At 49.8% G+C, this 115703-nt stretch overlaps 4 protein-coding genes across 6 annotated transcripts; 2 read left to right on the top strand and 2 right to left on the bottom strand.

The window, feature by feature from the left end:
• Nucleotides 1–21298: 21298 nt before the first annotated feature.
• ZNF843 (zinc finger protein 843) lies at nt 21299–23031 on the top strand (the record flags this gene model as incomplete). Its single annotated transcript, XM_009236424.3, has 1 exon — nt 21299–23031. A coding segment is annotated over one exon (1026 nt), but the record flags the coding sequence as incomplete, so codon positions are not given.
• A 5869-nt stretch (nt 23032–28900) lies between these two features.
• On the top strand, nt 28901–30175 carry COX6A2 (cytochrome c oxidase subunit VIa polypeptide 2). Of its 2 annotated transcripts, NM_001131893.2 has the most exons (3): nt 29620–29700; nt 29802–29938; nt 30049–30175. In NM_001131893.2, the coding sequence occupies exons 1-3, from the start codon at nt 29628–29630 to the stop codon at nt 30130–30132; spliced, it is 294 nt and encodes a 97-aa protein (NP_001125365.1). In that variant the 5' UTR covers nt 29620–29627; the 3' UTR covers nt 30133–30175. The 2 variants fall into 2 exon arrangements, with proteins under 2 accessions (XP_054389015.1, NP_001125365.1); XM_054533040.1 differs by having other exon boundaries at nt 28901–29700; nt 29802–30175.
• Nucleotides 30176–31083: 908 nt separating this feature from the next.
• ITGAD (integrin subunit alpha D) lies at nt 31084–64458 on the bottom strand. Of its 2 annotated transcripts, none has more exons than XM_024233564.2 (30): nt 64401–64458; nt 63466–63571; nt 60351–60454; nt 60147–60217; nt 59905–60019; nt 55555–55685; nt 54107–54252; nt 50081–50234; nt 49833–49983; nt 49249–49322; nt 47245–47374; nt 46891–47033; nt 46553–46693; nt 46252–46461; nt 44755–44885; nt 44477–44634; nt 43117–43271; nt 42731–42862; nt 41435–41508; nt 41073–41214; nt 39469–39585; nt 39280–39359; nt 39097–39180; nt 34439–34517; nt 34172–34279; nt 33983–34060; nt 33674–33787; nt 33429–33530; nt 33053–33163; nt 31084–31574 (listed from the first exon to the last, which is right to left on the bottom strand). In XM_024233564.2, exons 1-30 carry the CDS (start codon nt 64429–64431, stop codon nt 31461–31463), a joined length of 3486 nt encoding a protein of 1161 aa, XP_024089332.1. In that variant the 5' UTR covers nt 64432–64458; the 3' UTR covers nt 31084–31460. The 2 variants fall into 2 exon arrangements, with proteins under 2 accessions (XP_024089332.1, XP_024089331.1); XM_024233563.2 differs by having other exon boundaries at nt 46252–46464; nt 64401–64457.
• A 9685-nt stretch (nt 64459–74143) lies between these two features.
• Nucleotides 74144–106323, bottom strand: ITGAX (integrin subunit alpha X). Its single transcript, XM_024233562.3, has 30 exons — nt 106161–106323; nt 105453–105558; nt 104724–104827; nt 104353–104423; nt 104092–104203; nt 101608–101738; nt 101373–101518; nt 100975–101128; nt 100225–100375; nt 99529–99602; nt 99234–99363; nt 98586–98728; nt 98265–98405; nt 97966–98175; nt 90896–91026; nt 90613–90776; nt 90327–90481; nt 89601–89732; nt 89439–89512; nt 88733–88874; nt 82607–82723; nt 82443–82522; nt 82257–82340; nt 77484–77562; nt 77266–77373; nt 77065–77148; nt 76751–76864; nt 76506–76607; nt 76124–76234; nt 74144–75266 (listed from the first exon to the last, which is right to left on the bottom strand). Exons 1-30 carry the CDS (start codon nt 106195–106197, stop codon nt 75189–75191), a joined length of 3465 nt encoding a protein of 1154 aa, XP_024089330.2. The 5' UTR covers nt 106198–106323; the 3' UTR covers nt 74144–75188.
• Nucleotides 106324–115703: the final 9380 nt, after the last annotated feature.

The raw sequence follows: 115703 nt of genomic DNA, 5'->3' as shown, positions 1-115703 counted from the left end.
ATTCCCAGAGGAATGAGACCAGAAATCAGGCAAGCCCCTGTGAGGAGTTCCATGGCAGGGCGCAGGCGGGGCATTCCTAACCTCCAGAGGGAACCATGAGGGATCCTGTGTTCTGGCAGATGGGCCAGAGAATTTGAACTTGGGACCATTGTGTGAGCCCTGGGTGTCCTCTCAGCACGTGAGAACTATCATTATGGGTGATGCTAGGGTGGTGGGGGCCCCAGAACAGACCTGTATGTTGAGTTCAGGGGTTGCTTTGTTGCATTTCTGGGCAGGGGCATGAGGCCCAGGGTTTGTCATCTGCCCCTTCCCCTGCCTTATCCCCTTCCCTTCCAAGTTCCCCAGGCTCCTTTTCTGCCACTCTGTCAAGAGAGGCAAGAGTGGCGAAGAGTCCTTTGTGCCTGGACATGGGGGACTGAACATGGCCCTTTTGCCTGGGCATTGCCCAAACATATATTTCTACTGGTAAAACTTTCTGTATGTGGGAGCCAGGGGTAGGCTTCCCAAAGCACCTACCTGTGCTCAGAGTAGAGACCAAGCTCTGAGGCCCTTCCCTTCCCTGCTGGGGGAGGGAGTTGTCTGTTTCAAGGACCTAATGTCCACCCCTTGTGGGACAGTCCTACCATCAGTCCAGGCATCTGGTCTGCTGCCCCCAAATTTTACCGTCTTTTTTTTTTTTTTTTTTTTGAGACGGAGTCTCACTCTGTTGCCCAGGCTGGAGTGCAGTGGCACAATCTCAGCTCACTGCAACCTCCGCCTCCTGGGTTAAAGCGATTCTCCTGCCTCAGCCTCCTGAGTAGCTGGGACTACAGGCGTGCGCCACGACGCCAGCCAGTGTTTGTATTTTTAGTAGAGGGTTTCACCAACCCTCTACTAAAGACCAGCCTCTGGTTGGTCAGGCTGGTCTCGAACACCTGACCTCAAGTGATCCACCCGCCTCAGCCCCCCAAAGTGCTAGGATTACAGGCATGAGCCACCATGCCCAGCAATTTTGCCATCTTTTATCAGGCCTTCTGTGTCGAGGACGCTACCCGCATAGAGTAGAAGCTAAAGGGAAGGGATGTGAAGTGACCTCACCCTCAGCTTCTAGCTCATGGTGGCAAGGCTTGTGTGACCTTAGACACGTCTGCCTCTTCTGAGCCTGTTTCTTCATCTGTAAAACAGGGATGGGAGGTTGTGGTAAAGATTCCACGGGAACACTGCACACGCACGAAGTACCTGGGCCAGGGATGACTCGGCAGACCTCAGTTTCCCTCTGCCTCCTGCCTAGAGCTGTTAGCAAGCATCATGCAGCTCACACAAGAGCTCCCCTGGGAGGTTACAGAAATGAAGGCAGCAGCCCCAGTCCTTGGGTAGCCTGTTGCCCCTTGAAGGAAACAGACTCAGTATCAGCAACACAGAGTGAATGATGCCAGGGTGGCGAACGGGCCTTTCTTGGAGCAAATGCAGGAGGCTTCAATGGAGATGACATGTAATGAACAGCACTCATCTCAGGCTGGGAGCAGCACATGCCCCCGGCAGGGAGTCAGTGATGAGGTATGGGGTTCTTGACATCTTCCTCACCCAGGACCCTTCAGAGAGTACAAGCCAGGGTTTGAGTGAAGGGCGTGAGCCCAGCACATGCATGATAGGCACTCAATAATTGTCATGATCAGGTCCTTTTTACACTGCTTACTAGTGGCCTTTAAGCCTCAGTTCCCTCAGAGTTGCCTTGAGTGAGTGTCAAGTGTTGTAGACCTCTGCAAAATTTGTAACTGCTTAAGAATATTAGGCATGGGTAGAGTAGAGATGGAAGGGAGGATTGGTTTGCAGAATCCCTTTCAGAGACCTGTAATCTAATTTCTCACATTAGGGCAGATACTCCTGGGACCCGTCTCCTCTCCAATTGCATAAAACAGGTTCTGACCAGAACAGGGAGGCAGGCCAGACCTCAGAAGCAAAGGGACGGGCTTAATCTAACAGGAGTTCATCCCATGTCATGCATCCACTGTACCCTGTGCTGGGTTTAGAAGTAGCTTCACTGTCAAAGCTTGTGACCCAGTGCCCAAGCCTGAGATGGGAAACACATTTGTTTTGGGTGTGTGTGTGTGTGTGTGTGTGTGTGTGTGTGTGTGTGTTTGTTTTCAAACAAGCCAAGATTTTTACTTTTTGAGGTTCCATTTTGTTGCCCAGGCTGGTCTGAAACTTCCAGGCTCAAGCGATCCCCCTGCCTCAGCCTCCCAAAATGCTGGAATTACAGGTGTGAGCTACCATGCCCATTTATTTATTTATGTATTTATTTATTTATTTTTGAGACAGAATCTCACTCTGTCATCCAGGCTGGAGTGCAGTGGTGCAATTGTGGCTCACTGTAGCCTCAACCTCCTGGGCTCAAGTGATCCTCCCACCTTAACCTCCCAAGGAGCTGGGACTACAGGCATACACCACCACACCTGGCTAATTTTTTGATTTTTAAAAAATGTTTTGTAGAGACGGGGTCTCACTGTGTTGCCCAGGCTGGTCTTGAACTCCTGAGTTCAAGTGTTCCTCTGGTCTCGGCCTCCCAAAATGCTGGGATTACAGATGTGAGTCACCTAACCTGGTCTTTTTATTTTTTTAAAGAGCCAACATTTAAATAAGGAGATTTCACATCACAGTCGATTTCTGGGGTTTGGTTTGTTGTTTGCTTTTTTTTTTTTTAAATTGAGACAGGATCTTGCCAGGTTGCAGGCTGGTCTTGAACTCCTAGGCTCAAATGATCCCCTGCCGGCCGGGCGCGGTGGCTCACGCCTGTAATCCCAGCACTTTGGGAGGCTGAGGTGGGCGGATCACGAGGTCAGGAGATCGAGACCTTCCTGGCTAACACGGTGAAATCCTGTCTCTACTAAAAATACAAAAAATTAGCTGGATATGGTGGCAGGCGCCTATAGTTCCAGCTACTCAGGAGGCTGAGGCAGGAGAATGGCGTGAACCCGGGAGGCAGAGCTTGCAGTGGGCGGAGATCCTGTCACTGCAGTCCAGCCTGGGTGACAAAGCAAGACTCCGTTTCAAAAAAAAAAAAAAGAAAAGATCTCTTGCCCCGGCCCTTCCCTCCCCCACCCACCTTGGCTTCCCAAAGTGGTAGGATTACAGGCATCAGTCGCCACACCTGGCCTGCTTTATCATTTATATCAGAAGATGCTGCAACATTGGATCTTTATGGCAGCAATTTGTTGAGTAGTGGCTGTCCTGGACATGGGAACAGGGACACTCCCTCTTGCATCCCTGACTCAGCACGTTTCATATGTGTTACTTGCCTGTCCCCTGCAGAAAAGTACTTGAGGTTACAGTCTCCATCCCACCCCACTGTGGGTGAGAAGGACCTTTCCATGCAGTGAAGGCACTTTTCCCCTTTCCTTCACCCCTTCCTGTTCCCTACTCTGCCATTTTCCTTCTTCTCCCCCAGAACTCCTCTGTGAAATACCTGGCCTCCTTCCCTGAGCCTCCCTGTCTCCCTGCCACCCCATCTCCACTCCGTGCTATGACATCACCCCCTAATTTGAAGTTCCTTTCCCTATCTGAAGGGAGGCAGAGACAGAGTGCACAGGCTCAACCTAGGCAAGGCAGACCCTTGCATGCCTCGGTCAGAGGTCAGGGTCTCTGGCAGACATTCCTCCCAGAGCAACTGTAGGAAGCAAGCCAGTACAGAGGTACTCTAAGCGCTAGACAGGAGAGGGTAGGAGTCAGTAACATCGTCTCCTCTGGGCTGGCCCTGCTCCTGCTTAGCTCTGGGCATAAGACTGACTCCAGTACAGTCACAGTTATGTCTCTGAGCTCACCCAGTCCTGGGTCCCAGGTTCCCAGCTCTGAGCCTGGCAAGACATACACAGGCTGGTGCTGTGGGGTGGATGTGGCCACTGGAGCCCACCCACCTGGATGCTCAGCTGTGGTGAGGCAGGCGGTTTTGGAGGGGTACTTGGGATGCTGGAGGAGTGCCCCCCATCCCAGGCCAGATTCCTTCCTTCCCTCCCTTCCCTGGACATCCCCATAGGCATTCTCCAGGAGGATAGAAACTGTTGTCTGCACTGTCCCTGCTAAGTCCCCAGCATCCCACATGGGGCAAGCATAGAGAGCCACGAGAAAGGCCCCCACACTGCCGAGGTGATTGGCAGCTTCTCTTTCCTGGGATCTGGGTCCCTTTCCCAAAGGAGTGGAGGAAGAGGGGGAGGCTGTCCCAGGAAGGGCTGAGGAGGGGAGGCTGGCTCAGGGCAGACCTACCTACCTTCTACCCCAGCGCAGCTGCAGGGCTGAAGGCCCCAGGGCGATTCACCCATGGGCGCAGGTGAATCCCTAGCCAGGGACAGAGACCAGGGGTCCATTTGGGAACAGGATGGTGATGGGGAAGGGAATGGCTGGCAGATCCAAGACCTGCAAAAAGGAGGTCAGGGATTCATTTCTGAGAAAGAGTCATGTAAAGTGACTCCAAATGCTAATGGAGCCAAGAAACCAAAGAAGGAGGCAGACAATCCAGTTTGCTGGTATTGGGTGATTTATTAGGAGAACTTACAGGCAGAAGCATGGTCTACCTGCGAAACGGAGGTCTCCGCACTGCAAGGCCCCAGACCCAGGGCTTATATCGTGGGGAAAAAGTATGCATGCTCTGGAAGGAATGTACAGGTTGTTGTGGGTGTCACAGCGTCTGATTTCTGGAATAGCACAAGGGTTGTTTTGGAGGAAACTTACAGTGAAGAGGTGTTTCCTCTTCCCATGAGGGCCGGGCACAGTGGCTCACTCCTGTATTCCCAGCGCTTTGGGAGGCCAAGGTGGGCAGATCACCTGAGGTCAGGAGTTCGAGACCAGCCTGCCCAACGTGGTGAAACCCCATCTCTACTAAAGATAAAAAAAATTAGCCAGGCATGGTGGCATGTGCCTGTAATCCCAGCTACTTGGGAGGTTGAGGCAGGAGAATTGCTTGAACCCAGGAGGCGGAGGTTTCAGTGAGCCAAGATCGTGCCACTGCACCCCAGTCTGGATGAAAGAGTGAGACTCCGTTTCAAAAAAAAAACAAAAAACAAAACCAAAAAACAAAAAAAAACACATCAGTTTGACATTTTGGAGGCATTCCCAGACTCAGGGTTAGTCAGCAGATTAGCATTTAAAAGAAAGTCTTGTCCCTACAGATTCCCTGACCTCAGCTACCCATGAAGGGTGGGAAGAGGAGTCCTTAGCAAGAAGTCCAGGAAGTTGACAACCTCCTCAGACCTGATAGGACACTCCCCTCTCCACCCTGCCTCCTGACTGATTTAATCTCAGGGGTGTGAGGACTTCTGAGATAGGCCCTGGGAATCTCACCCGCACCACTTATGTCTCAGGGCTAACCAGAGACTCCCTGCAACAGATCCTAGAGGATTCCCAAGTGATAGGATAAAAAGAGAGGTACTGAGACTTCCTGGCATGGGTGACCTCTCCCAGGCTGGCCAACCTTCCTCATTCAGAACCTTGCTGAGTACCAAGAGTGAATGAAGTAAAGGGAGCCCCTAGGAGTTCAAGAAGCAGAGATTTCCAAGTCCATACACCAAAGCTCATGCGCTCAATTCTCAGGAAAGGCCTCACTCAGTTAAAAAATTTTGTATCATGAAAGGGTAAATGAATTAATTAGTGAATCTGGTTTCTAAGCCAATGGCTTACTAGAAATATTATAGTAAATTAGAAAAAAAAAAAAAAAGGTGGTGGCTCACACCTATAATCCCAGCACTTTGAGAGGCTGAGGTGGGAGGATGGTTTGAGCCCAGGAGTTCGAGACTAGCCTGGGCAACATAGCAAACCCCATCTCTAGAAAAAATAAAAAAACTAGCCAGGTGTGGTGATGTTCACTGTAGTTCCAGCTATTCAGGAGGCTGAGGCAGGAGGACTGCTTGAGCCCAGGAATTTGAGACTGCAGTGAGCTAGGATTGTGCCACTGCACCCCATCCTGGGCAACAGAGTGAGACCCTGTCTCTAAAAAAATAATTTTTTTTTAAAGAGAATTCTTCAAAGGAGATCTGCTCTTCCTTTCCTACACCCATTCCCTTTCCTCCCTTTCCTGAACAATGCTGTCTTACAGCCTCTAGGGGCAGGCAGAGCCAAAGAGGCCTCTGCCGGGTGTGGGGAGTGAGACGCAGCAGGCCAGAGCATGCATCAGAGCTCCAGCAGGCGGGGGGAGGGTGTCCACACGAGAGCCTGGCTTGGTGTGGCAGAACCTGATAGGATTAGGAGGGCATCAGCCACTGGAAGGAGATGGCGAGAGAGATAAGAAACTGCTTCCACCAGTCAAATAAGTACACATTTGAAAGATAACAGCCAGGTTTCTCAGTGTCAGAGAAAACCGAGACACAGCTCTGGAAAGGGAGAAAATGTGGGTGGCCCTTGTGGTGTCGAATTGGAACTGGAGGTATAGGAGTAGACTCAGGATTTTCAGAAAGTGTTTAGATAGACATAGAAATTAGTATGGGTGTGTATATGTGTATGTGCACGCAGATGTGTGTAAATGTCTATATATTCCCTAGCTCTGGAAAGCCCTGGAGCAGTGCCATCCCAATAACAAAAAGGTTTTTATGGTTTTTTGAGATAGGGTCTCTCTCTCACCCAGGCTGGGGTGCAGTGGTGCGACCACAGCCCACTGCAGCCTCGACCTCCTGGGCTCAGGTGATCCTCCTGTGTCAGCCTCCCAAGTAGCTGGGACTACAGGCATATGCCACCACACCTAGCTAATTTTTAATTTTTTTTTTTTTTTTGTAGAGACAGGGGTCTTGCTACGTTGCCCAGGATGGTCCTGAACTCCTGGGCTCAAGCAATCCTCCCACCTCAGTTTCCCAAAGTGCTGGGACTACAGGTGTAACAAACAGTTTTAAGGTAATCAGAATCAAGAAATGGTTGGGGTGATGCTCTGGAATAGTGGGGACTAGAGAGTCGTGACAACTAAATGCAATGCGTGGTGTGGTAGCATTTTTCTGGGCTGTAGTCCCTAGATGGGTAGAGAAGAAAGCCCCGGAGAGGGTGAAGAGGTGGGGATGTGGAAGACATCAGAGAGAGCACAGGGCAGAGCGCAGAGAACTGCGTCCACAGGCTTTGCCGCACCCCCAGCGTGGCTGCGCCACACCAGCAGATGCCTTCGCTTCCCAGCAGTGGACACAGGTCACTGGATCCTCACAAATGAGCAGCCAGGAGAATGTTTGCAGCCTGGAGATTCGGGGCTTTGTCAGCACCCTGGGAAGGTTTTGTTCTTGGGTTTTGGGTTTTTGGATTTTTTTTGTAACAATATCGCTGTATTTATTCTCCTACAGTACACTGTTAAATTGCTTCAACATTTTCCCCTCAAAATAAAGAAGAAGAACAACAAAAGAAATTCCAAACATTAGAATTGAAACATTTGGCCCTTTCTCTCTCTCTCTTTTTTTTTTTTTTGAGATGGAATCTCGCTCTGTCGCCTAGGCTGGAGAGCAGTGGCGCGATCTCGGCTCACTGCAACTTCCACCTCCCGGGATCAAGCGATTCTCCTGCCTTACCCTCCTGAGTAGCTGGGACCACAGGTGCATGCCACCACACCAGGCTAGTTTGTTTGTTTGTTTGTTTGTTTGTTTTTGGTATTTTTAGTAGAGACGGGGTTTCACTGTGTTAGCCAGGATGGTCTCGATCTCCTGACCTCGTGATCCGCCTGCCTCAGCCTCCCAAAGTGCTGGGATTACAGGTGTGAGCCACTGCGCCTGGCCTTGGCCCTTTCTCTTTTTATCTCCTCGCAGTTCTCTCCCTTTTTTTAAAAAAAATAATAATAAATTGAATTTATAAATAGAGGCAAAGTCTCGTTATGTTGCCCAGGCTGGTCTCGAACGCCTAGGCTCGAGGGATCCTCCCACTTTGGCCTCTCAAAGTGCTGGATTACACGTGTGAGCCACCCCACCTGGCCCCAGCTCTCTTAATCGCCAGCACTCCTCTTGGAAGTCCCTCATCTTGATTACCTTATTTAAGGTCACCTCCTCACAGGCCCTATCTTTATTATTATTTTTTTTTTTTTTGAGAGGGAGTTTTGTTGCTTTTGCCCAGGCTGCAGTGCAATGGCTCAGTCTCGGCTCACTGCAACGTCCATCTCCTTGATTCAAGCCATTTGCCTGCCTCAGCCTCCCAAGTAGCTGAGATTACAGACATCTGCCACCACACCTGGCTAATTTTTTGGAATTTTTAGTAGAGACGGTGTTTCACCATGTTGGCCAGGCTGGTCTTGAACTCCTGACCTCAGGTGATCTGCTTGCCTTGGCCTCCCAAAGTGCTGGGATTACAGGCGTGAGGTGCCATGCCCAGCCAGGCCCTGTCTTCAAATACAGTCACACTGGGGGTTAAACTTCAATGTATAAATTTGGGGGTGATACAAACATTCAGTCCATAACACCCCTATACTACCCAACCCTAGGCAACCACTAATCTACATCTTATCTCTACAGATGACCTATTCTGGACATGTCATATAAATGGAATCATACAATGTGTGATCTTTTGTGTCTGGCTTCTTTCATATAGCATAATATTATCAAGGTTCATCCACACTGTAGCATCTCATTTCTTTTTATTAGGAATAATACAGTTTCACTTTATGGATTGCTGTGGTTTGAACTTGTCCCCTAAAGTACATGTGTTGGAAACTTAACCTCCAATGCAACTGTTGAGAGGTGGGAACTTTAAGAAGTGATTAGGTTATGTGGGCTCTTCCCTCATGAATGGATTAATGGCATTATTGCATGAGTAGATTAGTTATCAAGGGAGTGGACAGCTGATAGATAAATGGATGGGTTCTGTCCTCACCCCACCCCCTCTCTTGCACTGTCTTGCCCTTCCGCTTTCTGCTGTGGGATGAGGCAGAAAGAAGGCCCTCATCAGATGCAGGGCCCTTGACCTTCGACTTCCCAACCTCTAGAACTGAAAGAAGGATATTTCTATTCTTTATAAATTATCCAGCCTTGGGCATTCTATGATGCAGCACAAAACAGACTAAGACATGGATATGCCACTTTCATTTCTTCAATCATCAGTTGACGGACATTTGGGTTGTTTCCACTCTGGGGCTATTATGAATAATGCTGCTATGAATATTCACGTACAAGGTTTTTGTGGAATATGCTTTTATTTCTCTTGGTTACATATCTAGAAGGGAAATTGCTGGATCATATAACTCTATGTTTAAACATCTGAGGAACTGCCAGACCATTTTCCAAAGTTAGTGAATGATTTTACATTCCAACCAGCCATGTGTGAGGGTTCCAATCTCTCCACATTCTCACAAAAACTTGTTAATTAACTGCCTTTTTTCAGCTTTTTTTTTTTTTTTTTTTTTGAGTCGGAATCTCACTCTGTCACCAGGCTGGAGTGCAGTGCCATGATCTCAGCTCACTGCAACTTACGCCTCCCAGGTTCAAGTGATTCTCCTGCCTCAGCCTCCCAAGTGACTAGGATTATAGGTGCCTGTCACCACACCCAGCAAATGTTTGTATTTTTAGTAGAGACAGGGTTTCACCAAGTTGGCTAGGCTGGTCTCAAACTCCTGACCTCAGGTGATCCGCCCACCTCAGCCTCCCAAAGTACTGGGATTACAAGCATGAGCCACTGCCTGTAAATATTATCATTTAAAAAATATTATTATTTTTAAAAATATTATTTTTAAAAAATTTTTTTAAAAATATTATTTTAAATATTTTTAAAAATAATAATAATGTTATTATTATTATTATTTGAGATAGAGTCTCCATCTGTTGCCCAGGCTGGAGTGCAGTGTCGTGATCTCAGCTCACTGCAGCCTTCACCTGCCAGGTTCAAGTGATTCTCCTGCCTCAGCCTCATGAGTAGCTGGGACTACAGGCAACCACCACCATGCCCGGCTAATTTTTTGTGTGTTTTTAGTAGAGACTAGGTTTCACCATGTTCACCAGGCTGGTCTCGAACTCCTGAGCCCAGGCGATTCACCCACCTCAGCCTCTCAAAGTGATGGGATTACAAGCGTGCACCACTGCTACTGGCCTAATAACCTCTCTTTTTTATTATCACCCTCCTAATATGTATGATGTGGCACCTCGTAGTTTTGATTTGCATTTCTCTGAAGACTAATGATGTTGAGGATCTTTTCATGTAATTATTGGCCATTTATGTAACTTCTTTGAACTGTCTTAAGTCATTTGCCCATTTAATTTTCTTCTTTTTCTTTCTTTTTCTTGAGACAAGGACTCCTCTGTTGCCTAGGAGTGCAGTGGCACAATTTCGGCTCACTGCAGCCTCCGCCTCCATGGTTCAAGTGATTCTCAGCCTTCTGAGTAGCTGGGACTAGAGGTGCAGGCCACCACACTCGACTAATTTCTTTCTTTCTTTCCTTTTTTTTTTGAGACTGAGTCTTGCTCTCTCGCCTAGGCTGGAGTGCAGTGGTGTGATCTTGGCTCACTGCAACCTCCACCTCCCAGGTTCAAGTGATTCTCCTGTCTCAGCCTCCCGAGTAGCTGGGATTACAGGCATGTGCCACCATGCCCGGCTAATTTTTGTACTTTTAGTAGAGACGGGGTTTCACCATGTTGTCCAGGCTGGTCTCAAACTCCTGACCTCAGGTGATCCGCCCACCTCAGCCTCCCAAAGTGCGGGGATTACGGGCATGAGCCACCGCGCCCAGCCTAATTCCATTTTTAAATTGGATTATTTGTCTTTTTTATCATTGAGTTGCAATAGTTCTTTATACAGTCTAGGTACAAATCCCTTACCAGATATATGATTAGCAAAGATTTTTACCTGCTCTGTGGGTTATCGTCTCCTTTTCTTTTCTTTTTTATCTTCTCTTTTTCTTAATAATGTCCTGTGAATCTCCTTGACGTCTGGGTATTTGGAAAGAAAAAGAAAAAAATTAAAGAAAAATGTCATATGAAGCACAAGAGGTTTCAATTTTGATGGTGTTCAGTTTCTGTATTTTTTTCTTTTGTTGCTTGTGCTTTTGGTGTCATATCTAAGAAAGCGTTGCTTAATTCAAAGTTATAAAGATTCTAAGAGTCCTAACTTTTAGTTCTATGATTCAATTTGAGTTAACTTTTATATATGTTGTGATATAGGAATCCAAATTCATTCTTTTGCATGCAGATATTCAATATCTACCTTGTATATATACATATTTTCTTTTAATTTTTGATTTTTTTTTTTTTTTTTTTTTTTTGAGACAGAGTCTCCCTCTGTCGCTGAGGCTGGAGTGCAGAGACGCAATCGCAGCCCACTGCAACCTCTGCCTCCCAGGTTCAAGGGATTCTTGTGCCTCAGCCTCTTGAGTAGCTGGGATTAGAGGTGTGTGTCACTATGCCCAGCTAATTTTTGTATTTTTAGTAGAGACAGTGTTCTGCCATGTTGGCCGGGCTGGTCTTGAGCTCCTTGCCTCAGGTGATCCGCCCACCTTGGCTTCCCAAAGTGCTGGGATTATAGGAGTGAGCTACCTTGCCCTGCCTATTGTATAATTCTTTATTGAGAGTGCTATGGTTTGAACATCCCCTCCAACTCATGTTGAAATTTAATTGCCATTGTAACAATATTAAGAGATGGGTCTTTACGAGGTGATTAGGTCATGAAAGTTCTGTCCTTATGAGTGGATTAATGCCATTATCATGGGAATGAGTTAGTTATCACAGGGGTAGGCTCCTGATACAAGGATAAATTCAGTGCTATTTCTCTCTCTGTCTCACGTCTCACAAGATTGCATGCCTGATATGGTTTGGCTCTGTGTCCCCACCCAAATCTTGTCTCAAATTGTAATCCCCGCATGGGGGAATGGCCTGGTGGGAGGTGACTGAATCATGGGGGTGGACTTCCCCCTTGCTATTCTCGTGATCGAATTCTTAGGAGATCTGGTTGTTTGATAAGTGTGTGGCTCTTCCTCTTTGCTCTCCCTTTCTCTTCTGCTGCCATGTAAGACATGCCTTGCTTCCCCTTTGCCTTCTGCCATTATTGTAAGTTTCCTGAGGCCTCCCCAGCCATGTGAGTCAATTAAACTTCTTTTTTTTTTTTTTTTGAGACTGAGTTTCAATCTGTCACCAAAGCTGGAGTGTAGTGGCGCTGTCTCAGCTCACTGCAACCTCTGCCTCCCAAGTTCAAACAATTATCCTGCCTCAGCCTCCTGAGTAGCTGGGATTACAGGTGCCTGCCACCATAGCCAGCTAAATTTTTTGTAGAGACAGGGTTTTACCATTGGCCAGGCTGGTCTCAAATTCCGTACCTCAAGTGATCTGCCCACCTTGCCTCTCAAAGTGCTGGGACTACAGGCGTGAGCCACTGTGCCTGGCCTCTTTTTTTTTCTTTCTTTCTTTTTTTTTTTAAATAAATTACCCAGTCTCAGGTAGTTCCTTACAGCAGTGTGAAAACAGACTAATACAATGCACTTTCACCTTCTGCCATGGATGACCCTTGATACTGGTGCCATGCTGTTGGACCTCTAAGCCTGCAGAACTGTGAGTCAAATAAATCTCCTTTCTTTATAAATTACCCAATCTGTGGCATGGTTATAGCAGCAGAAAATAGACTACATCAGAATATAGAATATATCAAGAGTATAGAAACACAACTGACTTCTGTGTATTGATTTTGTTGTTACAGCTTTGCAGAATTTGTTTATTAGCTCTAACAAAGTTTTTTCATAGATTCTTTAGGATTTTCTATAAAATCACCTCATCTATAAATGGAGATAGTTTTAATTCTTCCTTTCCGATTTGCTTTTTATTTTTCCTTGCCTCATGGCAAGAGCTTCCAGGCAAGAACTGGTGACAGCTTCCAGTACAAGGCTGAATAGATGTGGCAAAAGTGGGCATCCCTTTCTTGTTTCTGATCTTAGAGGAAAAGCTTTTATTCTCTCACCATTGAGTATGATGTTGGCAGTAGGTTTTTTCATAGATGCCCTTTATCACGTTAATTGAGTTTCCTTCTATTCCTAGTTTGCTGAGTATTTTTATGATGAAGGGTGCTGAATGTTGTCAAATGCTGTTTTTACACCGATTGAAATAATAATTAATGTTTTCCTTTATTGTATTGCTGTAGTGTATTAATTAATTTTCATAAGTTAAGCTAACTGTGCATTCCTGGGATAAATCCCACCTGGTTATCCTTTTTATATATTTCTGAATTTTATTTGCTGGTATTTTCTTGAGGATTTTTATGTCTATATTCATAAGAGATATTAGTCTCTAGTTTTCTTGTGATGTCTTTGTCTGATTTTGACAGTAGGGTAATACTGGCCTCAGAATAAGTTGGGAGGTTTTCACTGTCATGACTTTTATAACCTAATTATTAGTAATTCTTGCCAGGTACGGTGGCTCATGCATGTAATCCCAGCACTTTGGGAGGCTGAGGTGGGTGGATCACGTAAGGTCAGGAGTTCGAGACCAGCCTGGCCAACATGGCAAAACCCCATCTCTACTAAAATTACAAAATTTAGCCAGATGTGGTGGCCGTGTGTATAATCCCAGCTACTTGGGAGGCTGAGGCATGAGAATCACTTGAACCCAGGAGGCAGAGGTTGCAGTGAGCCGAGATCGTGCCACTGCACTCTAGCCTGGGTGATAGAGCAAAACTCTGTCAAAAAAAAAAAAAAAAAAAGAGGAAAGAAAGAAAGAGAATGAGAGAAAGAAAGAAAAAATCTCCTATAGTATTCCACAGGTCACATGGACCAACCCTGGTGCACTGTGGGAAGGGACTAAAAAGAGTGTGAACACCAGGAGTAGGATCACTGGGAACTATCTCAGCAGATGGCTGCCATAGCCACCAACTGACTAACATTCACTGAACACTTACCATGTTCCAGACATTGTGCTAAGCTCTTCACGTGGCTTATCTCCTTAAATCTTCCCGGCAACCTTATGAGGTAAGTAGGTGCTGTTATTATTGCCATGTTACAGATGAAGAAATTGAGATACAGAGATTAGATTCACCAAACTGCCCAAACTCCCACAGCTATTAACTGGTGGAACCAGGAATCAAACTCAGTAGGGTGTGAATATAATATACTTTGGGCTTTTGTTGTTGTTGTTGTTGTTGTTGTTGTTGTTTTTGAGACAGGGTTTCACTCTTTTCACCCAGGCTGGAGTGCAGTGGCATGATCTCGGCTCACTGCAACCTCTGCCTCCTGGGTTCAAGCGGTTCTCCTGCCTCAGTCTCCTAAGTAGCTGGGATTACAGGTGTGCGCCACCATATCCGGCTAATTTTTGTATTTTTGGTAGCATACTTTTTGTATTTTTAGTTTCACCATGTTGGCCAGGCTGGTCTCGAACTCCTGACCTCAACTGATCCACTACCCTTGCCCTTCCAAAGTGCTGGGATTACAGGCGTGAGCCACCGCGTCTGGCTTTTTTTTTTTTTTTTTTTTAAAGAGACATGGTCTTGCTCTGTTGCCCAGGCTGGAGTGCAGAGGTGCCACCATAACTCACTGCAGCTTCAACCTCCTGGGCTCAAGTGAGCCTCCCACTTAAGCATCCTGAGTAGCTGGGACCACAGGCGCCCACCACCAAGCCCGGCTAAATTTTAATTTTTTTTTTGTAGAGATGGGGGTCTCGCTTTGTTGCCCAGGCTGATCCCTAACTCCTGGCCTCAAGCAATCCTCCCGCCTTGGCCTACCAAAGTGTTGGGATTACAGGTGTGAGCCACCGCGCCCAGTCTGTGTATCCTGATTACTAAATTTTGGGGTGCCTCCTTAAATTCTGTGCCAGAGGCCAGTGCCTCACTCGCCCTACCCTAATCCCACCCAGCCCAGTGACCCAATGTCCCCCTTCAACCTGCACCATGGCGCTTCCCAGCCCCGCTCCTCGCGCCTCCTCCCGCCCCTAGGGGTCGCCGTCGCGCCGTCATTCCCTTCCCTCGGTTCCCGGGCGAGACGCGCTGAAGGTGGGAGGAGGAGAGGCCCGCGCGTGTGCATGCGCATGGCGCGGACTCCCTCATCCTGGTCAGGGAGTGGAGGGGTTGGGTCTCAGGCGGCTGTTTGCGGAGTCCTCACTGTCTCGGTCGTTTCTCTCTGTCTTGGTGAGGGCCAGGGGACAGGTCGGGGCAGTATTTGGGGGAAGCGAGAGGCAAGCAGGGCGGGCTGGATACGGAGCGCCCTATGACTGAGGTTAGGGAGGAGTCCCGAGACCCCCGGCATCCTAGTCCTGGGCCGTGGGCCCCGGACGCCGGGCCAGGACGCCGCCAGCTCCCAGGGTCCCTTGCGGGGACCACGTTTCCCCGCAGCCCCCGCCGCTGCCGGGTCCTCGCCACGTCCCCTTCCCGGAGCTACGCGCCCGGCTGGGTTCTGATCCGCCTTGTCTCTCGGGGGCGGCTCGCGGGACAGGGGCGTTCCCGGCTCGGCCGCACGCCCAGGTGTCATGCGGGAGGTACGCGGGCACGGGACCTCACCGGGTAAGAGCGAGCGAAGGGGCCGGGCGCGGTGGCTCACGCCCGTAATCCCAGCACTTTGGGAGGCCGAGGCGGGCGGATCACGAGGTCAGGAGTTCGGGACCAGCCTGGCCAATATGGTGAAATCCCGTCTCTACTAAAAATGCAAAAATTAGCCGGTCGTGGTGGCGACGCCTGTGGTCCCAGCTATTCGGGAGGCTCAGGCAGGAGAATCGCTTGAACCCGGGAGGCAGGGGTTGCAGTGAGCCGAGATCTCACCACTGCACTCCAGCCTGGGGAACACAGTGAGACTCCGTCTCAAAAAAAAATCGAGCGAAGGGCCGCAGCCCGGGCCCACCGCCTCTGCCTCTGAACACGCGCCTCCGCCGAGCCCCTCGACCCCGCGCCAGGCGAGGCTTGGTGGGGCGTTCCGTGGACCCCACACGCACGTCGGTGTTATCAGGAGGGAAGGGGCGGTTCAGCACCTCCACCGCCTTTGCGGCCGGCCGTCCACCCTCCATTCTCCTGCTGGAGCCGTTTCCCAGCGATTCTCCGGCAGTGCTGGGCTGCAGCACACCCGGCCCGCCTTAAAATCCCAGCCGCCTCCCGCGTCCCCGAGTCCTCCCCTGGGTTCTGTCCTTAACCGCATCACCGACCCCACATACACACAGGCATGAACACCCATCTTTTCACACGCCCCGTTTGCTTTCTCAGAACTTAGCAGATACTTTTAAGCTGAGAGAGTTTGGTGAGGTTAAAATTTATCTTGTGACATTGAGTCCAGCAGTTCAGAGCCTTGAACACCTCAGTACATGGCCTTGACCTTAGTTTATTACTTCTGTATTCTGCCGGGCGCTGTGGCTCACGTCTGTAATCCCAGCACTTTGGGAAGCCAAGGCGGGAGGATCGCTTGAGCCCAAGAGTTGGAGAGTAGCGTAGGCAACATAATGAGATCCTGTCTACACTAATTTTTTTTTTTTTTTAATTAGCCAGGTGTGGTGGTGCACACCTGTGATCCCAGCTACTCAGGAGGCTGAGGGAGGATCGCTTGAGCCCAGGAGGTCGAGGCTGCAGTGAGCCATGATGGTGCCACTGCACTCCAGCCTGGATGATAGAGGGAGAGCCTGTCTCTAATACTAATAATAATCAATAATAATAATACTGTACGGTGTGCCCATTACTCAGGAGGCACTGTAGTAGAAGGATAAGCTGTGGAGGTAACTGAGGATAAACAGATAACCATTTAGCTAAAAAGGTTCTTAACCTTGGCTGTATGTTGTTACTCCTGGGTGCAGCACAGGCAAAATAATTTTGAAAGCTCCCAGGTAATCCTAATGTGCAGCTAGCACTGAGAACCACTGCTTTAACCCCTGAGGAAGGTAGGTAGGGCCTAGGGTGGCCCGAAGCACTGGGCCGGGCACCTCCAGTAGGGAGCAATCTCAACCCTTTATCCCTGTGAGTTGCTCATATTGTAACATTTTCTGTGGGTTCCATGCTGTGAAAACAGGAAGCACTGCCCTACAGTAACAAGCATACTTGACAGCCCTTGTGTCAGATCATTCATTGGAAGAGAGGGGAATCAAATCACAAAAGGCCAACTGGAAAACACATACTCATCTAGGGATGAGATCAGGAAAGCCTGGGCAAGGCTGATGACAGGGAATGTAGGAGAGGAGTTATAGTCACAAGAAGAATGTTGAGTGATAGTAGAAAACTAGATGGAAATTTCTGGCAGCCTGTGGTACTTTTAATTGGCACAAGGACTGATTTCAGTAACAGGTCCCCACTGACTCCCAAAGGAAAGTTGCGGGAATTGCTGTGGTCTTCCTAGGGCCCTCAAGACCATGAATGGGCTGGAGTCCGGACCAGTCTCAGGCACTAGCAAATTGAACAGTAGCTCATTCATACTGGTATAAGAGCTGCTGCTTTATCGAGGCCAGAGGCTCTTTCTTATATGGGGCAGCAGCTGCGCTCCTGGGAATGATTCCTACATAAAAGATTACACATGGAAAAAAAAATAAGCTCTGTGCATTCCATGAAGATGCTCATTACAGCATTATCTCTATTAATGATCTATTCCAATAATAAAGGAAATGAATACAATATAATATGGTATTTCAAACAAAGCCATTAAAATAGATCATTATGAAAGAATGTGAATGAATGAGAAGTGTTCATAAGTTAAAAAAATGCTTATTTTTCAGAGAGCAAAATTAGACTCGTCTGTTGCTTGGAATGGCTTCCTCTTGCTCTGTGTCTAAACTATGATTATGGAGTAGTTAAAATGCATATGCATGTTGGCAAAGCCTGAATAAAATATGCAAACGTGAAAATATTTTTTGTAGAGGAGATGAAATTATGGAGGAAGGAGTGTGTCTATTTCAAAATTGTCCTAATGAGAAGTATTGTGGCATAGTAGTTAAGAGGAAGCTCCCTGGAGCCAAAAATTTTTTTACCGTATGTATGGCTTTTCTAAATTATTTAAACTTTCTATGCCTCAGTTTCTTCATCTGTAAAATGGGGTAATCATTAGTATCTTGGAGAGTTGTTGTGAGGTCTAACCAATATGTGGAAACTGTTAGAATAGTACCTGGCACATAGTAAGTACACTGTAAGCCCTGGCTATTTCAACTCCGTATTATTTATAGCTTAATAAAATATTTTAAAGATAGTTGGCCAGTCAGCACTGATACTCCTGTCTACCTATGTTACATCTCAGAAGACGCTTAGCCTATCTGTGCTGACACTTACTGAAGTATAAGTTATATACAAAACACACCCATTTTAAGTGTACAGGTTGCTGGTTTTTGGTGAATGTGTACACGGGCATAACCATCATCACATTCAGGGTGCAGAACTTTGCCGTCACCCTCTCATGCCCCACGCAGTCAGCTGCTCTCTCCCTGACCCAGCCCCAGAGAGCCACTGGTCTACTTTCTGCCCCTATGAGTAAGTTCTGCTTTTTGTAAAAATAGAATTTCACAGAAATTGAATCATATAGTATGTATTCTCTTGTGTCTGGCTTCTCTGGTTTAACATAATTTTGAGACTCATCCATTGCTTGCAGGTAACAGCAGTTCCTCTTTGTTGCTAGTATTCTGTTACATGGGTAAACCACCCTTTCTTTATTCTTCCACCCATTGATGGATATTTGGATGTTTCTAGCTTATGCCTATTATGAATAAAGCTGATATGCACATTTGTGAAAAAGTCTTTGTGTGGACATATGTTTTTATTTTCCTTGAGTAAATCCTAAGAGTAGAATTATTGAGTCATGTGGTAAGTGTACATTTAATTTACTGTTAACCGAAACTGGTTTCCAAAATGCCCAGGCCATTTTACATTTCCCTAGCAATGTGTGAGACTCCATATCCTCAGGCAACAGTTAGCACCTTCAGTCTGCTCGATTTTAATGGGTGCATAAGGGCACTCATTGTGGTTTTAATTTGCATTTCCCGGGTGACTGATGATAACACATCACTTTTTTTTTCATTATTATACTTTAAGTTCTAGGGTACATGTGCACAATGTGCAGGTTAGTTACATATGTATACATGTGCCATGTTGGTGTGCTGCACCCATTAACTCGTCATTTAACATTAGGTATATCTCCTAATGCTATCCCTCCCCCCTCCCCCCACCCCACAACAGGCCCCGGTGTGTGATGTCCCCCTTCCTGTGTCCATGTGTTCTCATTGTTCAATTCCCACCTATGAGTGAAAACATGCAATGTTTGTTTTTCTGTCCTTGCGATAGTTTGCTGAGAATGAGCACATCACTTTTAAATGGTAGCTCACTTCTAGGGAAGGAAGGAGAGCGATGAGTCAAAAGAAGTTCCATTGTTTTTGAGCTTAGGTGTCCAAGAGAATGAAACTGGTGCCACCAACAAAAGTGAAATTAGGAGTCAGTGATTTTTTGGCATAGGGGTATTAAATTTGAAGTGATGGCAGGATGTTAAGGGGGAAATACCTGGGTGGCAGCATGCTTTGCAGGCTTGGAGCTCAGTGGGAGGTCAGGTCCTGAGATAAGAGCCAAGTATCCGCTGTGAGGTGAAGCACAAACGGGGAGAGAGAGAGATGAGACCTAAGGATCAAGCCAGGGCTCAGAGTGGCCAGAAGCATCTGTTCCCCAGTCCCCATTTCCAAGGAATGGAAAATCCAGACTGACAGGCCTAATAGGCCTAAAAATAGATAAAATTAGCCCACTTATATATGAGCCACTGGAATACTTTCTAGTCCTATTGCAAACTCTACTCTTGGCTAATGTGATTGTTAAAATTGTAAATTAAAAGTTATCTATACCCTTTTCAAAAAAGAGTTTCAATATGGTTTGTGACAAATCAGTTAATTATCTTTGTGGCCTGAGGGGCCCCCTTCTTTTAATCACCTTAACCAATAAAGTAATAATGTCTTTCTGAAGTTGATTCTTTGTGATGGTTTGTGTTTGGATGTTCAAGGTTAGTGAGGAAATGATCCTTACCACGCTTTTGTAATTTTAATACAGACAAGGTCTTGCTTTGTTGCCGAGGCTAGTCTCTTGGGCTCAAGGATCCTCTGGCCTCAGCCTTCCAAAGTGCTGGGATTATAGGCATGAGCCACTGTGCCCAGCCTCTTGCTACACTTTCATTCAGGATAAAGATGGTAATATCCAAGACTACTAAAAGTCTTATAACCCCAATCCAAATTTTAAAATAAATCTTACTATTAAGAAGCATTGATTAGCCATGTGCAGTGGCTCACGCCTGTAATCCCAGCACTTTGGGAGGCCGAGGTGGGTGGATCACGAGGTCAGGAGTTTGAGACCAGCCTGACCAACATGGTGAAATCCCATCTCTACTAAAATACAAAAAAAAATTAGCCAGGCTGCTGGCAGGCACCTGTAATCCCAGCTACTCGGGAGGCTGAGGCAAGAGATTCGTTTGAACCCGGGAGGCAGAGGTTGCAGTGAGCTGAGATAGATAGCACCACTGTACTCCAGCCTGGGTGACAGAGCAAGACTCCCTCTCAAAAACAAACAAAAAAAGCATTGATTATAGGAGGCCGGGCATGGTAGCTCATGCTTGTAATCCCAGCACTTTGGGTGGCCCAGGTGGGCCAACCGCTTGAGCCCAGGAGTTTGAGAGCAGCTTGGGCAACATGATAAAACCCAGCTTCTACCAAAAAAAAAAATGCTGGGCCTAGTGGTGTGCACGTATAGTCCCAGCTACTTGAGAGACTGAGGTGGGAGGATCACTTGAGCCAGAGAGGCAAAGGTTGCAGTGATCAGAGATCGTACCACTGCATTCCAGCCTGGGCAACAGAGATAGACCCTGTCTTTAAATAATAAAAAAAAAAAAAAAGGAAACAGTAAAATAATAATAAAGAAGCATTGATTATGGGATTCTGAAAGCAAAGCCTCCTTTGCAGTTTGTAGTAAAATTCTTCTGTGGTTTTCTCTCCCTCTAGAGAGAATGATGGCTCCGGGATCTGAAATCTTTCCTTCCGCAGGAACTGGACACAGCAGTGAGGACCAGTGTATCCAAGAGGATGGACTTAGTGATGGGGAACACCCAGGGACATGCCCCAGAGCCTCAAGAAACACCTTCAGATGACATTGCCCAGAGTCTTACATTACAGAACTCTCCAGACAGCCCCCGAGGCCTGGGGCCGGGTGCTGCTCCCAGACTGTGAGCTGGTGGCCGCGGGAAGCCTGAGTGCGGCAGAGGCCCCACAGCTGCGCCGAGTACGGCAAGAGCCTCCGGTACAGTTACTCCCTGAGCGGTCATCTCCGAAGCCCTGCTCGTGAGAAGCCTTCCCCCTGCCCTGACTGTGGAAAGCGTTTCAGCCAGAGCTCCGACCTGCTGCAGCACCGGCAGATTCACCCGGGGCCGTCAGCCCTGCAAGTGCAGGGCCTGCGGGAGGGGTTTTACTCAGAGCGCATCCCTCCTCCAACACTGGCGGGTCCATAACGACTGGCGAGAGACCTTATCGCTGTCCCCAGTGCGGCAAGACCTGCTGTGGCCGCTCCAACCTCATCAAGCACCAGCGAGTCCACTCGGGAGAAGCCATTCGTCAGCGGGGAGTGCGGCAAGGGCTTAGCGGCCAGCTCTGCTGCTGGCTCACCAAGCACACACTGGCCCTGCGTCTGTCCCCAGTGCCAGCAGGTTTTTGGGGACCGGTGGAAGCTGATCTGCCACCAGCGAATTCACACAGGAGAGCGTCCGTTCTGCTGCTGCAGCTGCGGTGACAGCGTCAATGAGAAGACCTCCCTCTCCCAGCGCGTCCTCCCGCACCCAGGGAAGAAGACCTGCAGGCGTGGGAGCGTGGAGAGCGTCATCCTCGCACCCAGCTCAGTCGCCCCGGGCAGCACCTCCGGGCTCCGGCCCTTTGGGAGCCCCGGGTCCTTCCTTCAACGTCTGCCCCCATCCACACTCCTGCCCCGACCTCCCTTCCTTTATCCTGGCCCCCCACTCAGTCTCCAGCCTCTGGTTCCATCCGGCCTTCCCGGCCTCCGGGAGGCCTGGAAGTTGCCCAGGTTCCGCCAGTCACCCAGCCGGCAGCTCAGCAGGAGGGGGCGATGGGGCCCAGAAGCTGTGCGAGCGCGGGACGGGACTTGCGGGAGGCGGTTCAGGCCCCAGGCTACCCTGAGCCAGCCCGGGAGGCCTCGCAGCACAGAGCGGCCCGATCGCTCGGCGAGGCCAGGGCCAGGCTTCAGCGACAGTGCTGAGCTCCTCCGCCACCCTCGAACCCACACTGGAGAGGAGCCCTACCAGTGTTTCCGGTGTGGAAGGCCTCCAGCCGGAGGTCCAACCTGGCCCGACACTGAAGAACCAGCGTGCTGCAGCCCCGGGTGGAATAGTTGCAGCCCCCGGTGGACTGTGGATCTGAGATGCAGTCCCCTCCCTCCACACAGACCCGCTCAGGACGGCTTTTCTGTATGGCAGATCTTTCTCAGAAGTGCTGGGGGCTATTTTGTTTGTTTTTTTCCCCCTTAATTCTCGCTCCTTTCCCTTACACATTAAGGAATTTAGGCAGGTGAGGCTGCGGGCGGCGACTCACACCTGTAATCCCAGCGCTTTAAGAGACCGAGGTGGGAGGATCGCGTGAGCCCAAAGAATTTGAGACCAGCCTGGGCAGCCTAGCGAGACCGCATCTTTGTGAAATAAAAATAAAACGAGCTGGTGTGGTGGCGCTGGCCTGTAGTCCCAGCTACTCAGGAAGGTGAGGCGGAAGGATCGCTTGAGTTGGAGAGTTCAAGGCTCTAGTGAGCTATGATCAAGCCACTGCACCCCAGCGTGGGCGACAGAGTGAGACCCTGTCTCTCTAAAATAACTAAAATAACAAAAGGATTTAGGTAGGTAGTAGGCAAAGGCATATTATCGAAGTAATAATAATATACAAGGTATATTCTTGGTGTGGACAGGAATAATGTTGTGTTATCTTAATATTAGTGATTAATATTATTTCTCTCTTTTTTTTTTTTTTTTTCTTGAGACGGAATCTTGCTCTTTTGCCTAGGCTGCAGTGCAGTGGCATGATCTCTGCTCACTGCAACCTCCATCTCCCGGGTTCAAGCGATTCTTCTACCTCAGCCTCCTGAGTAGCTGGGATTACAGGCGCCCACCACCACGCCCAGCTAATTTTTGTATTTTTAGTAGAGAGGGGGTTTGACCATGCTGGCCAGGCTGGTCTCGAACTCCTGACCTCAGGTGATCCGCCCACCTCAGCCTCCCAAAGTGCTGGGATTATAGGCATGAGCCACCGCACCCGGCTTCTCTTGTGCTTTTTAGATAAGTATTTTTAAAAGCGTTTGTTGGTTGTCAGCTGGGCACGGTGGCTCACGCCTGTAATCCCAGCACTTTGGGAGGCCGAGGCGGGCGGATCACAAGGTCAGGAGATTGAGACCATCCTGGCTAACACAGTGAAACCCCGTCTCTACTAAAAAAATACAAAAAAATTAGCCGGGCGTGGTGGCCGGCTCCTGCAGTCCCAGCTACGCTGGAGGCTGAGGCAGGAGAATGGTGAATGGCATGAACCCGGGAGGCGGAGCATGCAGTGAGCCGAGATCGTGCCACTGCACTCCAGCCTGGGCGACAGCGAGACTCCGAATCAAAATAAAAATAAAAATAAAAAGTGTTTGTTGGTTGTCTTAACGATGTGCTATTAGAGTGAGGAAAAAAAAGTTACCCTATGAGAATTTAAACTGCATGAAAGTCTGTGGTAGCATTACTGGTTCGGTTTCCAAGCTTGCTACCCCAATCCTTGATGCCTCTTTCTCCCAATACAAGTAGTATCAGGCACTGCCATCTACTTGTTGTACCTCAGAAGAGTTTTTCGACAGCACCCCGTGCCCTCTGTGGCCTGTGCTCTCTCGCAGGTGCAAGTCCTGTCATCATGAGCCTGGACTGTTGCAGAAGACTCCTAGCCAATCTTGCCTGGTTCCCGCCTCTGCATCTGGTTCAGCATCCATAGAACCTACGAGTTATTATAGATTCCTGCCTCAGACTCCAGACTCCAACACTAAATCTGATGTCAGTCTCCTGTCCGAAAGCATCTCCTGCCTGCCACTCCCACCCCTCCACCCCCTCCGATGACCCCAGCAGGTCCTACAGAACAGGGTTCAAATGCTTTAGCGTGGCATGCATGCTTCTCCATTGGGCTTTGCCTGACCTCTGTGCCTTTGCTGGCCAGGGCCTCCTGCACCTCTGTGTTTTTGCACTTGATTTATTTCTTTCCACTGCCCAAAATGACCTTTCCCCTTTTCTGTCTCCCAGACTTGCCCTACTCATTCATATGAGCCCCACTTCCACTGAGAGACTGCCCCACTTCTCGTGTCACACCTGACGTGGTGAGTGCTCCAGTGGCATTGAGAACATAGGGCATGTCTGTCTGGTAACCTATCTCCCCAGCAGACTGAGCTCCACGAGAGCAAGAGACCCTGGTGCAGGGCCTGGCTCACAGTGGGTGCTCAATTAATATTACTTATGTGAAGGAACCACTTCCAGCTGCTCAAGTATTCTATGCTAAAACTTGGGTTTCTTTCATCCTTGTTGTCCTCCCAAGATACAATGTGTACATACTTGGAAAGTTAGCCAAGGTGACTATGAAGGTGACCCCACCCAATCAATCTATGTCTTCCTGGTTACTGTGCCTGTCATTCGATGATTCCATGGTTATGTCTATAGTGATAACAGAAAAAAGCAACTGAAAACAATATTGTTTACTTGGGTCTCATGCATCTCCTCCACACATTTGTAGAAATGAGATTACCACAAATTGCCAAGATGGTTACATCAAATTTTCAGCAGCATCAGTCATAGGACAAAAAGGCCTTTGAGTGTATTTATAATAATCAGCATTTACTGGTGGCAAAATACTGGTTTGGAAAATATCTGAGATTATGGTCAGGCATGGTAGCTCACGCTGGTAATCCCAACACTTTGGGAGGCTGAGGCAGGTGGATCACCTGAAGTCAGGAGTTCAAGACAAGTCTGGCCATAATTTCAGATGATGAGATTATAGTGAAACCCCATCTCTACTAAAAATGCAAAAATTAGCCGGGCGTGATGGCGCACATCTACAATTCCAGCTACTCAGGAGGCTGAGGCCGCGGTGAGCTGAGATCGCACCACTGCACTCTAGCCTGGGCAACACAGTGAGACTCCGTCTAAAAAAAAATCTGAGATTAACAGGTTGCCATTTTAGGAGCTCTTTATAGACCAGCTGGCCTAGTGGTCCTGATTCCATAATATGTGAAGTAAAGGTCTTGCAGGGGAGCACCAATTTCAAACTCTGTCCTAGTTTGCAGCCTTGGCTGGAGTGACCCCAGTCATGAGGCAAACAGCACAAGTGTGCAAGTGTCATGGGTTCAGCCAGAACATCAGTGTTCCCAGCATTAGACACAGATTCGGGAGAAATCAAATCACAGTGTAGAGATGTATTGTGATGTGTCACACTACACTATTATAAAATGAAAGAAAATAAAATTACAAGCCTCAACCTTTAAACATTTAGCAACTTGGGCTTTATCTCAATGTGTAATTTATTTGTCTCACTTCATTTTCACAAACATTAAATCCCTTCATATTAAGTGCCTATTAGGTTTAATTCATTAAAGGCATACATACTCCGGAATGTTTATTAAATACATTTCTATCATTTCTACAAAAGAAGCCCCAAAACTTCAATAAAACATGGATCACAGTACAGGCGAACAGAAATCAGAAATGTGCTGGTAAAAGTTTAGAGATGTGCTATAGCTTCACAAAAAACGTTTAACAATAAATTAGGACTTAAAGCCCCATTTCTAACTGGCTTTTACGAATAGGGGATTTGTTATTTCACATAACTGAAAAGTCTTAAGAGTTCAGCTCTTTCTCAATTCTGGCACATCTTGACTCAGGGATTCACGTAATATTAACAAGGCTAGATCTCCCATTTTTCAGGTCTGCTCTGAAAACGGCTTCAATATTGGCTTCAATTGAAGGCCCCAGCCTGAGGCTCCAGCAGCTCCAAGTCCAGTTGAAGTATAATCGTGTTTCAACAGTCCGAGAGAGGCCTGAAAATTGGAACTCATGGACTTGTGCTCCTCCCTACAACAATCATCCCAGCCTGGGCAACACAGTGAGACCCATCTCTACAAAAAATTTAAAAAATTAGCTGAGCATAGTGGTTTGTGCCTATAATCCCAGCTACTTGGGAGGCTGACATAGGAGGAATGCTTGAACCCAGGAGTTCGAGGCTGCAGTGAGCTATGAACACACCACTGCACTCCAGCCTGGGTGACAGAGCCAGACCCTGTCTCAAAACAAAATACAAAAAACAATCACTACGGCCGGGTGGGGTGGCTCACGCCTGTAATCCCAGCACTTTGGGAGGCCGAGTCAGGCAGATCACTTGAGGTCAGAAGTTCGAGACCAGCCTGGCCAACATGGTGAAACCCCATCTCTACCAAAAATACAAAGAAGTAGACAAGCGTGGTGGTGTGCACCTGTAATCCCAGCTACTCGGGAGGCTAAGGCAGAATAATCACTTGAACATGGGAGACAGGGGTTGCAGTGAGCCAAGATTGCACCACTGCACTCCAGCTTGGGGGACAGAGTGAGGCTCTGTCTCAAAAAAAAAAAAAAAAAAAAAATCACTATGGCCTGGAGAATAGACTGCTCTGATTGGGTAGGCCTGGATCATGTGGCCCTTCTTGGAGCTAAAAGAGGGAGTCAACCCCACTTGAACTTGAACTGAGAATAAGGGGGGCAGGGGTGTGTGTGTCAGTATCAGAAAAGAAGGCATAGATATATTGGTCATATGACACAAAACAGTAGACATCCATTATTACATAGCCGCTGGCCCCTCCCAAGTGCAGAGGGAGCTCAGAGCCCCGTTTATTTAGAGTCTATGCCCCTGTTGCCACTGGACCCCACCCCAATGCTGTCTGAGCTCCAACTCTCTACCTGTTCGTTCTAGCTAACCCACGTCCTGTATCACCATACAGTTGTTTTTCCAGGACAATTCCTATTTCAAATACGCTGTCCCTAGGGCCCCCATAAACATTTATACTTAGTAGATCACATGTTGTAATTGGTCTTTGCTTTAGAAAATGTGGTCATGGAATGCAGCATCCCAGGAAGAGGGCACAAGAGAAACTGACCCTGAGTCATGCCTCCACCTCCTTCACCACCAACAGCTGAGATACTCTGAAAAGAGGCTGAGATGCTGCTCTCCGGGGTTTATTTAGCACCTGGTGAGTTTGTTCTTCCCTCTGCCTGAAGTGGAGGAAAAATTAAACCTCTAGAAACTGAAAGTGTTGGCAGCAGCCAGGTTAAGAACTGTGTGAGTGAGAACTTACAAAAACAATGGTGAGTGCACAGCCTGGAAGAGACAGCTCTGCACACCCTCTACAGAGGCAGGTAAGATGGTGACGGGCCCAAAAAAGCACAGACCATCTGAGCGGAGGTCTCTGGGTACCTGGGCAAGTGCACCTCGTGATGGTGACAGCAGCCCAAGACAGAAGTGGCCCTCCTCAGGGCGTTCTTGACGTCCCAGCAAGAAAACCTCTCCACAGGAGCTCCCAAGCTGAGAATAAAGGGATAGGAATTCCCAGGGAATTGTTTGGCAGCAACCAGAAAAACTCTGAGGGGCCATTTAGGGGAGAAAAGAAACCTAGAACCTTTTCTTCCTTTTTTCCTTCTTTTTTTTTTTTTTCTTGAGACAGTCTTACTCTGTCGCCCAGGCTGAAGTGCAGTGGCACAATCTTGGCTCACCACAACCTCCACCTTCTGGGATCAAGCGATTCTCCTGCCTCAGCCTCCCGAGTAGCTGGGATTACAGGCATGGGCCACCACACCCAGCTAATTTTTGTATTTTTAGTAGAGACGGGGTTTCACCATGTTGGCCAGGCAGGACTCAAACTCTTGACCTCAAGTGATCCGCCCTCCTCGTTCTCCCAAAGTGCTGGGATCACAAGCGTGGGCCACTATGCCAGGCCTCTAGAACTTTGTCAAGTAAAAATACCTGTCTTCATGTCTGTTTTCTCCAGGAGCCATTATCTTATATACGTAGGGAGGGGGCTATGTGTAGAGGGAGATGCCAGGTATCTTTAACTAGAATAGAGCCCCATCTTCTCTGCAACAATGCCAAAGTCCAGCTGGGAAAAAAACTGTAGGAAGAATTCTATTATAGCCCAGTGAGAGCTCAGGAATAATTTTTGTAACACTGTATAACATTTGACTGCTCAAGGAGGTTATTTTTTTAAAAAGTAGCAGCAGCAGCTTAAAGTTGGGTGGAACCTACTGTTCAGTTTATTACCAGCGAGAAACAGGTATAGGGCCCCTTCTTGAAAATGTATCTTCCTTGTTTTTCTTTTATATATTAGATTCAGATTATATGTCTATATAATTCATTCTTCTTTTGTATATTAAGTTTATATTAGTACATCAGCCCTTGATCAAAGCTGGAAGCTTCCTATTGGATTATAATTTTGAAAAGGCATTGCTGTAGGGTTAACCAAAGTAACAAGGTTCAAGCATTCATTACATACATATTTTTAGAACACCTACTTCATGCCAAGGTCCCTGCCGGTTGCTGAGGACAGAACAGGCAGATGTCATCCCTGCCTGGTCTTGTGGCTTTCTTGTGACCTGCTTTGATAGAGGGTTCACACCAGCCCTGTCTAGGCTTTCTTTCTCCAAGTAGTCATATTTTTCAGATTGAAATAATGCACTTTGCAGTAGACACCTGTCAGGCTTGTGGCTGCCTGGAACCTTTTGAATACTCATCCTAGACCTGGAGATTTTCCCTACAATTCCTGCCTCCCTAAGGCAGAATCCAGAGCCCAGTTTCCCATCCCCTCCTGCAGCTGGGGGACCTAGGGGTTGCCAGTTGGTGCAATCACATAATTCTTTCAGAAAAGAGCGACCCAGGATACAGGTTTCATGAAGAATCCGTTTTCAAGAGGGGATGAGGGTGGAAAATTCTGGCTTTCCAGGGCAGCCTTAATGAAGCTTTTGGCATCCAGGGTCCAGCAGTGTGAGCTGTGGGGGTGTCACTGCAGCTGGCCAACGGAATGACTTGTTTCTGACTGTGCAGACTGTAGGCCTCTCTGGCTATACCAGACATAGTAAGCTACCTAAGATTCTCAATTACCTATCTTTTAAAACTAGTGAGAGTGAGTTCTGTTCTTTGCAAAGAACTGTGACTAATACATATACTGAACTACTGTTACCTGCCAAAATCTAGGTTGACACATTCCTACCTTACATAAACTTCATAAAAATGACGTAAGGGCAGGGTGTGGTGGCTCGTGCCTGTAATCCCAGCACTGTGGGAGGCTGAGGTGGGAGGATCACGTGAGCTCAAGAGTTCCACACCAGCCTGGACAACATAGTGAGATCCCCGTCTCCATTATTTAAAAAATCTTTTAAGGTACGAATTATTACACATTTTACAGCTGAAAACACTGAGACTCAAAAAGACACTTAATTCATTCTACAAATATTTATTAAAGCCCAACTGTGTGCCAGCCACCAGGCATAGAATAGGGAACAAAATAGTTTCCCTGCAACTATATAAAAAGAATGGCATATTGTACTTAAATGCCCCCTTGCCACAATAAGAGGCACAGGACAACAGCTGTCTGGAGACGACCTCAAGCCAGTCAGGCCCCATTTTAAATATAGAAACCCCTAAGAATAGCCGCCAGTGCTCCAGACTCAACAGGTGATTGGCCCAGAGAGGGGAGGTGACCCCAGGTCCCAGGAAACGGAGTGAGGACAGCGCTGGTTCCCGGCTCCCCGCACCACCATGGCTTTGCCTCTGAGGCCCCTGACCCGGGGCTTGGCCAGCGCTGCCAAAGGAGGCCACGGAGGGGCAGGAGGTGAGTGGGGAGCGGGAGGATCCCGGGGCTCCCCTACCCTGCCCACCTGTTCCCGGGCCCGCCGCCCCAGGACCGCCGCGCTCACCCCGCTCCATCCGCAGCTCGCACCTGGCGTCTGCTGACCTTCGTGCTGGCGCTGCCCAGCGTGGCCCTCTGCACCTTCAACTCCTATCTCCACTCGGGCCACCGCCCGCGCCCCGAGTTCCGTCCCTACCAACACCTCCGCATCCGCACCAAGGTACGCGGGACGGGCGCGCGGGTGGCACGGGGGTGCTGCGGGGTGCGCGGGAGGCGCGGACTCCGGACTCACGGCGCTCACGCGCGCTCCCTCCTCCGCTCTCTCCACAGCCCTACCCCTGGGGGGACGGCAACCACACTCTGTTCCACAATACCCACGTGAACCCTCTGCCCACAGGCTACGAACACCCCTGAGGCCCCGGAAGCCCGCGGGCGCAATAAACGTGTGAAGCTTCGAGTCTGCGGCTCTGTGGGGAGGGCAGGGCCACGGGGAGCGCGCCCAGAGGCGCCCGCTCCGCGCATGCGCCCAGCTTGGTAAGCGCTCCTGCTCCGCGCATGCGCCTAGCGCGGTGGGCGCTCCACGTGCTTTTCCCACGTCGCTGATACGTGGGTGCTCGAGGGAGCCTCCTCCACTCACAGGTAGGCGATCCCAGCTCCCTGTCTCTCACCTGGTAATAATGAGGCCTCTCTCACACACACCTATTAATAATTAGGGCTCTAGGCTGTAATGGGCTTCCCCATACACCGAATCCTCGCAGTAACGCTGGGAGCAGGGTATAAATTTAGTTCACCTTCTCCAGAGGAGGACCTGAGATTCTCGGGAATTAAATGACTTGTCCAAGTTCCGGCAGCTCGGCAGAGCCCCCATGGGAGCCCAGGGCTGCAGATCCTGAAGTCCCACTCTTGCCGGACACCTGAGCCGCTGGTGTCTGTGAATCCCAGCTATCTGGATTTCAGACGGAGGCTCCACAGTCCTGTGTGTGAGGCCTTGGGACCTAATGCTGGATTTGGAATCTTTTGATAATTCTCTATAATCTTTCTTAATGGGTCTTCTATATGGGAAATCACATGCTCCTAGCCTGGCTCTCCTGGCTTCTGAGTACCTCATTCAAGGGGGATAGGAGTTCAAATGAGCTCTGGACGTTTCTTCACCTCCTAGGACAGCCTGCCCACTTACCATTACGGAGGAACCTGAAGTGTGTGAAGAAACCCGTGACCAATGCATGCCTGTGTGCACGTGCACGCGCATGAGCACACACGCGCACACACACACACACACACACACACACACACTCTTTGACCCTCTCCCCTGATATGCCTCTCAGCCCCATCAAGAAAAGATGACCTCAGGCTCCCATCACCATAGAAAATGAAAAAACTTTTTCAATGCCCACAAATAGGTTCCCCCAACTATTCCCAGAGAGGCACTCACGTCCCTGGGTTATAGCTCTTCCATGCAAGGAAAGTGTGCTATAAACATCCTCATTTCATGTGACAATTCTTACGCATATGAAAATTTATGCTGGCATCATGCCTGCTTCTGTAAAAAGTGGGTCATTGCTGAAAAAGGTAGACAGATATGTAAAAACATTACAATCTCTATCTCTCCGAGAAGGTGCTTAGCACCTGGTAGGTTGCTTAGGCCAGTGCAGATCTATGCAGAAGTTGTTTCCATGTAAGTTGATTTATGGGTGCAAGCAAGACCAGCCCACAGTGGTAGAGATAAACAGGAAAGTGGATTATTAGGACAAAGGCACATTTGGGGCCACACAGCTAAAATCATCCCCTCTGAATGTGGCAGTGTCTTCAGGCTTGTCCTCCAGCATTTCCTTGTAGTGGCGTTTGAAGAAGCCAAGCTATCAGGGGAAATAAATTAGAAATTTATTAGAAAAGCTGGGTAAGGCCGGGCCGGGTGGCTCACACCTGTAATCTCAGCACTTGTGGGAAGCTGAGGAAGGTGTATCACCTGAGGTCAGGAGCTGGAGACCAGCCTGGCCAACATGGTGAAACCCCGTCTCTACTAAAAATACAAAAATTAGCTGGGCGTGGTGGTGCGCCTGTAATCCCAGCTACTCGGGAGGCTGAGGCAAGAGAATCACTTGAACCCAGGAGGCAGAGGTTGCCGTGAGCCGAGATCATGCCACTGCACTCCAGCCTGGGCAAGAGAGCAAGACTCCATGTAAAAACAAAAAAAAAAAAAAAAGAAGAAGAAGAAAAAGAAAAGAGAAAGAAAGAAAAGAAAGAAAAGCTGGGTAAGAGGGCAGGGAAGAAAACTGGGAATAAGAAGAAGCTGAGGGAGAAGAGGAGGGAACAACTAAGCTAACTTACGTTTGTGTGCGAGAACATTTATGTGAACAGCTATCATATATCGAGTATCTGCTGGCCCCGAGCACAGTAGGTACACACATGACCCGTGGCAGGACAGCATAGATCCAAGCAGATCTGTGCACATGCCCTGGCCTCATTTCTCTCTCACTTCAGCCACTCTGTGATATAAGCATTATTATCATTTCAAAAATGAGAAACGGCCGGGCACAGTGGCTCACGCCTGTAAACCCAGCACTTTGGGAGGCCGAGGTGGGCGGATCACATGAGGTCAAGAGTTTGAGACTAATCTGACCAACATGGTGAAACCCTCTCTCTACTAAAAATACAAAAATTAGCCAGGTGTGGTGGTATGTGCCTGTAGTCCTAGCTACTCGGGAAGCTGAGGCATGAGAATCTTTTGAACCTAGGAGGTGGAGGTTGCAGTGAGCTGAGATTGTGCCACTGCACTCCAGCCTGGACAACTGAGTGAGACTCCATCTCAAAAGAAAAAAAAAAAAAAAAGAGAGAAACAGGCTCAGAGAGGTGGAGCAACTTGCCTAACATTAAACAGTGAGTACATGATAGAGCCAAAATATGTGTCCAGGCCTGCCTGCCTCCACAGTCTGAGTTCTCACTATACCAGCCAGTCTGTAGGAGGGCTTGGGTTGGATGCTGTTGGTGTCAAGAGTGGGATAAGGCCGGATGCGGTGGCTCACGCCTGTAATCCCAGAACTTTGGGAGGCCAAGGCGGGCAGATCACCTGAGGTCAGGAGTTCGAGACCAGCCTGGCCAATACGATGAAACTCCATCTCTACTAAAAATACAAAAAACTAGCCGGGCATGGTGCAGGCCACCTGTAATCCCAGCTACTTGGGAGGCTGAGGCAGGAGAATCACTTGAACCCAGGAGGTGGACATTGCAGTGAGCCAAGATCATGCCATTGCACTCCAGCCTGGGCAACAAGAGTGGAAACTCTGTCTCAAAAAAAAAAAAAAAAAAAAAAAAAAGAGTGGGATAAAACACTTGCCTTGTACAGTGTGGCTGTGATGAGCGCCAGCAGTAGCAGAGCCCCCACAGAGCTGCCCATGATGATGGGAATGGCGTTGTAGACCTCATATTCTTCTAGCACCATCTCCATCTGATTTAGAGATCAGAGAGCATCCGGCCTCCTGCCATCCCAGATGCCTCCCAGGTTCCCCAACCTTTAACTCCCTCCCCTCCTTCTTGAGGCTCTGCTCCAAGGGGTGAGACACAGCAGCACCTGTGCCCTTAGGGACAGCTGTCCTGCCCAGAGACCTTCACCCTCCTCCCCCAACGCTTGCAAACCCCCCACCCAGCACCACAGATGTAGCCCCTAGGGGCCCTCTTTCCAGCCTGGTCGCTGCCCTCCACACGGTCTCTACCTGAGCTCTCATAAATGCCTCCTGTCCTGGAAGCTGGGAGTACACGGATGTGTCGAACGTAATTTCAGCCACACTCACGACCGACACCTTCTTCTGCGATGTCTGCAGAGGGGTTGGGGGAAACCTGTGGAACTGGCTCTGGAGGAGGCTCAGAGCTCCGGGGGTGCCCTGGCTTGCAGATGGGCACAGACATGCCAGGTCCCGCCTGAGTCTGGGGCAGGGGTTCTGCCGCTGCCCCCACACACCTGGCGGACCCAGCCGAAACTGAGATTGCCCTTCAGGGTGAAATCCAGCTCCTCCTGGACGCTGAAGGAGGGGACGTCACAGCGGAACCGCAGGCAGCCAGCAATGGAGCAGTCCTGGGGGCAGAAGAGGGGTGAAACTGAGGGGTTCTTCACTGAGGAGGGAACCGTAGGAAAAAATATGGTCAGGTTTGGGATAGGAAACAGATGAGCAGTTACAGGACGTGCACGGAACTCTGCGGCCTAGCAGTACATTTCCCAGTATCCCCGGTGGGGGCTGATCTTGCGGTGGGAGTTCAGGGACTTTCTCACCAGCATGGGGCTTCTTGAAATCTGGGTCAGGAAGTCAGAATGCTGGGGAGGTTTTCTCTCTGACACACAGGGGAGACTCTGGGGAGAGAGAGAAGCACTTAGGCACAGAATGAGCAACATGTCCCTGGTAAGAGGCAGTGCTGTGCTGTGGGATGTCAGTCTGAAGAAAGAGGAGAGACAGGCGGGTACCTGAGATGGGGCCTCCATGACCACATCCCACACAGCCACCCCGTTCAGCAGGACAGGAACCCAGAAGTTAATGCTGATGGCCAGATCTCGCTGGCTAAGGTTATTCACCTGCAGGAAATCAAGGCAGAGTGTTATTGTGGTCTCTGGAGCCTCCCAAATCCTACTTCCCTCCTGGCCCTACCCCAAGGCTCCTCTCCATCTTCTCCACCAACTTCCAACTTTATCCACAATGTGGAAGGCAGACATGGATACTCCCTAGACTCTCACGCGGTATCGATGCTCAGCCTCTTTCATTTTCTTCTCATCGGAGGTTGCAAAGTTGACGTACTTGGTGGATTCTTCCTGCCTGGAGAGAGAGCCTGTGGGTGAAAAACAGCCCTGAAACTGTCCCCAGTTGTGCCCTGTCCTACTGCAGAGAGGTTTGTTGGGCCAGGCAGATGTCTCAGGGAAATAACGATGGGCGTTGTTTGGCCGGGCACAGTGGCTCATGCCTGTAATCCCAGCATTTTGGGAGGCTGGGGCAGGAGGATTGCTTGAGCCCAGGAGTTCCAGACCAGCTGGGGCAACATAGTGAGACCCTGTCCCTATTCAAAGTAAATAAGTAAAAGATGGTCCCACATAACCTTTGCTGCCTTGGCTTCAGCTCCCCTCCCTCCGATGTCCCTTGCCCCCATCACCCAGATCCACTAGCTCTGCCCTGCACACCGCTGGCTCTTTCATAGCCTCATGACTTTGCTCAAGCTCTTCTCCTTGGAACGTTCTTACTGTCTCCCGTTTTGGAAATTTACACTTAAAGACCCAACTTAAACCTCACCTCTCCTACGTGGGGCAAAGGCGTTTGCATTGCTTTCTCTAATAGGTAGTGTTTGGCCTCTGGTAATGCTTACAGAGATTGCAGCAGAACAAGTTAGCCTAAGGGGACTCTAGGAATGAGAGCTGGATCACTCAGGAAGACATGGAGTGAGGGCTCCTTCATGGTGGGAATGAAGAAAATAGATTGGGCTGTCCTGGGGCAGGTGAGTAAATGTGAAGGAAGATGGTGCCTGTGCACAAGCCTGTGGAAGGGACATCAGTGTTCCAGGCAGCAGGTGGGGTCTTTCCACCCAAACTTCCTTCAGCAAACACAGGCTGTGTGGTTGGCACTGGGGATTCAAGTTAAGCCATACTCCCTGCCCTCTCACCACTTAACATCTAACATTTTAGTAAAAATGAGCAAGCTGGCCAGGCGAGGTGGCTCACGCCTGTAATCCCAACACTTAGAGAGGCTAAGGCAGGAGGATCACTTGAGCCCAGGAGTTCAAGACTGGCCTGGGCAACATAGAGAGACCTCGTCTCTGCAAAAAAAAAAAAAAAAAAAAAAAAATACAAACATTAGTTGCAAGTGGTGGCACATGCCTGTGGTCCCAGCTACTCAGGAGGCTGAGGCAGGAGGATTGCTTGAGCCTGGGAGGTCGAGGCTGCAGTGAGCTACGTTCACACCACTCCCCTCCAGCCTGGGCGACAGAGTGAGACCCTGTCTCAAAACAGACAAACAAAAAGCAAAAGTAAGCAGATCAGCAGAGGGGCCTGCACCTCACATGCAGCAGCCAGACCAGCTGCACAGAAATGGCCCCAGCAGTCCACCCCCCATCAGCCTGATGACTAAAAATACGGGCTCCAGTGTCAAACCGCCTGGGTTCACATCTCAGGTCGACCACTTCCTACCTGAGTCACTGAGGCAAGCCACTTCACGTCTCTGGAACCTGTAGCTTTTCACTCTTTAAAATGGGGATGCGAACCATAGCACCTCCCTGTAGTAGAGTTGTGACCAGGGCTTGGTAGTGCCCAGCACACAGGGACTCCTCCATAAATCTTAGGGTTTATTTTTCCCTAAGTATGCCGGTTTTCCTCTGTGCCCCCCACCGCAAACCCTTCTCTCTATGCTTCTGTTTTCTCATCTTAAAATCTAGTTCTAAACCTCTTTTCATTTTTAAAATTTTATTTTATTTTCATTTTTAATTTTTTTTTTTTTGGTACAGTTGGGGTCTCGCTATGTTGCCCAAGCTGGTTTTGAACTCCTGGGCTCAAGCCATCCTCCCACTCATGCCTGTAATCCCAGCACTTGGCCTCCCAAAGTGCTGGGATTACAGGCATGAGCCACCGTGCGCAGCCTAAGCCTGTTTTCAGATCTAAGTAAACCACCCAGCTTTCCCCAGTCCTTGGAGAGGCATGCCATGTATGGCCATGGGCATGGGCTCTGCAGCCAAACCATCTGGGTCTGATTCCTGGTTCTGCTGCCCACTTGGAGATTGACAGGAACAAAGTATTTCACTTCTTGATGTCTTTGTTGGTGAAAATAGGGATAACAATATAATTATTGGTAGGATTAAATAAATGTAAATACATATAAAGTACTTAAGATGATGCAAGAAAACCACCATAAAACAACAGCAACATAAAACGATGCCTGACATGGGTATATATAACTGTAAGCTCTTATTGTAAGTATTTTCCTGTGGATAGAAAGGGAAACCTACATGTGGCTTGAAAGGACAATGACACTGCTTGATCTCCCTCGCTCCTTCCCCTAACAACTTAATACATCAGAAGCAACAGTGGACAGGTGTGGTGGCTCACGCCTTTAATCCCAGCACTTTGGGAGGCCATGGGGTGGAGGTGGATCACCTGAGGTCACGAGTTCAAGACCAGCCTAACCAACATGGTGAAACCCTGTCTCTACTAAAAATACAAAACTAGCCAGGCTTGGTGGCACATGCCTGTAGTTCCAGCTACTCGAGAGGCTGAGGCAGGAGAATCACTTGAACCTGGGAGGCAGAGGTTTCAGTGAGCTGAGATCGCAACATTGCACTCCAGCCTGGGCAACAAGAGTGAAACTCCATCTCAAAAACAAACAAACAAACAAACAAAAAATTAGCTAGATGTGGTTGTGCATGCCTGTAATCCAACTACTCGGGAGGCTGAGGCAGGAGAATCACTTGAACCTGGGAGGTGGAGGTTGCAGTGAGCCCAGATTGCACCACTGAACTCCAGCCTGGGTGACAGAGTGAGACTCTGTCTAAAAAATAATAATAATAATGTAATAGCAGCAAACTTTGTCCCATAGCAATGTTACAGGCTTTCAGCCCAGTGTGTGGGATGCCTTGCTCTGCATCCAGCCTCACCTGCCCCTGCGCCTCCACCCACCTGCAGAACCCTCTTGCCTTCAGCCCTACACTTGCCCTTCCTGCGCTGCCTCTGCTGGGCTCTTAGAGACCTTCCCAACAGTTTCTCACACCTCTGCCCCGCTCTGAGTTTTATAGAAACCTGACCTTTCCTTTCCTCCGTGTGGCGACAGACCATATCCTGTTGGGCACAAGCTCCCCAATTCAGGGTGCTCAGAAAAGCCTTGATCTCCATCTAGCAGCTTTGCTTCAGCACATTCACATTTAATACAAAGGACAGGATTTGTTTCATGTTAAAAAACGAAGGCTTCCTTTTGGAGGGAGAGGGGGAAAGGCACAGTGGGGGCAAAGCGTGTGTGTCCTACCAGCAAGTCGATTTGAGAGAAGCAGCAAGAGCTATGGTATATATTATTAGGGTACAAATGCACCAAGGATACATTCCAAGAAATAAATCGTTAGGCAATGTCTTTTTCTTTTTCTTTTCTTTTCTTTTCTTTTTTTTTTTTTTTTTGAGACAGAGTCTTACTCTGTCACCCCCTAGCTGGCGCGCAGCAGCACGATCTCAGCTCACCTCAATCTCTGCCTCCCAAATTCAAGCGATTCTCTTGCCTTAACCTCTCCAGTAGCTGGGATTACAGGCGTGTGCCACTGCACCCGGCTAATGTTTGCATTTTTAGTAGAGACAAGGTTTCACCATGTTGGCCAGGCTGGTCTTGAACTCCTAACCTCAGGTGATCCGGCTGCCTCAGCCTCCCAAATTGCTGGGGTTACAGGTGTGAGCCACTGCGCCCGGCCTTAGGCAATTTCATCATTGTGCAAACATCATAGGTTGCACTTATGCAAACCTAGATGGTGGAGCCTACTGCACAGCTAGGTGATACGGTATAGCCTATTGCTCCTGGGCTACAAACCTGTGCATCGTATTACTGTACTGGATATTGTAGGCAATTGTAACATAATGGAAAGTATTTGTGTATCTAGACATAAAAAAGGCAATGAGTTGCACTACAATGTTACAACTGCTATGACGTCATTAGGAGATTTTTCAACTCCATTATAATTTTAGGAGACCACCCGTAGTAAATGTGGGTCCATTGTTGACAAAAACACCTTTTTTTTTTTTTTTTTTTTTGAGACAGAATCTTGATCTATTGCCGAGGCTGGGAGGCTGGAGTGCAGTGGCACGATCTCAGCTCACTACAACCTCCACCTCCCAGGTTCAAAAGATTCTCCTGCCTCAGCCACCTGAGTAGCTGGGATTACAGGCATGCACCACCAGGCCCAGCTAATTTTTTTTTTTTTTTTTTTGAGACAGAGTCTCCCTCTGTCACCCAGGCTGGAGTGCAGTGGCGTGATCTCGGCTCACTGCAACCTCTGCCTCCCAGATTCAAGTGATTCTCCTGCCTCAGCCTCCCAAGTAGCTGGGATTACAGACGCACGCCACCATGCCCAGCTAATTTTTGTATTTTTAGTAGAGGCGGGGTTTTGTCATGTTGGCCAGGCTGGTCTTGAACTCCTGACCTCAGGTGAACCACCTGTCTCAGCCTCCCAAAGTGCTGGGGTTACAGGCATGAGGTACTGCGCCCAGCCCAGAAACATCTTTATGCAGCATAAACATCATTATATATGGCTGTTCGCCCACAAAGGCGTCCCAAAACAGGAGAGCTTAGATGTGCATCATTGGAAGAGCAGGCTGGGACTCAGAAGGAGTACCAGGCATAGAGGAAGACCAGAGGTCCAAGGGGAGGGCCAGGGACTGGGCACCTGCTGATCATGGTGTAGACTGCGTACTTCACCGGGAGCTCCAGCTGGAAGGTGGCCTTGCTGCTTGAAGCCTTATTGTTCTCGCTGGAGAAAGCAAGGGGGACCAATGGGAAGGAATCCAGGAGAGGGGTCTCTAGCCGGGGCATGCAATGGAGGGTGGGGGATACCCTGGCCTGGACCCACCTGCTTGCACTGGCCCTCATAAGCATCCTGTCTCCCAGGGTGGCCTTGTAGGAGACATCGAATGTGACTATGAAGGTGCCCTGAGGGAAGAAGAAGGAAAGAATGGGGATAAAAGGAAGGGCATGGCTGAGTGAGGGACGGATTGGGACAAGGGAGGACAGTGATGGGGATTTGGGGGGAAGCACTGACGTTAGAGCCCTCATGGAAGATGGGGTGGTTGACGCTGCAACGGCTGCTCCTCAGGCCCTGGTCCTCAGTGGGCACTGTCTCACATGCCAGGTGCAGGGCGCGCTGATGGGGCTGCTTCTAGGGGAGGAGAATGAATTTTAAAAAGTTACCCGTGTGCATGTGTGGGCTTGATACACAGCAATGGTGGCACTGCAGAGCACTAGGGAAAAGGACAGACTTTTCTTTTTATGTTGTTTTTTTTTTTTTTTGAGACGGATTTCACTCTTGTCACCCAGGCTGGAGTGCAATGGCGTGATCATGGTTCACTGCAACCTCCACCTCCTGGGTTCAAGCAATTCCCCTGCTGCAGGCTCTTCAGTAGCTGGGATTACAGGCGCCTGCCACCATGCCTGGCTAATATTTTTGTATTTTCAGTAGAGATGGGGTTTCACCATGTTGGCCAGGCTAGTCTCAAACTCCTGACCTCAGGTGATCCACCCACCTCGGCCTCCCAAAGTGCTGGGATTACAGGTGTAAGCCACTGCACCCGGCCAGGGACAGACTTTTCAATCAATTTCCATCAATGCCAGGAAAATTGACCCATACAAAAAAATTTAAACAATAAGAAGAAAAGTAAAGAAAGAATAAGAGGAAGAGGAGGAGAAAGAAGAAAAATAAATTGGATCCCTACCTCACTCCATAAATTAAAATAAATTCCAACTGGATTAAATACTTAAATGTGAAAAAGCAAAACCATGAAGCTTTTGGAATATAATATAGGGGGCTATTTTCATAACCTGGAAGTGTTTCTTAAATAAGACCCACACACAGAAACAATATGGTCAGGTATGGTGGCTCACGCCTGTAATCTCAGCACTTTGAGAGGCTGAGGTGGGAGGATTACTTGAGCCCAGGAGTTTGAGACGAGTCTGGGCAGCATGGTGAGACCCTGTCTCTAAAAAATAAATAAATAAATAAATAAATAAATAAATAAATAAATAAAAATTAGCTGGGCGTAGTGGCATGCACCTGTAGTCCCAGCTACTCAGGAGGCAGATGTGGGAGGATTGTTTGAGCCCAAGAGGTCTAGGCTGCAGTGAGTAGTGATTGTGCCACTGCACTCCAGCCTGGGTGACAGAGTAAGACTCAGTCTCAAAAAAAGAGAGAGAGAGGGAGGGAGGAAGGGAAGGAAGTAAGGGACGCGGGGGGGAAGGGAGGGGGGAAGGAGAGAGAGAGAGACACAAGGAAATGATGACCACAAAGTCAGAATAGTGATGACCTTTGGGGAGAGGATGGAGCTGTGATGGGGAAAGGTACACCGGGAGGGGGTTCTGGGGATGCTAGCAGTGATTTATTTCTTGACCTGGATGTTAACTCTATGGTTTGTTTAATATTATTCATTAAACTGTATATATGCTTTATGCACTTTCTCTCTGTCTGTCTCTGTGTGTGTGTGTGTGTGTGTGTGTGTGTGTGTGTGAGAGAGAGAGAGAGAGAGAGAGACAGAGAGAGAGAGAGAGAGAGCGCATATCATCACAGAACAATTTTGAAGAACACTCTGTAACTCCCGGGGCTACAGGGCAGGGGAGAGGCCACCTCCCACTAGAGCCTACAGCAGTTGTTACCTGGACTCCTGACACCCGTCGGTGCGACAGCCCTGCTGGGTAGTAGAGGCTGACCACAGTTCCATAGGAATCCTCACCCGCGTTCCACACAGTCACAATCACGTTGAGCTCCAGGGAGCTCCCCACAGTCAGGGTCTGCAGGCTGAAGGGGAAGGACGAGGCTGGGAGTGGGACTCCACTGGAAATAGGCGGGAACTGGGAAGGGCAGGGTAGGATCCCAGGAACTCCAGAGCTCTGGGCCAATAACATCCCAGTCAACATCACTTTTGTTAGAAAGAGAGCCAGAGAGCAGCACAAGCATCCCAGGAGGATGGGGGACTCGGAAGCCCGAGTGTCTGGATATGAAAGGAGTTACAGCTCACCCTGAGAAGCTGAGGGTGACACCCAGGTCCCCTTCACAGAGGCCATCTTGCCCACAGTTCTTCTCGAAGGGGAGCTGCAGCAAAATAGTATATTCTGTTCCCATCTGATGTCTTAGTCTGTCTCCAAGCCCCTCCTTAGAAGCACCCATCAACATTGAGCATTACTAAGCCACTGCCCCCAGCACTTTGCTGGACACCAACAAGGGGCGCAGGTGCGGTTTGGAGGTTGGCATATAAAAGAAAGATAAGACAAGATCCTTGGCTTCAAGGGACATAAAGTTCAGTTGAGTCACATCCAGCTTATCCTGGAACAATTATTCCACAAACATTATTAAGTGCCAATAATTGTGCAGGTTCTGGGTTGGGTGAGGGCTGGGGGAAGGTGGAAATGACAGGCAAATTCGACATGGTTCCTATGCTCAAAGAAACTACAGTCCCAAGACAGCCTCAAATGTAGATGCAGATGGTTATAACAGCCACGTGATATCTGCTGTGGCACCACCTTGGTGTAACAGGGACCAGAGAAGGAGCGGCAGCTGCTGAGTGTGGCCTTCAGAAGAGAGGGAGGTTAAGGCTGGAGCTTCAGGGGGAGACGGGGAGAGAAGGCAGAAGGCAGTGTTTTCCAAATGAGGGGTGAAACAGGGACAAAGGCACAGAGGTAGGAATGAGGAAACTTGGGAGGGTTCTGGGAATGAACAAGAGAGTCTGTGCTAGGGAAAAGTGGGAACTGCCTGGGATGTGTACAGTTCCTGGGTGCGTGGATGGAGGTGGGAGCAGGGCCTAAGACCAGAAGGGAGAGCAAGGCTGGCACATTTATGAAAAGCGTGCCTAGTAAGGGGGAGTGGGATGCCATGAAGCCAGAGAGGCCAGGGGGCCAAGTCAGAGAGGACATCACAGGGAAGGACTAGGGTCTTTGTAAATGCAAGGGAGGTTACGCAGGGGAGTGAAGAGCCTAGATTTGCATTTTAGGACCAGTCGACTCTAGCTCCTCTATGGAAAATGGGTGGGAGGGTACAACAATAGATACGGGAACCACTTCGTGTCAACTCTGGTGTAGGTGGGAGAGAATCGAGGGGCTGGGGGAAGGCAGCAGCTGGGACCAGGAGGAGAAATGTGTGGACTTCAGGTCAGTCCTGGAGACAGAACCCACAGGCCTGGGTGTGAGGAGGAAGGGAGAGACTGAAGTCAGGTTTCTGGACTGAATGTGGTTGGGTGATGGGGAGCTACAGTGGATTCTTAAGCACATGGAGACAAAATGAAGTCAGCACATCCCTGGGACTTCATCGGAAGACTCACAGAAGCAGTGAAGAGGTCTTGTGAGCCCACGGCCAGCACAGGGCGCAGGTTCTGGGGGGAGGGGACGGGCTGTCTCACCAGCGAGAAGTTGAGGTGCAGAATGATGGGGCTCACCACATCCTCCACACAATCCTGAGGGAGAACATGCTTTCAAGAACCTGCTGTCCTCTCTATGCTCCACCACAAGTCCCCCTCCACTGCATCCACTCCCCACTGCCCTGACAGTGCTCCCTCCAAGCCGTGGAGCCAGGTTTTTCTGCCCTAACTTCCCTCTCTCCAGCCCCAACATCCTAACCCTTCCCACCTCGCTCAGCAGAGAACGGGGGTGCTCCAGGCCAGCCTTGGGCTCCTCCTCTCTCCCCCTTCCCAGAACCCAAAGTCCTCACTGGCAAAAGCAGCTTCAGGGTTTCACAGTGAACCCCCAGTCCCAGGGTTTTTCTTCGAGTCAAAGTCGGGTTCTTGGTTTCATTGAAAATGGCACGAGAAGTCAGATGGCCTGGGTCCAGTGCCAGATCAAACCTGACAGAGCTTTGGATGTCACCTGAAGTGCAGGGGAGAGTGGAAAATGAAAAGGCAGAAATAACCTAGAATGCTCCGTTTTCATTTATTTGTTCATGCAACGCATGTTTGCCGGACACTGCTATGGACCATGAAGTGTACCACGTGCTGGGGATACATGTGGAGAAGATAGATGGATGGATAGATGATGGATGGATGGATGGATGGATGGATGGATGGATGGATGGATGGCTGGCTAGATAATAAATAGATGATAGACTAAATAGGCGCCAGATTAGATAGATAGATGATAGACAATAGATGATAGATTTGGTAGAGGATAGATTAGATAAGTGATAGATGATAGATAATAGGTGATAGATTGATAGATGATAGATTAGATGGGTGATTAGATTAATAGATAATAGATAGATGATAGATTTGGCAGATAGATGATAGATTAGCTAGCTAGATAGATATGGCCCCCACTCTCATGAAACTCACAATCTAAGAAAGAAGCCAAGCACATGGGCCGTGATGTTGCAGCGTGATCAGTGCAAGGGGAGGCTCTCCTGTGGTTCTAAGGAGAGCACACTTGCTGGACCTGGCCAGGCTGCCATCCCGGATGGACCATGGCTAAGCAGCCACCTGGAGAATGAGCAGGAGCCAGGCGGGGAGTGGGGAGAACGTCCGGGACCATGGGAACAGGGCCTAAGACCAGAAGGGAGAGCGAAGCTGGTGCATTTACGAAAAGCGTGCCTAGTAAGGAGGAGTGGGATGCCATGAGGCCAGAGAGGCCAGGAGGCCAAGTCAGTGAGGGCATTGGAGGGAAGGACTGGAGTCTTTGTAAATGCAAGGCGGGTTACGCAGGGGAGTGAGGAGCCCAGATTTGCATTTTAGGACCAGTCGACTCTAGTTCCTCTGTGGAAAATGGGTGGGAAGGTGCAAGAAGAGATGTGGGAACTGCTTCATGTCATGACTTTGGTGTAGGTGGAAGGGAATCAGGGGCTGGGGGAAGGCAGTGGCTGGGGCCTAGGAGAGAACTGGGTGGACTTCAGGTCAGCCCTGGAGACAGAATCCACAGGCCCAGGTGTGAGGAAGAGGAGAGAGAATGGGCCAGGTTTCTGGCACAGGTGGTGAGTGGATGTGGAAGTGAGATTGGATTCCTAGGCCCATCCCATCCTCAGGATGGCATTGGGGCCCCTAATGGGATGAGGAGCCTGGGCCCCCTTTATGGGGGAAACGCACCTAGCTGGTCCAGTGAGCTTTTCTGGATGGTGAGACAGATGGTGGCGTCCCCAGCTTCCAGGGCACTGGGCCTCTCTTCCCAGCACTGGTACACAGCCTTGGCCACCTCCACAGGGCTGAATCTCATGGCCACCCCCACTTTCAGCACCGGCAGACTCCTGAGGGGCAGAGTAGTGGGGAGGACAGAACACTGGCTTCTGGGAGGGTAACGTGGCTGGTGGGGCAGCACCGGTGAATCAGACACAGCGCAGGAGGGCAGGATGTTGGGGAGTCACTACCTGAGCAGGAGCACCTGGCCCCGGGCCCCCACAGCCAGGTCCATCAGTCCATCCTGGGTGAGGTCCTGACCCCCGCTCAGCGCCTGCCCAAAATACTGCAGCCTGGGGGAGAGCTGGGAGCCGGCAATCCGCTGGCCAGAAGAGAAAAGGGTGAATCAGGCTGGAAGATAGGGGAAGAAGTTGGAAATAAGTAACAAGGGGAATATGGAGGTAGGACCGTGGCAAAGGGAGAGAAGGGGTGAACTGTGAACAGATGTCATCAACAAGAGCCTGAAAAGAGGAGGTAGGAGTCGGGAGATGATTGCTAAGAAATAGATGTAGGAGTGGAGATTGGAAGGGTGTCCTGGTGACCCAAGTGTCCTTCATTCAATCAGTCTCTAGTTCCAATTCTGACTCCTCCACGTATGAGCCACGAGGCTGTGGGCAAGGACTCAATCTGTCTGTCCCTCCGTTTGCTCATCTTTCCAGCGACCCGCTGGCCAGAGAGATGGGAGAGGCGGAAGTCAAAGGGAGGTGATGGGAAAGGTTTGAGAAGAGAGATTTGGACAACAGATTGTGGTGAAAGAGGATCTGAAGAGAGAAATTAGAAAGGAGAGATGTGGAGATAGAAATTGAAAGCAAATACAGCCAGGCGGAGTGGCTCACGCTTGTAATCCGAGCACTTTGAGAGGCTGAGGCAAGCAGATCACCTGAGATCAGGAGTTCGAGACCAGCCTGGCCAACATGGTGAAACCCCATCTCTACTAAAAATACAAAAATTAGCCGGGTGTGGTGGCACACGCCTGTAATCTCAGCTACTCGGGAGGCTGAGGCAGGAGAATCGCTTGAACCCGGGAGGCGGAGGTTGCAGTGAGCCAAGATTATACCACTGCACTCCAGCCTAGGCGACAGAGTGAGACTCTGTCTCAAAAAAAAAAAAGAAAGAAAGAAAGAAAAAGAAAAAAAAAAAGCAAACAGGGTGAGGACCTCGGGATCCCCAAACAGAGAAGGGGGCTCTTTGGGTCCAACCCGTCGTGAGGGTGCAGATTGGTGAGGAAGTAAGAGCATAACAATAGGCGTATAATATATTTGTGTATTCATCACTGGTCAGGTCACTCATGAACCTTCAGTGAGTGCAGTGGTGATTGCCTTAGTACTCTCACTGTTATTTCTACAAGAAGCCTAAGGAGTTGGTTTTATCATTTCTGCATTTTATAGAAAGAAACTAAGGCTGACCAAGGCTGTCAGTCACCTGCCTAAGGCCACACAGCTCAGGATGGCTGGCCCGGCCAGAGATTTGAACTGGCCTCTGACCTCAAAGCCTGCTCTCCCAACCATTAAGCTGCCCACACAGATGGAAGGCTTTCTGGAACAAAGCAGAGAAGAGAGATGACGTGTGCTTGGCTGACAAACCACTGCAACAAGAAAGGGAATGGTGACAGAGACAGGAGGCTGTGTTCAGTGAACTCAGGACATGGGAAGGAGCTGGGACTAAAAGAGGCTGAAGACGGGCCTCACCTGGCTGTAGGAGGGGCTGATACTGGATTCTGAGGCTCCGTGAAACAGGTAGACAGCACCCCGGTTCTCCTGCTCTCCCGGGGCCCCAATGGCCACATCCATCAGCTTGTCCTCATTCACGTCCCCCAACACTGTCAGGGCTGCCCCAAAGCGGCCCCAGGGGTGGCCCTGCTCACCACGGAGAACAGCGTCACACTGCCACGGCACCGTCTGCTGAACACAAGCAGTGTCAGACCCCAGCCCAGGTGACGCCTCCACCCACACCGGACCCCACCCAGCCTAGGTCCCATTAGCCACTCACCCCCCTAGGCAAGGGACACACGGACACCTGGCCCCCTTGGGTCTGCTCATAGTAATGGGGAGCCCCAATGAGGATCAGGTCGGTGCTGCCATCGCTGTCCACATCCACAGAGCAGAGGGAGGCCCCGAAGTAGGAGCCGATCTGGAGGGCAGAGCCTGGGTCATGCTGCCTGTCCCCGCCAGAGGCAGCCCTGTGGGCCAGGGTCCCGCCTCTCCCCAGGCACCAGGATCTCTCCCAAGGCCCCCAAAGCCCCTCCATCCTCTCCCCAGCCCCGGCCACTGTCCGCCCCCTCATCCTCCCCACCCTCATCCTCCCCTCTGGCTCCTGTCACGCCCAACCTGCGTCCCTGTGACTTCGGCCTTCATCCTCCATTGCCTGGACATCTGGGTGAAGATGACAGCCTTCCCAGTATGCTGGTAGCGGGGGGCCCCCAGGACCAGGTTCTGCACCCCCTTCCACAGGGCTAGCTCGGTGGAGTAACCTGAGGGGCCCAGGCCTCAGCACAAAGGCCCCCATTCCCCCTCCCCAGAACCCTGGACCCCCACCCCAGGCAGCGCAGCCCCCATCTTCCCTCCCCAGAACCGTGGAACCCACCCCAGACAGCACAGCACCCATCCCCCCTCCCCAGAAGCCTGGACTCCACCCTGGGCAATGCATCTCCAACCTGTCCCCAACCCCTGGCCGTTTCTCACCCAGGTAAGAGTCCCTCATGTCCATATTCTCCTGAGACATGTTGATGAAGGTGGGGCTCATATTTGGGGGATACAGTAAGGCACCTCCAGACCAGCTAAAGCTCCCCACAGTCCCCAGGAAGAGGCCATCCTGGGAGGAAAGAATTCCAGGGCTGGGCAGAGACTAGAGCGGGAAGACAGCATATCCCAGAGACACGCCTGCCGCCCGCATCACTCGCCATCCAGGCTTTTCTTCTCTGTCCTCTTGGCCTGCACCAGCAGCCTCTGTGCCTCTGCCTGTCCCCACAGCCACTGCTCCGCCAGCCCCCTCTCCTCTCACTCACCGCCCTGTCTGCCCCTGCTGTGCTCACCGCTGCCTCTCTGTCGACTGCCCCAGTGCCAGTCTTCCCCAAACCCAAATGTGCAGCCACCCCCACCGGAAAACCATTGCCAAGGCCCTTACTGTGGTACCTAGGACCCTTCCCCATCAAAGCCATGGAGCATCCCTCTGTTCCAAAGCACATCAAGCCTTTGGCCAGGACACCTCCCTCCCCTTCTTGTTCTCTGGGACTCAGCTCATTTCCCCTCCCTGGAAGAGTCAACTTCATCTTTTTTTTTTTTTTTTTTTTTTTTTTTGAGACAGGCTGTTGCTCTGTCACACAGGCTGTGATGCAGTGGCACAATCATAGCTCACTGCAGTCTTGAACTCCTGGACTCATGCAATCCCCCCATCTCAGCCTCCTGAGTAGTTGAGACCACAGGCACGTGCCACCATGCCTGGCTAATTTTTTTTTATTTTTTGTAGAGACAGGGTCTCACTATGTTGCCCAGGCTGGTCTCAAACTCCTGGCCTCAAGTGACCCTCCCACGTCAGCCTCTTAAAGTGTTGGGATTACAGGTGTGAGTCACTATGCCCGGCTGGAAAAGTCAACGTCAATGTCGCCTCCTCTGTGGGGTCTTCCTCAGCTCCTTCAGGGAGCCACAGGCATTTCCTCCTGGGTGTACTTTGTTTATTGCTTTCTTGAACTTTTGATATGGATAATTTAGAACACATACAGAAGTAGAAATAAATGTATAATGAACCCCCAAGTACGTGTGACCTACCTTGAGTGATCAATTCTTGACCAATCTTGTTTCATTTCACCACCCCCTAGACACCCCCAAATTACTCTGAAGTAAACCCATCTGGGTTTTTGTTTGTTTGTTTGTTTGTTTTTTGAGACAGAGTCTGGTTCTGTCGCCTAGGCTGGAGTGCAGTGGCAAGATCTCGGCTCAGTGCAACCTCTGCCTCCCAGGTTCAAGCGATTCTCCTGCCTTGGCCTCCCAAGTAGCTGGGATTACAGGCATGAGCCACCACGCCTGGCTAATTTTTTTGTATTTTTAGTAGAGACAGGGTTTCGCCATGTTGGCCAGTTGGTCTCAAACTCCTGACCTCAAGTGATCCGCCCGTCTCAGCCTCCCAAAGTGCTGGGATTACAGGCGTGAACCACAGTGCCTGGCCCCATCTGGATCCTTTGAATACACACGCACTTCCAAACCACATCTTTGATCCCACCTGGTCCTTCTCAGCCTCCAGCCCTCTCCTTCCAGGCTGCCTGGGCTCCCTGGGCTCTGGCAAGCCTGGCTCTCTCCTGCCGAGGACCTGGGTTCTGCCTCAAGACCTTGGCACTTGCTTTGTCCTGTGCCCAGAGCAGTCTCCCCTGATTTGTCCAGGGCTGGCCTTTTCCATTACTGAGCCTCCTCTGGCTATCTCTCTCTCTACCCTGATGCTTAGTGCTATCTGAGATGCTCTTGCTTACTGTCTCCTCCACTAGAATACATGATCCTTGAGAGCAGGAACCCAGGCTACCCTCCTCCCTGCTGTGCTCCTGGCCCCCAACACACAGCATGGGGGCCTCTCCCTGGCGAGAGGGTGAAATTGAGGACGGGGTCTGCTCTTGTTGATGTCTAGCTCCCAGTCCCCAGCCCAGGGTGGGCGCAGAGTTGATATCCAAGAGCTATGGATTGAGGGCAGGCTCTACCCACCATTGTGAGGGCTGCGCTGAAGCCTTCTTGGGACATCTCGTGCTGGAAGGAGCTGCTTGCCCTGGACTGGGTTCCTGTGGGGAAAGAGGTCACTGAAGTTCCTAGAAGCCATGAGACCCATGAGGACTCAGAACGCAGGGAGGAGAACATGATCTGAGGCTTAGGTTCCGGACAGCAATTTTGAGTGAGTTGTGAACAGGAATGGCCCATCAAGACTGTGCGGGATAGGCTGGGCACAGTGGCTTACGCCTGTAATCCCAGCACTTTGAGAGGCTAAGGTTGGCAGATCCCCTGAGGTCAGGAGTTCGAGACCAGCCTGGCCAACATGACAAAACCCCGCCTCTACTAAAAATACAAAAATTAGCTGGGCATGGTGGCGTGCGTCTGTAATCCCAGCTACTCAGGAGGCTGAGGTGAGAGAATCACTTGAACCCAGGAGGCAGAGGTTGCAGTGAGCCGAGATCATGCCACTGCACTCCAGCCTGGGGACAAAGTGAGACTCCATCTCAAAAAAAAAAAAAGACTGCGCGGGACAATTGGGTGGGGACCCCTTGGCTCCCAGGCGCACCCTAGCTTCCATTTACCCTCAACTGCATAGATCTTCTCCTGCAGCTGCTTCTGGATGCTGCCAAGGGCTGCAAAGTTGTCCACCTTGAACACGTGGTCCTGCGGAGGCGCTGAGCCAATGGTATTCAGCTCCTGCCTGGCGTTGGGTTCCTGGAAAGCGTGTCCCACCTGCAGCAGAGAGGCAGCTGAGGAGGATGAGCCCAGCAGTACTGCACCTGAAGGAGGTGCAGGCTGAGCCTGGGGCAGGGGTGAAGAAGAGGCGCACCCCAATAGCGTAGCGGATGATGCCAGCCTTCTCTGCCTGGGGGATGACATCACTGTATTCCAGGGGATCTTTGTACTTCTGCCCATCTGTGATGACAATGAGGATCTTCTTGGCACTTTTTCGGGCCCCATTCTTATGATGAAATAGCTGTGTCCTGTCGGGGAGAAAAGGAAGACGACTCTACTGAGATGTGATTGATTCTGGAAAGACATCATTTGCAGTGCTCTCATCTGGAGAGGCTGGGGAGTCCTGGCACCCTCACATTCTATCAGGCATGTTAAGGAATTGATTTGGCCATTTTTGGTTTTCTTTTGAAATGGAGTCTCGCTCTGATGCCCAGGCTCTGGAGTGCAGTGGCGTGATCTCGGCTCACTGCAACCTCCGTCTCCCAGGTTGAAGCGATTCTCCTGCCTCAGCCTCCTGAGTAGTTGGGATTATGGGTGCCCACCACCATGACCGGCTAATTTTTGTATTTTTAGTAGAGAGGAGGTTTTACCATGTTGGCCAAGCTGATCTCAAACTCCTGACCTCAAGTGATCCACCAGCCTCAGCCTCCCAAAGTGCTGGAATTACAGGCATGAGCCACCATGCCCAGCTAATCTGGCCATTTTTGAAAGCCACACAAACCATAATTAGATCAATAATAAAAGAAGTCACATTCTTTGTTTCTAAATTCTATCCATGGCTGAACTCTCTTCCCCAGAGGCAGTGTGGTTCAAAGCCGGGGCTTTGGAGTCAGACACACTTTGGGCATGGGACTTAACCTCTCCGGGTCTCTGCCTCTCTCCATGCATGATGAGGGTAACTGTGCTGTAGCTGTCTCTAAAGATGGCCCCCAGTGAACCACACCTGGCTCCCTCCCACACTGGACCTGGCCTGGCTGAGTCCCACTCTCATCAGTAGCGTGCGGTGGAAGTGACACCATGCCAGTTATAGGTCTCAGAAGCCTCGGTTTCTTTTGCTTTTGCACTTTTGGGAGCCCTCAGCCACCATGAGAGAAGTCCGGCTGCCCTATTGGAGGCACCCATGGAGGAAGGCCACCTGAAGTAAGAGGCTCAGCCGTCCCCACCAAGCCTGCCTTCCAGCATATCCCCCAGAGGCACCAGACAACGGCTTAGTGCTGGGTTGTTTAACCCACTTAATTTGGGGATGGTTTGTTAGACAACAGTAGATAACTGAAACAAGTAGTGTCAGGTTATCCTGAAGATTAAACAAGGTCAAGCTTTTACAGTGAATGGCCTACGGTGACTACTAATTAGATAACAGCTGTAACAAACATTTAAAAATGTAACTATTGGCTGGGCACAGTGGCCCACGCCTGTAATCCCAGCACTGTGGGAAGCCAAGGTGGGAGGATCACGAGGTCAGGAGTTCGAGACCAGCCTGACCAACATGGTGAAACCCCATCTCTACTAAAAATACAAAAATTAGCCAGATGTGGTGGCACGTGCCTTTAATCCCAGCTACTCAGGAGGCTGAGGCAGGAGAATTGCTTGAACCTGGGAGATGGAGGTTGCAGTGAGCCGAGATCATGCCATTGCACTCCAGCCTGGGCGACAGAGCAAGACTCTGTCTCAAAAAAAAAAGAAAAAAAAAAGTAACTACCTGCTCATGTAACTCTATAAACTCAGATAAACTCAAAGCAAATACACACAGGTGCCAAATACGATATTGGAAATAACCCAACTATCCAACATGGGGTAAAGGGTTTATAGCCAGTCATGACCTAGCCTGTTAGTAGACACAGCCATTTCAAAGGAAAGCAGTATGGGAGGCAGAGGCAGGAGGATCTCTCGAGGCCCGGAGTTCAAGACCAGCCTGGGCAACATAGCAAGACCCCATCTCTACAAAAAATGTTTTTTAAAATTAGCCAGGTGTGGTGGCATGCACCTGTGATCCCAACTCAGGAGGCTGAGTCAGGAGGACTGTTGAGCCCAGGAGCGGGAGGCTGCAGTGAGCCGTGATCGTGCCACCACACCCCAGCCTGGGTGACAGAGTGAGACCTGTCTCAAAAAAAAAAAAAAAAAAAAAAGGAAAACAAAAAATTGTGGACCTAGATGAGGGGGAAAAAAACCCAAACAGGATGAAAATAGCTTCTGCCCTGAATGTGACCATACAAAATAAGCCTGAATAAAGATGAGGATGGAAGTGGCATTGTGCTATGCAGCTGAGATTTATTGATTCACTTGTAAGTATCCCTTGATGTTACTAAAATACTGTAGGGCAGTTGACTAGAGGGACTGTAGGTAATATAATACTTCTTTTTTAAAGTTTCCTTACCATTATTGCCGTTTGGGTTTTGCTTTGTTTTTGTTTTTTTGTAATAAAACTTCTTTTTAAAAAAAGAAGAAAGAAAGAGAAGAAAAGAAGAAAGAGAAGGAAGAGGCTAGGCATGGTGGCTCACGCCTGTAATCCCAGCATTTGGGAGGCTGAGGCGGGCAGATCACTTGAGGTCAGGAGTTCGAGACCAGCCTGGCCAACATGGTGAAACCCCATCTCTACTAAAAATACAAACATTAGCCAGGTGTGGTGGTGCAGGCCTGTAGTCCCAGCTACTCAGAGGCTGAGGCAGGAGAATTGCTTGAACTGGAAATACAAAAATCAGCCGGGCATGGTGGTGTGCACTTGTAATCCCAGCTACTTGGGAAACTGAGGCAGGAGAATCCAGGAAGCCAGAAGATGGAGGTGGCAGTGAGCCAAGATTGTGCCATTGCACTCCAGCCTGGGCGACAGAGTGAGACTCTGTCTAAAATACAAAACAAAGAGAGAGAGAAGGAACGAAGTGAGGGAGGAAAGGGAGGGAAGGGAGAAAGGGAGGAAGAGAGGAAGGGAAGAGAGGAAGGAGGGAAGGAGGGAGGGAGGGAGAAAGGAAGGGAGGGAGGGAAGGGAAGGACTGGCAGCAGGGAGGTCCAATCCTTGGCTGAGTCCAGCCCTGAGATGGGCTTGGCTCTGGGGAGCAGAGGCTGCTGGGAAATTTCCTGCAGTCTGGGCATGAGAGCAGGACTGGAGTTGTTGAGAACCACTTGGTCACCCCTGCCTCATTCATTTTTTTCCCCAGGCCCCACCACTGGAAGAACTTTGAGGGGTGAGGTGGAGACTCCAGAATGGGACACTCCCGTGTGACTTTAAACTTACAGGACAGACGGAGGCCTTCCTCTGGGTTGTTGAGTCACAAGGGGCCACTGTTCAAGGCAGAAGAGCCTCCCAGAAGTAAAGAGGGTGCGTTTGGCAGGAGCATCTCTTGTTTAAGCCAAATTCTAACACCACCCCAGGGCCGCTCCCAGGGGTGTGTGCAGGAAGCCAAGGATCCCCGACCTTCAGCCCAGCTCCTTCCCACAAGAACCACATGCCCTTCTCGGGGGTCCCACCTCTTACATCGTTTTAGGAATAGACCACATGTGCACGGGGCAGGCCCACGGTGAGTGCCTGGGTAGCACAGGGGGTGCGCAGGGGTGAGGGATGCAGGAGAGGAGGTGAGTGGGGAGAAAGGCACCAGGACAACCTTGGGTGACAATTCCTGAGTCCCTGACTGCTCCATCCTCTGATAAAACCTCAGGCATTTATCCGACACCTCCTGCGTGCCCTGGGCTGAGCACCCCACACACATGATCTCAATCCTAAGCTGTGAGCTTATCTTCATCTGAGAGTTACTGAGACTTAGAGCCCATCACCCCCAGGGTTGCACCCAGAGTAGCTCGCAGGAAGCCAGGATGGGAGCCTGATTTGTCTGAGCCAAAGCCTGGGCCTCTGGCTGCTGTGGGGTGGGGAGGGGTCCTGGGGTCCAGGCTCTGCAGAACCAGGCAAAGGGGAGGCACAGCTGCAGAGGAGCCTAGTCCTATATCAGGGAGACCGGCGGTGAGGCAACCAGAAGCACCCCAGGGGGAGGTTCTCCCTGCAGCCCCAACATGCCCCTTGGTAGCCCCTTTCCCTGGAGCCTCCCTCAGCCTCTGAGAAGAGCTGTGCTGACCCAGGGTTAGGAAGTGGGGGTGGCAGTCACGTCAGCAGGCCGGGGTCAGGGGTGCTTACACCACTTTCAGGATGCCCGTGGCCGTGAACGTCAGGCCTTTCAGTTGGACGATGGGATCCACCAGGCTCTGCTGGCTCGGGCTGGTCCGGAATTGGGTGAAGGTGAAGTGGATCTTCAGGAGGTTTGAGTACTGCATCAGTGCAAACTGCAAAGGCCAGTGGGGAGGGCCCAAGGCTCAGTGCCTGTTACTATTGTTTTTATTTTAATTTTTTGTAGAGACAGGGTCTCTCAAACTCCTGGCCTCAAGTGATCCTCCTGCCTCAGCCTCCAAGTAGCTGGAACTACAGGCACATGTCACCATGCCTGGCTTTGTTTTTTGTTTTGCTTTGTTTTGTTTTGTTTTTGGTAGAGACAAGGTCTCACTATGTTGCCCAGGCTGGTCTCGAACTCTTGACCTCAAGCAATACCCCCACCTCAGCCTCCCAAAGTGCTGGGATTACAGGTGTGAGCCACCACACCAAGCCATATTGTTTTTAGTTTTAATAAACTTTATTTTGGAATTATTTTGGATTTACAAACCATTTCCCATGTGTTTTGAGGCCCTACAAATAATATACTGAAACCCAGAGAAGAAAATTCATTGGCCCAAAAGTACAAAATATAAACTGGAAAATCTAAATCAAATGATATTTCCTTCACAGTTTATTAAAAATAACTTTTCCAACCACAATATTTGCTACCCTTAGCTTTTTAAAAATTTTATCACACATTAAATCAATTTGTGTATTTCCTCGCTTCTCAAGAATTTGTGGCTGGGCGTAGTGACTCACTGCCTGTAATCCCAGCACTTTGAGAGGCCAAGGTGGGAGGGTTGTTTGAGCCAGGAGTTGGAGACCAGGTTGGGCAATATAGCAAGACCCCATCTCTACAAATAAAAATTTTAAAAAATTAGCCAGGCATGGTGGCATGCACCTGTAGTCCCATCTACTCAGGAGGCTGAGGCAAGAGGACCACTTGAGCCTGGGAGATCAAGGCTGCAGTGAGCTATGATTGCACCCCCACACTGGAGCCTGGATGACAGAACAAGACCCTGTTTAAAAAACAAAAAAGTGGGGTTTTTTTGCACATACATAGGCACTAGTTATTGGAAAATAAAATAATAAAAAGAAATCATTCGTTACATAGAAAATATAATAAATCATCAATCAGTTGGCTGAGTTATGGTCAGTCAAATTTCATAGCAAAATTATTTTTTAAACACTTTCAATGTTTTTAAACAGCAGAAACATTGTATTTCCTGTAGCTTTTGGACACATTTTTAAATGCCAAGGGGGGCCTCCTAGGTCAGGGCTCAACTTGGGCCTGTGCTGGGACCATAGCTTCATTCTCCACCCCAGCCCCATCACACATGGCTCAAATGGGCCTGCCCCCACCCCCTCCCGGGATGCCTCCCCCAGGCCAGCCTCCCCCATCCCCCAACCCCCAGCTCCAGATGCCCAGTCTTCACCAGGGTGTCAGTGCCGTCAAACTGGCCCATGACAGCTTGGACAAAGCCCTTCATCTGGTTAAAGTCATTTTGGTCAATGCTTCCAGAGCCGTCAATCAGGAAGACGATGTCCATCTCTTGATGTGGACACTCTGTGGGGGAATGGGGAGGAATCGGAGATGCACCGTGGGGGCCCAACCCCCTCCTGCAGCTCCTGCTCAACAGAGCCCGGGGACTGTTCTTGGCTTCCCCACCTGGTTTCCTACCTCTCTTTGGAGGAGGCCCCAATCTGCCACCCCAGCCCCCTGCTCCCTTCCTCCCACATGGCCTGGAAAGAGAGGGAGGAGAACACAGGACCCAGGTGGGCTCCTCATCCATGTAATCAACAGATATTCATTAAACACAGATGCGAGGGGTGCCACAAGCATCATGGGCGAATGTTTAGCAAAGTGGTTCAGGGCGCGTGTTCTGGAGCCAGTGTGCCTGGGCTAAACCCCAGCTCAGCCACGTGCTAATTGGTGAATTCAGGCACATTACTTAACTTCTCTGGACTTCAGTGTCCCTATCTGTAAAATGAAGGTAATAGCAGTGGCTACCACGTGGGATTACTGCAAGGATAAAGCAACATGCACATGGGTGCTGGAGACAAGTCCTGGCCCTCCGCCAGGGTCAGCCACTGGTACCATTCTCACCATGTGCCAGGCACCTTCGAAGCCTGTAGGATATGCCTGTAGGGGTGCTGTGGGGGTGGGGCGGGGGTCCACCCCAGACCCCACCCTACCCCAAGTCAGGTCAGAGGTCCTTATTTCCAGCTACGTGGAGTTGGCTCTGAGCTGAGTCCCTTCCCAGGAATCACGCTAGGCAGAGGGGAACTGTTGCCCACTGGGACACCTCCTGCCCCTGGAGGAAACCTTTACCGATGACTGGTTCAGCGTCTGAAGGGCCAGCTGCACTCTGAGCACCTCAGGCATTGGCTGAGGCCTCTGGTTTTTTCATTTTCTGTTTTTTTGAGGCAGACCCTCACTGTCACCCAGGTTGGAGTGTAGTGGTGTGATCACAGGTCAGTGCAGCCTCGACCTCCCCAGGCTCAGGCAATTCTCCCACCTCAGCCTCCTGAGTAGCTGGGACTACAGGCATGTACCACCTTGCCTGGCTAATTTTTGTATCTTTTTGTAGAGATGGAGTTTCGTCATGTTGCCGAGGCTGGTCTCAAACTCCTGGGCTCTAACAATCCACCCACCTCGGCCTCCCAAAGCACTGGAATGACAGGCAAGCATCCCCGTGCTGACCTTGGGCCTCTGTTATGATTGCATTGCATCCACCCTTCATGTTCCCATGGGTGCAGCGCCCAAGAATATTCCCAGTTGGGAGTGGTGGCTCATGCCTGTAATCCTAGCACTTTGAGACGCTGAGGTGGGCGGATTACTTGAGGTCAGGAGTTCAAAACCAGCCTGGCCAACATGGTGAAACCCCATCTCTACTAAAAATACAAAAAAATTAGCCAGGCATGGTGGCGGGTGCCTGTAATCCTAGCTATTTGGGGGGCTGAGGCAGGAGAATCACTTGAACCTGGGAGGTGGAGGCTGCAGTGAGCCAAGATTGTGCCACTGCACTCCAGCCTGGGCGACAGAGTGAGACTCCATCTCAAAAAAAAAGAACATTCCAAAGTGACCTCAGAGTCTGTGGAGTTCACTCTGCAATCGTGAGGGCACATCATATGCACATAAACAAATAAGACTTTTCATGCTGTCCCCAGGCTCATGGGAGGTGTGGCCTGTGTTCAGGGCCCAGTTGGTACCTCCACCAGCAGCCACATCCTGTGCTGCCCACAGGGCGGTGGGAGATCAGGCCACCAGAGCACTAAGGTGTGAGGCCCACACCACAGGGATGTGGTTTTTGCCCTCTGCCTACTACTGCAGAAAAAAAATGCCTTTTCCTCTTTCCTCTCCACCACCCCACTTGCTTAACCACTTGGTGCTTCAAGGGTGCTGGGGAGAAACAGAAGGTCACTTCCTTCCTGCTTCTTCAATTACCAGCAAATCTTGACATCCACGGGGCAGGCTGCAGATTCCCCCAGGAGCTCCCCTTTTTTGCCCACATCTGGGCAGCCAACATCTTGCAGTGGTGGCTGTTTTCTCAGCTGCATCAAGAAACCACCCTCTCATCCTCTCTCGGGCCAGGTCTGTGGCAAATCCTCTCACAATGTCTCTTCTGTTTCTTGGTCTTTTTATTGTATCCCCCGGTCTTCCACTAGCAGAAGCCTGGACTTATCCTTTTGAAAAAGGACCCCACCAATCAGACAAGGATGGCTCAAGCTCTGGGCTCTGCCTCTTGCTATCGATGGGAACTCATCTATCTGAACCTTGGTTTTCATATCTGTAAAATGGGAATGGGCCTGCCCACCACCCGGGATGTTGTGAGGATGCAATAAGGTGATTCATACCAGGTATTCAGCACTGCCTGGCACACAGGTGATCCTCAGTGGACCCTGGTCCCTTCCACTTGGACCCACACCCTCCTTGCCTGCACCAGTTTTGTGCTCCAGTCCCATTTGCATCAGGCATCCTACCTCATGAGTTCCACAGATGGCTGTGAGAAGACATTTACCCCTTGTTTTTAAGTGCCACCTCCCTAACCTGGCTTCACAGACATCTCAGACTGGGCATGGTCCCCCCAAGAGCCCTGGATGTCCCTTCCCCCTTCCCTGGGTCCCCTCCATAGACTTCACCCTCACCATTTGCTCTGGGAATGTTTCTGCTGCTGCTCCACCTTTGTCTAAAGGCCCAGCATGCCTGTCATCATGTCCTCTCTGGTCTGAAGCCCCCCCTCGGTCAGCACCCTGAGCGACCCCTGGCATTCCCTCTCGCACGGCAGATGAGACAGTTTGCCTGTATCTTCCTCCCAGTTCCAGCACGCAGTCCCCAGCTGGAAGATGGGTCAGCGGGGCTATCACATACTATGTGCCAGGCAGGGTTCCAAGTGCTTTATGCACCTCAATCCCTTTCATCTTCATAACCCCCTGATTATTGAGCTCTATTTACCAATGAGGAAACTGAATGGCTTTGAGGGAATGAAGCTTCAAGGGAATGAAGCCTGGTGCCCATGGAAAACAAACTTGGGAACCACCATGATGCAGACCAACCCTCAGAGAGATGTCATGGTCGTGTCCCCAGGCCCTGTTCTCTGTGGAAGACATGGGCACTGACAAATTGCACATCGCGTTTTCCGCAGCCCTGTTGTTTGCTCCTCTTCGAGAGGAAAGTTAGTTTGGGGAATCCTGGAAGTTCAGCAGTGAACCATCCAGAAGAAACACCTCCCTCATGGATTTATCTTCCTCACCACGTTCTTTACCACCCTAAGGTCCTTCCTCTGAAACTCAAGAAGTGGCCATGCACCTGTTGGCAACTGGAAGATGCTTGTGCCCTCCACAGCCCGCACAGTGGGGTTCCTCTCTGCCTCCATCAGAACTTTTACCCCTCAGGCCAGGCACAAGGACTCACGCCTGTCATCCCAACACTTTGAGAGGCTGTGGCAGAGGATTACTTGAGCCCAGGAGTTCAAGACCAGGCTGGGTAACATAGCAAGACCACCATCTCTACAAAAAACAATTTTTTTTTAATTAGCCAGGTGTGATGCATGTACCTGCAGTCCCAACTACTCAGTAGGCTGAGGGAGGAGAATCACTTGAGCCCAGGAGTTCAAGGCTGCAGTGAGCTATGATTGCACCACTGCACTCCAACCTGGGCGACAGAGCAAGACTCTGTCTCAAAAAAATTAGCAGGGTGTGGTGGTACATGCAGCCTGACAGAGACTCTGTTTTTTGATTTTTTTTGAGATGGAGTTTTGCTCTTGTCACCCAGGCTGGAGTGCAATGGCACAATCTCGACTCACTGCAACCTCTGCCTCTTGGGTTCAAGCAATTCTCCTGCCTCAGCCTCCCAAGTGGCTGGGATTACCAGGTGCGTACCACCACATCCAGCTATTTTTTTATTTTTTTTTTTTATTTTTTTTTTATTTTTTTTTATTTTTAGTAGAGAGGTTTCACCACATTGGCCAGGCTGGTCTCAAACTGCTGACCTCAGGTGATCCGCCCACCTCAGCCTCCTAAATTGCTGGAATTACAGGCCTGAGCCACCATGCCTGGCGGGGACCCTGTCTTAAAAAGAAAAAAAGAAAAAGAAAAACCCTACAAAGAACTTCTATCCTGGAGCAGCAGGACTCCTGCCTGAGCCGCCCTCCCCTCCTGGCTTCTCTCCTAGCCACACTTGGCCCTCCAGTGAGGGCACAGGGGCCCAGACACAGGCCTCATGCCTGCTCACCCTCAGTGCCAGCATGTGCTCCACAGGGAACCGCGGCCTGGCAGGGACCTACCTGGCGGGGCGTCGGGGACTGTCTGGATGATCTCCCAGCGCGAGCCCAGCAGGAGGCAGGAACCCTTTGAGTACGAGTTCTCCCCACAGACTCTGTGCAGGGTCGGGCCACAGGCCTGAAGGCAGAAGCCTGTGAGCCAGGAGCCCCTAGCAGCCCCTCCTCCTTCACCCCCAGCCTCAGCCTCCTCCCCCACAACACCCCCCATCCCACCCCACCCCCCGTGGCCCGAGACACTCACTCACCAAGAGCCAGGAGCCGTTGGTGGAGGCTGCCAGGGTCAGGCCCAAGGACATGTTCACAGCCTCAGGGCGGACTGCGAGGGCAGACATGTGGGGTCTCACTCACAGCACACACTCATTTGCGGGGAGGGTCTGGACTGGAAGCTAAGTGGGGTCACAGTTGGGTCCAGGAGGGTTGAGGGGCCCAATTCCCAGGTGGTCACTCACTGTGCAGTGGGATGGGCTGGCACATGCCGGTGGCAGCTGCGCAGTCATACAGCCGTCCTGTCTGGTTGGCCACCACCACCTCCAGGGGTGCTCCCACCACGAGTCTGGAGACACAACCGTGCCCACGTCACTGCAGCCACAGGAGGGATGGGAGCAGTGGGCACTTGGGGGCAAGGAAGTGTCCCTCCATGGGGAAGTGAGACTCTGTGGGGGAAATTCCTGGCATTTGCCACTTGGCAGAATATTCAGAAATCAGGGCCCGAGTGTAACCCACAGATGCCCAGGGGCCATGCTGGGGTTTATTTGGTTTTGAGTCTGCATACGTACGTATGTGTGTATTTATGTTTAGAAATTTTTTTTTAACATTCACCAAAAAAAAAACAAAAAACAAAAAACTATTTAAAGACCAAAATGGCATTTCCCAATCATGGGTAAGTACATTACGTTTCTGAGTTGCCATTATTTTGAGCCACCCAAGAAATAAGATCATCTCAAGTTAATTGGAACAATTTCCTGAAGACACGTGCTTTCAAAACAAATAGTTGATTCTGTAATTCACTGGACCAATTTAAATATTGTAGAAGCAATTTCAATTGGCCAATGTAAAGCAGTGTACTAGGATCCATAACTGTATCTATAGTTATGTAGAGTCAATGGTTTGTTTATTTGCAAAACTCCCTGAGTGGGAAAGTTTTTTAATTTTGGAAATGTTTTCTCACTACCCACAATCTCCTCACCCCGGTGAGAAAAGCAGACAGATACTGGTGTATTTTAATGCGCCAAGCAAGGCTTCATTAAATGGCCATGTGAGGGCTCCTTGTAGGTGCCGCTCCTTTACAGAAAGCTACAATCCCTGTGCATCATGATTCAGGGGATGCCTAAGGCTTTGTGAAGAAAATCTGAGCATTGGCTAGAGAGGTAGCAGTTTGGAACCTGATGATATAAACGATGAGCAAAACTTGAGTGTAACCCATCAACCCGTATGTTTTTTGAGACGGAGTTTCACTCTGTCACCCAGGTTGGAGTGTAATGGCATGATCTCAGCTCACTGCAACCTCCACCTCCCGGGTTCAAGCGAATCTCCTGTTTCAGTCACCCAGCTAGCTGGGATTACAGGCACCTGCCATCATGCCAGGCTAATTTTTGTATTTTTTAGTAGAGACAGGGTTTCACCATATTGGTCAGGCTGGTCTCGAACTCTTGACCTTAGGTGATCCACCCACCTCGGCCTCCCAAAGTGCTAGGATTATAGGCATGAGCCACTGCATTCAACCAATGTATTCTTTTTTTAAAATGTGGCCTGAAAAACTGATGGTGACAGAAGTCTGACCAGGGGTTCTCTGGGTTTGTTGGGTAATGAGAAGGGGTCCACGGCAGCCCTGTGCCTGTGGGATTTTACACAGGAGCAGCTGACCTAGGTGGGGCTCACCCAGGCACGCACATGTGTATCCTTCATCAGATTGGGTCTTTCAGATTTGTGCACTTCAGCTGACCACATTTCCAAATAAAGAAAAACAAAACCCTGGTGCCTGGTGCTTGCTTCCATCTCCCCAGACTGCCAGTCACATGAGGAAGGGAGAGGGGTGTGCAGTTGGAGCTGGGTGACCTCTTATAGCTCCTTGTGACCAACTGAGCCTTCCTGTCCACTGGGGCTCACTGCCAGCACCACTTCCTCCATGGAGCCCTCCTGGGTCTGCTCTCTCCCTGCCTGTGTCCCCCAGACCTTGGTGACACCTGTGTCACATTGTGACTTGAACTCTCTGGGACAGGAGAATGTGAGCTCCTGGAAGTGGGGACAGGTTCATAATTTGTGGGTCCCAATTTGAAATAAAACTGTGGGGTCTCTTGGGGTTGGGGGGCTCTTACCTTTCTTCTGCTCTCTTCCTCAACCTGTCCTGGCGTTTTTTATTTGCTATGTAGTGTCCCACTCCCTTGGGGTACTCCCAGGGTGAGCACCCCTAACTGACTTTACCCAGCTCATGCCGGGGCGGAAGGTAGCAGCGGTCATTGCTCCCACGTGGGTGGGGGAGCCAGCAGCTGACACCCCTTCCCCAGGAGGCGGTGGGAGGTGGGGCTGCTGCTGAGCTAAGGCTGCAAACCCCCAGTGCATCTCCCTTCTCCCATGACTTTTTTTTTTTTGTCGGAGTCTCACTCTGTCGCCCAGGCTGGAGTAAAGTGGCACGATTTCGGCTCACTGCAACCTCCACCTCCCAGGTTCAAGCGATTCTCCTGCCTCAGCCTCCCAAGTAGCTGGGATTACAGATGCCCGCCACCACGCCCGGCTAATTTTTTTTGCATTTTTAGTAGAAACGGGGTTTTGCTGTGTTGGCCAAACTGGTCTCAAACTCCCGGCCTCAGATGATCTGCCCGCCTCGGCCTCCCAAAGCATTGGGATTATAGGCATGAGCCATGGTGCCCAGCCCTGCCATCTTTCTTCACTTACAAAACACAAATGCACAGATAAAATTTTTAAGAATTGGCAAGGCAGGGTGGCTCACACCTGTAATCCCAGCACTTTGGGAGGCCAAGGCAGGAGGATTGCTTGAGCCCAGGAGTTCAGCCAGTCTGGACAACATAGCAAGACTCCGTCTCTATAAAAAGTAAAACAAAACAAAACGAAAAACAGGCATGATGGCATGCACCTGTGGTCCCAGCTATTCAGGAGGCTGAGGTGAGAGGATCACTTGTGCCCGAGAGTTTGAGGCTGCAGTAAGCTGTGATTGCACCACTGCACTCCAGCCTGTGCAACAGAGCTGGAGTAAAAATAAAAATAAAAATAATCAGGAATTTCAAGAGGTCAAGGGCAGAACATTAAACTCCAAAGTTAATGAGTGTGGGCCCTGTGTGACTGTACTGGCCCCAAGAAGTGGGCCCTGCCTGGAAGGCCGGTTCAAGGCTTCCCTCCCGAGGTAAGGTGGGGTCTTGTCTAGAGTTTTGTGGCCTTTCCTGGGATTGAGAATAATACGTGCTGATGTCAGGGCCTCCAAGGAGCCAAGGAAAGACTTCTCACCCCTGCTGCCCTTCCTCCAGGACACCTCCCTGGGGTAACCCATGTGTACCCATCCATAGGACTTGATGTAGTGGAGGTTGGGGAAGGAGGGTGAGTGGGGCCTACCGAGATCCACCGAACTGCACCACGCTCTGCCCAAAGCCGCCTGCATCCTCCTGGAAGATCGTAGGCTCCTCCACATCCAGGTTGAATCCATGATAAGAAGCCAGGACTGAGGAATATTTGGCAGGCGGTGGGGCTGGGAGTTAAAGAAGCCCCAACCCCTCGGACCTCCCAGCCTCTTTTTTTTTTTTTTTTTTTTTGAGATGGAGTCTCGCTCCATTGCTGAGGCTGGAGTGCAACGGCACAATCTCGGCTCACTGCAACTTCCATCTCCTGGGTTCAAGCAGTTCTCCTGCCTCAGCTTCCCAAGTAGCTGGGATTACAAGTGCACGCCACCATGCCCGGCTGATTTTTATATTTTTCATAAAGATGGGGTTTCACCATGTTGGCCAGGCTGGTCACAAACTCCTAACCTCAGGGGATCTGCCCATCTCGGCCTCCCAAAGTGCTGGGATTATAGGCGTGAGCCACCGCACCCAGCCAAGCCTGATTTTTGATGGCACATGAATGTGATTCTGATGCAGTTTTCAGCAGGGGGACTCTTCCCTACGTGCAGTCAGGACTTGGGGGAAACAGGCCCAGGGAGGTGATGTCCAACCTTTCCCCCTCCCTGGTGGCTTCTGTGGCCTTCCACTCCCGGGGGAGGCTGGGGAGACCTCTCTCACCCACACCAGGGACCCCATGAGCGGGAGCGGGGAAGCCTGGGACAACATAGCCAGCTGGAGAGGTAGCTTAGTCGCCACCTGAGCACAGCCCCTGAGCCCCTCTTCATTCAGGTCACACTCTCCTGACTCCGGGCCACTCACACATGAAGCACTCCCCTGCCTCAGCTCCTCATGAGAGTGGTTGGAGCCGACCACCAGCCCCCAGCCTGTCCTCCCAGATGGAGTCCCCTCAGAACTCCTCCAAGCTTCTCCCCAGCCCCCGGCCCCACTTACCACTCAGAAGAAGCACAGTGCCGAAGGTCATCCCTGAGCAGCGCGTTGAGGGGAAGTGGAAGGTTGGGGACAGAGCACAGAAGGTGCTCACCCTCCCAGGAGGTAGTTAAAGTAATGATTCAGGGCCTCCACACAGCAGGAGGAGGGGTACAGTGGGTAGGAGGGCCCTGGTTAATTATGGAACAGAAGTGGGGGCAGGGGCCAACAACACCCTGGGGAAAAACCCTCATTCTGTCCCCCTCCACCACCTGCAGGGACCTGGCTTCCTTCTCCCAGAAGACCACCCTCCCCCAGGCCTCAGGAGCCAGTTGGTACCCAGGGAGCCCTATAGCTCTCTGAGGTCCCACAGGAGTGGAAGGACAGGAAGCAGAACGGCTGCAGAGGCCTTGGCATGTGGATGTGAGCCTGGAGAGAGGCAGGGAGAAGGGATCTAGGCCAGGGTGTGATTTCAAAAAGCAGAGCCCCTCCAGAGGAGAATGGACACCCAAAATAACAAAGTCATGCCATAGGCTACTACTCAGCAAGAAATAAGATCATACTACAGATCAGATGCCGTGGCTCATGCCTGTGGTCCCAGAGCTTGGCAGGTGGATTGCTTGAGGCCAACAGTTCGAGACCAGCCTGGGCAACATAGCCAGACCCTGTCTTTACAATAAATAACAAACTGCGGTTCTGTACAACAACACAGGTTAACTCAATTTTATCTTAAGTGAAAGAAACCAGACACCAGAATGCCTAATGTCTGGTTCCTTTCATATGCAAGTTAGAGAATGGACAAAATTCATCTACGAAGATAGAAATCAGAAGAGTGGTTGGTTGTCTATGGTGGGGCAGAGAGGAAACTTTTTTTTTTTTTTTTTTTGACAAGTTTTGCTATGTCGCCCATGCTGGAATGCAGTGGCACAATCAGGGCTCACTGCAGCCTCAAATTCCCAGACTCAAGCAATTCTCCCACCTCAGCCTTCCAGTCACTGGGATTACAGACGCACACCACCATGCCCAGCTAATTTTTTTGTTTTTTGTAGAGATGAGATCGCACTATGTTGCCCATGCTGGTCTCGAGCTCCTGGATTCAAGCAATCCTCCCACCTCCTCCTCCCAAAGTACTGAGATTACAGGCGTGAGCCACCACATCCAGCCAGGAACCTTTAGCATGTGTTAAATTTAGCATTTAACACAATATTTTAACATTTATTACATGGGGTTGGGGAGAAGATAAATGAGTGGTTGTTATTTATTTTCTGTGATTTTTCTGTATGTTTGAAATATTCCATGATTAAACATAAATGTTCCTTTAAAATGAAAAAAAAAAGTTCTATATATAAAAGGCTAGGAATAGGCCAGGCGCAGTGGCTCACACCTGTAATCCCAGCACTTTGAGAGGCCGAGGTGGATGGATCACCTGAGGTCAGGAGTTTGAGACCAGCTTTGGCCAATATGGTGAAACCCCATCTCTACTAAAAATACAAAAATTAGCTGGGCATGGTGGTGCACACCTGTAATCCCAGTTACTGAGGAGGCTGAGGCAGGAGAATCACTTGAACCCAGGAGGTGGAGGTTGCAGTGAGTCAAGATTGCGCCACTGCACTCCAGCCTGGGCGACAGAGCAAGACTGTCTCAATAAATAAAAAATAAAAAATAAATAAAAAGCATAGGAATATACTTTGAAGGTTAAAATATAACAAGATCCCTACTTATAACATAAATTATTTTGTGTATATATGCGACAATTATTTAAAACATTTGGCCGGGCACCGTGGCTTATGTCTGTAATTCCAGCACTTTGGGAGGCTGAGGCAGGTGTAGAGCTTGAGGTCAGGAGTTCGGGACCAGCCTGGCCAACATGGTGAAACCCCATCTCTACTAAAAATACAAAGATTAGCCAGACATGGTGGTGCACGCCTGTAATCCCAGCTACTCAGGAAGCTGAGGCAGAAGAATCGCTTGAACCCAGGAGGCAGAGGTTGCAGTGAGTCAAGATCACGCCACTGCATTCCAGCGTGGGCAACAAAGCAAGACTCTGTCTCAAAAACAAAACAAAATGAAACAAACAAAACATTTAAAATGTAATTAAACATCAAGTGCAAATAATATGAAATAGTTTTCTATACAAAAATTTTACATCAATTTACTTGAGAGCTGATATTTAATGGACAGAAGAAATTAATTGTGATGCATTAACGATGCCCTTGCAGGAAACCGAGCCGAGGGCTGTGATTGCTAACTTCGAGGCTGACTTATCTACTGCCTTACAAAGACTGCCCAGGCAAAGTGGAGCGGCAGCCTTCTCCCTCTTGTGCTGAAAGGTTTGTGGCTGGCAGCACCCTGTCATCAGTTCTGTGGATCTGTGAACTTCTCCCTGTATTTGGAACCACAAAATAATTTGTTGGTGATTCTTCATAATTCAGAAATTTAAAGATCTCTTCATTTTCTCCATCTTTACCGCACCTCATCTTTTACACATTTCTATATCCCCTTTAATTTTGGACTTCCTTCTGTAAGTAGTGCTTGAAACTGACGATTTGCTGATTATCAGCAACTATAAAATTCTCCAACTTCCCCTAACTCATATTATCGCTTGTCTCAGCAAAATTTTTTGTTTTCCACTCATGTTTGGAGAGCAATGATAAGGGCAAAATGCAGTAAGATAGTCAAATGCTCACAATCACCGCACGCTGCCAGGAAATCATCTTTCTCCCAGGCCTGGAGCGGGAGCTGCCAAGGCTCGGAGTCCACAGCAGGTGAAGGTGATGCCCCCAAATTCAGGGCATCCTCTGGGGACTTGATGGCGGCTCCACCCTTAAAGGAACCACCAGCTCTCAGTAAATTTTTAATTAATTAATTAATTAATTTTTATTTTGAGATGGAGTCCTGCTCTGTCTCCCAGGCTGGAGTGCAGTGGCGCAATCTCAGCTCATTGCAATCTTTGCCTCCTGGGTTCAAGTGATTCTCCTGTCTCAGCCTCCCCAGTAGCTGAGATTACAGGCACACACCACCACGCCTGGCTAATTTTTGTATTTTTAGTAGAGACAGGGTTTTGCCGTATTGGCCAGGCTGGTCTCGAACTCCTGACCATAGGTGATCCACCTGCCTTAACCTCCCAAAGTACTGGATTACAGCAGCGAGCCACCGTGCCCATCTTCTCTCAGTAAGTTTTAAAAAGTTACACTTAGATAAATAAGAAAACAACGAATTTAATAATTGTTTTCAAATCAATGTGAAGGAGAATATTTTTGCAGCCTTTCTCCAGAATGAGCTGTGTCTGCCTGGAGAGCACAACTCCAGATCCCCATGCCTTAGAGGCCACAGCCAGGATTTGGTTTTGTTTCTCCTGGTCTTCCCCTCCTCCCAGGAAATTTGGCTTTATTCTTCACATGCATTCATAATTCTCTCTCTCCAAATCACTCTTTCCCCCTGCATGAGAAAAATACATCCATAGTAATGTGTTCAAATTGCCGGCTTCCAATTCTCCCCTTTTCCATTTGGGGCATGGATTAGATGCCCTGGAATATTTGCATTGAATTTTACCTATTCATCTACTTTGATCATCACAATGATCGCTGAGGTTAGCCAGGCTGTCAATAGACACATCTAAAATACAAAGTTGTTGAGAAGGATAGAGTTTGCAAATGAAAGTAATTAAATGCATTAGTCAAAAGCAGAGAAAAAGAAAACCTAGCCAATAGTTCATCAGATATAAAAGGTTTTTCTTAATGGAAGGATATCATGAAACTGACAGTTAAAGTAGAATTAATTTTTGTTGTTGTTGTTGTTGTTGTTGTTGTTTTTGTTACGAGACAGAGTCTGGCACTGTTGCCCAAGCTAGAGGGCAGTGGTATGACCATAGCTCACTGCAGCCTTGAACTCCTGGGCTCAAGTGATCCTCCCACCTCTGGTTTTGTTGTTGTTGTTGTTTGTTTGTCTGTTTGTTTTCTACAGATGGAGTCTCACTATGTTGCCCAGGTTGATCTCAAACTCTTGGGCTCAAGCAATCCTCTGGCCTCCTAAAGCACTGGAATTACAGGTATGAACCACCGCACCTGGAGCCACTGCACCTGGCCTTGAAATTAATTTTTTTTTGAGACGGAGTCTCACTCTGTCGCCCAGGCTAGAGTGCAGTGGTGCGACTCACTGCAACCTCGGCCTCCCTAGTACAAGCAATTCTCCCGCCTCAGCCTCCTGAGTAGCTGGGATTACAGGTGCACGCCACCACATCTGGCTAATTTTTTTGTATTATCAGTTGATACAGGCTGGTCTCCAACTCCTGACATCAGGTGATTCACCCTCCTCAGCCTCCACACCCTCCTCACACCTGTGCTGGGATTACAGGCGTGAGCCACCACGCCCGGCCCAAAATTAATTTTTATATCATCAGGGATAATACCCTTGTCCAGAGGGCACAAATACAGATGTTGACTTCAAATTCTTGGTCATGTCACACAATATACTGTCCTGAAGATTTTCAGTAGATCCTTTTACTTATCTGTTCACACTTGTTTTGTGCGTTTCTTCATCATGCTGAATTCCTGACAGGTTTGTATAAACCATGTAGTGTGGAGACAGGTTCTCCCCTCTGAGCTGATAAAGTTTATAAAATATTCTGGACACACATTCACTCAGGCTAGAAATGAAATCATGACTAACTTGGATTCTGTATGTATGCCTCTCTTAAGAATCAGTTTGGCCACTTTGCCTCACTCACCCATGGGTGGGCTAACAGGCACAGATGAACAGGGGCCAGCAGAAAACACCCATGACCAGCAGGCACTTTGCATCCAATCTAGTTAATGTATTTCTTTTTTTCACTCAGTTCTCCTAAAACCACCAGCCCAGGCTCCTTGCTACAAAAATTGCCAGGTCATGAGAGTTAAGTCATAAAAAGCTGGATGCTCAACTTTTCTGGCTTTATAGATGTGTTTTTTGCAGACATGCAACATTAAAGACAATTTAGCTAGGCCAGGCATGGTGGCTGATGCCTGTAGTCCCAGCACTTTGGGAGGCAGAAGCAGGAGGATCACTTTAGGGCAGGAGTTCAAGACCAGCCTGGGCAACACAGTGAGACACCATCTCTACAATTTTTTTTTTTTTTTTTTTTTGACAGAGTCTCACTCTGTCACTCAGCCTGGAGTGCAGTGGTGCAATCTCGGCTCACTGCAGCCTCTGCCACCCGGGTTCCAGCAATTCTCCTGCCTGTAGCTGGAACTACAGGCACATGCTACCACGCCCAGCTAATTTTTGTATTTTTAGTACAGGCGGGATTTCACCATGTTGGCAAGGCTGGTCTCAAACTCCTGACCTCAGGTGATCCACCTGCCTCAGCCTCCCAAAGTACTAGGATTACAAGCACGAGCCACCGTGCCTGGCAAAATTTTTAAAAAATTAGCCAGGCATGGTGGCACACACCTTTAGTCCCAGAAGCTCAGAAGGCTGAAGCAAGAGGATTGCTTGAGCCCAGAAGATCAAGGCTGCAGTGAGCTCTGATTGTGCCACCGCACTCCAGCCTGGGCAACAGAGCAAGATTCTGTCTCAAAAAAAAATTACCATATGATTCAGCAATTCCACTTCTGGGTGTATACCCAAGAGAATTGAAAGCATGGTCTTGAAGAGATATTTGTGCACCCATTTTCATCATTCACAAGAGCCAAAAAAAGCAACCCAAATGCCCATTGATGGGCAAATGCATAAACAAAACATGGTATATACACACAATGGAATATTATTCAGCCTTCAAAAGGAGGGGAATTCTGACACATGCTACCACATGGGTGAACCTTGAGGACATTATGCTAAGCAAAATATGCCAGTCGCCAAAGACAAACACTGTATGAGTCTATTTCTATGACATGCCAAAGCAGTCAAATTCATAGAGACAGAAAGAATTGTGGTTGCCAGGAGTTAGGGAGAGGGGAGAATTGGGAGTTGTTTAATGGGTATAGGGTTTCAGTTTTACAAGATACAAAGAGCTCTTGAGATTGGCTACACTTAAAAATGGTTAAGATGGTAAATTTTATGTTATGCATATTTTATCAGTTTTTTTAAGTTCCAAGTAGCTATCTTTCTCTTTGACATTAATGTGAAAAGCAATCTCCTACTTGCCTATTTCTCCATACAACACTGAAAAGATGAGTAGGCAGTGGCCATGATTTGATCATGTTCACCATTTTCCCTCCTTTCTTAAGCACTGAGTCAAGGGTGAGAGGCATCCTGCGAACTACCGTGTGCTCTGTGAATACTGCCCTGCAAGCATCAACCTCTTTAGCCTGAGTGCACCATAAGTAGTTAGCCCATTCTACTGATGCAGGGCAGGCAAGCTCCAAAACTGGGGCTTAGCCAGGGAGGGTTCTTAGCTTTGCTCAGGAAAGAACTGAAGAGCGAGCCTGTGGTGGAAGAAAGCAGGTTTATTGAAGCAGCAGTGGTAGCAAGGTGGCTGTTCCTTGCAGAGCAGGACAACCCATAGGCAGTGAGCCCACAGTAGCAGCCAGTGGGTTGCTGGCTAACTGTACTTATACCGACTTTTAATTACATGCAAATTAAGGGGTGGGTTATTCAGAACTTTCTGGAAAAGGTGTGGGGAGTTTCCAGAACCATATGAGGTAACTTGCTGACCGTTGCTATGGTGTGTTGCCATGGCATTTGTAAACTGTCATGGCACCGGTGGGAGTGTCTTTATGCTAACAAGTGGTGAGGGTAACAAGAGTTTGCTTTCCTGGCCATCTGCTGGTTTGGGCTGTTTTTTTAGTGCATCCCGTCTTGACCAGATCATGCTCTGATTAGCTGGGTTTGTGACCAGAAAACAAGTCCTGCTGATCTACCTCACTATCTCTCCCACCACTCATAGGATTAACATTAATTACAAACGAACAACAAAACCTCCTTTTCTGTTGCTAGAGGTTTCAGCAGCTGAAAAGCCCCCACATACATGCGTTGCACAAAGACGAAAGCTGATTCAGACTTTGTACGGCAGTGACTTATTCCAAGTATGAGGTGACATGCTTGCTCTCCCACACAAGCGTTAGTCACTGCTATTCTGCTGTATACCTCTGACATTACACAATGTCCAAGCTGTTCCTTCACAAAGGAATCTTGCTCACAGCATAGTCTTCAAGCATAATATTTGCCAGACACTGTAGGTAGCCTATCCAACAGCCACCAGCGCTGCCACCTTCTTGGCTGGCGGAGCTACCCCTCCTTTTTTTTTTTTTTTTTTTTTTGAGACAGCGTTCCACTCTGTCCCCCAGGCTGGAGTGCAGGGGCATGACCTCAGCTCACTATAACTTCCACCTGTCAGGTTCAAGCGATTCTCCTACCTCAGCCTCCCAAGTAGCTGGGATTACAGGCACCCGCCACCATGCCCGGCTAATTTTTGTAATTTTGGTAGAGACAGAGTTTTGCCATGTTGGTCAGACCGGTCTCAATATCCTGACCTCAGGTGATCCACCCACCTCGGCCTCCCAAAGTGCTGAGATAATAGGCATGAGTCACTGCACCTGGCTGGAGCTACCTCTTTTTATTAAGCCTGTGAAAAGCACATGCTCACCTTGTCAGCACTGCACGCAACCAAGGGGATAGAATTTGACTCAATCCTAGTCAATGGGAAAGAACTAAACCGCCCCCCACAAGGACAATCAATTGGAAGATCAGAAAGAATTTGTCAATGCTGAGACCCTGCATTAAACACTAACCTGCACCTGAAACTCTTGCAGAGTAAAGACCTTCTGTCTGCTCTTACATGCTTTTGTTTTTTTCTATTATTTGCAGTCAAAAGCAACCTTTCAATACAGGTATGAACTCTACTGCTGTTTCTACAAGCTTCTCGGAAATTATGTGACTTGTACCTACTTTTGCTACTTTAAAAAGCACCTTTGATTTATGACACTGTAGTTTTGTTGTCTCCTCTGTATTCAGTGACAACATTAATCAATTTTGAATAGGAAAGCTACATGTAGCAGTTGTTCTAAGAAATCTCTATTGCTTTACCTGAGGTGAGCAGATCATGAGGTCAGGGGTTCGAGACCAGCCTGACCAACATGGTGAAACCCCGTCTATACTAAAAATACAAAAATTAGCTGGGCATGGTGGTGCGTGCCTGTAATCCCAGCTACTCCAGAGGCTGAGGCAGGAGAATCACTTGAACTTGAACCTGGGAGGCGGAGGTTGCAGTGAGCCACGATCATGCCACTGCACTCCAGCCTGGGTGACAGAGCGAGACTCTGTCTCAAAAATAAATAAATAAATAAAAATGGGCATGGTGATGCACCCCTGTACTCCCAGCTACTTGGGAGGCCGAGGCAGGGGGACCACTTGAACCCGGAAGACAGAGGTTGCGGTGAGCCGAGATCGTGCCACTGAACTCCAGCCTGGGCAACAAAGTGAGACTGTCTCAAAAAATAATAATAATAAAATAAAATAGAAAATAACAACTTGTTGCCTGAATTTAGACAAGAGCCCACTGTAGTCCCTGGAGTCCACGTGCCACACAATTATTAAGGCTACAACACTATTTCTGTGCAAATCACCAGTTTCAAATGTTTGAGATGTATGGGTTTCTTGCTCTTTTTCTCTAAAACCTTCCACTTAGAAGACCATAGTTGACCACCAGTGGTTCGTGAAACACATTTTGAGAAACACCACTCTAGGGTCAATTTTTTTTTTTGAGATATGATCTTGCTCTGTTGCCCAGGCTGGAGTGTGGTGGTTCAATCACAGCTCACTGTATCCTCAACCTCCCAGGCTCAAGTGATCCTCCTGCTTCAGCCTACCAAGTAGCTGGGACTACAGGCACATGCCACCATGCCTGGGTAATTTTTAAATTTTTTTGTAGAGACCAGGTTTCAATATATTTCCCAGGGTGGTCTCAAATTTCTGAGCACAAACAATCCTCTTCCCTCGGCCTCCCAAAGTGCTGGGATTACAGGCATGAAGCTGTGCCCGGCCACTAGGGCTGAATTCTTACAAAGTCTTATCATCTGACTCCCTTTCTGGGGAAACTGCATAATAATTAGTCGTCCTGGGGACTCAAAAGCTTCAAAATCCACAGGGATTTTGGACCCTCTGCTGATGTATAGGAGAGACATTTTTGACTGGAGGTAAAGGGCCACTTTCCATCTTCCCTTCAAATCACTCAACTGCCTCCCTTCTGTTTTTCTAATTGAAACATCCACACGGCCCGGGTCCCTTGCTGGTGACATCACTCTGAGGTCAGGAATGGCTTGTCCTGTGTGGCCCCCAGCTCAGTGCCAAGCACCATGATGAACTTTATGCCAGGATGGTGGCATAATAACAAGAATGACCTTATTGTGGGCAGCAGCTCTCAATGTGGGACCCCAACGTGCTCTTCAATCACTCACTACATGCAGACAGTGTGCCCTTCAACACATCCTAGGACTTGTAGGAAACACTTGTGAGTATTGGTCACTCCAGAGACCTTTCCAGTTGGAAAAGTAGCTACTGGGGGTCGTCCTTTCTCTATTCTATGCCCCCTCCACCCGACAGCTCCACCAGCTTCCCATCGGCACCAGCCCTGAGAGTGCAGTCAGCAGATTAAGAGGTCAGGTTACTCCCAAGAGAGGGATATTCACAACCCTACTCTGGTTAACTTCTTGTCCTGGCCCCAGGCCTCAGGGCTGGCCAGGGTCCACCGTGGTAAAGGGACCCCATGGGTGTCATCCTTCAGGACTCACATTCACAGAAGGCTTTTTTTTTTTTAGACCTTTGACATATTTCCCAAGAGCGGTAGATGCATCTTTTTGTGCATGTTTTAATTTATTAACACAAACATTTAAAGTACACTTTTTAAAAAAATAATCATGTCGTGGCATTTCTTCAGTTACTATATTCGTAGCCGCAAAAAACAGAAGTGGTTGGGTCTCTTCTGCCCCTGGGGCTGGGTGAGCTGCAGCTGCACCGGGGCCATGTCCCTCCCTAGAGGGAGCTCCTCCCTCCCAGACAGCAATGCTGCCCAACGCGGGAGGCCAGCCGTGCAGAACCCAGCATGCAGGCATCTCACCCCCAGTTCAGCCTGGGAAATCTGAACTGAGAGCCCCACGATGAAGCCCTGAGCTGATGCTGACATGACACTAATTCACTGGAAACGAGGGTGATGGGGGCACAGAGCCTCTCATGCTGTGCGCCCTGAAGCCCACCCTCTGGGATGGAAGGGGACTTCTCATGCGAAGCTGGAGAGTTCAGACATTGTCCTGAGGGTAATGGGGAGCTGTTGAAGACAGGTGGGGATGAGCAGCGTGTTCAGAACTGTATTTTAGAAAGATCGGGCCGGGTGAGGTGGCGTGTGCCTGTAGTCCCAACTACTCAGGAGGCTGAGACAGCAGAATTACTTGAACCCAGGAGGCGGAGGTTGCAGTGAGCCGAGATCACGCCATTGCACTCCAGCCTGGGTGACAGAGTGAGACTCCGTCTCAAAAAAAAAAAAGAAAAGAAAAAAAAAAGAAAGAAAGATCATTCGTGCCTCATGGGGGAAGGGAGACTGAGGCCTGGGGGTATTGTCCATGTATTTCTAGGTAGAAATTGCAAGTCAAGTCCTTTGGGGAATACAGCAGGGACCCTGTCCTAAGGGTTTCCAGTTGGAACCTTGACAAGACAAAGTCCCCTTCCCAAGCAAGACGTTTTCTCCCAAAGACAGGAAGCAGGCTCATCCCAGCGTCTCTTGGTGGTGCAATGGTTCCTCCCCCTCAGGCCTGACAGGTGAGGGTAAGTAAGTGGGGAAAACTCGCAGGGGAGAAGAAGTCCAAGGCAAAGAGGGGATCATTTCTCACTGGGCGGGTTGGGGGTCTATGTCCCGTTTTCTGGGGCAATTTGTCCATTTGCCTCCTCCATCATTTCCTTGTACTGACGCTTGAAGAAGCCAACCTGGGAGGAGGATGAAGAAACTCAGGAAGTCCATTCAGTGGAAAAGAGGAAAAGAGATGACTGAGGGAGACGGGTCACTATTTCTGGAATCCTTGCTAGGTTCAAAGCACTGCACTAGAAACTTTACATGCATCGTGTCATCTAGATTTAGCCAAAATTCTTTTCTTTTTGAGATGGAGTCTCACTCTGTTGCCCAGGCTGGAGTGCAGTGGCATGATCTCGGCTCACTGCAACCTCCACCTCCTGGGTTCAAGCAATTCTCCTGCCTCAGCCTCCTCAGTACCTGGGATTACAGCCACCTGCCACCATGCCCAACTAATTTTTGTATTTTTAGTAGAGATGGGATTTCACCAGGTAGGCCAGACTGGTCTCTTAACTCCTGACCTCAAGTGATCCACCTGCCTCAGTCTCCCAAACTGCTGGGATTACAGCCATGAGCCACCATGCCCAGCCTAGATTTAGCCAAAATTCTATGAACTGGGGTAGAATCACCTTCACATTGAGAAATCAAGGCCCAGAGTGGAGCAGACACTGGCCTATGGTCAAAGACAAAAAGAACTCATGGTGATGTCGACATTCAAACCCAGGTCTGTGCTTTTATATGATAATCTGCTGTCAAGGGAAATATGTAGAATGATGGAGAAGAGCAGGAAAGAAAGGGAGAAAGATTAGAGGAAGCCTGGGAATCACAAAGTAGGGGGCTGCTGGGGACAGGTGACATTGCAGGTGGGAGGCAGTTTCTCATACGAAGTGACCCAGTAAGAATGTGCCTCTGCCTTCAAAGTGAACTCCTTCTTACTCTGCAAAAAGAGCGGGACCAGATGCTGGTGGTGTCAAGAGTGGCATAAAACACTCACTTTGTACAGTACCGCTGTGATGAGTGCCAGCAGCAGCAGACCTCCAATGGAGCTGCCTACGATGAGCGGGGTGGGGTTGTGGACCTTGTACTTCTCCAGCACCGTTGTCGTCTGAAGTGGAAGTGACCCTGTCAGAGCACTCCCGTCCTCCTGCTATCCCAGACTCCTCCCAGGCTCCCCAACCTTTAACTCCCTCCCCTCCTTCCCCAGGCCCTGCTCCAAGAGGTGAGACATAGCAGCACCCGTGCCCTTAGGGACAGCTGTCCTGCCCAGAGACCTTCACCCTCCTCACCCCGGGCTTGCAAACCCCCACCCAGCGCCACAGATGTAGCCCCAGGGGCCCTCTTTCTAGCCTGGTCGCTGCCCTCCACACGGTCTCTACCTGAGCTCTCATAAATGCCTCCTGTCCTGGAAGCTGGGAGTACACGGATGTGTTGAACGTAATTTCAGCCACACTCATGACTGACACCTTCTTCTGCGATGTCTGCAAAGGGGTTGGGGGAAACCTGTGGAACTGGCTCTGGGGGAGGCTCAGAGCTCTGGGGATGCCCTGGCTTGCAGATGGGCACAGACATGCCAGGTCCCGCCTGAGTCTGGGGCAGGGGCTCTGTCATTGCGCCCACACACCTGGCGGACCCAGCCGAAGCTGAGGTTGCCCTTCAGGGTGAAATCCAGCTCCTCCTGGACACTGAAGAAGGGGACGTCACAGCGGAACCGCAGGCAGCAAGCAATGGAGCAGTCCTGGGGGCAGATAAATAGCATGAGGCTGAGAAAGATGAGTGTGAAGGTGGGAGGCAGCATTACACGGTGTGATTTGAGGGCAGCGGCCATATCTGAATGCAAGAGGGTACTTCAGCAGGATGGATGTGGAACATGAACTCCTGGGTTAAATTCCTCTGATGTGTGGCCTACAGTGAGGGCCAGCCCAGAGCCCTCCTCACCAGCACGGGATTCTTCTGAATGTGCGACAGGAAGTCAGATGCTGGGGGTGCGATTTTCTCTGAGGAACACTGAAGGGATGGGTTCTGGAGGAAAATGCAGAGAACAAGTGTCTCAGCTGGGACATCAGGGACCCACATGGGGGACAAGGAATCCAGGTAGAAAGGGCATTCGTGGAGGAGCCACATGCAGTCCTTGGGTACCTGGGGGTGGAAGACCTCCACATCCATCCACACAGCCTCCTGGTTCAGCTCCACAGGCACCCAGAAGTTGATGCTGACAGGCAAGTCCCTCTGTCCCAGGTTATTGACCTGCACAGAGGGCACTGAGGGCAGAGCCCACGCCGAAGCCCAAATCCCTCCCCAGTCTCCGGCTCCCAGCCTCCCACCCCAGCCCAGGCTCCTGCGTCTCCACCACCTGCCTGGTATCTGTGCACGGCCACATGGCTTTCCTTCTCCTCAGAGTCTGAGAAGTTGAGGTACTTGGTGAATTGTTCGTGGCTGGAGAGAGAAGAGGCATAAGTGGATGTGAACTACCACGGGGCATCTGCAGAAGGCATTGGCTAAAGCATGAGAGGACAGGTGGTCGGCGGGGCCTTGGCGTGTCCTGGAATGAGGGCTGTGGCTGAGTTAGGTTATAAGAGAGTTTAGAGGCCAGGCGCGGTGGCTCATGCCTGTAATCCCAGCACTTTGAGGTACTGAGATGGGCGGATCACCTGAGATCAGGAGTTCGAGATCACCCTGGCCAACATGGTGAAACCCTGTCTCTACTAAAAATACAAAAATTAGCCAGGCATGGTGGTGTGCACCTGTAATCCCAGCTACTCGGGAGGCTGAGACAGGAGAATTGTTTGAGCCCAGGAGACAGAGGTTGCAGTGAGCCGAGATCACGCCACTGAATAACAGAGCAAGACTCTCTCTCTCTCCAAAAAAAAAAGAGAGAGAGAGTTTACAGGCCAGGCACAGTGCTCACGCCTATAATCCCAGCACTTTGACAGGCTGAGACAGGCAGATCACCTGAGGTCAGGAGCTCAAGACCAGCCTGGCCAACATGGAGAAACACCGTCTCTACTAAAAATACAAAAATTAGCCAGGTGTGGTGGCAGGTGCCTGTAATCCCAGCTACTTGGGAGGCTGAGGCACGAGAATTGCTTGGAGCCAGGAGGCGGAGGTTGCAGTGAGCAGAGATGGTGCCACTGTACTCCAGCCTGGGCAACACAGTGAGACTTGGTCTCAAAAAAAAAAAGAGAGAGTCTAGAAAAGCAGGGCTGGGCTTCAAACAAGTGCTAATTGGCTGAGTGCAGTGGCTCACGCCTGCAATCCCAGCACTTTGGGAGGTTGACGTGGGAGGATCACTTGAGGCCAGGGTTCAAGATCAGCCTGGGCGACATAGCAAGACCCCATCTCTCCAAAACAATTTTTTAAATTAGCCAGGCATGGTGGCACACATCTGTAGTCTCAACTACTTGGGAGGCTCACTTGAGCCCAAGAGGAGTTCAAGGCTGCTGTGAGCTGTGATCACACCACTGCACTCCAGGCTGGGCAACAGAGCAAGACCTGGGCTTTAAAAAAAAATGAGTGCAAAAAGCTCGTAGCTGCCTGCAGAGGAGGCTGCCAGTGGGGCCGGATAGTCGGTGCAATGAACGGAGCAGAGCACTCTGCCACTGACTACAGGAGAGCAGGGGCCAGGGCCTGCCCCTCCGCTTTCCTTCCATCCCTTTGTGGGGATGTAGGATGCCAGGGCTCTGTGGGACACAGCACAGGGTTGGGGTGGCCCAGGCTGACACTGTTGACCAAATGCTACTGAGCATTGCCCCTTCCCAGTCCCCCACATACCTCCCCGGGGGCCCTTTTTTCCCATTTCCTTGGCTTTTCCGGGCCTGGGGCTTGGAGGTGAGGGAGGGCCCACAGCAGACTCTTCATGAGGTCTCGTTTAACACCTCCTGAGCCCTTTTTGGGCACAAGCCTGGAGACCTGGTGGGCAGCTGGGACCATCACACGGGTGGCCAGTCTCACCACTGCCTCACTGCTTCACTCTTCCGGCACCTGTCCTCTAGCTGGCATAGTCCAAATGCCAGCCTACCACGCCTACTCTGAAGCCTCATTCCTCCTCTGCCAATTTTTTGTAGAGCTAGGGACTCACTATATTGCCCAGGCTGATCTTGAACTCCTGGCCTCAAGCGATCCTTCCACCTTGGCCTCCCCCAAAAATGCCCCAACCTGGCACTCCCTGTGCCCTAACCCACAGAGTCACATCTGCCGTGTGTGGCCAAGCTGTGGACCACACATGCCTAGAGGAGGTGAGCCCTGCCTGTGGGTCCCCTGCCAAGGGGTATGACAGCCTGGGGGAAACCCCAGCACACGAGCTCAGAGCGTGCACCTGGCTGGGAGCCTCCACGCATGCAGGTGCAGGTAAGAGTGGGAAACACCAGGCACAGGAGAACATCCAGCAAGGCACACCCCACAAGGGCGAGGGTTCATGTCTGGTTTTGATCACACATAATGGGGGCTCAGTAAATCTTTGATGAATGTCAAATGAATGTATGGAAAATAACCACAGCACCCTGCCTGGCACACAGCAAATTCGAGGAAGGCACTGGCTGAAGGAAGGTGTCTGCTGAAACACCTGACCTTTTAGTTTCAAACACCTTATCTCACCCTCTCTGGCAGCGTTTCAAGGCCTTTTTTTTTTTTTTTTTCTTTTTGAGGTGGAGTTTGGCTCTTGTTGCCCAGGCTGGAGTGCAACGGTGCAATCTCGGCTCACTGCAACCTCCACCTCCCAGGTTCAAGTGATTCTCATGCCTCAGCCTCCCAAGTAGCTGGGATTACAAGCGCCTGTCACCACGCCCAGCTAATTTTTGTGTTTTCGGTAGAGATGGGGTTTCTCCATGTTGGCCATGGCCAGGCTGGTCTCAAACTCCTGACCTCAGGTGATCCACCTGCCTCAGCCTCCCAAAGTGCTGGGATTACAGGCATGAACCACCGCACCCAGCCAGCCCTATATTTTTATCCAGCTTCTCCCTGATATACAGCCTCTGTGGCAGGCAGGTCATCTGTCCCTATCCTTCCCCAAGGTTACTGGGAAGAGGAAGAGGGGCTTCTAAAAGCCCTGCAGTGTACAAGTGTATTCCTAAGACAAGAAGAAATGTCCTGTCCAGATGCCAAGGGCCCCTCGATGCTGTGGACCCTTCCGTGTTAACTGAGGCCTCTCCTTACAAGGGGTCCTAGCCCCATCTCGGAAACCCACATCCCCTGCGCCCCTGTAATACAGAACCACAGTGGCCCTAGATGGAATTCGGGCTTGGACACTGTTCCCCAGTGAGGCTTAGAAGAAGATCAAAGGTAGGGAGATGTCTCGTATCTCCTGGGGAAGCCAAGAGAATCTTGGTGCTTTTGACAAAGGCTTCAGTAACCTCTATTAAAACTGGGATATAATGATAATAACATCACAATTATTATTATCATAACTAGCCCACAATAAACACTTGTTGACAGCCAGACATGATAGTTCACGCCCATAATCCCAGCACCTTGGGAGGCCGAGGTGGGTGGATCACTTGAGGTCAGGAGTTCGAAACCAGCCTGGCCAACATGATGAAACCCTGTCTCCACTAAAAATACAAAAATTAGCTGAGCGTGGTGGTGCATGCCTGTAACCCCAGCTACTCCAGCAGCTGACGCAGAAGAATCAGTTGAACTTGACCTTGGGAGGCAGAGGTTGCAGTGAGCCAAGATCACGCCACTGCACTCCAGCCTGGGCAACAGAGCGAGACTCCATCTCAAAAAAAAAAAAAAAAAAATGGGCAAAGGATACCAACAGACACTTCTCAAAATAATATATATGGTGTTTCAGTAATAAAACATTAACAAAAAAGTAAAATAAAAAGAATATTATACGAGTGGCCAAAAAAATGTATGAAAAATATTCTCAGCATTACTAGTCATCAGAGAAATGCAAATCAAAACCAAAATGAGAAGCCATCTTACCAGTCAGAGTGAATATTATTAAAAAGTAAAAAACAGCAGATGCTGATGAGGCTGCAGAGAAAAAGGAACCCTTACACACTGTTGTTGGGGAAGTAAATTAGTTCAGCTACTGTGGAAAGTAGTTTGGACATTTCTCAGCAAACTTAAACACAGAGCTACCATTTGAGCAAGCAATCTCATTAATGGATATATCCCCCCTTTCCCAAAACTAAATCATTCTACCAAAGAGAGACATGCACTCATATGTTCATTGCTGTGCTATTCACAATAGCAAAGACATGGAATCAACCTAGATGTCCATCCGTGGGATAAGGAAAATGTACATATACATGGTGCATACACACCACAGAATACTATGCAGCCATGAAGAGAATGAAATCATGTCCTCTGCAGTAACATGGATAGAGCTGGAGTATAATCCTAAGCAAATTAGCACAGGAACAGAAAATCAAATACCACATGTTCTCACTTACATGTGGGAGGTAAGCACTGAGCAAACATGGACACAAAGATGGAAACAATAGACACTGTGGATCACTGCAGGGTGCAGGGAGGGGCATGGGTTGAAAAATTACCTATCGGGTTCTGCGTTCACTACCAGAGCGGTGGGATTTGTACCCAAAACCTCAGCATCATGCAATATTCCCATGTAACAAATCTGTACAGGTACACCCCAATCTAACATCAAAGTTGAAGTAAAAATTTAGAAAATAGGCCCTGCATGGTGGCTCATGCCTGTAATCCCATCACTTTGGGAGGCCGAGGCAGGTGGATCACCTGAGGTCAGGAGTTGGAGATCATCCTAACCAACATGGTGAAACCCCGTTTCTACTAAAAATACAAAAATTAACCGGGTGTGGTGGCGCACACCTGTAATCCCAGCTACTCAGGAGGCTGAGGCAGGAGAATCACTTGAACCCGGGAGGCGGAGGTTGCAGTGAGCCAAGATCATGCCATTGCACTCCAGCCTGGGCAACGAGAGAAAACTCTGTCTCAAAAAACAATCATAACAATAAAAATTGAATCAAAGATAAAAGGAAACAAAAACCAAAACAAAACAAATGTGTTGACTGGTAAGTGCTGCTGGCAGTATTATCTACCACACAAAACTTAACACATCTCATGTTCAGCTGCTGCAGGGGGCAAGATCCACCCCCATCAGGGTCAGAGAGAAGAACCCTTTTTCCTGTGGTGGGGTACCTGCTGACCTGCTAGCCACAGTGTAGACGGCGTACTTCACCGGGAGCTCCAGCTGGAAGGTGGTCTTGTTGGTCCTGGGAGTGTTGTTCTCACTGGAGAAAGAGGAGAGACCCAGTTGCCAAAGGCCCCAAAGGAGGAGAATGGGATGTGAGGCTGGAGATGAGGGGCACTGCCCCTGGCCTGGCCCAGCTCACCTGCTCACATTGGCTGTCAGAAGCAGCCGGTCTCCCAGGACAGCCTTGGGGGAGACGTCAAAGGTAGCCAAGAAGGTGATCTGAAGAAAAAGAACTGAGAGGTCACAGAGCAGTAAAGACAGGGTGGGGCAGGGGAGCAGTGAGGGGACAGAAGCCAGGCTGACCTGGGTGCCGCCATGGAAGATGAGGTGGTTGATTCTGCAGCTGGTGCTCCAGGTGCCCTGGCTCCCAGCTGGGGCGCTGTCACATGTCAGGCGCAGGGAACGCATCTGCCCTTGTTTCTAGGCATGAGAAAAAGTAGAGGAGTATTAGTTGAAATTGAAAGCAATGGCAAAAACCACAATTACTTTTGCACCAACCTAATATAACGGCATTCCAAAGACACGCCACGAAGTAGTGATGAAGCTTCCTGGAGCCCACCTTAAGCTTATGTTTTTGTTTGTTTGTTTGTTTTTTGAGACCAGGTCTCACTCTGTCACCCAGGCTAGAAAGCAGTGATGCAATCACAGCTCACTGCAGCCTCAAACTCTGGCCTCAAGCCATCCTCTTGCCTCAGCCTCCTGAGTAGCTAGGACTACAGGCACACACCACCACCATGCCTGGCTAATTTAAAAAAAAATTTTTTTATAGATGGGATCTCACTATATTGCCCAGGCTGGTCTTGAACTCCTGGCCTCAAGCAACCCTCCCATCTTGGCCCCCCAAAACACTAGGATTACAGGTATGAGCCACGATGTCCAGCCAAGGTTATGTTTTTAAAAGCTCCCCCATAGCTATCTGGTCAAACTTTCTTCCAAAGTAGAAATCTCAAACGTATTAAAATGTTCACCTTTTTATTGTTATTTTAAAGGCCTCTTATTATGGAAATTTTGAAACAATAGAGAGACTGGAAAATCAACCCCATAAAACCATCACTCATTTTAAGTAACCAACATTTTTCTACTCTTGTTTCTACTATGTTCTCTTTCTGAACACTTTAAAGCACATTCCAAACACCATATTGTTTCATCTAGAAATACTTCAGTGTATACCACCAACAGATAAGGGTATTTTAAATGTAACCACAAGATCCAACAAATCACAGCCAACAAAATTAACAATTACTCCCTAATATACCAACATACTGGTCATGTTCTATTTTCTTAGATTGTCTCCAAAAATGTTATTTTACAGCTCATTTGTTAAAATCAATATTCAGCAAAGGTCCACACATTACATTTGGTTGATATGTCTAGGAGCACTTTCATTGACAGTGATCACCCCTCACATGCAAGAGATGACCTTTCCTGCTGTGTTCTTTTATACATTAATCAAAATGTGCTTCCGTTGGGAATATCAGACTACGAGAGACAGCAGAAATAACAACCAAACATCATGTGTGGACCTAGTTCGAATTTTCGTTCAAATAGACCAGAATTAAAAAGATATTTTTGAGACAGTTACGGAATTTTGACTATGATCTTAATACCAAGGAATCACTTATTTCATTGGGTGTGATAATGGTGTTGAGGTCATATAAGAGGTCCTCATTGTTCAGAACTACAGAGTGTGTCTTTGTCTGTTCCCTGCTGCTATAACAGATTACCGCAAACTAGGTAATGTATTAATAGAAGCTTTGTGGTTCTGGAGGCTGGGAAGTCCAAGAACATGGCACCAGCATCTGGTGAGGGCCTTTGTGCTGCATGTGCAAGACAGCACATGTGAGAGTGAGAGGGAAAGGGGGCCAAACTCATCCTTTAATTAGAAACCCACTCCTGGGCTAGGCTCCGTGGCTCACGCCTGTAATCCTAGTACTTTGGGAGGCCGAGGTGGGTAGATTACTTGAGGTCAGGAGTTCAAGACCAGACTGTCCAACATGGTGAAACCCCATCTCTACTAAAAATGCAAAACTTAGCTGGGTGTGGTTGTGGGCACCTGTAATCCCAGCTACTCAGGAGGCTGAGACACAAGAATTGCTTGAACTCGGGAGGCAGAGGCTGCAGTGAGCCAAGATCATGCCACTGCACCCCAGCCTGGGCAACAGAGCAAGACCCTCTCAAGGAAAGAAAGAAAAGAAAAGAAATGGAAAGAAAGAAAGAAGGAAGGAAGGAAGGAAGGAAGGAGAAAGAAAGAAAGGGAAGGAAGGAAGGAAGGAAGGAAAGAAAGAAAGAAAGAAGGAAGGAAGGAAAGAAAGAGAGAAAGAAGGAAGGAAGGAAGGAAAGAAAGAAAGAGAGAAAGAAGGAAGGAAGGAAGGAAACCCACTCCTGAAATAACTAAGCTACTCTTGAAATAATAGTATTCATCCATTCATGAGGGCACAGCCCTCATAACCTAATCACCTTTTAAAGGTTTCACCTTTCAACACTGTTGCATTGGGGATTAAGCGTCCAACATACGAACTTTGGGTGATGCATTCAAACCATAGCAGAGTGAATAAGGAGGAGTACAATGACCCCCATGTCTGAGATTTGTTTTAAAATACTTTAGCAGGTCAGGCACAGTGGCTCATGTCTGTAACTCCAACACTTTGGGAGGCTAAGATGGGAGGACCGCTTGAACCCAGGAGTTAAAGACCAGCTTGGGCAGCATGGTAAGACCCCAACTCTACAAAAAAATTAAAAAATTAGCCAGGTGTGGTGGTGTGTGCATGTGGTTCTAGCTACTCAGGAGGCTGAGATGGGAGGATTGCTTGAGCCCAGGAGGTCGAGGCTACCGTGAGCTGCAATTGTGCCACTGCACTCCAGCCTGTGTGACAGAGCGAAACCCTGTCTCAAAAATAAAGAAAGAAAGAAAATACCTTAGCAAAGGGGAACAATTGATGAAACAAATGTGGCAAAATGTTGCTAATTGTTGAATCTAGGTGACAAGTTTTGGGGAGGTTTGTTGAACTACTTTCCACTTTTGTAAATGTTTTAAATTTTTCATAATAACTTTTTTTTTTTGAGACAGAGTCTTGCTCTGTTGTCCAGGCCGGAGTGCAGTGGCACAATCTCAGCTCACTGCAACCTCCGTCTTCCGGGTTCAAGCAATTCTTCCACCTCGGCCTCCCCAGTAGCTGGGATCACAGGCACCCGCCACCACACCCAGCTAATTTTTGTATTTTTCGTAGAGATGGGGTTTCACCATGTTGGCCAGGCTGGTCTCAAACTCCTGACCTCAGGTGATCCGCCTGCCTCAGCCTCCCAAAGTCCTGGGATTACAGGCGTGAGCCACCACTCCCAGCCATAATAACATTTTTGTTTAAAAAATCTGGTTCTCTTTGACTCCCTGTGGTCCTAGTTCTGCATTCTAAAGCAGAGACTGGCAAACAACAGCCACTACCTATTTTTATAAAGTTTTACTGCATCGCAGGTATATTCGTTCATAAACTCATTCATGTCAATGGCTGCTTTCATTCCACAACACCAGAGGTTAGCAGCTGTGACACAGACCACATGGACCACGAAGCTGAAATATTTACTATCTAGCCCTTTATAGAAAAGGGTTGCCCAAACAGAATCCAGCAGCACATCAAAAAGCTTATCCACCATGATCAAGTGGGCTTCATCCCTGGGATGCAAGGCTGGTTCAATATACGCAAATCAATAAATGTAATCCAGCATATAAACAGAACCAAAGACAAAAACCACATGATTATCTCAATAGATGCAGAAAAGGCCTCTGACAAAATTCAACAACCCTTCATGCTAAAAACTCTCAATAAATTAGGAATTGATGGGACGTATCTCAAAATAATAAGAGCTATTTATGACAAACCTACAGCCAATATCGTACTGAATGGGCAAAAACTGGAAGCATTCCCTTTGAAAACTGGCACAAGACAGGGATGCCCTCTCTCGCCACTTCTATTCAACATAGTGTTGGAAGTTCTGGCCAGGGCAATTAGGCAGGAGAAGGAAATCAAGGGTATTCAATTAGGAAAAGAGGAAGTCAAATTGTCCTTGTTTGCAGATGACATGATTGTATATCTAGAAAACCCCATTGTCTCAGCCCAAAATCTCCTTAAGCTGATAAGCAACTTCAGCAAAGTCTCAGGATACAAAATCAATGTGCAAAAATCACAAGCATTCTTATACATCAATAACAGACCAACAGAGAGCCAAATCATGAGTGAACTCCCATTCACAATTGCTTCAAAGAGAATAAAATACCTAGGAATCCAACTTACAAGGGATGTGAAAGACCTCTTCAAGGAGAACTACAAACCACTGCTCAAAGAAATAAAAGAGGATACAAACAAATGGAAGAACATTCCATGCTCATGGGTAGGAAGAATCAATATCATGAAAATGGCCATCCTTCCCAAGGTAATTTACAGATTCAATGCCATCCCCATCAAGCTACCAATGACTTTCTTCACAGAATTGGAAAAAACTACTTTAAAGTTCATATGGAACCAAAAAAGAGCCCGCATCGCCAAGTCAATCCTAAGCCAAAAGAACAAAGCTGGAGGCATCACACTACCTGACTTCAAACTATACTACAAGGCTACAGTAACCAAAACAGCATGGTACTGGTACCAAAACAGAGATATAGATCAATGGAACAGAACAGAGCCATCAGGAATAATGCCACATATCTACAAGTATCTGATCTTTGACAAACCTGACAAAAACAAGAAATGGGGAAAGGATTCCCTATTTAATAAATGGTGCTGGGAAAACTGGCTAGCCATATGTAGAAAGCTGAAACTGGATCCCTTCCTTACACCTTATACAAAAATCAATTCAAGATGGATTAAAGACTTAAATGTTAGACCTAAAACCATAAAAACCCTAGAAGAAAACCTAGGCATTACCATTCAGGACATAGGCATGGGCAAGGACTTCATGTCTAAAACACCAAAAGCAATGGCAACAAAAGCCAAAATTGACAAATGGGATCTAATGAAACTAAAGAGCTTCTGCACAGCAAAGGAAACTACCATCAGAGTGAACAGGCAACCTACAAAATGGGAGAACATTTTCGCAACCTACTCATCTGACAAAGGGCTAATATCCAGAATCTACAATGAACTCCAACAAATTTACAAGAAAAAAACAAACAACCCCATCAAAAAGTGGGCGAAGGACATGAACAGACACTTCTCAAAAGAAGACATTTATGCAGCCAAAAAACACATGAAAAAATGCTCACCATCACTGGCCATCAGAGAAATGCAAATCAAAACCACAATGAGATACCATCTCACACCAGTTAGAATGGCAATCATTAAAAAGTCAGGAAACAACAGGTGCTGGAGAGGATGTGGAGAAATAGGAACACTTTTACACTGTTGGTGGGACTGTAAACTAGTTCAACCCTTGTGGAAGTCAGTGTGGCGATTCCTCAGGGATCTAGAACTAGAAATTCCATTCGACCCAGCCATCCCATTACTGGGTATATACCCAAAGGACTATAAATCATGCTGCTATAAAGACACATGCACACGTATGTTTATTGCCGCATTATTCACAATAGCAAAGACTTGGAACCAACCCAAATGTCCAACAATGATAGACTGGATTAAGAAAATGTGGCACATATACACCATGGAATACTATGCAGCCATAAAAAATGATGAGTTCACGTCCTTTGTAGGGACATGGATGAAACTGGAAATCATCATTCTTAGTAAACTATCGCAAGAACAAAAAACCAAACACCGCATATTCTCACTCATAGGTGGGAATTGAACAATGAGAACACATGGACACAGGAAGGGAAACATCACACTTTGAGGACTGTTGTGGGGTGGGGGGAGGGGGGAGGGATAGCATTGGGAGATATACCTAATGCTAGATGACAACTTGGTGGGTGCAGCGCACCAGCATGGCACATGTATACATATGTAACTTACCTGCACATTGCGCACATGTACCATAAAACCTAAAGTATAATAATGATAATAATCATAATAATAATAAAAGAAAAAAAAAAAAAAAAAAAAGAAAAAAAAAAAAAAAAAAGAAAAGGGTTGCCAAGCCTTAATGTAGAGTGACCAATAAATTCAACCCCTTGCTTCTACAGAACAGTGTTTTAAAATATTTGAAGGCTGAGATATGTTTTCATTTAAAAGAGGAATATTGATATAATATGGAATAGAAAGAAATTTGGGCAGGTTCCCCTCTGTCTCCACATTAGTGGCCTCTCAGGAAATCATTCCTGATAGTCGGTGTCCTTAAACTGCGATGCCCAAAGTTGAAGACCACACGAGCAGAGGCGTGCCCCAGATGGCATTACCACCTCCAGGCCCAGCCCAGGTTCTGAACCGCACAGGAATCTACACTAACGCCCAGCCCAGCCTCCTCCTCCTTCCCCAGAGGGAGCACCTGGCCCTCTGCCACGGAGCGGTAGGACAGTCCTGCCGGGTGGGAGAAGGTGATGGTGGTTCCGTAGGAGTCTTCCCCGTCATTCCACACCATCACTTCTGCATTTAGCTCCAGGTTACTCCCCACCAGCAGGGTCTTCAAGCTGGGTATCAGGGGAGGGGAAGGAGAAGATGATTCTGTGACTGAGGCTAGAAATGGTCTGGGATAAAATAGAGTGGGTGGGGATGTGGGAGACAGACAGGGGACAGGACACCTGGGTTCTTCTTCTTTTTTTTTTTTTTTAAGAGGCAGAGTCCTGCTCTTTCACCCAGGCTGGAGTGCGGTGGTGTGATCATGGCTCACTGCAGCCTCTAACTCCAGAGCTCAAGCAATCCTTAAGCTTCAGCCTCCCAAGTAGCTGGGACTATAGGCATGCTCTACCACACTCAAGTGATTTTTTGTTGTTGTTGTTTTGTTTTGTTTTGTTTTTGTGGAAATGGGATCTCACTCTGTTGCCCAGGCTGATCCCTAACTCCTGGCCTCAAAAGATCCTCCCATCTCGGCCTCCCAAAGTGCTGGGATTACAGGCGTAAGCCACCGTGCCCAGCCAAGACACCTGGGTTTTGAGTATAGGATGAGACAATGTTAGGGAGAGCCAGAGACAGGAGTCCCAGATTCCAGGAAGGAGGCTGGGGCAGTAGGGCAGGTCTAAGGTGGGGGCGCTCACCCTGGGAAGCTGAAGGAGATGCCGAGATTGTCCTGGCAGATATGGTCGGCTCCACAGTTCTTCTCAAAGGGTAGCTGCGTGGGAAGGCAACGGGGGGTTTTCTCCGAGACCCAGGCCCCACGCTGTGCGCCCTCTCTGGGAGACCCCAGCGCCAGGACTCACGGAGGCCGTGAAGTATCTCTGAGCATCGGCGGCCAGCATAGGCCGCAGGTTTCTGAAGGCAGGGAGGGGCTTGCCCACCAGCGTGAAGTTCAGACGCAAGGTGATGGGGGTCACAGAGTCCTCCACGCAGGTCTGGGGGACGGGCGTTGGGGAGAGCGGAGGGTAAGGGGAGCACTATGCAGAGCTGCGCTCGGCCCCATCCGCAGTTCTTATCCTGCCCCTGCCCAGCTCCCACGCGGCTTCCGCTTCCTTCAGGGCCTGCTCAGCGTCACCGCCTTCAGGAGGCCTCCCTGACACCCTCTCTGTTCTCTCCCCTGGTTTGTCTTTGGTTTTTTCCTCCTCCCCCCAGACCTCCCGATCAGCAATGACTGTTTTGGCCACCGCTATGCCCCTGGCCCCCAGGAGAGGGCCTGTCTCCCAGGAGCAGCTAGATAAACGCGTGTCCAGTGAATGCCTGAAAAAAAGCCCAGCCGGAAGCCCCAGAGCTCTCTCAGGCTGCCCAATTCTCTTTCCTGAAATCCAACCATGTGGCCCCTGGCAATTGCTGCCGATCTCATCACTCGTTTGCTCGCTCACTCACTGGCTAACGTGCAGTAAGCACGTCCTGCATGGCTGGTCCTGTGCTGGGCTGAGCCACAGGGAGGCCGGAACACAGCCTGTTCTCTCCCTGCCCTGCCTTCTGCCAGCCCCAGCGCGGCCGCCACCCACGTTCATGCCGAGACGCACCGGGAGCAGCAGGTTGAAGTTTTCACAGTGTGCCTCCAGCCCGAGGACTCGGACTCGGCTCAGACTCCGGTTCTTTGTTTCCTGGAAGTTGGCACGGGGACTCAGGCGGCCAGGGTCGAGGGCCAGGTCCAAGGTCACAGAGCTTTTGAGGTCACCTGTAGGCGGTCGCAGGGATGGCGTTGAGACAGGAACTCCTTGGGTGGACAACGGCAGGGTGGGAGACAGGGGCCTGGGATGGGGGACTCCAGAGGTCAGGGTGTCCTGGGTTGGAGGGGAGGGGACTCACGGCTCCCAAGCAGGTTCTTGGAACGTTTGTCAATGTAAAGGCAGATGCTGGACTGTCCCAGGGTCTGCTCAGAGACCACCTGCTCCCGACACTCAAACGCAGACCTAGGGATCTCCGCAGGTATGAACTGCATGCTCACCCCCACCCAGAGCACAGGTCTGGTCCTGCGGGCAGAGCACCAAGCTGAGGACAGGCCATCGGCTCCTGGGAGCACCACATGGGGTGGGCACCCCCATCTGGACCTAGGACCACCTGGGGAGCCTCTGAGAAAGGCTGCTCTCACCTGAGCAGGAGCACCTGGCCTCGGGCCCCCACGGCCAGGTCCACCAGTCCATCCTGGGTGAGGTCTTGACCCCCGCTCAGCGCCTGCCCAAAATACTGCAGCCTGGAGGAGAGCTGGGAGCCGGCGATCCTCTGGCCAGAGGAGAGAAGGGTGAATCAAGATGGAAAGTGGGGGAAGAAGTTGGAAATAAGTAACAAGGGGAATATGGAGGTAGGACCGTCGGAAAGGGAGAGAAGGGGTGAGTTGTGAACAGATGTCACCAAGAAGAACCTGAAAAGAGGAGGTAGGAGTTGGGAGATGATTGCTAAGAAACAGATGTAAGAGTGGAGATTGGAAGGGTTTCCTGGTGACCCAAGTGTCATTCATTCGATCAGTCTCTAGTTCCAATTCTGACTCCTCCACGTATGAGCCACCAGGCCATGGGCAAGGACTCAATCTGTCTGTGCCTCCATATCCTCATCTTTCACATAATGATACTATTAGCTCAGAGTTTAGTCGTGTGCAGTAGAGGAATTCCTATGGTTCTTAGAACAGCACCCAGAATACAGCCAGCAGTCAATAATATATCACAATGAGTATTAAGGCTGAAAGGGACCTCAGAGTTCGTCCAAGCTCACCTCCCTCGTTGCAAAGATGCAGGAGAGAGGTTGGGGACAGTGTTAACCCCATGTAGCCTTTAAGAGGCCGACTCTAGACCTAACACCAGACCGTCCGACCCCAGGCCCAAGTCCCCTTTTTGTTTCTTGCTGTTACTCTGTCTCTTCAAAGGACAAGAAAAAGCCGGGGTGGGGTAGGGAGTGGTCGCACCCACACCCAGATCCACCCTCCTGGGCACTGCCTCCCCTGTAGAACCTATCACCTTCATTTCCAGTGCTCATGTTATGCCCAATCCCTGGAAGAATGTGCCCTTTAAATCTCTGTGCACCCTGGAACTAGCAGACATTAAAAGTAATAATAATGGCCCGACGCGGTGGCTCACACCTGTAATCCCAACACTTTGGGAGGCCGAGGCGGGTGGGTCATCTGAGGTCAGGAGTTGCAGACCAGCCTGGCCAACATGGTGAAACCCCGTTTCTACTAAATATACAAAAATTAGCTGGGCATGATGGCACACACCTGCAATCCAAGCTGCTCAGGAGGCTGAGGCAGGAGAATCGCTTGAACCCGGGAGGCGGAGGTTGCAGTGAGCGGAGATTGCACCACTGCACTCCAGTCTGGGTGACAGAGCAAGACTCTGTCTCAAAAAAAAATAGTAATAATAATAATAATAATAATAATAATGGGCAGGGCACACTGGCTTGTGCCTGTGGTCCCAGCTACTCAGGAGGCTTTGGCAGGAGGATCTCTTGAGTCCAGGAGTTCCAGGCTGCAGTCAGCTATGATTGTGCCACTGCACCCCAGCCTGAGTGACCTGATGAGATTCTGTCTCTAAAAAATAAAAATTAAAAAAAGAAAAAGAAAAGAAAAAAGGAATAATAACAAAATAAAAAGAGAAATTTACCAATTACTGAAGGAGTCTAGAAAGGCTAGATGTACCCCCTTTAAATCTAAAATAAAAGTTCAAAAATAAAAATAAAATATTTGATTGGTAAAAAATGCTAACAATCGTTTAAGCCTTTAGCAAGGCATAATCTTTTTGCTGGTGGAGGGTCTTGCCTGATGGTGACACGGCTGACTGATCACAGTGGCAACTGCTGGAGGTTGGGGTGGCTATGGCAATTTCCTAAAATAAGACAGTGAGGAAGTTTGCTGCCTGGATGGACTCTTCTTTTCATGAAATTTCTCTGGAGTATGCGATGCTGGTTGATAACATTTTGCCCACAGTAGGCTTCTTTGAAAGTTGGAGTCAATCCTCTCAAATTATATGCTGATTTATCAACTACGTTTACATAATATTCTTTTTTTTTTTTTTTTTTTTTTTTGAGACACACTTTCACTCTGTCACCCAGGCTAGAGTGCAGTGGTGTGATCTCGGCTCACTGCAACCTTTGCCTCCCGGGTTCAAGTGATTCTCCTGCCTCAGCCTCCTGAGTAGCTGGGATTACAGACATCCGCCACCACACCCAGCTAATTTTTTTAGTAGAGATGAGGTTTCCCTATGTAGGCCAGGCTGGTCTCGAACTCCTGACCTCAGGTGGTCTTCCCACCTCAGCCTCCCAAAGTGCTGGGATTATGTAATATTCTTAATCTTGTGTTGTCATTTCAACAATATTTATATCATCTTCACCAGGAATAGATTCTATCTGAAAAAAAAAAAAAAAAAAAAAAACACTTTCTTTCCTCATCCGTAAGAAGCAGGTCCTCATCTGTGCAAGTTTCATCATGAGATCGCAGCAATTCAGGCTCCACTTCTAATTCTGGTTCTCTATTTCCACCACATCCGCAGTCACTTCCTCCCCTGAAGCCTTGAGCCACTCAAAGTCATCCATGAGAGTTGGAATCAGCTTCTCCCAAACTCTTGTTAATGTTGATATTTTGACCCCCTTTCACGAATCATGAATGTTCTTAATGGAATCTAAAATGGTGAATTTTTTTCCAGAAGGTTTTCAATTGACTTTGCCCAGTTCCATCAGAAGAATCACTATCTATGGCAGCTATAGCCTTATGAAATGTATTTCTGAAATAATCAGACTTGAAAGTCGAAATTACTCCTTGGTCCATGGACTGCAGAATGGGTGTTGTGTTTGCAGGCATGGAAACAACACTAATCTCCTTGAACATCTCCATCAGAGCTCTTGGGTGACCAGGTGCACTGTCAGTAAGCAGCAAACTTTGGAAAGAAATCTATTTTTCTGAGCAGCAGTTCTCCAGAATGGGCTTAAAACACTCAGTCAAGCATGCTGTAAACAGATGTGCTGTCACCCCAGCTTTGTTCCATTTCTAGAGCACAAGAAGGGTGGATTTAGCATCATTCTTCAGAGCCCTGGCATTTTCCGAATGGTAAATGACCACTGGCTACACCCTGAAGTCCTACCAGCTGCATTAGCCTCTAACAAGAGAGTCAGCCTGTCCTTTGACGCTTGGAAGCCAGGCATTGACTTCTCTGAAAGTCCTAGATGGCATCTTCTTCCATCGAAGGCCATCTCGTCTACATTGAAAACCTGTTGTTGAGTGTAGCCACCTTCATCAGAGATCTTCTGGAGAACTTGCTGCACCTTCTCCATCTGTACTTGCTGCTTCACCTTGTACTTTTATGTTGTGGAGATTGCTTCTTTCCTTAAACCTCATGAACCCTGCTGACTTCCACCTCTGCTGACTTCCAACTTTTCTTCTGCAGCTTCCTCACCTCTCTCAGCCTTCATAGAACTAAGAGCATTCGGACCTTGCTCTGGATTTGGCTTTGGCTTAAGGGGATGTTGTGGCTGGTTTGATCTTCTATCCAGATCACTCAGACTTCCTCCATATCAGCAATTAGGCTGTTTCACTTTCTTGTCATTCATATGTTCACTGGAGTAACACTCTTAATTTCCTTCAATAACTTTTTCTTTGCATTCAGAAATTGGCTGTTTGGTGCAAAAGGCCTTCAGCCCGTCTTGGCTTTTGACATGGCTTCTTCACCGAGCTTAATCATTTCTAGGTTTTGATCTAAAGTGAGAGATATGTGGCCAGACGTGGTGGCTCACGTCTGTAGTCCCAGTGCTTTGGGAGGCCAAGGCAGGCAGATCACTTAGAGTCAGGAGTTCGAGACTAGCCTGGCCAATATGGTGAAACCCTATCTCTACTAAAAACACAAAAATTAGCCAGCCATGGTGGCACCCACTTGTAATGCCAGCTACTCAGGAGGCTGAGGCAAGAGAATCACTTGAACCCCAGAGGGGGAAGTTTCAGTGAGCCAAGATCACAACAGTGTACTCCAGGCTGGGTGACAGAGTGAGACCCTGCCTCAATAAATAAATAAATAGTGAGAGACATGTGACTCTTCGTTTCACTTGAACACTTAAAGACCATTGTAGAGTTATTATTTGGCTTAATTTCAATATCATTGCATTGCAGCGAATAGGGACGCCACAGGAGAGGGGGAGAGAGACAGGGGCGCTATTGTGGTGGAGCAGTCAGAACACACACATTTATGAAGTTCACCTTCGTATATGGACGTGCTTCATGGTGCCCCAAAACGAGGACAATAGTAACATCGAAGATCACTGATCACAGATCACCATCACAGACATGATAATTACAAAAAAGTTTGAAACATTGTGAGAATTACCAAACGTAACACAGAGACGCAAAGTGAGTGCATGCAGCTGGGAAAACAGCACTGATAGACTTGCTCAGTGCAGGGTCGCTGCATACCTTCAACGTGTAAAAAATGCAGTATCTGCAAAGTGCATAAAACAAGGTATGCCTGCATGTGATGGGTCGTGGGAATTGGTACGAACTGTTTGCAGTTTCATGACAACATGTGGGCCCTTGTTATTCTCAACAGTCTTTCACCCTCCTGTTTAGATTCCTCTTCAGTTGTTAAACTGTGTGGTTTTTGTTTGTTTGTTTTGAGATGGAGTCTCACTCTATCACCCAGGCTGGAGTGCAGTGGCACAATCTCAGCTCACTGCAACCTCCGACTCCTGGGTTCAAGCCATTTTCCTGCCTCAGACTCCCGAGTAGCTGGGATTAGAGGCATGCGCCACCACGCACAGCTAATTTTTGTATTTTTGGTAGAGATGGGGTTTCCCCATGTTGGCCAGCCTAGTCTGGAACTCCTGACCTCTAGTGATCTGCCTGCCTCAGCCTCCCAAAGTGCTGGGATTACAGGCGGGAGCCACCGCGCCTGGCCAGTTGTTAAACTATCTTAATGATAATTAAAACAGATTATAACAACATGACACCTATTGTGTGGCAGGCACTGTGATAAGCACTTCATGCATACTAACTCATTTAATCTTCACAGCAGCAGCTCAATAAGGTTGGTTCTATTAGTATCACCATTTTACCAGTGAGAAAACTGAGCACAGAGAGGATGAGTTACCTGTCAAAGATCACACAGCTGGTGTGTGACAGAACTGCAGGGACCTTCCTTGGCACTTTTTTCTTTTTGGTAACAGCTTTTTTGAGCTATAGACCACATAGCACACAACTCACCCCTTTAAAGTATATGACTTAGTGGCTTTTGGTATGTTTAGAGAGTTGTGAAACCACTACACAATCAATTTTAGAACATTTCCACTACCCCAAAAAGAGACTCCACACCCATTAGCAGTCACCCTCATGCCCCTGACTTTCGCCCACACCCAGCCCTGTGAAACTGCTCATCTACTTTCTGTCTCTACAGATCTGCCTGTTCTGGACATTTGGCCTGAATACATGTGACCTTCTGTGTCTGGCTTCCCTCACTTAGCATCTTTTATAGGTGGAATTACCAGATCACATGGCAACTCTATGTTTAACTTTTTGTTTGTTTGTTTGTTTGTTTGTTTGAGACAGAGTTTTGCTCTTGTTGCCTAGGCTGGAGTGCAGTGCCGTGATCTCGGCTCACCACAACCTCCACCTCCCAAGTTCGATAGATTCTCCTGCCTCAGCCTCCCAAGTAGCTGGGATTACAGGCACCCACCACCATGCCCAGCTAATTTTTTTTTTTTTTTTTGTATTTTTAGTAGAGATGGGGTTTCATTGTGTTGGCCAGGCTGGTCTCAAACTCCTCAGATTATCCACCTGCCTCGGCCTCCCAAAGTGCTGGGGTTACAGGCATGAGCCACTGTGCCCAGCCTATGTTTAATGTTTTGAGGACCTGCCATACTGATTTCCAAAGCAGCTGCGTGGATTTACATCATCCCCAGCAGTGCGGGAGGATGCCCGGTTCTCCACATCCTCACCAACACCTGTCATTATCCGCCTTTGTTTCTAGCCATTCTAGTAGGTGAGAAGTGGCATCTCATTATAGTTTTGATTTGCTGATGACTAATGACATTGAGAATCATTTTATGCACTCATTGGCCCTTTGTACCTCTTCTTTGGAGAAACGTCTATCCCTATCCAAATCCTTTGCCCCTTTTTTTTTTTTTTTTTTTTTTTTTTTTTTTTTGACACGGGGTTGTGCTCTTTCACCTGGGCTGAAGTGAAGTGACGCAATCATAGCTCACTGCAGCCTCAACCTCCTGGGCTCAGGTGACCTCCCACCTCAGCCTCCCGAGTAATTGGGACTGCAGTTACTACAGCACCACAATGTCTGTCTAATTTTTAAAATTTTTTCTAGGGATGGGGTCTCCGTATGTTGCCCAGGCTGGCCTGAAACTCCTGGCCTCAAGTGATCCTCCTGCCTCAGCCTCCCAAAGTGTTGGAATTACAGATGTGAGCCACCTGGAGCAGCCCCTTTGCCTATTTTTTAACAGGGCTTTCTTGACTTTTGCCAAGAAAAGCAGCCCTTCGTTCTCAGGGAACCCTGCTCCCTTGGGTGGAGGGCGGCTGCAGGGATGGGCATTTGGTGGGACCTCGATGGCAGGAAGGGAATAAAATCATGTAGCATCCAGAGAGGCGAGGGGCGAGTGGAAGGGAAGGTTGAAACGACTGCACCTAAGTGGTGAGCAGCAGGGAGCCAGGAGACTGGGCAGCGGGTTAGAGGTCAGGAGGCCGGAGCACCCTTCACCATCTCGGACCCACTCTGAACCTCCAACAAACCAAGGCCCTTGTCTTCCCAGTGTCCCAGATTCCATCTGTAAAATGGGTTTTCTGTGCCTGACCTGTGTAACTTGTAAAACTGGCAGGAGCCTGGGCATGGTGTCTCACGCCTATAATCCCAGCACTTTGGGAGGCCGAGACAGGCAGATCACCTGAGGTCAGGAGTTCAAGACCAGCCTAGCCAACATGGCGAAGGCCTGTCTCTACCAAAATACAAAAATTAACTGGATATGGTGGTGCATGCCTGTAATCTCAGCTACTCTGGGGGCTGAGGCAGAGAATCGCTTGAACCTGGGAGGCGGAGGTTGCAGTGAGCTGAGACCACGCCACTGCTACAAGGTGCTCAGAGCTGGGCAAGGGAGGTAGGAAAAGGTAAAAAGGGACAGTTTTCCAGTATGACAGAGTGGGAGAGGCAAGAAGCAGGCTGCTCTAGTGACAGAAATGGGACACGGCCTCACCTGGCTGTGGGAGGGGCTGATGCTGGGTCCCAAGACTCCGTGAAACAGGTAGACAGCACCCCGGTTCTCCTCCTCTCCTGGGGCCCCGATGACCACGTCCGTCAGCTTGTCCCCATTCACATCCCCCAGCACTGTCAGGGCCGCCCCAAAGCGACCCCAGGGGTGGCCCTGCTCCCCGTAGAGAACAGCATCACACCACCACCTTCTCCACTGCAGAACAAAAGCAGTGCCAGGCCCAACCTAGGCAACCCCTCCACCCACACCAGATCCCACCCAGCCCAGGCCCATCAGCCACTCACCCCCCTGGGCAAGGGACACACAGACACCTGGCCCCCTCGGGTCTGCTCGTAGTAATGGGGGGCCCCGATGAGGACCAGGTCAGTGCTGCCGTCGCTGTCCACGTCCACAGAGCAGAGGGAGGCCCCGAAGTAAGAGCCGATCTGGAGGGCAGAGCCTGGGTCATGCTGCCTGTCCCTGCCAGAGGCAGCCCTGTGGGCCTGGTCCCACCTCTCCCCAGGCACCAGGACCTCCCCCAAGGCCCTCAAAACCCCTCATCCTCTCCTCTGCCCCAGCCACCGCCCCTACCCTCATCCTCCCCTCTGGCTCCTGTCATGCCCAACCTGGGTCCCCGTGACTTCGGCCTTCATCCTCCATTGCCTGGACACCTGGGTGAAGATGACAGCCTTCCCGGTGTGCTGGTAGCGGGGGGCCCCCAGGACCAGGCTCTGCACCCCTTTCCAGAGGGCCAGCTCGGTGGAGTAACCTGAAGGGCCCAGGCCTCAGCACAAAGGCCCCCATTTCCCCTCCCCAGAACCCTGGACCCCCACCCTGGGCAGCAGCACCCATCCCCCCCGCCAGAACCCTGGAACCCACCCTAGGCAGCGCAGCCCCCATCTCCCCTCCCCAGAACCCTGGACCCTCACCCCAGGCAGCACAGCCCCCATCTCCCCTCCCCAGAACCCTGGACCCCCACCCCAGGCAGCACAGCTCCCATCCCTCCTCCCCAGAACCCTGGAACCCACCCCAGGCAGCACAGCGCCCATCCCCTCTCCCCAGAACCCTGGACCCCCACCCCAGGCAGCACAGCCCCCATCCCCCCTCCCCAGAACCCTGGAACCCACCCTAGGCAGCACAGTGCCCATCCCCGCTTGCCAGAACCCTGGACCCCACCCTGGGCAGCACAGCCCCCATCCCTCTTCCCCAGAATCCTGGACCCCACCCTGGGCAGTGCTTCTCCCAGCTGTCCCCAACCCCTGGCTGTTTCTCACCCAGGTAAGAGTCCCTCATGTCCATATTCTCCTGAGACATGTTGATGAAGGTGGGGTTCATATTTGGGGGGTACAGGAAGGCACCTCCAGACCAGGTGAAGCTCCCCACAGCCCCCAGAACGGGGCCATCCTGGGAGAAAAGGATTCCAGGGCTGGGCAGAGGCCGGAGCAGGAAGACAGCATGTACCAGAGATATGCCTTCCGCCTGCGCCCCTTACCCACCTGACACCCACCCTGGCCTTCCCTGCTCCGCCTCCCCTTACGGCACGTCATCGGCCTAAGGGGCCCCACTCACAGGCGTGAACACAGCGCTGAAGCCCTCCTGTGCCATCTCCAATTCGAAGGAGCTACTGCTTGTGGTCTCCGTACCTGGGGGAAAGCATGACGCTTGAGTGCCAGGGAGGGAGACGGGCTTTGCCAGGTCCAAGAACACTTCAGCTTTAGGAGAAGCTAAGACTGGAGGCTACAGGGAGAGCTGGTGCCTGTGACAGGGATCAGGCTCTGCCCTCCAGATCAGCTCCGACTTCAGGGCCCCCCTCTGCTCCATGGATGTGGACAGCGATGGCAGCACTGATCTGGTCCTCATCAGGGCCCCCCACAGGTCTACAAGCAGACCTGAGGGGGCCAGGTGTCCGTGTGCGCCTTGCCCAGGGGAGTGAGTGGCTGGTGGGACATGGGCTGGGTAGGGCCCGGTGTGGGTGGAAGGGTCTCCTGGGTTGGGCCTGGCACTGCTTTTTGTTCCGCAGTGGAGCCGGTGGTGGTGTGAGATCATTCTCTGTGGGGAGCAGGGCCATCCCTGGGACCACTTTTGGGCAGCTCTGACAGTGCTGGGGGACATCAATGGGGACAAACTGACAGACGTGGCTATCGGGGTCCCAGGAAAGCAGGAGAACCAGGATGCTGTCTACCTGTTTCACGGAGCCTCAGGTTCTAAGTGGAAAGGTGTTAACGGCTGAGGATTCCCCAAGCGAAGAGCTCCCTTCAGACTCACCCTCAATGGCAAAGATCTTCTCCTTCAGTTGGTTTTGAATATCTTTCAGAGCCTCAAAGTCCTCCACTTTAAATATGTGTTCCTGGGAGGGCTTCGATGCAATGTCATTTAATTCTTTCCAAGAATTTATGTATTCAAAAGCTGATCCAACCTGTCCCCAGAAAAGATTAACTCAGTAAAAATAATAAATCATATGTGCCTGTGTGCACTGCATGCAACATCCTCCAATAACCCCACAAGATCAACATGATCACACCCCGTGGACACAGGAGAAACATGAAGCCCGGACGGCATCAGGGAGTTTAGGAGAAAGGATCGTGGTCTCCAGTCTGGGGCAGAGTTTTCATCCTTAGGGCAGTAAGAGCCGAGAGAGCCGGTGTTTCTATCCTTGAAAGGGATGTTTTTGGCGGTGGTTCGCGCCTGTAATCCCTGTGCTTTGGGAGACCAAGGTGGTAGAATTGCTTGAGGCCAGGAATTTGAGACCAGCCTGGGCAACATAGCAAGACCCCATCTCAACCAAAAAGAAAATAGCCAGGCTTGATGGCACACGCCTGTGGTCCCAGCTACTGGGGAGGCTGGGGTGGGAGGATCACTGGAGCCCAGGAGTTCGAGGCTGCAGTGAGCTAGGATTGCACCACTTCCTGGGTGATAGAGCAAGACCCTGTCTCAAAGAGAAAAGAACATACACAAAAAGGGAAGTTGCCCTGAGAGGAAGCTGTGGGAGAAGCGGGAAGCCATCCCACACCCTACCCCAATTGCATAGCGGATGATGCCTGCTGCGTCAGCCATGGGGATGACATCCTTATAATCCAGCCTGTCGCCTTCTTTCTTCCCATCAGTGATGACAATGAGAATTTTGGCAGCATCCCTACGGGCCCCATATGAGGCATGGAACAATCTGTGCCTATCAGGAAAGAAGAGGTCTTAGAGGCCTGTGAACAAAACCACACTAGCCCCTGGTGCCCTTGTGAAAATGAGAAGATGGCTTTTCCTTTGGGAGGCCCCAGTCCCACCCAGAGGCCCCAGCTTGGCAAGGGTATCACGGGCTGGATTTCGGTCCCTGCCTGTCCCCTTCTTGTGGAGACAGACGAGGTCCAAGGGAAGACCTGGGTGCTTTGGGACTGTGCCTGGAAGAAGTCAGGACTCACACGACATTTTGGATGGCGGTGGCCGTGTGTGTTAACCCTCTCAGCTGGTGAACAGAATCCAACAGGCTGAGGGGGTTTGAGCTGCTCCTGAATTTCTCAAAAGTGAAGTGTGTTTGGAATTTGTTGGAGAACTGCATCAGGGAAAACTGGAAGAAGCACACAGGGCCGGGGCTGAGGCCATTTCACCAGGATCCAAGCACCCGCCCCCAGTAGCCTCCCTCCCCCAAAGGCACACCTGGGTGCTGGGCCTCTGGAACTGGCTTATCACAGCTCTCACGAAGTTCATCATCGTGGCAAAGTTGTCGGAGGAGATGCTGCCTGAGCCATCGATCAGGAACACAATGTCCTGCTCCTGTCTTGGGCACTCTAGGGAAGGAGGTGGCACCAGTCCTCCAAGGGACACTCCTGGAGTCCAGGACCGTGGACTCCTGGCCACAAGAGCTCACTCTCCCAAAACCCTTCCTCCCCTAAGCCCCTAGTCTGGCAATGGGAGTCAGGCTGCATACCCTGGGTCCTCTCCTCATCGGGAGCAGGGCTTCCCTAACCCCTTGCCTGGAACAAGGCCCTTCATTCTCTTAAAGTTGCCTAAAGAGGCTGTGATCGGCCAGGCATGGTGGCTCACGCCTGTAATCCCAGTACTTTGGGAGGCCGAGGCGGGCGGATCACGAGGTCAGGAGATCGAGACCATCCTGGCCCACATGGTGAAACCCCGTCTCTACTAAAAATACAAAAATTAGCTGGGTGTGGTGGCACGTGCCTGTGGTCCCAGCTACTTGGGAGGCAGAGGCAGAATTGCTTGAACCTGGGAGGTGGAGGTTGCAGTGAGCTGAGATCACACCACAGCACTCCAACCTCGCAACAGAGTGAGGCTCCATCTCAAAACAATTAAAAATGAAAAAGGCTGTGATGAAGCTGCTCAGCCCTGTCGACAAAAAAGTGAAGGTTAGACCGGGTGCAGTGACTTACTCCTGTAATCCAAGCACTTTGGGAGGCCTAGGCAGGAGAATTGCTTGAGCCCAGGATATCAAGATCAGCCTGGACAACATAGTTAGACCTCACATCTACTAAAAATTGTTAAAAATCGGCTGGGCATGGTAGCTCTTCTCTGTGGTCCCAGCTATTCTGGAGGCTGAAGTGGGAGGATCACTTGAGCCCAGGAGTTGGAGGCTGCAGTGAGCTGTGATTGTACCACTGCACTCCAGCCTTAGTGACAGAGTAAGACTGTCTCTAAAAAAAAAAAAGAAAAAAAGAAAAAAAAAAAACAGGAAGGTTTCTCCAATTCAGAGGGTAGGAAGCAGAGGGCCTCCCCCTCCACCACCCTGGATATCTGTGCCCCTCCCCGGACCCATCCCTCCTTCGTCCCTTAACGTCACCCCATCCAGCAATGACACAAACTGGCACCAGTCCCTAGCCAGTATTTGTCCTCACTGCTCAGTGCTGAATGGTAGTTTTGTTAATTTTTTTTTTTTTTTAATTGAGATGGATTCTCGCTCTGTCACCCAGGCTGGAGTGCAGTGGTGCGATCAAAGCTCTCTACAGCCTCCAACTCCTGGGCTCAAGCGATTCTCCTGCCTCAGCCTCCCCAGTAGTTGGGACTAGAGGTATGTAACACCATGCCAAGCTACTTTGTATTTTATATTTATTTTTTGTAGAGATGAGGTCTCACTATGTTGCCCAGGCTGGTCTCAAACTCCAGGCCTCCTGCCTTGATTGTAAATATTTTAAACAAATCATCCTAGGCAACAGCCACACACTGGGCCTGTTCTGTTCTCAGCTTAAATACAGGCCCCCACTCCCCTCCTGTGTGAAGGCAGCATCTGTCCTGAGAAGAGATGCTCTTCCAGCACCTGGAGAGGAAACCCCCTTCCATGTGACCTCTCAAGCATCCCCTCTGCCCCAGAGGCCTCCACCGGAGAGACAGGTGTCCTGGGCATTCTGATGGGTGCTCAGACCCCTGTGGATGGAGTCTGGACCCAAGGAGGTGCTGGAAGGCGCACCCTATTTGCAGCCAGATGTCAGTCTCACCAAGGGCTTGAGAGCAAATGCGAAACCAGGGGGAGGCCTCAGCCTGCCAGGTCTGAAAAGCCAACTGTTCCGCTTCCTTATCTTTCTTCCCCATCAGCACCAAGGAAGCCAGGCCCTGCATCTCAACCTGCATGTGCACACGCACACACACATACATGCACACACATACATGTACATGCGAGCATGTGCACATGTATTCACGTGCATACATATACACACATGTACACACGCGCACACACACACATGTTGCTCACACTGTACTTTCACTGACCTTTCCTAAACTACTGCACAAACCAATTGGTCATATCCCAGGACCCAATGGATGAAAATAGATCCTCTCCTCTAAAAATAACAACAGCTGGCCTTCATGGGGCTGTCGCCTGGTGCTAGCTACTGTGCTAACCCCTGGCCATGAATCATCCTGTGTTACTTTCAGTGCTGGGTGTGTTATTATCCCATCCAACAGATGAAGAAACTGAGGCTTGGAGAGGTTAAGGTCACAGGAAAGGTCTGGCAGCGTGCGGGCGACCAGCAGGATGTGTGGGCAGCAGCGTCAGGAATCACTGCAACACGTGGTAACTCTTTTTCTAGATCTCTTCTTTCTGATCCACTCTGGCAAGACTGTCTCTAGCCCACCGCACCCCCAATTGGATGTGTGTGAGCTCCTCAAAGCCTTGGTGGTCCCGACACTCACCCTGCCTGGATGCCGGGAGCCTCTGGGTGAGCTGGGCCGGGGCCAGGAGGAAGCAGAGTCCGGTCAGGTACATGTTTCTCCCGCACGCGTGGTGCACGGTGGGGCCGCAGGCCTGGGGACACAGCGGGCTGCTTGGGGGCTGCACTGCTTCCTCCCACCCTCACATTCCAGCACCTCCACCCTACAGGAGACTCCCAGCCCCTGTGGCCCCGGCTCCTCCCTCCCTCCCTCAGAAGCCTCCTGTGACCCAGGGCCACTCACCAGCAGCCGGGAAGGGCTGGTGGTAGCCGCCAGGGACAGGCCCAGGGACATGTTCACGGCCTCCAGGGGGACTGCGGGGACAGATATGTGCATGGTCACTCTCGGGGGTACAGAGAAGGCTGTGGAAGAGCTGGGCAGGGGTCACCTCCACCTGGGGGACAAGGAGGTCTGACGATGAAGGAAGCTGTCGGGTCTTGACAGAGCTGCAGGGGTGCGATGGGCGGGGAGGCTTTGAGGGGCCAGGAAGCATATCGGAGGGTGAGGGTCAGACACAGTGGAAGCTGGAAGTGAAACTCCGGTAAGTCCGCGGGCCCCTGAAGCAGGGGAGCCTGGGAGCCCGGCCCTGGGTCCCGGGAGGGGTGGTGACTCACCCTGCAGGCTGATGGGCTTACAGGCACCAGTGCTGTAGCCGCACTGGTAGAGGCCACCCGTTTGGTTGGCAGCTGTTATCTTTTCGGGGGCTCCAACCACCACCCTGCGAGGAGACAAAGAACACTTCAGGTAAGAGTGTGGACGCTGCGGCACAGCTGCCACTCCGGCGAGTTTGCGTTCCCTCTCTGAGCCTCAGCTTCCTCATCTGCAAGATGGATTTTAATAATTTAAACTCCATGTGGAAGGGATTTCTGTCTGTTGGATTCTCTGGCGTATGGAGACAAGAAATATTTGTTGAGCCTGGGTGTGGTAGCTCACACCTGGAATCCCAGCACTTTGGGAGGCTGAGGCGGGAGGATTGCTTGAGCCCAGGAGTTTGAGACCAACCCAGGCAACATAGTGAGACCCTGTCTCTATATATTTTTAAATGTATAGAAAAAAAGAAAGAGAAAACAAGAAGTGTTTGTTGCACAACTGATTCCTACTCACAGGCTGTCGTGTGGACTAAATCAGCGTCCACCTGTGATAAGCCTGGCACTGCACTTACTGCTCTGTAAATGTTAGCTGTGAGACCGTGCCTGCCTTCAGGGCAAATCTTCATTAGCCAGGGCAGTCACTACACCAGACAGAGAGGAGAGTTTGCAAATAACAGGACAGGGCCGGGGCCATGGGGCCCTGAGAAGGGAGAGGATGGATGGAGCCGAAGGCCAGCACCACCAGGGCCTCACCAGGAGTTGGCATACTGGACCACGCTGTCTCCAAACCCAGCGCTGTCCACATGGAAGGCTGTCAGCTCCTCTGTGTCCAAGTTGAAACCTAGAGAAGTCGCTAAGGCTGGGAAAGAGGTGGGAAGAGAGCTTTGGAGAAGGGTCTTCCTCCTGCCTGGCTGCCCTCCACCCCCAGCCCCAGCGTCCCAATCTCCCCTCCGAGCCTGATGCCCAGGGTGCCTGGGTCTTCTGGACATCCGACTCATCCCCTTCTCTCCTTCCCAGGGTCCAGGGAGGCCCCTTGCCCACCATCCACTATGGAGTTTCAGTTCTCCGTTTCTGCAGAGCAGTACCCAGGCTCTAAAAAGGATCTTTCCCCAACGTGCCCCTCGGGTGCTATGAGAGTGAGTCCAGGAAAACTTGCAGACCAAAGCATCCTGTCCACAGAGCACAAGCTTGGTGCGTTCTGCCTATTTTAAAAATCTCTGGAGTATAGAGACAACTGGCCTCTCTTCCAGCATCTCTGGAACTCCCCCAAAATTGGTTCATCAATATCCTCTCCCTCCACAAACTCCAAATCTCAAACCCTATGTGCCAGCCTCCCCCTCATGCTTGACTGAGTCTCTCTTCCTACCCAGATCCTGACCCCCCAGCCTGAGCCCCCAGTTCAGGGCCCTGGCTCCCTTGGGCCTGGGTCCGCAGCCCTACTTCGTTGGGGTCCAGGCTCACCTGTGAACAGGAGGAGTGCTGCCCTGGTCCTGGTCATGACGAGCAGGTCAGACGTGGAGCTCTGAGCTCCTGGGCCGTTGCAGGAAGAGCTGGACCGAGGTACTGAGGAAGCAAGTGGGCAGAGAGGTGGCCAGAGGAAGAAGGAGGGTTGTCAGCATGAGTCAGAGGGGGCGGGCAGAGAACGCAACTGATCCAAGGACAGGCTCGGCCGCCCACACGCCCCCACCCCCCGACCGGAGTCACTCTCATCGGATGACTTGGCTTGATGCCCTTTGCTTAGGTGGATGCAAATCCCTGCCCTGCCCCTCCCAGGCTCACTCTTGACTGCCAGAGGCACCCCTTGACCTTGAAATTTCAGCCAGACTGGAGGGGGTTTGGGCAGATGCCAACCCCTCAGGACCCTAAAGGAAACCCTGGTGGGAGCCATCCACTCTGACCTGGAAGTCTGGGCCAAGGAGTAGGTCATCCGGGTCCCTAGGAGGAGCACAGAGTGAGTATTTGTTCATTCATTCATTCACTCATTTATTCATCATTTATTCAAGAAGCCTAATTTGAGCCTGGAGACACAAGCCCTCTGCTAGGTGGGGAAGAAAACATAAACCACAAAGCCCCAGCCCTGGGGTCAGTGGAAAGGCAAATGTATAAACAGCAAGTTCATTGCTGTGAGGGGGAAGCACAGAGACCACAGGGTGCCTCACCCAGGCTGTGAAGGTGTGGCTTTCTGAGAAGGCTTCCTGGAAGAGGTGGCGCTTGAGCTGAGCATTGAAAGCAACCAAAGTTGGGAGATGACAGGGCAGCCAGACATGGATGAGGCAGGGGACAGGAGCGTCTGTGTGTGAAATCAGCAATGGGAACCAGAGAGTCAGGGTGGGAAGTTGTAAGAGACAAGGTCAGGGCCACTGGGAGGAAAGGAAGGGGAAGCAGGCCTCAGGCCCTGGAAGCTCCCCTAATGTACATCAATTTTTTTTTTTTTTAATTTCAGAAACAGGGTCTTGCTCTGCCACCCAGGCTGGAGTGCAGTGGTGTGATCATAGTTCACTGCTGCTTTGAACTCCTGGGCCCAAGGGATCCTCCTGCCTTAGCCTCCCAAGTAGCCAGGACTATAGGATTGCACCACTGCACCTGAATAAATAAATAAATAAATATATATATATATTTTTTTTTTTTCTTAATGTTAGTAGGGACAGAGTTTCCCCATGTTGGCCAGGCTGGTCTCAAACTTCTGGTCTCAATCAATCCTCCTGCCTCAGCCTCCTAAAGTGCTGGGATCACAGGTGTGAGCCACCGCACCTGGTGAAGACACATTGATTTTGTCCTGAGGGTGGAGGAGAGCATTGAAGGGAATTCACGGGGATTGAGATCTTCACATTTTCATTTTAGAAAGTGGGTTATATGGGGCATGGTTTCTTTGGGAAGCAGCTTGAGACTGATTTGCCAGGGGAGAGATGTTGGGGGTCTGTGGGGTGGGCTGGTGGCTGTGGGGATGGGCTGGAGGCTGATCGGTCACTGCACGGAGGACGGAGGTGATGGAGGAAGGGTGGGGGTTAGGCCAACCTCAGTTTTGAGGAAACCAGAGTGTAGTCTTTAAGAGCTTGCACTATTTCAACCTCTCTGTGCCTCAGTTTCCTCATCTGCAAAATGGGGGTGATCAAGAAAGTTCACACACCCTGTCGTTGCTGGGAGAGTTGAGTAGTGTGGAGGGCTCGGGAAAGCAGGTAGGAACCTGGGCTGGCAGAGAGAGAAGATGGAGGATTGAATGCCAAGAAGGAAACAACAAAAGAAAATCCCCCCAAAAGAGGAAGTAGTGCAGGGGCTGGAGAGGATAAAAAAGGAACTGGCAATTGGGGATGCAGGGATGGGCTTGTGGGCAGGGTGAGGGCCAGAGAGCCCTCGCCTTCGAGGAGGCCACGATCCCAGCCTTCTCCACACTCCCTTTCCCCGGGTTGAGGTCCACCTCTGGTGGAGGAGGCAGGAGAGGAGGACCCTGGACATACGAAAGACCCCGTCTCCTCTCAAGCTGCCCACCGACTTCCACGGTGCCCCGGGCTCAGCCAAGGTGAACTCAAATTGGAAGAAAGCCACGGTGAGACCACTCGCTTTTAGGACAACTCAGGCTCAGCAAAGAGGAAGACAGGACGTGTCCTCAACTCAACCCACCCCTTTTACAGATGAGAGCCGTGTGGCTGCATCCTGGACCTCAGGGTGTCTAAAACTCATAGCCCCACTTCAGTGAATCACGACTATGATGTTTCCAGAGAAAGGATGGCAGCTGGGGAAATGATGTAAGTGAGGAAGGAGGGGGCTGCCCGTCACCCATCTCCTCAGCACCGTGGGACCCTGAGTCAGCAGAGCCCAGTTCCCCATCTAGCCTCCTGGGGTGCTCAGAGCCTAGGCTGTGCCCATGGAGAGAGGTCAAGGGCAGAGGGAGGGTCTGGGGGAGTCTGCAGAGCAGCTAGCCTGTCTTGGGCTGATCCTCACCATCCCTGCTCCATCCCTGAACCCAGGGGCGCTGGTTGAAAAAGGTTCCAGCAGGGCAGCAGGGCAGCGGGGTTTGGTTCTGTCACAAACAGGGGAGGAGGTGGATATGGAGAAGCCAGATCGGACGCTGCTGCCTTAATTCGGATCTGATTTACCTCAGTGGAACTGAAAAATTTGGGGTCTGTCTCCTGTGTCCTTTGTTTTCTGTGGAAAGAAGAGAACAGAAACCTGGTGGGCAGAAACCCTCGGATTTCTGGGTCCATTTCTGCCCCATGTTCACCCACGGGGCCCGAGTGGAGTTACCCTAAAGTTTCTGCCCTTCCTCTCCCTGCCTGCAGTCGCTCTCACTTCTCTCTTTGAAGGACAATCCCTGTTGTACCCCTACATTTTCTTAAAATACAATTTATTTTAATTCTAAAGTGTAGAAATACACACATACAGAGGTACTCAGGAAGACGCTCTGCTCCAAAAACCCATCCTGAAGGCATGGCGTTCCGGTGTGGTGACAGTTTGGGAGCACTGTCTGGGAAGCTCAGGAGGTGGAAAGGAGAAGCAGGCATGGGGTAATGATATCGGGCGGCTGACACAGGAGCTGCCATGATGACGTTTATAGCACCACACACTTTATTTATTTTCTTAGTAAAAACAGTTTTTTTCTTGTCTCTTTTTTATTTTTATTTATTTATTTATTTAGTAGAGATGGGGTTTCTCAGGCTGGTCTTGAACTCCTGGCCTCAGGCGATCCACCTGCCTTGGCCTCCCAAAGTTATGGGATTACAGGCATGAGCCATCTCACTCGGCTTCTTTTTTAAAATTTTAGATTCAGCGGGTACGCTTGCAGGTCTATTACACAGGTATATTGCAGGGTGCTGAGGTTTGCACTTCTGTTGATCTTGTCACCCAAATAGTGAGCAGAGTACCTGATAGGTGGTTTTGCAACCCTTGCTCCCCTCCCTCCCTCTCCCCTTCTGGAGACCCCAGTGTCTGTTGTTCCCAACTTTATGTACATGTGTACCCAATGTTCAGCTCCCACTTATAAATGAGAATGTGCAGTATTTAGTTTTCTGTTCTTGCATTAATTCACTTAGGACTATGACCTCCAGCTGCATCCATGTTGCAGCAAAGGACGTGATTTCATTCTTTTTCATGGCTGCATAGTATTCCATGGTGTGTGTAGCACGTTTTCTTTAACCAATCCACCATGGATGGGCACCCAGGTTGATTCTACGTCTTTGCTATTGCACTTTATTTATACTAGCTAATTGAACCCTCATAGCAGCCCTGTGACGGGAACTGCTGTCACCCCTGTTTCACAGATGCAAAGCTGAGGCCCTGAGAAGTTGGGTCGTCCTCCTCAGGTCACCCAGCTAGTGTGGGCTGTGGACAAGACTCAAGGTGCTGGAGTCTTGACTATTTTGCTAATGACTTTACTTCCTCCTCTCTGCCCTAAACGCTGCCTGTGTCATATTTGTTCCCTCAACCACTCATCCCACATGCATGGGCTGCCCACATGACATAGGCTCTGGGCTGACCACTGTGAGAAGCAAGACAAACAGGAAAGGGTCTCAGCCCTCAAAGAGTCACACCCCAGAAGGAGATTACACCCCAGAAGTTTTACTAGACAGCAGAGTGACCCAAGGAAGGAAGTGATTAGCTCTGCTTGACGAATCGCAGAGGGAGAGGCTTGAGATGAATTAGGCAGTTCCTGGTGCTCCAGGGGCTTGGGCAGGGACTGCTGGCTTCCACACACTGGGGCCGTGTCCTTCTAACATTTCTTTTATTGTTTTGTTTTTCAGAAACAAAGTCTTACTCTGTCACCCAGGCTGGAGTGCAGTGGTGTGATAAGAGCTCACTGCAGCCTCAACCTCCAGGGCTCAAGTGATCCTCCCAATTCAGCCTCTTGAGTAGCTGGGACTATAGGTATGCACCACCATGCCTAGCTAATTTTTAAATGTTTTGTGAGGTTGGGGGCCTTGCTATGTTGCCCAGGCTGGTCTTGAACTCCTGGCCTTAGGCAATCACCCCCACCACCTCAGCCTCCCAAAGTGTTGAGATTACAGGTGTGAGCCACCACGCCCGGCAGTTTTAACCCTTTTATCCCCAGTTCTTCACACAATGCCTGATACATGGGAGGCACACAGTCCATACTTGGCTCATGAATCAAGTGAAAGAATGGCAGAATGTTATCCAGGCAACACAAGGATCTGATAGTTCCAGTCCCAGTCACGGTTGCAGCTCAGTTATGTGCCTGGGAAAGAGCATTTGCTGCAATGGTTCTAAGCTGAGGGTGGGAGAGGGGAAGTTAATAATCAGTCCTCTCAGTGAAGGATAAAAGGTGACACTCTCTAGATGAGAGTTCATTGAAGGGAGATACTGCATCTCACTTCTCCTTGTCTCTCCAACAATGGGCATTGGACACCGAGCAGATATAAACACGGGTCAGTTCCTGTCTCTGGGTGTAGGATGGATGGGTGATGGGAGGGTGGATAAATTTGTGTATGGACAGGTGGATGGATGAAAGGATGGGGTGGAGGGTGGATGGGCAAATGGGTGGGTGGGTGGGTGAAAAGGTGGATGGGTGGAAGGATGGGGTGGTGGGTAGATGGGTAGATGGGTGGGTGAACAAGTGGATGAGTGGAAGGGTAGATGGGTAGGTGGGTGGGTGAACAGGTGGATAGGTGGAAGGATACGGTGGTGGGTGGATGGGTAGATGGGTAGATGGGTGGGTGAACAGGTGAGTGGATGGAAGGATGGGGTGGTAAGTGGATTGGTAGTTGGGTGGGTGAAGGAGAGACTGCACAGGTTTGAAGCAAATGGACCAAATGCTCAGGCAAGCGATTTCACCAGAATGAGAAGAATATGGATTTAATTTGTACTTAAATTCAGTGAAATAGACACACAGGAGAAAAGGGGAAGTGAAGACAAGTCACTGAGAAACCAGGGAAGAAGTGAGAGAAGAGGAAAGATTATAGAAAAGAGGTGGTCACAGAAGGGGGCTTGGGTTTGCAGTGTTGGTGACAACACCCATACTTTCCATTTGAAGACTTCCATTTGAATGTGGAGGCTCCCCTCCACCCACCCATCCACCTGTTCACCCATCCACCCACCCATCTGCCCATCCACCCACCACCCCATCCTTCCATCCATCATTTGTCCACACACAAACCCATCCACCCTCCCATCACCCATCCGTCCTACACCCACAGACAGGAACTGACCCCTGGTTGTATCTGCTCAATGTCCAATGCCCATCATTGGAGAGATGAGGAGAAGAAAGCAGGGTGGAGTGGGGAAAGAGGCTAAGTGACAAGGAGCTCTCCCCTGACCCTGACTCCAGCCTAGTCCCCGGAAGCTGTGAGCATGAATGGGTCCTTCCTTGAGACTGAAGTATGGCCCTTGGTTCTCCCTGGGTGGGTCATTCTTACCCTCTTCCTCCAGCTTATCCCACTGCCACCCAGGAGAAGGGGCTGCTCCCCTGTCGCCAAGACCATTCCCCAGAGATTGGGGGCACTTGTGAGCCTTGAGCATCAACACAGCAACTGAGAAATTGGTGTTAACCCAATGTTAACCCTCCAAGCAAGAGTTTTTAAGGACGAGGTACATTTCAGGAAAGCAGAAGTTATAGGCAAAATCATAAACCAATACCTGGAGGTTATACATTAGTTTGGCCTAAAAAGCCAGGATATCTTGAAGCAAGGCTTACAAGTCATATGTGGGTTCAAAGATTCTTTGATTTGCAATTGGTTAAGGAAGGAAAGCTTCATCTAAAAACTTGGGGTCAGCAGGAAGGAATGTTAAGGTCTGGCCTATGGGAGTGCCTGTCTCTCCAAGGCCCTCAGGAAGAAATTTAGAGCAAAGAATCGTGATCAGAGTTCAGTCTTCACTTCCTCCTTATCAGTGGCCTACATACCAGCAGATGGCATTTTCCATCTGGGGGTGATATGGTTTGGATTTGTGTCTCCACTCAAATCTCATGTTGGATTATAATCTGCAGTGTTGGAGGAGGGGCCTGGTGGGAGGTGACTGGACCATGGGTGCGGATTTCTCCCTTGCTCTTCTCGTGATAGTGAGTGAGTCATCACAAGATCTGGTTGTTTAAAAGTGTGTAGCACCTCGCCCTGGTCTCTCTTCTTTCCTTCTCCAGCCGTGTAAGACATGACTCCTTCCTCTTCGCCTTCCACCATGACTGTAAGTTTCCGGAGGCCTCCCCAGCCATGCTTCCTATAATGCCTGAGGAACCATTAGCCAATTAAATCTCCTTTCTTTATAAATTACCCAGTCTCAGGAAGTTCTTTGTAGCAATGCAAGAACGGACTAATACAGTGGGGGTCCAGGTTTCTGAAAAACAACTCAGGGATGTATGTTAAAACCCTTGGTTTTCTGGGGAACCACACATCTTGTGGCTCTCACTTCCTCGGCTATTGTTTGAAGTGACTGTTATCTTCCTGCTTACCAGGCTGCTCATATACTTCTCTAGATTAGCAAGGTGCCTGGAATTCTCCTTGAAGAAACTCAAGATTGTTCTTTATTTCCATGTGAAGGGGAACCCAGCAGGCCTCTAAGAGGGGTCCACGCTCTGTCTCAGGCACAGACAACATCTATTGACCACAGAATGATTTCATCTTAATCCCTTTTTAGGGTAAAAGGAGGGAGTGAGGGAATCCCTAGGAAGATGGGGTGAGAGAATAGAACAGGGCAGAAATCCAGGGTCTCTGTGAGAACTTGAGCCAGTGGGGCCGTGCCTGGGAGGGGCTGGGCTGGAGATGCCTATGTGAATTAAGAAAGGGAGAATTCCAAAGAGGAGGAGTAAGGCGGGGTCATCCCGCTCAGCTTCTCTCTCCTGGCCCTGGCATGGCAGCAAGATTGGTCTCAACAGGCAAATGCATATATGGCAGAACTTGGCAACCAATGCATTCCGTTCACGTTCACTCAGCCCAGCCTGCAGAGGGATCTTATCCTTTAATGGCAGTGGGGGATAGGGGGCAGATAAGGGGAAGGATTCTAGCAATAGTTCAAGTCTGCGCCAAGATGGGAATGCCCACAGAGGAAGCAGAAAGGAAATTGCTCTATTGATCTATTTATCACAGTAGCTGGCCCAGAGGATTGCGGAAAGACACAAAGACCAACCAAATGAGAACAGGCAAAGCCTATTTATTCAGAGCTGGCTCAGGCAAGGGAGTCAGTGGCCATCACTTGTGTTTTGGCAGAGACTCAAAAATGGGCAGTACAGTAGGAGAGCTTTGTAGTGGAAAATGGGAAGGCTTCAGGGATGCCCCAAGTAGAAGCTGTTGGCCTGGGAGGCTGTATGTGGCTCACTGGAAGCGGGCATCCTGTGCAATTGACTAGCGGACATATTTGGCTTTGTCTGGTTGGTCCTAAGTTGGAAGTAGGGACAAAAATTACGGAAGCCATCAGTTATTGATTAAGTCCTGGACATGGGGCCGATTGTTAGTTATTGATAGGCCTCCTGGGCTGGTTGCTGCAGGCTGGGGGGGCAGATGTCTATTTTTATGTCTAGTCTGACCACTATCCCTTTGTATATTCAGTCTCTTAGACTCTAGAAAATGTGAAGTATGCCAGGCGCAGTGGCTCACACCTGTAATCCCAGCACTTTGGGAGGCGAAAGCAGGAGGATCACTTGAGCTCAGGAGCTCAAGATCAGCCTGGGCAACACAGCAAGACCCTGACTTTACAAAAATTTAAAAATTAGGCTAGTACTGGCTGGGCACGGTGGCTCACACCTGCAATCCCAGCACTTTGGGAGGCCAAGGTGGGCAAATCACTAGGTCAGGAGTTCAAGCCCAGCCTGACCAACATGGTGAAACCCCATCTCTACTAAAAATACAAAAATTAGCCAGGCATGGTAGCAGGTGCCTGTAATCCCAGCTACTCAGAAAGCTGAGGAAGGAGAATTGCTTGAACCCAGGAGGCGGAGGTTGCAGTGAGCTGAGATCGTGCCATTGCACTCCAGCCTGGATGACAGAGCAAGACTCCATCTCAAAAAAATAAATAAATAATTAGGCTAGCACAGTAATGTGGGCCTGTAGTCCCAACCACTCAGGAGGCTGAGGCAGAAGGGTCCCTTGAGCCTAGGAGATCAAGTGTGCAGTGAGCTATGATTGCACCACTGCACTCAGCCTGGATGAAAGAGAGAGACCCTGTCTCAAAAAAAAAAAAAAGAAAGAAAGAAAAATGTGAAGTGGCGCAGTTGGATACTATATTGTCCTAAAGGTGTGTTAGGATGAAGGGAAACGGATGTCTGAGAGCTGTCTGTCCTTCAAGAGGGCACAGAGAATAGGAAGCTGGGGAAAACCAAACCTGTTCATTCACTCATTCCCTCTCTCAGCAATTGTTTGTTACATGTTCCACGTATTGTCCTAGGGTCTAGGGGTGTGATAGGGCTTCCTGTCCCCTGCGAATGTACAGTCTCCGGGGAAAGAAATGCAGGTTGCCATGGCAGCAAGTGAGAGGCAGAACTTCTCCCAGCCGGGGTATCAAGAAGATCTGGAGGAAGATCACTTCAGCTGAGGCAGGGGTCAGGTGAACAAGAAAAGGAAGTGAGTTCTGGGCAGAGGATACAGCATAGGCAAATGTTGAGAGGTGAGAGGGAGTTAGGGGAACACAGACAGGTCCTGACCTTCCCAGATAGGCCATGTTGAAGCCGGGCTTCTCCGGTAATTACTAATCACAATGCCTTTCACTTTCAGAAGTGTGTTGGTCACCCGAAGTGTGGCTTACCTCGGAAATGTGAGGTTCAAGAGGGAGGGGTGGGCCGGAGCAGAAGCTGAGCTACAGAGGAAGCCAGGGTCTCAAAGGTCACCTCAAAAACAACTGCCCGGGCTCAGAGGCCAGAGTGCTATGTGGAGTCAGGGGACTGGAGTGATTGGAGAGCCGTGTCCTGCCTAATAGGGCAGTTCTGTTGTAGCCTCATATTGCCAAACGTTTCAGTTTTTCTTTTTCTTTCTTTTTTTTCTTTTTCCTTTGAGGCAGGGTATTGTTCTGTTGTCCAAGCTGGAGTGCAGTGGTGCCATCATAGCTCACTGCAGCACTGACCTCCTGGGCTCA

Source organism: Pongo abelii, chromosome 18 (assembly GCF_028885655.2).
Source record: "Pongo abelii isolate AG06213 chromosome 18, NHGRI_mPonAbe1-v2.0_pri, whole genome shotgun sequence".
NCBI lineage: Eukaryota > Metazoa > Chordata > Mammalia > Primates > Hominidae > Pongo > Pongo abelii.
The sequence above is the reverse complement of the archived record's forward strand: the minus strand, read 5'-3'. Positions and strand labels throughout refer to the sequence as shown.

What these genes read in the sequence shown, in the direction of transcription:
- COX6A2 (XM_054533040.1), top strand. Translation starts at nt 29,628, where the DNA reads ATGGCTTTGCCTCTGAGGCCCCTGACCCGGGGCTTGGCCAGCGCTGCC. An exon ending in AGGCCACGGAGGGGCAGGAG is followed by an intron (nt 29,701 to 29,801) that starts GTGAGTGGGGAG and finishes CTCCATCCGCAG; the next exon opens with CTCGCACCTGGCGTCTGCTG.
- ITGAD (XM_024233563.2), bottom strand. Translation starts at nt 64,431, where the DNA reads ATGACCTTCGGCACTGTGCTTCTTCTGAGTG. An exon ending in CATGAGGGACTCTTACCTGG is followed by an intron (nt 47,034 to 47,244) that starts GTGAGAAACGGC and finishes TGGGCCCCTCAG; the next exon opens with GTTACTCCACCGAGCTAGCC. An exon ending in AGGCATTTATGAGAGCTCAG is followed by an intron (nt 33,164 to 33,428) that starts GTAGAGACCGTG and finishes TCTCTAAATCAG; the next exon opens with ATGGAGATGGTGCTAGAAGA.
- ITGAX (XM_024233562.3), bottom strand. Translation starts at nt 106,197, where the DNA reads ATGACCAGGACCAGGGCAGCACTCCTCCTGTTCACAG. An exon ending in ACTTCAACCTGCTGCTCCCG is followed by an intron (nt 89,733 to 90,326) that starts GTGCGTCTCGGC and finishes CCCGTCCCCCAG; the next exon opens with ACCTGCGTGGAGGACTCTGT. An exon ending in ATCTCCTTCAGCTTCCCAGG is followed by an intron (nt 88,875 to 89,438) that starts GTGAGCGCCCCC and finishes CCTGATACCCAG; the next exon opens with CTTGAAGACCCTGCTGGTGG.